The 144,179-nt window shown below is 43.2% G+C and overlaps 7 protein-coding genes, 1 non-coding gene and 1 pseudogene across 18 annotated transcripts in view; 3 read left to right on the top strand and 6 right to left on the bottom strand.

The window, feature by feature from the left end:
- The window catches only part of drp2 (dystrophin related protein 2), a 254,344-nt gene extending 230,682 nt beyond the window's left edge, over positions 1-23,662 (bottom strand). For both annotated transcript variants that reach the window (XM_052488310.1, XM_052488312.1), the window contains exon 1: positions 23,248-23,662. The gene's annotated coding sequence lies outside the window, so the exon portion shown is untranslated. The remainder of the gene's footprint in view (positions 1-23,247) is intronic.
- Positions 23,663-33,941: 10,279 nt separating this feature from the next.
- Positions 33,942-48,084, bottom strand: LOC118363422 (centromere protein I-like). Of its 3 annotated transcripts, none has more exons than XM_035744266.2 (20): positions 47,783-48,084; positions 47,359-47,496; positions 47,093-47,211; positions 46,827-46,934; positions 46,696-46,744; positions 46,547-46,593; positions 46,130-46,219; positions 45,801-45,932; positions 44,663-44,800; positions 43,352-43,472; positions 42,697-42,791; positions 42,356-42,473; positions 42,060-42,124; positions 41,657-41,766; positions 40,995-41,130; positions 40,618-40,742; positions 38,333-38,381; positions 35,848-36,066; positions 35,339-35,380; positions 33,942-35,159 (listed from the first exon to the last, which is right to left on the bottom strand). In XM_035744266.2, exons 1-20 carry the CDS (start codon positions 47,949-47,951, stop codon positions 35,010-35,012), a joined length of 2,220 nt encoding a protein of 739 aa, XP_035600159.1. In that variant the 5' UTR covers positions 47,952-48,084; the 3' UTR covers positions 33,942-35,009. The 3 variants fall into 3 exon arrangements, with proteins under 3 accessions (XP_035600159.1, XP_035600160.1, XP_035600161.1); XM_035744267.2 differs by having other exon boundaries at positions 35,848-36,063; XM_035744268.2 differs by having other exon boundaries at positions 47,365-47,496.
- A 2,646-nt stretch (positions 48,085-50,730) lies between these two features.
- LOC118363421 (novel acetylcholine receptor chaperone) lies at positions 50,731-53,537 on the bottom strand. The gene is made up of 2 exons (XM_035744265.1): positions 53,329-53,537; positions 50,731-52,180 (listed from the first exon to the last, which is right to left on the bottom strand). The coding sequence occupies exons 1-2, from the start codon at positions 53,446-53,448 to the stop codon at positions 51,818-51,820; spliced, it is 483 nt and encodes a 160-aa protein (XP_035600158.1). The 5' UTR covers positions 53,449-53,537; the 3' UTR covers positions 50,731-51,817.
- Positions 53,538-56,577: 3,040 nt separating this feature from the next.
- Positions 56,578-58,191, bottom strand: LOC118363963 (ADP-ribosylation factor-like protein 13B; annotated as a pseudogene).
- A 13,724-nt stretch (positions 58,192-71,915) lies between these two features.
- Positions 71,916-82,226, top strand: LOC118363420 (endoplasmic reticulum membrane adapter protein XK-like). The gene is made up of 3 exons (XM_035744264.2): positions 71,916-73,012; positions 79,209-79,468; positions 79,554-82,226. Exons 1-3 carry the CDS (start codon positions 72,663-72,665, stop codon positions 80,390-80,392), a joined length of 1,449 nt encoding a protein of 482 aa, XP_035600157.1. The 5' UTR covers positions 71,916-72,662; the 3' UTR covers positions 80,393-82,226.
- Positions 82,227-83,760: 1,534 nt separating this feature from the next.
- Positions 83,761-93,584, top strand: LOC118363419 (cytochrome b-245 heavy chain-like). The gene is made up of 13 exons (XM_035744263.2): positions 83,761-84,029; positions 84,348-84,443; positions 84,699-84,809; positions 85,079-85,163; positions 86,707-86,852; positions 89,279-89,460; positions 89,551-89,677; positions 89,792-89,884; positions 89,992-90,233; positions 90,456-90,618; positions 90,896-91,042; positions 91,151-91,275; positions 91,449-93,584. The coding sequence occupies exons 1-13, from the start codon at positions 83,985-83,987 to the stop codon at positions 91,573-91,575; spliced, it is 1,689 nt and encodes a 562-aa protein (XP_035600156.1). The 5' UTR covers positions 83,761-83,984; the 3' UTR covers positions 91,576-93,584.
- Positions 93,585-94,229: 645 nt separating this feature from the next.
- Positions 94,230-105,720, bottom strand: LOC118363417 (cleavage stimulation factor subunit 2-like). 3 transcript variants are annotated; one of them, XM_035744259.2, is made up of 14 exons: positions 105,567-105,720; positions 104,380-104,458; positions 103,664-103,833; positions 103,365-103,501; positions 103,055-103,174; positions 102,717-102,839; positions 102,408-102,507; positions 101,612-101,671; positions 98,473-98,572; positions 95,827-96,323; positions 95,497-95,621; positions 95,343-95,417; positions 94,885-95,032; positions 94,230-94,545 (listed from the first exon to the last, which is right to left on the bottom strand). In XM_035744259.2, the coding sequence occupies exons 1-13, from the start codon at positions 105,646-105,648 to the stop codon at positions 94,910-94,912; spliced, it is 1,791 nt and encodes a 596-aa protein (XP_035600152.2). In that variant the 5' UTR covers positions 105,649-105,720; the 3' UTR covers positions 94,230-94,545; positions 94,885-94,909. The 3 variants fall into 3 exon arrangements, with proteins under 3 accessions (XP_035600152.2, XP_035600153.2, XP_035600155.2); XM_035744260.2 differs by having other exon boundaries at positions 94,230-94,375; XM_035744262.2 differs by lacking the exon at positions 101,612-101,671.
- Positions 105,721-106,017: 297 nt separating this feature from the next.
- Positions 106,018-136,261, top strand: LOC118363416 (BCL-6 corepressor-like protein 1). 6 transcript variants are annotated; one of them, XM_035744256.2, is made up of 14 exons: positions 106,018-106,108; positions 108,521-108,609; positions 109,115-109,186; positions 126,538-126,625; positions 126,753-129,305; positions 129,671-129,803; positions 129,908-130,390; positions 130,795-131,003; positions 131,285-131,554; positions 132,819-132,985; positions 133,186-133,331; positions 133,454-133,531; positions 133,782-133,944; positions 134,155-136,261. In XM_035744256.2, the coding sequence occupies exons 2-14, from the start codon at positions 108,524-108,526 to the stop codon at positions 134,456-134,458; spliced, it is 4,752 nt and encodes a 1,583-aa protein (XP_035600149.1). In that variant the 5' UTR covers positions 106,018-106,108; positions 108,521-108,523; the 3' UTR covers positions 134,459-136,261. The 6 variants fall into 6 exon arrangements, with proteins under 6 accessions (XP_035600149.1, XP_035600148.1, XP_035600146.1 ...); XM_035744255.2 differs by having other exon boundaries at positions 129,668-129,803; positions 129,911-130,390; XM_035744253.2 differs by having other exon boundaries at positions 106,020-106,108; positions 129,668-129,803.
- trnav-uac (transfer RNA valine (anticodon UAC)) lies at positions 110,818-110,890 on the bottom strand. Its single transcript has one exon. It is a non-coding gene; the product is annotated as a tRNA-Val (tRNA).
- Positions 136,262-144,179: the final 7,918 nt, after the last annotated feature.

Below are 144,179 nucleotides of genomic sequence, written 5' to 3'. Positions count from 1 at the left end.
GAGAGAGAGCGAGAGGACGAAAGAGAGGAGATAAGGAGAGAAAGACAGAGAGTATAAGAGAAAGCGAGAGAGAGGACGAAAGAGAGTGTGGGTCTCCTTATTAAATTCCACCAACATTTATTCCACACGTTAATTTCATTGAGTTCCAGGGGTGAGACATGAAGGCAGTGCATGAACAAATTGCTTTCATGTTACAGAGAGCATTCCCACTGGATGGCAACGTGCAGGACGCGTCCCCTCTAATTAACCCCCCGTTGTATTTAAAAACCATAAGATGTAATTAGAACATTTAGTTCCATTAAAAACACAGACATTTTTTCCCCTCCTCCTCCTCCTCCTCCATGCCAAAATGTAATTACATTTGGGTTTGCTGCAGTGTCCCTGAGTCCTTGTTGGGAGAGTTGCTATAGAGATGACCACCACGACCGAGCCTGTGCCAGGCAATCCTTCAATGTTGCACAAATACTCACACACCTCTCCTTATCTATGTTTACCGTTATGTCCTGCACACACACACAAACCCCTTTAACTCTCCCTCGCTAACTGTTGTAACCACTCCCTCCGGAACACACACACACACATTCTATCTGTCTCTTCCACATTCACTGTGCACATGCATACAGACACACACAGCCTAACACACACACTCTCCATTCTTAATCAGGCACTGACCGATAGCCTCTGAGCTAGACATTCCTATTTTCCCAAAGATCTACCAAGATATGGCCACTATGCCAGAGTTCGCCCAAAATAAGACAGTTGCTGCACCACTGTGTAAAGGTTTCACAGCAAGGGAAACTGAAATCTATCTAATTCAGAGTGCTATCATGTTCCTCAATTAATTCAGCGGATTTCAGTGATAGGCCTGCCAAGGCTATCTGGACACAAAGCGCGCTCAGAACGCACCCCGATTGTTGAATCAGAAAACTTTGTAAAGGTAGTCAGACAAAAGCCAAATGACCAAAGTTGCTAAGCTTGCTAGCTAGATAACCTCCTATGAATGACAGAATATCTCCTAGTTGGCAAAATCGAGTTGATGATTGTACATATAACACATCAGCTCATGAATAACGGGGATATGAAGACTTCAAAATTGTTTAAATATCAAGGTATCTTAAAGGGGACCAACTGTGTTAGAAAAAGGTGACTTTAGGTGCCTTTTGGCAAACTCCAAGTGGGCTGTCATGTGCCTTTTACTGGGGAGTGGCTTCCGTCTGGCCACTCTACCATAGAGGCCTGATTGGTGGAGTGCCACAGAGATGGTTGTCCTTCTGGAAGATTCTTCCATCTCCACAGAGGAACTCTGGAGCTCTGTCAGAGTGACCATCGGGTTCTTGGTCACCTCCCTGACTAAGGCCCTTCTGTCCTGTTTTCTCAGTTTGGCGTGACATCTCCCTCACATAGAGCTGATCAGGCTGTTGATTGTGGCCTGTGGAATGTTGTCCCACTCATCTTCAATGGCTGTGTGAAGTCTGGTGATTATGCAGGCCATGGAAGAACTGGGACATTTTCAGCTTCCATGTGTATAGATCCTTGTGACATGGAGCTGTGCATTATCATGCTGAAACGAAGTGATGGCTGTGGATGAATGGCACAACAATGGGCCTCAGGATCTTGTCACAGTGTATCTGTGCAATCAAATTGCCATCGATAAAATGCAATTGTGTTCGTTGTCCGTAGCTTGTACCTCCCCATACCATAACCCCACCGCCACCACGGGCACTCTGTTCACAACGTTGATATCAACAAACCGCTCGCCCACATGGATCCTTACGCGCTGTCTGCCATCTACCCGGTACAGTTGAAACTGGGATTCATCTGTGAAGAGCACACTTCTCCAGCGTGCCAGTGGCCATCGACAGGGCGCATTTGCCCACTGAAGTCGGTTATGACGCGTAACTGCAGTCAGGTCAAGACCCTGGTGAGGACTATGAACACATAGATGAGCTTCCATGAGACAGTTTTTAACAGTTTGTGCAGAAATTCTTTGCTATGCAAACCCACAGTTTCATCCGCTGTCCGGGTAGCTGGTCTCAGACGATCCCACAGGTGAAGGTCCTGGGCTGGCGTGGTTACACGTGGTCTGCGGTTGTGAGGCCGATTGGAAGTACTGCCAAATTCTCTAAAACGACGTTGGAGGTGGTTTATAATAGAGAAATTAACATTAAATTCTCTGGCAACATCTCCGGTGGCCATGCTCCCTCAAAACTTGAGACATCTATGGCCTTGAGTTGCATGATAAAACTACACATTTTAGAGTGGCCTTCTATTGTCCTCAGCACAAGGTGCACCTGTGTAATAATCTTGCCGTTTAATCTGCTTTTTGATATGCCACACCTGTCAGGTGGATGGATTATCTTGGCAAAGGAGAAATGCTCACTGACAGGGATGTAAACAAATTTGGGCACAACATTTTAGAGAAATAGGCTTTTTGTGCATATGGAACATTTCTTGGATCTTTTAATTCAGCTCATTAAACATGGGACCAACACTTTGCTTGTTGCGTTTATATTTTTCCACAGTATATTTCAGATAATTTCACAATTCCCATTATTTCTATTTCTGCTTTTCTTCATTCCTGCTTTCCAAATCAATAGCGACGATGATACCCTGCATTCATTGACAGTCTGTGTGGTATCCAGGTCACAGATTTTTAGCTAGGCTGGTCTTTGTATCATGCCAAGTGTATACATTGGTTTTATATAATGCTGGGATAAGCCATGGGCGCTCAGTTTGTGTGAGGACACAGCTGTCTTGCTCTGAGCACGGGCTCTATTCAAATTCAGGGTGTGTTGCTGGCCAAATTAAATCACAAAGACCATTAAAAGTATCACTATAACTGCAAGCCACTGGTGCCTTCATAACGCCTTATTTGCTTCTGAGTAAAGCAAAGAAATCAAACGTTTATATTGATTCCAGTCGACCTATGATTCGTAAATGAAAAGTGTTTTCTTAGAGAGGCCTTGTGTTGAAACAATTGCATGTTTTTTTTACACTCAGCATATTAAATTGATGAATAGAGAAACAGCATCACCAAAGCTGTGCACAATTGAAAGGGCTTCGAGATGGCTGCTAATAAAAGGCCTGTTAATAGCACTGGGGCCTAATGAGCAGTCTTTTAGTGTGCTGTGCACACACAGGCTTCCTCTGTGTCTCTGTCTGTGTTCCTGTGAACTTCAGCAAACAGTGCCAGAGCTCTTTCTCACTCAATCAGTGTGCTCTGCAGGCTAACAACAGGGAGTGTGACATGTCAATGCCATCTTCCACCGCGAGCCTGATGACGCAACTCGTTAGTGGGACACATTTAACAGGTGTCTTCTGGGTGGGAGGGGTGTGTGTGTGTTTGTGTGTGCGTGTGCGTGCGTGCGTGCGTGCGTGCGTGTGTGTGTGTGTGTGTACAGTCTTATGTCTTATGTGGGCGATGTTCTACATGATAACAGAATACTTTTGGCGATCCTCTGCTTTGTTGTCAAGACTTGTCAAAAATGTACAATTTATTCTCCCCCATCAACTATCAGCCCACAGACAAGACAAGTCAGGGAAGGCTGCGCTGGCAGGGCTGACATGAAAGGCCTCATGCCCTCGGGAGACCGTTCAACCCAACAGCCCTCTCTCCTTGACTGAATGCACCTATTCCCTCACCCTGCAGCACGCCAAACTTCTAAAGCGCCACGCGCCAAGGACAGTGGCGCACACACGGCGTGTTGCATTCAGGGGCGATACCGAGAAATGGCTCTCACGCTTTCATTTTGACACACAAAGCCGACTCTTTTCTGTGACCAAAGGGGCATTTCCAAATCACGCCAGTGCCCATACGGCAATCATCTGCAAAACCTCCCCCCCTGGAGTCAGCCTATTCCACTTCTGACGAGAGGCGAGCGCCCAACTACACCTCCTGCTGCTGGCTCATTTGGAAGTGTGGCAGTCGCAGCACACACACAGTTGCACTTCCGTTGTAACAGTCCCAGTGACATTACGCCTACACTGCTAACACACTTATTTTCCTCCTGAAACTTGTCAGTGTTGCGGTTCCACAGTGACAATCACAGCATACCAGGGGAGGTTCAGAGGAAGAGTGTGTGTGTGTGTGTGTGTGTGTGTGTGTGTGTGTGTGTGTGTGTGTGTGTGTGTGTGTGTGTGTGTGTGTGTGTGTGTGTGTGTGTGTGTGTGTGTGTGTGTGTGTGTGTGTGTGTGTGTGTGTGTGTGTGTGTGTGTGTGTGTGTGTGTGTGTGTGTACGATCATGTCTGCGTACGTGTATCTTTGTTTGTTTCTACAGGAAGTGTACATGTGATGTCAGGTCTAATTAGCCAGCTTGTCCTGAGGCTCATTACTCACAGCCAGGAGGAGGAAGGACACACAGGGAGTATCCACCACTTTCAGACACTCATCTCCACTTTCCTCTCACTTCAGAAGGGCGACAAGGCTTTGATAAGGGCACACACACCCTCTCTTGACCTGGTGTCACACCCCTAGAGGGCCACCCCTCTCCCCTTCCTCCCCTGGAACCTGTTTGAGATGTGTGACATCAAAATCCTTCCTGCCAGTCCATGAAGATGACCACCACAACAGCATGTTTTATTTATCTGATTCCAGACAGCATTGGTAATGAGGTCTGGTATTAAGCTACATAACAAGTTTGTCCTAAAGTTCATCTAAAAGCAGACCAGTTATGTGAGTTGTTGTTGAGATATGCTGATAATCTGGGCAGAGAAAACAGCTGACATTTCAATATGTTTGAACAAGGTGTACATGAGTATTGGGTTTGGTATTTGATTCCAAGAGGAGACATGTGCACACTATCAAATTGATGGCTCTCAGGGGCTTTCCATTATCATATATCAACAGAATATCTGCTTTCTGTCTGAGTGCACATTCATTGCTCAACACAACAAAACAACTGTCAAACAAAGAGGAAAGTCAGTATAAAAGTGGTGATGGACTGGTGACCTTAACCTCAGTGACATTAACCTCATTGACCCACCTTGGAACCCTCTGGTCTCATTTGGTTCTGATCCAGAATACTGATGCCCAGCCTCCATATGCCCTTTGTTTAAGAGGGTCTGGAGGTGTGTGTGTGTGTGTGTGTGTGTGTGTGTGTGTGTGTGTGTGTGTGTGTGTGTGTGTGTGTGTGTGTGTGTGTGTGTGTGTGTGTGTGTGTGTGTGTGTGTGTGTGTGTGTGTGTGTGTGTGTGTGATCCCACCACTGCCTCCAGTCCTTTCTGCAGTCCAGACCCATAGTCCCACAATTCTCTCATATGCCCATTCAGTCACTACTGCCGTCACTCCTCACCTCTAACTGGCGTCCGCACCCGAAGCACTGGACTCCACCTGCTCAGCCTAAGGGTCCAGCATGATGCAGATGAGCTTTCTCATGCTAGATTGTGCCACACATACTGTATGGCTACTGTATAACCCTAGCCAAAGTCAGACACACACACAAGCACGCACACATACACACAACTCCCTTCTTTGATTTCTAGAGTTATCTCTTGACCACATTAGAGTGGTAGCATGAAACAAGTCCTGCCAAATCTCTGTTCTATATTGGCGCATGAAAGCCAATGGACAAGGGCTGCCTGTGTGAATTTGGGAGAGGTGTTGATGTTACGGCTACCAGCTCTGGCAGCTGTGATCAGAGTGGAGGAGAAGGGAATAAAAACAAGGCATTCAGATACTGGCAGCCATGACGGAGTTAGTTAATTAAACACTCAGGTGTTATTGAGGTCACTGTTCTGCCTACCCGCGTCTGAGCCATCAACGTCTAGCTCTTTGGTCCTCTACTGATTAAACAGATGTGATTGGTGTCAAGGTTCATTACCAAGTTTGGGCTATTGCTAGAGGGAGTTATTTGCATTAATGCAGCATGTGAGATGTAAGGATACCAGGGCTGTTTGAAGCTTTCCAAGACATTGTCCACTCCACTGGGGATCTGAGATGAACCCATGGCATGAATAAAGATAGCCTACAACAACATTTTAACAAGGCATGATTTGTTGACTTAGAAATGCAACACTGTGAGTTTCTCCCCCAACAGGTTAACCAGGGTAATGCACGTTGGACATATTAGTCACTTTTGTTGCTGGAGGACAGTTCCATGTAGTTGATTAGGAATACCCTAGAGATAAGCACTCATTTAGCAGTTCCTCCCAACAACTGCTTGTAATTGCAATTAATAACGATGAGCAGGCAGCTTCCCGGACGGGAAGTATAATCTGATGGAGAGGAGTCCATGTGGATGTTACTCTTAATCAGAGCCTATTTCAAATATTCACCACTGTACATTTTAGAAACCCTCTCCTATTGGTAACCGTTTTTTTAGAGCCGTATCTGTCAGATGAACACAATTAAACAATATGTTCAAAAATATTCCTTTAAAATCTTTGATTTCACTTCTGGAAAGTATTTGTAAACCACACCTCCAGTTGCATTACAAACGATTCAAAACAACTAAGACGTGTTCTTCGTAGAGAAACTAGCTAACACAGTGATGTTTCTTGATAGATGAGTGCGTGGGTGGAGTGGTCAGCTGTAGATTTGTTTTGAGCCACGATACATCATAAAACAGCTTGATGGCAGTCAATGTAATCCGGCAGTACACCATGGCAATAATCCTAAAAGACAAGGCCAATGTCAGTGAATAGAGAATGGTTGCTTTAATACAAATACACACAGAAGCCCTAGCAGGATAAGGATTTAAAGGTTCCTTCCACTGTTGGCTTTGCCAAGATCATATTTTTTGGTTTAAACATGATTCACTGCCTCCTCAGTGAGGCAGAGAGCGAGAGGAGTCAGGAAGAAACAGGGGGAGAGAGGAGAGAGGAAGAAAGAGGAGAGAAGAGAGAAGAGAGAATAGAGGAGGAGGAGAGAGAGAGAGAGAGAGAGAGAGAGAGAGAGAGAGAGAGAGAGAGAGAGAGAGAGAGAGAGACACGGAGGAGATGGGCTCTAAAAATACAGACCAGGAATGATTAGCATTTCCTCACATACTGTACATTTAGATGGCTGCCTGCTAGTGACGCAGCCATCCACGGCACCAGCATCACGTAGATTTAGGCAGATTGTTCCATATTAGCCCCTCCCAGGAGGAAGCTTTGCTGCACATAGACAGCCATTAGGCGGATCACATTCACATCAAGTTTTAAGGTGTGTAACTCTGTGACAAGGAGAAAGGCTTTGCTCTGTGTTTTTACGGAGGTTGATTTTGTTGGGAGCCTGAGGACTAGCATCCGCTTGCTTTCTCAAGGGTCAAAGTGATTGGGACAATCTCGGAAAGTTCAGGTCATTGCAATGTTCATCCAGCTGAATCATTGGGATTTGCTCCAGCACAATGCTCCCAGGCCTGCGATGACCAATCCAAAGCCCCAAACGCTTGGCAGAAGCACACAGAAGGTCAGAGCCCTGTTGGCCCGCTACAAAAAGGAGGGTTTAACATCAAGAGTGCAATCCACAAGGGCAAAATGCTACACAATCTGAGAACTTCTCCCTCCTCACTATTGGAAAGACCTGAATAATGATTAGCTTGAACTTTTTCACTTCACTGTTTCCATAGGAACAATAACTAAGAAGGCAGCTCTCTCTCAATCTAGATAGATGAGGAGGTAGTTAGATGTCTAAGTACGTGCTGTAAAAGCACATCTGTGCAGACAATGTGATTTAGAGAAAAAAATACTTTGAGATGTAAAATAGAATTTAGAAACATGTAGAGCTTTGAAATATACCTGGGTACAAGGATCTCACTCCATTAAACTTGGTAATATGACTTTATGTGTTCCATTATTTTAGTAATTGCCTAAACAAAAGCAGGGTGGAAATTGAGTGTTGCCCTGGACACTCTGCCAAGTTTGAAATGTAACAGATGATCTCCATCTTAATCATAAAAAACGAATCCAAGTTGAACGATAAGATATGTGAGTATCATCCTAGATTTGCTGGAGCCATACTTGTGAACATACTTGTGAACATTAGAATCAATTTGAGCTTTTTCTTAGTCTCAAAATGCGCAGCAGCCAACTAAAATCGCCTATGTATTTGCACGTGCTCAGACGCTACATATTAGCTTTTCGCTTCAGATAACCTGCCAAACTGAACCCGAAACGAACCGGACTCAGCTGGCAGTCATTATTTCCTGTAACAAATACCGCATCAGCCTATCAAAGATCTTGAACTTTATATCCACCAACCAACTTTTTTCTTAAAATATGTCAACTTAGTATTTTAAACCTTCAAATTCCAGGTTTAATTTTGTTCCTCTGGTCTGCGTGTATGCCAATATTGCATGATACATCCTTGACTAGGCTACTAGCGATTAACGTTAGACAAAATTCAAAAGGCACGTTATCACATGTGACAAAATACCAAGTTTTCAGATATATGACAAAATGCCACGTTTTCACATATATGACAAAATACCACGTTTTCACATATATGACAAAATACCATGTTTTCACATATATGACAAAATACCACGTTTTCACATATATGACAAAATACCACGTTTTTACATATATGACAAAATACCACGTTTTTACATATATGACAAAATACCACGTTTTCACATATATGACAAAATACCACGTTTTTTGCTCATCCATTTCACACAAATCCATCTGCTTTTACGAGAAAAAAAAGTTAAACAATGTCTATAAAATGTTTAAGTTTATCGTACATAACATGTTCCGCTAAATAATTAAGAGTCTTATGGACTTGTAAAATAGCTGTCATGTTCCACCACCATCATCATCATCATCGCTTCCTGTTGGCGCACACCATTAAAACAGTTGACTTGAATATGACAGTGCACATTAACTGTGAATGCAAACCCACCTTGCATCAAGAATGTTTGTTAAGGAAAACACTGTTCACTGCTGGTCCTCGGTGCTCAAATCGAATAACGCATACATGACATAGTGGATGATTGTAATAATGAATATAAAATGTAGTACATGTACGTGTAGCATACACGTCTATGTAACATAACCTATAGTAACAACAATTATTTGTATAGCAGTGCCAGTAACCTGTGTCGGGTCTGCAAGAGAGACTCTAACAAGAAGCTCCTCATTAAATACATTCGTAATCTTCATTTACTAGGTTTTGGCTGCACTTCTCAAAACACTGACACATGTACTTCTACATTTACAAAAGGGTGGGGAAGAAACTTGTCACAGTCTGTGACAATAACATGGAGCTTGGCACTCTACACAGAGAGTTATTTGACACCAGTCAGTCCAACACACAGGATCTAGTCGTTTTGATGATCCGAATGTGCAGTTGGACAAGGACACTTTTATGAACACGTGTTGGATGACATCCAACCACGTCACAACTCGTTTAATTGGCTGATACGGAATTTGAACCGAATATACAGTACCAGTCAAATGTTTGGACACACCTACTCATTCAAGGGTTTTTGTTTATTTTTTAATATTTTCTATATTTTAGAATAATAGAGAAGACATCAAAACTATGAATTAATACATAAGGAATCATAAAGTAGCCAAAAAAGTGTTAAACAAATCTAAATATATTATATATTTGAGATTCTTCAAAGTAGCCAACATTTGCCTAGATGACAACTTTGCACACTCTTGGCATTCTCTCAACCAGCTTCATGAGGTAGTCACCTGGAATACATTTAAATTAAAAGGTGTGCCTTGTTAAAAGTTAATTTATGGAATGTCTTTCCTTCTTAATGTGTTTGAGTCAATCAGTTGTGTTGTGACAAGGTCATACAGAAGATAGCCCTAACTGCTCAAATAAGCAAAGAGAAATGACAGTCCATCATTACTTAAGGTCAGTCAATCTGGACAATTTCAAGAACTTTGAATGCTTCTTCAAGTGCACTCGCAAAAACCATCAAGCACGATGATGAAACAGGCTCTCATGAGGACCGCCACAGAAAGGAAGACCCAGAGATACCTCTGCTGCAGAGGATAAGTTCATTAGAGTTACCAGCCTCAGAAATTGCAGCCCAAATAAATACTTCACAGAATTCAAGTAACAGACACATCTGAACATCAACTGTTCAGAGGAGACTGCGTGAATCAAGTCAAATTGCTGCAAAGAACCCACTACTAAAGGACATCAATGAGAAGAAGAGACTTGCTTGGGCCAAGAAACACAAGCAATGGACATTAGACCGGTGGAAATCTGTCCTTTGGTCTGATGTTTCCAAATTTGATTTGAGATTTTTGGTTCCAACCACCGTGTCTTTGTGAGAAACAGAGTAGATGAACGGATAATTTCCGCATGTGTGGTTCCCACTGTGAAGCATGGAGGAGGAGGTATGATGGTGCTTTGCTGGTGACACTGTTGCTGATTGGTTTCAAATCCAAGGCACAGTTAACCAGCATGGCTACCACAGCACTCTGCAGTCATACGCCATCCCATCTGGTTTGCGCTTGGTGGGACTCTCATTTGTTTTTCAACAGGACAATAACCCAAAAGACACCTCCAGACTGTGTAATGGCTATTTGACCAAGGAGAGTGATGGAGTGCTGCATCAGATGACCTGGCCTCCACAATCACCCGTCCTCAACCCAATTGTAATGGTTTGGGATAAGTTGGACCGCAGGGTGAAGGAAAAGCAGCCAACAAGTGCTCAGACTGTTGGAAAAGCATTCCTCGTGAAGCTGGTTGAGTGAATGCCAAGAGTGTGCAAAGCTGTCTAGATGACTAGATGTTCAGGAGTCTTACGGCTTGGGGGTAGAAGCTGTTTAGAAGCATCTTGGATCTAGACTTCGTGCTCCGGTACCGCTTGTCGTGTGGTAGTAGAGAGAACAGTCTATGACTAGGGTGGCTGGAGTCTTTGACAATTTTTTGGGCCTTCCTCTGACACTGCCTGGTATAGAGATCCTGGATGGCAGGAAGGTTGGCCCCAGTGATGTACTGGGCAGTTCGCTCTACCCTCTGTAGTGCCTTGCGGTCAGAGGCTGAGCAGTTGTCATACCAGGCAATGATGCAAATGGTCAGGATGCTCTTGATGGTGCAGCTGAAGAACCTTTTGAGGATCTGAGGACCCATGCAAAATCCTTTCAGTCTCCTGAGGGGGAATATGTGATTGTGCCTGCTTCACTGCTGTCATGGTGTGCTTGGACCATAGTTAGTTTGTTGGTGATGTGGACACCAAGGAACTTGAAGCTCTCAACCTGCTCCACTGCAGCCCCGTAGATGAGAATGGGGACGTGCTCGGTCCTCTTTTTCCTGGAGTCCACGATCATCTCCTTTGTCTTGATCACGTTCAGAGAGAGGTTATTGTCCTGGCACCACCCAGCCAGGTCTCTGACCTCCTCCCTATAGGCTGTCTCGTTGTTGTCGGTGATCAGGCTACCACTGTTGTGTCATCTGCCAATTTAATGATGGTGTTGGAGTCGTGCCTGGCCATGCAGTCATGAGTGAACGGGGAGTACAGGAGGAGGCTTAGCACACACCCCTGAGGGGCACCCGTGTTAAGGATCAGCGTGACGGATGTGTTGTTACCTACCCTTACCACCTGGGGCGGCCCAGGTGGTAAGGGTATCCAGATGCAGAGGGAGATGCAGAGGGAGGTGTTTAGTCCCAGGGTCCTTAGCTTATTGATGAGCTTTGAGGGCAATATGGTGTTGAACGCTGAGCTGTAGTCAATGAATAGGATTCTCACATAGGAGTTCATTTTGTTCAGGTGGGAAAGGGCAGTGTGGAGTGCACTAGAGACTGCATCATCTGTGGATCTGTTGGGGCGGTATGCAAATTGAAGTGGGTCTAGGGTTTCTGGGATGATGGTGTTGATGTGAGCCATGACCAGCCTTTCAAAGCACTTCATGGCTACAGACGTGAGCGCTACGGGTCGGTAGTCATTTAGGCAGGTTACCTTAGTGTTCTTGGGCACAAGCACTATGGTGGTCTGCTTAAAACATGTTGTTATTACAGACCTCGGACAGGGAGAGGTTGAAAATGTCAGTGAAGACACTTGCTAGTTGGTCAGCGCATGCTCGCAGTACACGTCCTGGTAATCCATCTGGCCATGTAGTTTAGCTCATCAAGGTAGGCTCGTGTCACTGGGCAGCTCTCAGCTGTGCTTCCCTTTGTAGTCTGTAATGGTTTGCAGACATTGCCACATCTGACGAGAGTCAGAGCCTGTGTAGTACGACTCGATCTTAGTCCTGTATTGATGCTTTTCCTGTTTGATAGTTAGTCGGAGGGAATAGCGGAATTTCTTATAAGTTTCCGGGTTAGTGTCCCGCTCCTTGAAAGCGGTAGCTCTAGCCTTTAGCTCAGTGCGGATGCTGCCTGTAATCCATGTGTTCTGGTTGGGGTATGTACTGTGGGGACGACATCATCGATGCACTTATAGATGAAGCCAATGACAGATGTGGTGTACTCCTCAATGTCATTGGAGGAATCCCAGAACATATTCCAGTCTGTGATAGCAAAACAGTCCTGTAGCTTAGCATCTGCTTCATCTGACCACTTTTTTATTGATCTAGTCACTGGTGCTTCCTGTTTTGATTTTTGCTTGTAAGGAGGAGAATGGAATTATGGTCAGATTTGCCAAATGGAGTGCGAGGGAGAGCTTTGTATGCATCTCTGTCTGTGGAGTATAGGTGGTCCAGAGTTCTTTTCTCTCTGGTTGCACATTTAACAAGCTGATAGAAATTTGGTAAAACTGATTTAAGTTTCCCTGCATTAAAGTCCTGGCAACCAGGAGCACCGCCTCTGGGTGAGCGTTTTCTTGTTTGCTTATGGTGGAATACAGCTCATTCAGTGCTTATCTTAGTGCCAGCCTCTGACTGTGGTGGTATGTAAGCAGCTACAAAGAATACAGATGAAAACTATCTCCTGGTCTGCAGCTTATCATGAGAAAGTCTACCTCAGGAGAGCAATAGCTTCGAGACTTCCTTAGATACCGTGCACCGGCTGTTGTTTACAAAAATACATTGACAGCCGCCCCTCGTCGTACCAGATGCCGCTGTTCTATTCTGCCGGTACATCATATAACCAGCCAGCGGTATGTTGATATTGTCGTCGTTCAGTCACGACTTGGTGAAGCATAAGATATTACAGTTTTAATGTCCCGTTGGTAGTTTAATCCTCCCAGTAACTCATCAATTTTATTGTCCAAAGATTGCTTGTTTGCTAGCAGAAATGAGGGAAGCGGGGGTTTATGCGATCACCTCCAACTACTCATAAGGCAGCCCGCTCTCTGGCCTCTCTTTCTCCGCCTCCTCTTCACGCAGATCACTGGGGTCGGGGCCTGTTCCCGAGGGAGCCGCATATCGTCCGCCTTGTCAGAGTCGTGAAAGAAGAAAAAGGATTAGGCTAGTCGGCATTTCACCTCCGCCCCGGCTATGTGAGTCACATCCACCAACTACCATCCACCTTCCACCATCCACCTTACTGCTTCCACCTTCCAGCTTCCACCATCCACCAACTACGTTCCACCAACTACCTTCTACCAAACACCTTCCACCAACCACCTTCCTCCCTGTCCCTGATGAGAGTGCATCATGATTGAAATGAAAACGGCCCCTTTCCTACATGTCTGTCCCTGAGACAAACCATGTAATGTGCCACTAATGGAGAAAGCACTCCCACGCAGCACCAAATAACAGCTGACAGAATTAATTACAGCCCGCCAGACTGACCTTTTCCCTTTGATAAATCATACAGCCGGGAAGGCTAGGGAGGCTGGAGAGGATAGGGAGCCTGCCATTAGGACTCTGTGGATGTGGGACACACAGCCTTGAAAAACGATCTCCTCCTGGGATCTGGGGCTGTTGTATTGACCGACCCGGCCCAGCCCCCGGCACACAGCACAGCCACATTACAACCAACACAGTTCAGACCAGAAACTCACACTGGCACATTCCCTCTCTCTTTAGGGAGGTCAAACAGTATCATTCAGCACACAGGACCTGTCCCTCGACACTCAATTAGACCATGGCTCCTTCAGTAACTACTGAAGAGAGTCGGAAGTCTCTCTGGTAGGAACTAATGTAGTCATAATGCCCTTTTTGGGGGACATACCTTTCATATGCTCTCTAGGAGGCGGTCAAAAGCAGGCCTTTCAACTGCCATCTTCAAGGCCTGGTAAGCCTTCCATTCTCAAACATTATCTTCCTTTGAATGACAAGGTTCAATTCACTGAGCAAATGAAAGGCCGGGGTATCATGGGAATCCAACAATCTTATCCCTTAAACAACCAGAGGCCCAACAATAGAACTTCCACTCCTAACTCTACTCATCAGGATCCATTCTCATGCAAGAGTTAGGCCCTACAAAGACTGATGATCTGCCTATGAAAGTTCCCCCAATTCAAATCTTGAAGATTTCCATCAAATTAACTACTTTCTATAGGCAGATCTCTCCAATCATGCATGTAGAAGGGGAAAGCATTACATAGCCTACTGTGTCTGTCAGAGAACAATAGATGAAACTGCTTCATCAATTTCCAAAGAGACAGTAGCTCCTTTGAAGACATGCCAGAGATGGTTTCCTAAAGTGCTCGCTCTCTCTACCCCTCGAAACACACAGAGACAGACACAAACTAGAACACACTCAGTCTTTCACCTTTAAATCCTGAGTTATTTCAGATTTCTGATGAGTTCATCACCTTGTATGTGGAAAAGGACACATTTCAAATTGCCATAAACACTCCATCACGTCTCTAAAATGAAATGAAACCCTAGGACTCAAGGTAATCATCATAAACAGTCCCTCCCATTTCCTGATCCGCTGCATGTAGGCATCAATGTCCCTCATGAAAACCAATCATACAACAAAATTGCCCCCACATGTAAAGACAATGCATATTCAGTTGTTCACACACACACACACACACCTCTTCCACTCAGTGCGTAGTCTACCCTCTGCATAGAACCAATAGAATGCTCCATGAATATTAAGAAGCAGAGGGGAGAGAGGCGAGCCTCTACGCTATAATACAAGAGAGAGGGGGAGACAATAGAACAGAGCAGGGGACCAAACCCAGCTCCAGGTCGCGCCGCTAACCGTCGGATGAGACATTTCGAAAAGGCAGATCACGACGTGTCTGGTTTAATTAGAACACGTTAGCACATTACCAGATGAGAAGTGACTAACGCCGACACTACTACTAACGACAGACCCTCCACATCTGACACAAGAAAGACTGCTGGTCGCAGATTAAACAAAGATGATAGAAACAGTCACAAGGCTTTAAATATTCAGCAGAGTTTTGCTGACTAATAGTTCCTGGGGAATAAACAAATGAAATGAATGAAAGACCATCAGGGCCAGGATAGTTGTTAGATGCAGAACTGAACTGGAGCCATTAAGACAAATTACAGGGGGGGCCACTGCAGTAGCCTAGCCTGGTAAAGCCAGACTGCACTCACTACTGTTTTACTTCACTTAAAGAGTTCAGTCTGGTTTAACCAGGCTAGCCGTAGTCTGCTCTAATTGTTATTCACCATCGGTCCTGGGACTGCACATTTGATAACAGAAACAAGAGGAGTTTTCATTATACAGTCCTTCTTTACACATAGATTGGGATTAGATGCACTTTTGTAAACCGGGGGCTAAAAAATGCAGCATTAAATTAACATTACCGTCTTTGCTGATTAACAACTAATTATACAGCCTTTGTAGTGGAAACGAGAAGGCCCAAGGACAACAATGGATCGGAGATAATGAATCATTAATAACTGATAAAAGCCTCAACAGTCAGGCATTTATTTGAACATTTATTCAACGCCTGTGAAATATTTATCCAGAAGGGGAAAACGTACGTTTATCCCTCTCTGTGTGTTTACGCCGAGGTAGAGACAAAAGCAAGGAAACCAAAAGCATGTGCATCAATATTGCTCAGGATGACAGGACAAAGAAATACAACGTCACCTTGCTGTGTGAAGCTTAAACAGAACAGCAGAGCACTGAAGCCTGACTGGCTAGACAGAACGTATGACCTCTTTTGGAGCATAGCTCACAAAGTCTGTGACAACTCACTCCCCCAGCCCCGTCGCACCAGCAAACATGTAAATGACGCACACGCACACACACGCACACACACACACACACACGCACGCACGCACACGCACGCACGCTCACGTGCGTAAACACACACATAGAAAACACACACACATATACGGAACACACAGTGCATTGAGAAAGTATTCAGACTCCTTCACTTTATCCACATTTTGTTACATTACAGCCTTATTTAAAATGGATTAAATAAAAAAAATCTACACACAATACCTCGGATGGAAAAGCAAAAACAGGTTTTTAGGAATGTATGCAATGACTCTTTCTAGAGATGGCTGCCTGGCCAAACTGAGCAATCTGGGGAGAAGGGCCTTGGCCAGGGAGGATGTCCATGAACCCGATGGTCACTCTGACAGAGCTCCAGAGTTCCTCTGTGGAGATGGGAGAACCTTCCAGAAGGACAACCATCTCTGCAGCACTCCATCAATAAGGTATTTATGGTAGTGGCCAGACCAAAGCCACTCCTCAGTAAAAGGCACATGACAGCCAGCTTGGAGTTCGCCAAAAGGCACCTAAAGGACTCTCAGACCATGAGAAACAAGATGATCTGGTATGGTGAAACAAAGATTGAACACTTTAGTGTCAATGTCAAGCATCAAGTCTGGAGGAAACCTGGCACCATCCATACGGTGAAGCATGGTGGCGGCAACATCATGCTGTGGGGATGTTTTTCAGCGGTAGGGACTGGGAGACTAGTCAGGATTGAGGAAAAGATGAACGGAGCAAAGTACAGAGAGGTCCTTGATGAAAACCTGCTCCAGAGCACCAAGGACCTCAGACTGGGGGCGAAGGTTCAACTTCCAAATGTCCAACAACCCTAAGCACACAGCCAAGACAACCCAGGAGTGACTTCGGGACAAGTCTCTGAATGTCCTTGAGTGGACAAGAGCCCGGACTTTAAGGCCATCGAACATCTCTGGAGAGACGTGAAAATAGCTGTGCAAGTGATGCTCCCTATACAACCTGACAGAGCTTGGGAGGATCTGCAGAGAAGGATGGGAGAAACTTCTCAAATACAGGTGTGCCAAGCTTGTAGTGTCATACCCAAGAATACTCTAGGCTGTAATCGCTACCAAAAGTGATTCAACAAAGTACTGAGTAAATGGTCTGAATACTTATGTAAATGTAATATTTCAGAATTGTATTTGTAATACATTTGCAAACATTTCTAAAAACTTTTTTTTTTTTTGCTTTGTCATTATGGGGTATTGTGTGTAGATTGATGAGGAGGAAAAAACTATATAACCCATTTTAGAAAAAGACTGTAATGTAACAAAATGTGGAAAAAGTCAAGGGGTCTGAATACTTTACAAATGCACTGTATAGACACACACACACACACACACACACACACACACACACACACACACACACACACACACACACACACAAACTATACAAAACACCCACCCATACCAGCAAACATACACCCTCTTCCCTCCCTGCTCTTTCATAATAAGGAGTGGTAGTTTGACTTGAATGCAGAGCCTCCACACTGAGCTTAGCTCTGTCCGCGGCTCAGAGAGCAAGGCCTGCAGTGCCAGGCAGTAAATAACAGGCATAAAGTTGTCACGGGAGACAACCGGCAGACGCCAAGCCACTCAATGTTAATAGGAGAGCATCGGTTACCAGATTCTAAATAATAGCTCCCAGTCACCATGGTCGGGGTTAGGTACCCAAGGTGCATTGGATTTATAGAGTTAGCCAATTGCTTTTCTATCCCCATTCTTTCCCCCCCTATCCCCTGCCTTCATCTCCTTTCAGCCCGGGGTAAGGATGATGAAGAGGGGGCAGGGGTGATGGCTGATGTGGCTGTTCTGTACTGCTTGAGTGCACACACTTGTCTGGAGGCCAAGGGAGCAAGGGAGTGTGCTCCAAGCTACAATACCACAATCCCCTACAATCTGTGATTCTACCGGGGGGCTTGACACAGCACCGTCACGTTTTATTCGGGTCGGTTGGCTTGACTGTCTGGTGTCTCTTTTGTAGGATAGAGTGATTACAATGACGGAGGACGTGACTCTGTGCCTTTGTCTCCAGTCCCCAGGCACTGTGGGTTTGCTACACCACTATGTGTAGTTTACATGCCAGAAAAAAAGCAGCAGAGTGTCATCAATAGGATCAAGGCTGGTGTCATGTGTAATTAAATCGCAATGACACTTTGACCTCTTGACTCCACAAGGCACATCTTACTGTGCTGCATAAAGCCCCTGGACAGGAAGGAGAACATTATTTGGAAGATGATTATTCCCAGAAGCACTACAGTACCTGACTCAGGTTGAACAGAGACATCAAGCAAGAATATGTAATGCCAGAGAGTCGGTAGATGCTCGTTATTAACACTCGGCTAGAGTTCCTGAAGACCCCAGAGAGACTAACAGTGACTGACGTTTTCAGATCACTCTCCTGAATTAAGAAAAGCTGGAGCCTCAGACACTCGTTGGCACAGGCTGTGCCTACAACTACACACCCGTATAAATAATACATGTTTAGGATCCATGCGTCTGAAAGATCGACAGTAAACAAACTGTGAAAAGAAAGCAGCTATATACTGTTCCCTGAGGAGCACTGTGCGTCTGTGGTTGACTTGAACATTACAGGGCAAATCCATTTGAATTCAATCACTTTTTGACAGTATCCCATTTGATCCCTTTCCATGCGTGTTTTCCCATGGAAGAAGTGGTCAGAAAGTCACTTTTTAGACATGAATGTTAAAACATTCAGGAGATAAAGGTGCTCAAAGTTGACCCATTTTGTCTACCCCATTGTACCATGATGAGACGTCCATGTCTTCGTCACTGGAAAACAGAAACGGTTGAGTTTGATATAATTAAAGGCTTACAAACAGTGTTGTCAAACAATTGTATTCTTTTTTGAAGACCCTATTTCACGTAATCTGAGTTTTTTGCCTGTCATCTACCTATTGCAGATTCAGTCTTCCCAGCCTGGTGCAGGTCTACAATTTTGTTTCTGGTGTCCTTTGACAGCTCTTTGGTCTTGGCCATAGTGGAGTTTGTAGTGTGACTGTTTGAGGTTGTGGACAGGTGTCTTTAATACTGATAACAAGTTCAAACAGGTGCCATTCATACAGGTAACGAGTGGAGGACAGAGGAGCCTCTTAAAGAAGAAGTTACAGGTCTGTGAGAGACAGAAATTTTGCTTGTTTGTAGGTGACCAAATACTTATTTTCCACCATAATTTGGAAATACATTCATTAAAAATCCTACATTGTGATTTTCTGGATTTTTTTTCACATTTTATCTGTCATAGTTGAAGTGTACCTATGATGAAAATTACAGGCCTCTCTCATATTTTTAAGTGGGAGAACTTGCACAATTGGTGGCTGACTAAATACTTTTTTGCCCCACTGTATGTGCAGTTTGCGAGCGATTCGTTCTTTCTGAACGACTCTTTTAACTGACTCAAGACTCATGATTAGATTTTCTGAGTGACTCGTTCATTTTAGTTGTTTGTTTGATCTGGTAGTACTAGCTGCAATGAGTCCTACAGCTGGATTAATACACACTCCTCCATCACAGCAGCTCCAGAGACGTACTACAACCACCAACTGTCTGTCACACGCACGGAGGGAAATAGATTGTGAGCATAGAAGACAAATACATGTTGGTGCAAGCATGATTGCAATTCATTAATTATTGAATATTATGGACACAGCTTTGAAGAACCAAAACATACACAGCCTCTGCTCAACAAACTTGAACATGAATCGTTTGGGGGAGCTGCAGTTAGCGAATGACATTGTGTGCGCATGACATTGTGTGCGCATATTACCCTCACGGACGGCAGTCAAGCAACACATTCTGGCAGGAGTCGCTCACAATCTAGTCTGGTTGCAGCCACAACTAGAACTCATTTCAAATGTATCAAGAAATAATCTTATTTGTAAGCCTAGCAATCAACAAATGTACATTGTTTAAAGCACAAGGTTACACGTCTCAGTCACAAATGACAGCTCCAATAAGCCCTCTATGGTGAGCGACGTGTGAATGAGAGGCTGGTAGAATCATGATGACTCTTTTGAGTTTTCAGTTCATCATTCGCCAGTAGGAGGTCCTGCCTGCTGCCCCCTATGGTGAACGAGATGTGAACGAGAGGCTTGTAGTATCCAGTGGTGTGTATTAATTGACGCCAAGGGAAGCCAGTCAGGCTTCGCAAAAAAAATGTTTAAACATTTAAAAAACATACAATAATTCATCTTTGTCTCTCTGCGTTTCATTATTTTCCTTCAATTGGCAAGAGGCTAAATGTATCTTACCTGAGAAAGAGTAGAAGGCTCATGTTAACTAGCTAATGTTGCCCATGAAAGGAAGTTAGGCTAGTGAGCAAGCATTTTAGCCAGGTAGCCTAGGAAAACAACAAATAAAAGTGTGAAAAGAGAGGATGGCATTGACATTTCTCTACAATTAGGGTGAGTCCACATGTTTTTTCTACTTACACAAATGCACGCACACACACTCAGAGAGAAATCAGAACCATGGATAGACAGCCACATCATATTTAGCTTGCATTGGTTGGACTAAATTGTTTTTGGTATCTTCTAGTTGTCTCTGTATTAGACTAAGCATGGGTGATTTGATGATATTGAAATGGTGCTGGAATAGTGGAGGCAGGAACTGTTTTCTTTGCGACTTGCGGTAACTCTCAGTGTTTCTAAATCAATAGTTGTTTAGTTGTCAAGCATATGTGTATAGGTGGCAGGGAAGTCAGGCGCAAGAGAGTCAAACGGAGTGTAAAATGGAGTCTTTTAATAATGTCCTAGTAACTTGCTCCATAACACTAAACAGGAAAAGAACATAAACAAAATATGGGTACGAAGACCCGACGCGCACCTATACAACAAACAACACTACACTGACAATAAACAATCTCTGACAAAGACATGAGGGGAAACAGAGGGTTAAATACACAACAGGTAATGAATGGGATTGAAAACAGGTGTGTGGGAAGACAAGACAAAACCAATGGAAAATGAAAAAAAGGATCAATGATGGCTAGAAGACCGGTGACGTCGAACGCCGAGCACCGCCCGAACAAGGAGAGGCAACGACTTCGGCAGAAGTCGTGACATTAGTAGTCAGAAAATGTTGGAAACATTAACTTGGTTGACCATGCTGTAGGCCATGTAACTGTTTGTTACATGCTATATGTTTTGTGGACTTCGGATTGGTTGCTCTCCGGTTTTGTGATGAAACAAACGTGTGGGTGAAATTATTCTGCCACTGTGTCTTCTTATTGTCTTGGCCTTAAGTCTGTATATCACGGGCGCAAGGCGCATGAACTAACAGGATTTATAGAGCAAACAAGGTAATTGTCACAACACATAGGATGTCATATGGCTTTCCCCCCCAGTGATTTTCCCCATGCACCACTACTGGTAAATTATGACTGTTTACAGTTTTTAGTTCATCATTCACAGGTAGGGTTTCCTGCGTACTCTAGGCATTACTGATTCAAATGAACGGAATGAGCTGAACTTTCCACCACTAATGGTCAAGTCTTTTCTGTTATGTATATTTCTATGATTTCCTATGGAGGATTGACAGTATAATTTTAAACAGATATTGTGGACCTCCAATCATTGCCAACCATCTTTCTGACCTTGTTTGCATCACATTACAATGATAAAACTGGGGCAAAAATGTAATTTCAGAAAGTGGGGGGACATGCCCCCCCCTACACAGACTCTCACACCTGTCAAAAGGAATAATAATCTACACTTAATGGCACCATCACTATCAGCATCAGCAGCTGTAGGGGGCTGACAGTTTGTGTTCTATAAAGAAAAGTAGGAGCTAGTACAAGAAGGAGAATGGTAATTTGGAGATATGCAGCATACAGTATGCATAGAGCACTCTAAATACAGATAGCCTAGGAGTGTGAAGAAAATGCATAGCCATGAAAACCTGTCCTTGGGGCCGCTGGAAGGGAGAGGAGCTGACAATGAAACATGCTCCTAATCCCTTTAAACATGTTTCAAATGAATACTGAGCCCCTATAGCCAACAAGTATTTGATACACTGAATGCAGATAAAGCACAATAAACTATAGCATCACAAAACCAATTGTATTCTGTTGATCACACATACTACATCGCCCATTCACACATACTAGATCACCCATTCCCTCTCGGGTAGGATGGTGCTCTGTAGCTCAGTTGGAAGAGCAGGGCGCTTGCAACGCCAATATGGTGAGCTCAATTACCGGGACCACACATACATGACGAGAAAAACGTATGCACGACTGACTGTAAGTCGCTTTAGATAAAAGCATATGCTAAATGGCATTTCTTCATGTCACACATACAGCCTACTTTCCTGTTTATGGGCATTATTCTGTTATTACTAATGCAGCATTTGGAGCCCAGACACTTTCATATGTTCATCTCTCTTACTGAACTAAACTGCCACAAGCACAGAGAGCTTTTCGGGCTGTAGGATGATCAAAGAATGCTTCACAAAGCAGCTTTATAAAGAACCTTCAAGCGCCTACTTAAGTACTGTCATCTATAAAATGGGGTAAAACACATTGAATACAAACGGAAACTACTAGATTTTATCCCCAGTGTCTATTTATGTTTCTTCTCAGTAGAGTTAGACAAACCTCTTTACCTATATATTTGAACACGTGATTAGCCTTTATATTTGAATTCACCAGTATCACAGGACATCGGGAAGCATAATAGCCCGATGCCCAAATAAGAAACATTCTCCATTGAGACTACAAATAATGAAAATGCAACATGCCATGAAAATGTGCAAATCGAATGACATGACAAAATTGATCTTGGCATGTGCAACAGTTCAAATTTGGTTAAGATGCTCGCGCACATTTTTGTTTTCTGATTAATCCGTCTGCTGCGCCCGTAGCCAAAATCACGCCGAATGGAAAGCAAGGAGTGTATTATTCTTATCTATGCAACATTGTGCCTACAATACCGAATGCTGACAGAAGCCTATATTCTGTGGTTTTATTCTGAGTCTATTGAAAGCCCGACAGCTCATCTAACCCGCACAACCGGGCACAACATCGGGCATTAGGCATGAAGCCCGAATAAAACGTTGATTTAATGTTTTCACACAAAAATAAACTTAACACAAGAACCGAATATGTCGTGTTATGTCAGTGACTTATAGGCAATAATATAATGCAAAATACATGTACTTGCTTTCACTGGTCTAATTAAACACAAATTGTAGATATCCATACTTGGGATGCATGTAATCTTACCTTTCTCTTGTCGGGCAGAAATTTGGCTCAGGTAGTGTCGCAAAGTGCCACGGAATAGCCTAACAGACTTGTCTCGCAGACTGAAATAACCATGAATCGGGGAAAATACGAAAATTGCGCAGAGACTGACGCGAAGATAAACATTTCAAACCGCTGAACACTACTCAGGTCAGAGAAGCGCTATAAGGCTGGATGGAGTCTCGCTCTCATTGCTGTTGACATCAGAGACGTGCTTAAGGTGGCCCGCGCAGCTATTCAAATCAGTTCGGCGCATAAAAAAATCTGCCTTAAAAAAATAGTACTTTTCACATTTTTCTGTCAACTTCTCGTACCAGAATGTAATATGAAATGTTGGAAATGCATATCCACTGACAGTCATCATCCATGAAATGCTACTTTAGTTGGAGTGTCCTTGTCCTGTGATATAGCTAGTCTAACTACAGAATACTGTATTCAGTATATGCATTCAGGCAATGTTTTCAACCTCCCTCAAAACAAGGTGCCAAACAAAACAGGCGCAGGATAGTTCCAGACACCAGGGAGACTATTGGCTCCAGAGATGGGGAAAGTGACATAGGTCTTATTAAATCCGAGAATAAGGGTGTGTGGATTAAAAACACAATTAAAAGTCTATCAGAGCTAAACTTTCAGCTAGAAAATTGAGGTACTTAGTTGCATAAAATGAGGTCTGGACACAGCAATGCTCAAATTACGGTCCCTCTTTATTTCTAAGTTTTTTTTTATTTTACATTTTTGTAGGGAAAACACTTAATTATGATGGATTGATTGGTAAACTGTCGGTAATTCATGTGAAATGGACCAATACATTGACATTGTCATACCACTACGTTAGTGGGGGTTGACTCATAACCTGCACGCCCCGTGGTTATATCCGCAGAGCGGGTTTATGATCATTACATGTTGTGTGGATTAATTGTGGCTGTAGAAAGGCCCATAGAGTTGGTGGAATCGTCCATTAATTCATGGTCACTTGCTCACCTGGTCCAGGTGCGCTTTAATTAGGTCAGGTGGAAATGTCAGACAGATCTCAACTCATTAAAAGGAGGGAATCGCCACCGCCTGACCTCGCTGCTTTCTCTTCCTCAACTCCGTCTAATCCAGAAATTCCGTGTGAACATGAATCAACGTAAATCCACCGAATCTGTTACATTTCATCTGAACTATCTGTTGTGATTGGGAGAGCTGGCCATCAACCTGAAAAGATGAAATCGGAAACGTTCTGATTATTTGCTGAATTGATAAATCCTGATATCAAATTGATTGAGATTGTAGAATTAATCATTTATAGTTTATTGATTTATATGTATTATTATTCTGCTTACGATGAATAGTTGAGCCTAAATTACTCAATGACAATTCCTGTTGAATTCTTATTGAACTGAATAACCTAATTGTTAATAATGAGAATGATTATGATTTGACTTTTGATTATGAATTTGATTGGATACATGTTGTTCTGTTTCCTTTGTTATGTAGCACAGACAAACTGCCCAGTAAATATACCACTTTGTGGTTAAAGGAATTCTTGCCTCAGGTCTCATCCATTCCTTTGTCACCTGACCCATGACCACCTGTTCACCTTTACTACTGTCAGTCATCCTACCTGTCCAGCTATCCACACAGATTCCATTAATCTTTCAAAGGTCCTTCGAGACGAATAATGACTAAACCAAAGGGAGTTGACCTGACCACCACTCCACATGGACCTGACCTGTCTGCATTTCTTTCCCAATCTGCTCCTCTGGTACATCATGGCACACAGCCCCCGAAGGCTCCGAGGTCAACAGCCAACACGGAGCACGGGGGACAGGCCACTCCACCAATGCCCTCTATGCCAGTGACACCAGTTAGCATTCCTCCTCCATCTAGCCAAAGCCCCTCTCCTTTGCCTTTCTGACAATTACCAACAACGGCAAATCGTTCCTCTCGTCCAGGGCCTGTCAGTCATCAACCATCAGGTGGGGGGAGCTCTCACTCAAGTAATGCTGCCACCAACAGAGGGTCTGGGATAGTAGGGGACATGCCCAATGAGGCCACAGTGAGCTCATCAGCAGTCCCGGGTTTATCCTTCACGCAACCATAAGAGGGAGCCAACATCATGAAACTGCTAGTAGCCTCAGCCTATGGAATTCCCAGACCGAAGTTGCCATACTTTAAGAGCAGAGAGGGATTTTGTTCCTTTTGGAAATGGCATTGAGAGCCTACTGGGTATTCACAGTCATCTGTCAGAATGCTACAAATACCAAGTACTGATGGATCACATGTCGTTTCCCAGTGCATACAAGCTGGCCAAATCCTTTATGAACTCCGACAACGCTCTCCAGGCCCTGAAAGCAAGATATGGTGAGCCACGCCAGCTAGTCCAGAATGAACTAAACAACATCCTGAACACATCTCCAATCAAAATGGGAGACCATGCTGCCTTCCAAGAGTTCTCCCTTGCTGTCCAATCCCTGACCTCGATGTTTCAATTCGTTGAAGGACAAGACGGGAACGAGCTGAAATGTGGCTACCACGTGGACAGGCTTCTTAGCAAGCTTCCAGCCTACCTCAGAGACAGTTTCGTTGAACATTGTTTGAACAAGGGCATCCTGAAAGAGGGCTTGAGAAGCACCTATGCTCTCAGAGACCTGGCAGCATGGTTGCAGGGGGCGAAGAGCGAGGGCGAAGACCATCGCTCACCAGGCCACAATCTCAGCCACAGCCTCAGGGATAAGGAAGGAGTTTGAACGCAAGGAGGGTCATAAAAGGCAAAATCCCACCACCATGTACTTAAATAGGGAAGCCGGGGAGGAACCCGGAAGGGAGGAGCCCGGGAAGAAGACCTCTCTCAAGAGTAGACAAATGTGGGAGTATATGGAAAAGAATGATCTGATTACAGCCAATCAGCATGCTTATCGCAAAAAAACATTCCACGACCACTGCATTGGTTGACATGACTGACCAGTGGCTCAATGCTATGGATATTGGCAGGTTTGTAGGTGTACTATTTTTAGATTTCAGTGCAGCATTTGATTTAGTGGATCATGAAATTATTTTGACAAAATTAATGCATTATGGTTTTAAGGAGGTAGCATTGAATTGGGTACAGTCATATCTAACTGACAGGAAACAGTCTACCTATATCAATGGTTCATTTTCTTCCCCTAATGTGTTAAACTGTGGAATACCGCAGGGCAGCTGCCTTGGGCCACTTCTCTACTTAATATACACCAACGACCTTCCCTATGCCTTGGTTGAAACTCAAGCTACTATATTTGCAGATGATACTACAATTTATGCAGCAAGAAAATCGGTTCAACAGGTACAGCAAGTTTTGCAAGGAGATTTGGAGATTATCAGGAAATGGGTTTGCCAAAACAAACTTGCTTTAAACACCAAGAAAACCAAAGTTATGTTGGTCTGTTCAACTAGGAAAAGGCCAAAACAGCATGGGATACAATTAAGTATGGGAGGAGTACAAATTGAATAAGTGGCAGAAACCAAACTACTGGGAGTGCAGCTAGACAACTGCTTATCATGGTCGTCTCAAATAACTAATCTATGTAAAAAAAATATATATTAAAACAGCATGCATAATCAGAAGGCTAGCTAAATATTTACCAGGGAAAATCCTTCAGAAAATAACACAGGCATTGGTTGAGAGTCAAGTAAACTATTGTTCGGTGGTCTGGGGAAATGCATCATCTAGTGAAGTTAGGAGGCTGCAGAATGCACAGAACAAAGCAGTAAGGATTGTTTTAAGGCGGAGATATGGTTCTTCTGTTGCAGTCATGCGCAGTGTCCTTGGTTGGTCATCAATCGACAAGATAATTGAAAAAAACATGCTTATCTTATTTTATAATATACATCATTTAAAACGGCCAAGTTCTATTCACAATGGTATTCAGTTGGTAAGAGACAGACATTCCGTAAATACTAGGAATAGATTGTCCACCATCTATGCGGTATCCAGACAGAAAAAATAAATGGGCTAAAGAACATTTCGATTTAGAGCAATAAAGAAATTGAATAAATTAACTGAGCAAACTAGAAACCTTTCAATATATAAGTTTAAACATGATTTAAAAACAATTTAAATATAGTATATAGAAATGTTGTGGGACTATAGTAGATGAAGAATCCATTTTTTTTAGATTGAGTATTTATTGGGTCATTATGCTAGTGTATTATGTATGTTTGTAATAGTGTGTTATATGTGAAAGTGTGTTTGTATTATAAATTGTATTTTAATGTTAAGGACTCTTGGAAGATTAGTCCAAACGGGGACTAAAAGAGATCCTAATAAAATAAAATAAAAATCAAATCAAGAGCAAGAACATCAAATTCCAGCCTTACTGCACTATTTCCTTGGCTCATACCCCAGGGTACAAAAGCTCACTCAACCCCAATTGAAGGCCTGGATAACTTCAGGCGAGCGATGCTACAAGTGTGCTCATATCCATAAAGCGGAGACCTGCACATTGAGGAAACCCTGCAATCGCTGTGAGGAAATCCATCTCATAGTGTTGCATGATGTAATTCCCCAAGCACCAAAGGAGCAGATTATGCTCATGGTAGGAGCCGCAAAGGAGCTCTACCTCAACCAGCAGAACCAGTCTCCGATGGTAATGTTTAAGGTGGTTAAGGTCACTCTGCAAGCGAAAGGAGGAGCATGGATACATTCGCCGTTCTAGATGATGGGTCTAAAAAAAACAATTATTCTCCCAGCTGCTGCCCGGCAGCTAGACCTGGAAGGGACCCCCGAGACCCTTAACCTCAGAACGGTGCATCATGTTGTTATCCAAGTGAAAAGATCTGCCGTGATCTTCTGCATTTCACCTTCAGGACAGAGGGACGTGGCCTATAACATCACCAATTCCTTCATGGCCTGGTGAGTGGTGAGTGTTCTACAGAAGCAATATTCTCATCTCAGAGGATTACCTCTTTCTAACCTGGCCAGGGTTGCGCCACTCATCCTGATTGGGTCAGACCACCCACATCTCGTCATCCCAGCGGAGACAATACAAGCTGGACCAGAAGGAGGGCCCGTTGCTGTCCATACATCCTTGGGTTGGGTTGTGCAAGGTTCAGTCCATCTACTTCTCTCCACCAAAGCTGTAGTCACAGCAAGTCCTCTTCACAAGAAGCAGTTCAGCTCTATCTCCTTGTCCAGCCACTGACCTCCTACGGAATGTGGAGATGCTCTGAAAGATGGACACCTTCTCCAACCGGAAGCTACAGGAGGTCTCCCGCTTGAAACATGACTCCTATGCATTAGACCTCCCGGAGAAGCGCACTACCACCACTGAAATGGATGGCGTTCAGAGGTACGCAACCCTGTTGTTATGGGTGCCCAACCATCCTCCTCTGGCAACCACGACACGGGCTGTACTCCCGCTTCACCAATATGACAGCTCATGAAGAGGGAAACCCACTCAGCGAATCCTGGTATCTCCCTCACCATCTTATCCAACAACACGCTGGGAAGTAAAGACTTGTCTTCAACTGTTCATTCTAAGCTGCTGGACAAAGCCTGAATGATTGTCTACTCCCCGGACCAACCTTAGGTCCTTCCTTGTTTCGGTGTCCTTCTCCCGTTCCGGCAGCACTCCACAGCCATCAGTGGAGACATCAAAGCCATGTTTTATCAGATTAGTCTGCTGCCTTCTGACACCACACTCCTCCGGTTCATATGGCAATATATGGAACAAGAAGCAGAGCCCAACATCTATGAATGGCCAGTCCTCCCATTTGGGACCACATGCAGTCCTTGCTGTGCCATATACACTCTGCAGAGACACACACGGGAGAACCCAGACAGAGACGCAGAAGTCTGGGATTCAGTGGAGAATGCCTTCTATGTGGATAACTGCTTACAGAGCGTCCCATCCACTGTGGAAGCGAAAGCACTCCTTGATAAAGTCTGGAATCTCCTGTCCAAAGGGGTATTCAAGGTCAAACAGTGGGCGAGCAACAGAGCGGAGGTTATGCAGCACCCCCCGCCACAAGCCAGGTCAAGTAGCAGTGAACTATGGCTTTCGCAGTCTGGTGCTAGCCCACAAGAGCCCACTCTAGGACTGAGATGGAGCTGTGTACCGGATACCGCGGGGTACAAGCACCACTCAGCCCTGAGAACCGAAACCCCCACTCTGCGCACCATATATCGGACCCTGGCCAGTCAATATGACCCCCTCAGGTATATCCTGCCATACACAACCTGGGCCAAAGTCTTAGTCCAGGACCTGTAGCAGACCAAGAGGGACTGGGATGAACAGATCCACCCGGCTGACCTAGTGGAACGATGGCTCTATTGGGAAACAGAGTTGTCGGAGCTATCTAATGTCCAGATGCATGGTGTATGTGGCACCCTGTGCTGACCAACTGGGATCAAGCATGGAACTACATGTGTTCTGTGATGCTTCGGAGCGCGCTTATGGGGCAAGTGGAGGATACGGCAGGCCACACCCATGTCTATTTTGTCATGGCCAGGTCCAGGGTCGCACCCAAGAAGCAGTTGTCAATGCCTAGGCTGGAACTCAGCGCTGCCCTTTCCGGAGCCCGGTTGGCCTTGTGAGTTGAGCTCACCTTGCCAATCCAAAGGGTCGTCTACTGGAGTGATTTGACCACTGTACTGACCTGGCTCAAGTCGGAGTCCTGCAGGTATAAGGTGATCCCCTGAACTCTGCATTGCGTAAATCCAAGACCTAACAGAAGTCAAGGACTGGAGGTATGTTGACAGTGTAAACAATCCTGCTGATGACATCACTCGTGGTAAAACCCTTAAGGAACTGGCACAACCCCAACGCTGGAGCTTGGGACCACCATTCTTGTACCAACCAGAGAAAGAGTGGCCGACAGCCCCCAGGCCGCAACCAACTGAAGCTCATGAGTTAAAGAAGTCTGCCCAATGCTACAGCATGTCTACGAAGCCAACAGCTCTCCCTGACCTGGCACAATCCCAGACACTGCAGGATCTGATCGCCGCCACAAACCAGACCTCAGATGGGGTAGCTTCCATACCCACTTCACCTGCTGCAGAAACACTACTCCTACAGCATGCACAAGCAGTCAGCTCCCCTGAGGAGCTAAAAGCTCTGAAAGCTGGTAGGGAAGTGGCTAAGGACAACAGTCTTCTCTCTCTACCCCAGAGTAACACAACATCCTCAGAGTGATTAGAGTCAGAGGGAGGCTGTGCCAAGCAGAAGTCTTGGATCTCAATGCTATCCACCCAATTATCCTTGACTCCAGACACCCTCTCATCAGCCTCCTCATCAAGAGTTATGATAAGAGGCTTCTCCACCCAGGGCCAGAGAGAGTCTATGGGGAGATGAGGCAGATGTACTGGATACTTGGAGGACGAGGAGCCATTCGTAAGCACAAATACGGCTGCATGGAATGTCAGAGATGGCAGGCCGGAGCAACTGTGCCCAAAATGGCAGATTTACCCCCTGCTCGCTTGCGCTTCCTCAAACCTCCCTTCTGGTCAACAGGAGTAGATTGCTTTGGCCCTTTTATGATCAAGTTAGGTCGTCAAGTGGAAAAGCGCTGGGGAATTCTGTTCAAGTGTTTGGCAACTAGATGTGTCCACCTGGACCTACTGGAGAGTTTGGATACTGAAGCCTTCCTCATGGCCCAACGGCGGTTTATCTCCCGACAGGGGAAACCCTAGGAGATTCTGACTGACAGAGGCATAAACTTCAAGGCAGAAGAAGCCAGGTTGGAGGAAGCTTTCCAAGCAATGGAACCAAGCCTCCAGGATCAACTGATGGACCAACAAATCTCCTTTAAATTTTAAATCCTTTAAATCCTTTAAATCTCCTTTAAATTTAAAATCTCCTCCAAATTTAACCCTCCAGGAGCTCCTCATTTTGGAGGAACATGGGAGAGAGATCAAATCTGTGAAGACCACCTTACGAGTCGTTCTGGGGGACCAAACTGTCACTGAATCTGTCTTGCAGACCTTCCTGATAGAGGTGGAAGGGATACTGAACTCCAAACCATTGGGATATCTCTCTGGTAGACATCGCTGACCCCAATCCGGTTACACCGAATCTGCACTTGATGAGATGCTTCACTTCCCCAAGCCATGTATGCTGATACAAACCTCTTGGCTGACCATTTCTGGGCCCGATTAATTCGGGATGGCCTACCAAGCCTACAGCACAGAGGGAAATGGAGGAAAGAAACGGCCAGCCTGGACACTGGCCAAGTAGTCATGATAGTGGACCCTTAACTGCCTTGAGCCTCCTGGCCAGCGGTCCATATCACCAAGACCATGCCTGGGACTGACGGTCAAGTTAGATCAGTGGAGATCCAGGTAAAGAACCAGACATATGCCCGGCCAGTTGCTCGACTAATTCCTCTCCCTGAGAAGACAGAGGACGTAGAACAATGAGCCTTTTGAGGAGTGTGGAATTTAACACATATCCGGGGTGGCTGTAGAAAGGCCCATGAAGTTGGTGGAATCGCCCTTTAATTCATGGACACTTCCTCAGCTGCGCCAGGGGCGCTTTAATTAGGTCAGGTGGAAATGTCCGACAGATCTCAACTCATTAAAAGGAGAAAATCACCACCGCTCGCTGCTTTCTCTTCCTCAACTCCGTCTAATCCAGATATTATGTGCGTACATGAATCAATGTAAATCCACCAAATAAATTACCTTTCATCTGAACTATCTGTTGCGATTGAGTGCGAGTCATCAGTTATTTAGTTATTACCGCGGAGCGCAGCTTGCAGCACACGCTTCAAACCTATTGTGATATGTCAATGGACAAAGATCACGGCCCTATAGATCATCACAGGCCAATTATCCCATTGACATATGGTTGAAATGTAACGAAATTACATGTATATATGAAGACAAACCTGGAAAGATGAAATCGGAAACATTCTTATTTGCTGAATTGATAAATTCTGATATCAAATTGTTTATAGATTGAATAAATTATTGATTTGTATTATTCTTCATGGTTATGATGAATAGTTATGAGCCTAAATGGCGATTCCTGTTGAATTATTTTTTAACTGAATTGCTGAATTACATGATTGTTAATGAGAATGATTTGACTTTTGATTATGAATTTGATTGAATATATACAGTACATATGACATTTAATGTCTTTATTGTTTTGAAACTTCTGTATGTGTAATGTTTACTGTTAATTTTTGTTTAACGTTTGTATATTATCTACCTCACTTGCTTTGGCACAATGTTAACACGTTTAGCATGCCAATAAAGCCCCTTGAATTGAATACATGTTGTTCTGTTTCCTTGTTATGCAGCACAAACTACCCAGTTAATATACCCCTTTGTGGTTAAAGGAAATCCTGCCTCAAGTCTCATCAATTCCTTTGTCACCTGACCCGTGACCACTTGTTCACCTTCACTATTTATTTTTGCCTTTACCTCCCTTATCTGACCTCATTTGCTCACATTGAATATAGACTTATTTTTCTACTGTATTATTTACATTTAGATTTAAGTCATTTAGCAGACGCTCTTATCCAGAGCGACTGTATGTTTGTTTTACTCCATGTGTAGCTCTGTGTTGTTGTATGTGTCGAACTGCTTTGCTTGATCTTGGCCAGGTCGCAATTGTAAATGAGAACTTATTCTCAACTTGCCTAACTGGTTAAATAAAGGTGAAATAAAAAATAAATAAAACAATTGTCAGTCATCCTACCTGTCCAGTTACCCACACAGATTACCATAATCTTTCAGTGGGTGTGGTTGAATAAAGAGAAAATACCTGTAAAAAAAATCATAACTGTATAATTATTGTGCAATATATATCTACAGGCTACACTGAGGTTTTTCTTTCATTATTGCATGCTAAGTGCGTAAGCCTATTGCCTAACTGCATGTGTGCAAAATGCTTTTGGGAATGGGCAGGAAAAGTTCAGGTTTGAGGCAAAAAGGACCATGTTGGAGTTTAATTCAATAAGAGAAAAGCCATGTTTGGGAAAGATTTGGTGAAGTGGTAAAAGAGGATGATAGCAGTGTGATTGAGGTGCTACACAAATTCAACAGTCACCAGATGGGGACTTCAAAGAGGCCTAGTGTAACCTAGGCAACTGTTCAGATGGACAAGGAAACTGAAATCTGGACACTGACTTGATGTAGTCTATAACCCCTCAGTCGTAATATTAACTCCTCCAGAATTAAGCATTTCTTGCAGTAAAATTATACACAAAATGTAGGCAAATGTTTTACTTTGTGAATAGGGGTGGAGAAAAATGATTTATTGAGAGAATGCACATGTCTGGAGGTGCTGTCTTTACCAGCATCATAAAAGCTGATGGATATTTTATTTGGTTGAAATACTATCCAAGCCGAAATGAAATCCGCTCAGAAACATTTTGGGTCGTTTTCACAGCTTTCTATTTCCTTACAACCAGTCAAACTGATGTCATTTGGACCTTTTGCACAGAAAATATTTCCTGTTTTTTTTTAAAATATTGCATTTGATCCCCGGTCCCTAAGCGTCTTTGCTCCGAGAAAGAAGCCAAGATGACAGAACTTTACCGATGTCAACTATACCGAATAAAAAAATAAAACAAAACAATTTCACTGAGTTACAGTTCATATAAGGAAATCAGTCAAGTTAAATAAAGTCCTTAGGGCCTAATATATGGATTTCAAATGCCTGGGCAAGGGTGCAGCCACACAGAATATATTTTTTTCCCACAAGTATAGTTTGAAGCATTCATTTTATTGACATTTGACATACTGGTGAGAAGGGTTTATTTAGTTTTCTAGGGCAACATTTAGGCTAATGACAAGAGAAGCTGCATGTAGCCTATCTAATTATAGACATATTGACTTACAAATAGCCTACCAAAATGTCAGAAATGAGCAGAAACATCTAAATCAGGCAACAAAAATCCTTGTCTTCTATATTAGCGGGTTAGAGTCAGGTGCGGGCCTCAAATTTTCACATTGGCTGTCGTCAGGCGGTTGCAGCTGGGTTATTCGCAATTGCAGGTGGGCGCACAATCAGCTGACCCACGCACCACTACATTGAAAAGGAACAATGGGCTGAAGAATTTACTCGACATATTGACATGAGTACAGCCATTATACATACAGAATGCACACAAAGCAGACCTGTGGACCCAATTGTCAGTAATGGTGATGCTCAGAGGGGAAGTCTATGGTGGCACTGTGAGAATGGAGTGTGTGTCTGGTGTGCAATGTGTTTCCCTGCACCCAGCATGTTCCAAGTTAACTGGAAAGCCAAGGGCCTATTAACTATCCAGATTGATCCTTCAATTAAGGGAAAATGTTTTCCAGAAGGTAGAGCCATTACCTGCAAAAGATACTGATGACTTCCCCATAATGAATTATACCAATGGCTTTTAATAGAAAATAGATTATAATTCTCACTAAGTTTGCATGTTCCAACATGTTTAATGTTTGCTTTTTAGGAGCATTGGTGTAATTTAGTAAAAGACCGGGGGGGATGCTTTAGTCTAAAAGAAAATCATAAAAGCCTATTCTTATTAATGTGCAAGTTCCACAGAAATAAATCGATAGATGCGTAAGCTATACAAGAGAACAGACAACACATGAGCACCAAGCGGAACTAAAATAGGGACAAGACATAACAAAAACACATCAAGATTTTTAAAAGTGTCTATTTACAGAGATGGTCTAGTCTCTTGTGAATCTTGCCTTGGAGAAGATGGCGAGAGATAAAACATGTATACGTCCTTTACAACAAGGAGAAGTTTCAGTCTTGTGTTTTGTCCTCTGTTGTTTAACTGTTTGTGGGTTGCCTGTCTCCCTGACCCTGGTCATTGGTTCCAGCCACAGAGCGTCGGGTGATGCTACTCTCAACAAACTGTTGGAGGCCCTGAAAGCCCTGAGAGAAGAGGAACTCCAGGTACCAGTCCCACTGCTTCCCGACCTACAGACAGACGGACAGCGTTACAGACCATCCATTAAAAAAGGACCATCCAGTACTGCCTATAGCTCGCTGATCAATAGCACGAGGTCAATTAAAAATCAAAACGGCACACTTTAAAATGCACATCAGTGCACGTACATACAGACATTAAAACTAAATAAGGGGTAAGACTGTGGTACCTTTATGGAATTGAGATCCATTTCCTTCCTCTCTGGCCAACACTGATAAAGAGAGAAGCATTAATATTCAACAGTTTCCCCCCTCCCAGTAAATCTCAGTAGAACAGTGTACTGGATGTTGCAGTGATTCTGACCAAAAAGAAGTACTTGGATAATTAAACATGATGAAAAATCAAGTCTCATGCAGCGCCCATGAATAATAAAATGTGATTCTGTATTAATGGATCTTGTATAAAAGATACATTAATAACACATTCATCTCCTTGTCCAGCCTTAAAATGTATTCATTCAACTGGAGAGGCTGGCTGCTCCCTTGTGCGTCAGGTGTTTCTCTTGAAATTTGAAAATTAGACTTCATATATAAACTGAGCACAAACATTTAGTGGACATTTATGAAAATGATATACAATATTAGTTTCACGGATCTGGACTTTATATAATGCCTGAAAGAATGCAATGAGTAAATTAAATCGCCAACATTTTCTAAGTTACAAAAAATTCTCACTCACCTTGTGATGAAAGTCGAGGGCGTAGCCGAGGAAGGCAGGGTGGTGGATGAGGTCGAAGCTGGTCCAGGGCTTGGCCACTTTGCTGAGAGACAGGAGCTCCTGGTCCACCTCGATGGCCATGCCTGGAAGGAACATCTTGGAGTTCCACAGGCAGCTCACCATGAAGGACAGGTAGTGGTTAAACTCCCGGTACGTCTGCCTGCTGATGTGAAACGCCTGCTGCAATGGAGGGATGATAAAAAATAAAAGAGCGATGAAGATGTAGTTTAAACACTTTAAACAGTGTATGACACATGCTAAATAAATAGGCTCTCTCAAAGAATATCACCAGGGAAAGGGTGTTGGGTGGTTAAAACCCAGATCCATTATCGATAATGTCTGCCCGCGAAAACCAATTTGCATTCCGCTTACCGGATCCATTTCTCTTGGTAAGACGCTGTCGGAAATATGGGGTAAACATATATTGTTTCGTACCGAGTGCCTTCGGAAAGTATTCAGACCCCTTGACTTATTCCACTTTGTTGTGTTAAAGCCTGTATTCGCGGATTCAATCGTTTTCCCCCCCTGACCCATCTACACACAATACCTCATAAACGACAAAGTGAAAACATGTTTTTTTAAAATGTTAGCAGATTTATTGAAAATGAAATACAGAATTCTCTCATTGACATAAATATTCACACCCCTGAGTCAATACTTTGTAGAACCACCTTTGGCAACGATTAGAGCTGTGACTCTTTCTGGCGAAGTCTCTAAGAGCTTTGCACACCTGGATTGCGCAACATCTGCACACAATTCTTAAATTCTTCAAGCTCTGTCAAGTTATCATTGCTAGACAGCCATTTAAGTCTTGCCATAGATTTTCAAGCCAATTTGAGTCAAAACTGTAACTAGGCCACTCAATATGGGCTCCTGAGTGTCGCAGCGGTTTAAGGCACTGCATCTCAGTGCTAGAAGCGTCACTACAGACCTGGTTCGATTCCAGGCTGTATCACAACCGACCGTGATTGGGCGTCTCTTAGGGCTGCGCACAATTGACCCAGCATCGTCTGGGTTAGGCAGTCATTATAAATAGGAATTTGTTTGTAACTGACTTGCCTAGCTAAATAAAGGTTACATTTAATAAACAATTTTTAAAATATCTTGGTAAACAACTCATTAATATTTGGTATTGTGTTTCAGGGTTATTGTCCAGCTGAAAGGTGAATTTGTCTCCCAGCATCTGTTGGAGAGCAAACTGAACCAGGTTTTCCTCTAGGATTTTGCCCGTACTTGGCTCAATTCCATTTTTTTTTCATTTAAAAAAAAAAAAGTTCCTAGTCCTTGCCGTTGACCAGCATACCCATAACATGATGCAGCCACCACCATGCTTAAAAATATGCAGTGTGTACCTCAATGATGTGCTGTGTTGGATTTTCCCCAAACATAACACTTTGTATTCAGGACAAAAAGTTAATGTCTTTGCCACATGTTTTGCAGTTTTACTTAAGTGCTGTATTGCAAAAAGGATGGATGTTTTGGAATATTTTATTATATACAGGCTTCCTTCTTTTCACTGTGTAATTTAGGTTCGTATTGTGGAGTAACTACAATGTTGTTGATCCATCCTCAGTTTTCTCCTATCACAGCCTTTAAACTATATAAATGTTTTAAAGTCACCATTGCCTTTGGTGAAATCCCTGGAGTGGTTTCCTTTCTCTCTGGACAACGAGTTAGAAAGGATGCCTGTATCTTTGTAGTGACTGGTGTCTTGTTCTGAAGTGTTTTGAGATTTCATGACAATGCTTATATGGCAAAAAGTTGTATCTAACATACAACTGTAACGATGTATTTGAGAGACAACTAGTGCTTATGTGCAAATGTATTTATGTTTTCAATAAACATTGGAGACGAAATAAAGCTTCTACATTTTAAACAATCTAAACCAACCTCATCTGTTTTGCCACATGGCTGCGCATGTGTCGTTTTTTTGCTAAACAACCAACATGTCTATAGGTGCCCTTCTTTGAGAAGCATTGAAAAACCTCACTGGTCTGTGGTTGAAATTGAAATTCACTGCACGACGGAGGGACCTTACAAATAATTGTATGTGGGTTGAATACTTATTGACTCAAGACATTTCATCTTTTCATTTTTAATTTAAAAACATAATTCCACTTTCACATTATGGGGTATTGTGTGTAGATCAGTGACACAAAATCTCAGTCATGGGGTGTGTATGCTTTCTGAAGGCACTGTATACAAATGGCAGTACCTACTTGCAAATTCAATTGCCTTCATACACTAGAATTGTTTTTGTTCTTGTTTGAAAGAGTAACCACCAAAATTGCAATTCTTTAATCAGCACTTAATTCTAATAGTTTCGTTCATCATGTGGACGGGTAGAAGTGGCCTCACGAGGAGCCTTGAAATGCTTGATTATGCAAAAACACTGTTAGATTTGCAAAGCAGAAAACATATCTTAAAAAGGGAGTGCTTCTATTACCTTGGTCTCCTTTTGTTGACACTTAGCAGAGATCAGGTTCTTCTTGTACCTGGAAAAAAGAGAAATAACTTTAGTGGTCTGTATAAGGGTGGAAAAGCAACCACATTGCTTTCCATGTTATGTAAACATCTGTCCTAAAAACAACCACCATAGTAGCAGCAGTTGCTAAGACCAGATGTTTGGCCTGTTTTAATAAAAGCAGTGGTCTTTTGACATGCTATAGATTCCCCCATACTCAACTGGCGGACAGAAGTCCGGATCCGGACCCAGAAGGGGGTCAATATGGACCATGGATCCAGTCGGACGTAAATGTGTTGAATTGCAGGAAATGAGCTAAATAAAAAATTAAATAAAAAACAGCAAAAACAATTCCCTGCCACATACAAAATGTGTAGAATTGAGGGAAATTAGCTTTGAAACTCTCCACCAACAAGAGGGGTGTGAACAGTTTGGGGTTGCATGGGTTGTGAGGTGGGAGTCTGTTACTACGCCGATGAATGACAATATCCATCCGGATATTTGCGACCGAGGAAATGTGTGTGACCGGAACTTCTTAACTAGTACTAGAGCACCCCTGCTACAGATGTATGCTTTAACTAGTACTAGAGGACCCCTGCTACAGATGTATGCTTTAACTAGTACTAGAGGACCCCTGCTACAGATGTATGCTTTAACTAGAACTAGAGGACCCCTGCTACAGATGTATGCTTTAACTAGTACTAGAGGACCCCTGCTACAGATGTATGCTTTAACTAGTACTAGAGGACCCCTGCTACAGATGTATGCTTTAACTAGTACTAGAGGACCCCTGCTACAGATGTATGCTTTAACTAGAACTAGAGGACCCCTGCTACAGATGTATGCTTTAACTAGACCTAGAGGACCCCCGCTACAGATGTATAATTTAACTAGTACTAGAGGACCCCCGCTACAGATGTATAATTTAACTAGTACTAGAGGACCCCCGCTACAGATGTATGCTTTAACTAGTACTAGAGGACCCCTGCTACAGATGTATGCTTTAACTAGTACTAGAGGACCCCTGCTACAGATGTATGCTTTAACTAGAACTAGAGGACCCCTGCTACAGATGTATGCTTTAACTAGTACTAGAGGACCCCCGCTACAGATGTACGCTTTAACTAGACCTAGAGGACCCCCGCTACAGATGTATAATTTAACTAGTACTAGAGGACCCCCGCTACAGATGTATGCTTTAACTAGTACTAGAGGACCCCTGCTACAGATGTATGCTTTAACTAGAACTAGAGGACCCCTGCTACAGATGTATGCTTTAACTAGTACTAGAGGACCCCCGCTACAGATGTATGCTTTAACTAGTACTAGAGGACCCCCGCTACAGATGTATGCTTTAACTAGTACTAGAGGACCCCCGCTATAGATGTATGCTTTAACTAGTAATTAGAGGACCTCTGCTAGACACATGCTTTAACTAGTACTAGAGGACCCCTGCTACAGATGTATGCTTTAACTAGTACTAGAGGACCCCTGCTACAGATGTATGCTTTAACTAGTACTAGAGGACCCCCGCTACAGAAGTACGCTTTAACTAGACCTAGAGGACCCCCGCTACAGATGTATAATTTAACTAGTACTAGAGGACCCCCGCTACAGATGTATGCTTTAACTAGTACTAGAGGACCCCTGCTACAGATGTATGCTTTAACTAGTACTAGAGGACCCCTGCTACAGATGTATGCTTTAACTAGAACTAGAGGACCCCTGCTACAGATGTATGCTTTAACTAGTACTAGAGGACCCCCGCTACAGATGTATGCTTTAACTAGTACTAGAGGACCCCCGCTACAGATGTATGCTTTAACTAGTACTAGAGGACCCCCGCTACAGATGTATGCTTTAACTAGTACTAGAGGACCCCCGCTATAGATGTATGCTTTAACTAGTAATTAGAGGACCTCTGCTAGACACATGCTTTAACTAGTACTAGAGGACCCCCGCTATAGATGTATGCTTTAACTAGAACTAGAGGACCCCTGGTAGATGCATGCTTTAACTAGTACAAGAAAACCCTTCATTATCATGAATCATAAATTTAATGTTCTGGCAGGTGAGTTGTACCAAGAGAGCGTACCATTCACCTGCGTCATCAAATATATACACGCAGATGATTTGCAGATGATTTGCACACAACAACGCAGTGACCGCACGGTGAAAAGATGACACTCTGACGTGACGGTGTTGACTTCCAACAGGCCCGGTGTTGACATGATAATACTGGCGTTGACGTCACCGCTCCTCCTCACCTGTACATGATGTAGCCGAGGCGGTCCACGCTGACAGGGTCGGTGGCAAACAGGGCTGGGTAGAACACGCCCACGGGGGGCATGACCACCAGGGGGAGCCCGTACTTCAGGAACATGTCACACACCTGAATGGCACGCACAGGGGCACACACGTCATCACCTCCACAACGAACACGGTTGTCTCCTTTTCTAAACGGACCATGAATATGGAACTACTGATCTAGTGCATTCTGGTTAAAGTGAATATGATTACAGTGATCAACCACTTACAGGGTTCTAACAGTCCTGCATGGGTGGAATCACTATAAGGGATCGACAGACTTTTTCCCCCCTGTATGTATTCAACAAAATGTACTGGCTTCATCTGGTTTGATTACCGTCTCGTAGAAGTCCAAAATGAAGCTGAGGAGCAGGGAGTGGCAGCCTTCTAGCTGCAGCCCCACGGCGGCCAGGCGGCCCACGAAACGCACCAGCTCCACAACAGAGTCCATGAAGCCAGACAGACTCATGTTCCTGGGGAGGAGTTGAAGAATGGTCACGTAACTGAACATAAGACAAAGGCCTTAACAACAAGGAAAAGGGTGAATGGTAATGATGCATGGGACTAGTGTGAAGCTCAAACGGGGGGCTTTGTCCTTGGATCATATTAATTTCTCCTTCTCCAGCAGCCCCGCCCACCCCGGTTAATGCAATAAAAGACAATAACCAAATCAGCGCTGAGTGTGCAGCAATGAGGCCAGGCGGAGACACACAGACACACTGCAGTTCATTACGTTGCTGCGTTCCAGAGGACAGCGCTGAGGAGAAACCGAGGAGGCTGACCATCACACACCTCAGACATTGATTTCGGCACCGCTTTTCATTGAGTTTCTCTGCAGAGGTGAAGTTTGAAATGGGAAGGGAATAAACATGTATTGACAGGGATTGGCCGTTTGTGAAGAGTTAGAATACCGGCGAGGAAGACAGTAAAATGTGTCTTTAACTAAAGGAAGTTACAGGGCTTTGGTGTTGGAAGTGTGTGACGGACAGTGAGACTCACATGGGTGTGTGGCTGTGGAGACTGATGTCCAGGCCGTCCTCCAGGGCGTACACAGAGTGCCAGGTCAACCACTTCAACAGCATGTTGTTTAGACAGTCAATCACACTGCACTGGAGAGACAACAGAGGGGTGGTGCTTATTTAAAGTGGGGGAAAAAATACATTTACAACGACAACAGGGAACACTGTAGAAAAATGGTGTAAAACGTCTCATCAGAAAACAAAATGGTTCTCACTGAACAAGTAGTTCCTCCCTGTTTCAATAAGTTCTTCCATTTGGTGCCAAATGAATACAACCCAGGATTAAAAAGGAGCTGATAACTGGAAATGGATATAATGGTATGATGCAAGCTTCTTATAATTAATTGAAAAGTGGGATCTGGAGGCATTCTATTGACAATTACCTTGAAGAACAGCGTGGAGGTGAAGAACAGCTGAACGAGAGGCTCAAACAGAAGCTGGTTGATACCTGAGAGAGCAGGAGAGCAAGGACATTTGCACAAACCATTTAATTTGACCACATGACTACATTTAATTCAACCACCTGACCACCTGACTACTTTTCCCAGGCTCCCTGGTATATGCCTGCCATGTGCTGGGGATTGCATAGTCACGTGTCTTCCCGCGGTTACAGTTCAGCAGTTTAATTAGGGGAGAGAGAGTGGAGAGCAAGGCAGCCAAGCAAACAGGGCCTACTCACAGGAACTGGGGACCACGGGGATGTCACTCAGCAGGCCCAGAATCTGGGGGCGGAGGAGTGAACCGTCCCAAACATTCAGGAACTTGTAGAGGAAGCCCTCGGTGCTGGAGAAGCCCTCCTGAGGGGAGAGGGAGGGAGGGATGAAGAGAGAGAAACAAAACATACGCATCTCAAATGAGCGTTTGACTGCGGCATCATTTATTAACGAGCAGCGAGGGGGAAGAGAGTGGGAGCAGAGAAGAGTTTAACACGCTCTGACAGATCCAAATCTGGCATAAAAGGGAGAGGCGGGGACGGGAACTGGGGGTGACAGGGTGAGAGGAGCCTGGAGGGGGGCTCACCTGGAGGAAATGCTGCGTGGAGAGCAACCTGTTAAGGAGGTGCAGGGCCTCGGACGAACTCCCAGAGCCCCTGTCCCCACTGCAGAACAGAAACTCTGAAACCCCAAATAGAGGAAAATAAAATATTTTAAATGTTGAAAAGGTCAGGGGAAAGAAGAGAACAAAAAACAAGTGGTGATGACAGAATCACATTTGTGGATTTGTACAATCTTGACACCCAACCTTTTTATTTTCATAAAAGCTTTTCTACAGAGCGTTGCACTGCAACGCCTACTGGGAATGGATGAGGGTTCAATCAGTAGACGCATTTGACAAAAATTCTACTACTGAACCAATTTCATGTTCCATTATCGAAAAAGTACCTACATTTCGGGTATACCGTGCAACTCCAGTGTTTTTTGTTTTGTTGCATATCCTACTCCCCCTGAGACACCCTCATAGAGTGGGGTCACAGCCAAGGATCAGCCATTATTGGACAGCGACTCTGGACCAATTAGTGTTAAGATCGACAGATTTTTTCACCTAGTCGGCTCGGGGATTCAAACGACCAACCTTCGGTTACTGGCTCAACAATAATCTCTAGGCTACCTGCCGACACATTTCTGCAGCGACAGAGACAACCGAGGAAGACGTAGTGGTTGGTTAGTGATTGTACCCTCATGGAGGGCGTGGCCCAGCCAGAAGTTGAGTCGGAGGAAGGCGGAGTCATCCTGTACGTAGTCCAGGTAACAGAGGGCCAGACTGGAGCCCAGCAGAGAACCCATCTGGGATGGGAGCTGTGGAAGGGAGACATGATTATTAGACACACATTTGCAGTACACACATCAAACCACACCACCCACGCTTTAGACACACCCACACAACACACAAACAAATACAATTCAGCATACAAAGTGAGGGGCCATTAACACCAAGCCTGCATCATGTTCTAAATAGCTTCAGCATTATGTTCTAAATAGCTTCATGTCAAGATATTCGCTGCCCCTATTGAAGGAGAGAATCTGTTGCCCGTGTCCTTGTTTTCAATGAGTGAGCCATCAATCTGTCACTGAGTGACTGGACTAAATCTGTCACATCTACTTATACTCATAATACAGTAATCATGGCCATGTCTGTGGCAGGCAGCATTCAGACATTTCCCCACACGGACTGGCCTGTTTGTATGTTGTGTGAATAGCTCCCTGGCAATATGGGAACTTAACAAATAAAGAGAGACAGATTGTGAACGGACATGGCCGAGTCTTCCCATATTTATAAGGAGAAAACGCATCGTTCCTCTAATTTGTTTGAGCTGCATGATGGACAGTACCAGCTGATCTGTCCTGTCCACCCACAGCCATAAAAAGTAGAAAGTGCTGGCAGAATAGCTTGTTGCAAACGTTGGCTGTGTACGGGGAATTTATGTAGCGTAAGTGTCCTTAAACCTTTTAAAGAAATGTGTGTATCTGGGTTGATCAGGTCAATGGACCTACCAAGCAAACAGTATTTGTGTGCAGCACTTTTGTAATTGTCGACGCTTTATAACTTTTTCAATGTGGCTTCAAATCTCTGTTGGCCGGTTAATTAATGAGTCGTTTGGGACAAACACACCCTGATGAAGTCTAAACAGAGCCATGACAAATTTAAAAAACAAACGACATGGAGAGAGCTCATGAATCGGTTTTATGGCTCAGGGTAATAAACACGACACTGCCAGCAGTCCAATTGAGTGGCAGACGAGGTTGAGCCCTTGGTCTCTTCTGTTTTCCAACAAAACTGTGGCGGTGACATAGCACCCCCATGTGGCTGCAGAATGACACTAAAGTGAAATGGGCAGTGCTGGGCACCTACAAATGTTTTATTTATTTTCCATTCTGCTTAAATCCGCACCTTCCATCTGTTTCAAATCAAAGTATCTAGGCTATACAGCTGTGTGACTAATCAGACCGCTGAGAGAGACGTGAGAGAGAGGGGAGGAGAGGGTTACCTCTATGCGGTGGAGGTTGGCCAGCAGCTGTGGGAAGGTGTGGAGTTGCTCCAGGGGGAAGACCTTCCTGCTGCTGGAAGAGGGGGAGTTTCTCTGGACAGATGAGCTCAGCGATGGCACCTCCAGGTGATGGTATTTCTGACAGATGGATCAGTGATTGGGATATCAGTACGATATTTGATTATCGATTTGTAAGCAGTTCATTAGCTACAGAAACAAAACAAGAAGGGCTTGATCTACATTGGACAAACGTGAATATAATGTTTAGTCTAACATACACCAAGTATACCAAACATTAGAAACGCCTTCCTAATATTAAGTTGCACCCCCTTTTCCCTTCAGAACAGCCTCAATTCATGAGGGCATGGACTCTACAAGGTGTGGAAAGCATTCCACAGGGATGCTGGCTCCAATGTCTCCTGCAGTTGTGTCAAGTTAGCTGGTTGTGATTCAGGTGGTGGATAATTTTTGATACACACGGCAAACGGTTGAAACTGAAAAACCCAGCAGCGTTGCAGTTCTTGACACAGTCAAACCGGTGCATCAGGCACCTACTACCATACAGTGTTTAAAGACAAATAATTTGTCTTGCCCATTCGGGGCGGCAGCGTAGCCTAGTGGTTAGAGCGTTGGACTAGTAACCGGAAGGTTGCGTGTTCAAACCCCCGAGCTGACACGGTACAAATCTGTCGTTCTGCCCCTGAACAGGCAGGTAACCCACTGTTCCCAGGCCGTCATTGAAAATAAGAATGACTTGAAATAAGAATGACTTAAATAAAGGTTAAAAAAAAAAATTGCCCCATGAACGGCACATACACAAACAATGTCTCAAAGCTTTACAAATCCTTCTTTAACCTGTCTCCTCCCCTTCATTAACACTGATTGAAGTAGATTTTTCAAGTGACATCAATAAAGGATCATATCTTTCAGCTGGTAAGTCTGTCATGGAAAGTGTTCTTAATGTTTTGTATACTCAGTAGACTTTGAATGCAATAGTGACTGACCCCACAATAATTAGAATTTAGCAAACAGCAATATTCTTCTAAATTATATAAATTAGCACTAAGACCCTAAAAAAAAGACACCGTTCAAGATCATTGGTCTTCCTGTTATGCCACAGCTCATCTGATCTCCATACCCTCTTCCTGGAGTTGGTCTTGTGTTTCACTCCTAGGGTCAGGCTGATGTCAGACGACACTTGGCCGTTGTTCCTCTTCTGGACAGCACTGAGCGCTGCCTTCCACGTGGAGTTGTGATTCTTAAACCCACTCTGAACGACAGCAGAAAACATACACGCGACATGAAGTATGTTTGTCAGGGTTTCAATTAAGACAATTGGATTGGAATTAGAGTTTACTTACGGATTTGATATGGACGAAATAGACCCCAACCCTGATGTTTGGTGAACGACAATGTGTGGATTTGTGCAATAGACAAAAGTCACTAGGAGTGATCGATCATACTAACCCTCATTTGTGATGGAAGAGCAAGCGTCACCAGTTCAGGGCAAAACACTTTGTACAACGACAGCAAGTGCAACAAGAACGGCTGCCTGCCCTGGGGACCGTAAACGAGAGGAAAATAATGGAACTCTCAGTGCAACATGCTCACAGTGGGGACTCCACTCTTAGTTTGTTGGCTATAACAATCATTCAGAGTGTAACTACAGATAATAGTACAGAGGATAAACTATTTATGGGAAGTATGTAGAGAAAGCATCAAACAATATGTAAGTATTCTCCTCATGCCATTTATCACCAAGTATTTCATAATGCTAATACAATGATTATATGTTTACAATGCATTCACTTGTATTGAATTGCATGAAAATATTACAAGCATTGACCAAAAACACTTAAACAGGACAATACTGTATTTGTTTACCATTTTTGTTTGGAGGTCCAACAGTTTTCTGACTCTAAATGGCCGAACTATGACAGGGAAAAAACAAAAATGGGTAAGAGCAATGTTGTTCTGCAGAAACAACGTGTACCGTAACATAAAGGTTCATTGAGTAACAAAATGCCACTTACCACTCTCCCTCCTTGTCAAAAGGTATAGCAAATGGCAGATGTAAGGAGACTGAAACACAAAACAAACCATCATGACTTAAATAGCAATGCAATCCCATTAGAGCAAGGGGGAATATGATTCCTGCACATACCAAATTCTCCTCTGTCACAAAGTGGAAGATGAAGCCATAGATGGCTCGAAGATTGTCCTTGGAGTCGATCATGTCGAAAACAGTCAGCAGCCACCGAAGGAAAAGCACCTGGAAAACACCCATAACACACGTTTCATTCAGTTGGAGGGAGAGGACAGAGCAATTCTGATAACAGTATTATTATGTTACGTCCGGTCTCCAGTGTCAACCTTCCAATCTGTGAGAGTGTGTGACTTGCAAAGACCTTTGACAAAGGAGCTCTTTACCTGCGTGCTGATGGCTAGCTTGCTGACACATAACCACGCCACTGCTTGAACAACAGCCTCCTGTGGCACCACGGTGGCGGGGATCAGAAACTTCAGGACCCGAACACAAATCATACCCCCTGTTCAGGGCAATAAATAGAGAGGAAAGCTGAAATGTTATGTATGGTCAAATGAATTTGTCATAGTGTAAATTGGTATTTCCGGTCAGTCTGTCTAAGCAAATGGCGGCAGTTTCCATTAAGTGTGAGAGTTGGTTGTTGTTGTACCCGTACGGAGGCTCATTGCGTAGTCCAGCATGACAGAGATCGCCTCAGGAGGAAGTCCTCGACTGAGCCCCACTCTCTCCACCTGCACCAGGTTCCTCTCCAGCACATCGTTTCCTATGCGTGGGGTACCCGCCTCCACTAGGAAACAAACAGACAACTCACTGTGAAACCAGACACTGGTGGATGCTGTAGTTAACGTTAACTCGCTAGGTAGCAAAATAAGTTACAGTAAAAAGGTGTTTCCAAAATAAGAAAACTGAGCGGCCTTGAAAGTTTACATATGTCGACAGAAAATAACCTGGGCTGCCATTACTGTCAATTAGTTCACGTTGGAGTTTAAAAAGTAGCCAAAATATTCGCTAAATTTCACTTCTGCAAGCATTAGTAGCTCTATGCTAACAGCTTCCTAGCTAGCTAACGTTACCTTCTGAGAAGTACTTCAGCGCAAGCAGAAATGGATCCCCAGCCTCATTCCTTCTTCTTTCTTTCTCCACAACTCGCAAACTTCTGTTTGAAGTTCGGCTAGAAACGGACAAATCGCTTCCAGATGATGAGTCCAAATCTGACCTCGACAGGTTCGCAGCTTTTGCCATTGCTACATATCTAAAGCAAATGTGTATTGTGTTTTCCTCAGGCACGAACTCATTCAAACAAAACTGAAATCTTGCGCGCGACCGTTTGTTCTGCGCATGCGCACTTACTACTTCCGCGAGTGTCTTGCGTAGTTCACCGGGCATTGTAGTGCAACAGCCTCAGCAGGACTACATATAAACTGTGTGAAGGCTCATTCATCTCAAGGAGCCTAGTTCAGGTACTCTCATTTTGCAATTAACTGAATTGCAATCCAAGCATTCATTCTCCTTTGTACACACTGTGTTTTGTGAATAACTGCTAATTTTAACTGAATAAAAAGATACATAATCGAATCAAATCAAATCAAATGTTTTTTTGTCACATACACATGGTTAGCAGATGTTAATGTGAGTGTAGCGAAATGCTTGTGCTTCTAGTTCCGACAATGCAGTAATAACCAACAAGTAATCTAGCTAACAATTCCAAAACTACTACCCTATAGACACAAGTGTAAGGGGATAAGAATATGTACATAAAGATATATGAGTGAGTGATGGTACAGAGCGGCATAGGCAAGATACAGTAGATGATATAGAGTACAGTATATACATATACATATGAGATGAATAATGTAGGGTATGTAAACATTATATTAGGTAGCATTGTTTAAAGTGGCTAGTGATATATTTGACATCATTTCCCATCAATTCCCATTATTAAAGTGGCTGGAGTTGAGTCAGTGTGTTGGCAGCAGCCACTCAATGTTAGTGGTGGCTGTTTAACAGTCTGATGGCCTTGAGATAGAAGCTGTTTTTCAGTCTCTCGGTCCCAGCTTTGATGCACCTGTACTGACCTCGCCTTCTGGATGATAGCGGGGTGAACAGGCAGTGGCTCGGGTGGTTGTTGTCCTTGATGATCTTTATGGCCTTCCTGTGACATCGGGTGGTGTAGGTGTCCTGGAGAGCAGGTAGTTTGCCCCCGGTGATGCGTTGTGCAGACCTCACTACCCTCTGGAGAGCCTTACGGTTGTGGGCGGAGCAGTTGCCGTACCAGGCGGTGATACAGCCCGACAGGATGCTCTCGATTGTTCATCTGTAGAAGTTTGTGAGTGCTTTTGGTGACAAGGCAAATTTCTTCAGCCTCCTGAGGTTGAAGAGGCGCTGCTGCGCCTTCTTCACGATGCTGTCTGTGTGGGTGGACCAATTCAGTTTGTCTGTGATGTGTATGCCGAGGAACTTAAAACTTACTACCCTCTCCACTACTGTCCCTTCAATGTGGATAGGGGGGTGTTCCCTCTGCTGTTTCCTGAAGTCCACAATCATCTCCTTAGTTTTGTTGACGTTGAGTGTGAGGTTATTTTCCTGACACCACACTCCGAGGGCCCTCACCTCCTCCCTGTAGGCCGTCTCGTCGTTGTTGGTAATCAAGCCTACCACTGTTGTGTCGTCCGCAAACTTGATGATTGAGTTGGAGGTTTGCGTGGCCACGCAGTCGTGGGTGAACAGGGAGTACAGGAGAGGGCTCAGAACGCACCCTTGTGGGGCCCCAGTGTTGAGGATTACTGATCAGTGGGGTGGAAATGTTTTTGCCTACCCTCACCACCTGGGGGCGGCCCGTCAGGAAGTCCAGTACCCAGTTGCACAGGGCGGGGTCGAGACCCAGGGTCTCGAGCTTGGAGGGCACTATGGTGTTAAATACCGAGCTGTAGTCGATGAACAGCATTCTCACATAGGTATTCCTCTTGTCCAGATGGGTTAGGGCAGTGTGCAGTGTGGTTGAGATTGCATCGTCTGTGGACCTATTTGGGCGGTAAGCAAATTGGAGTGGGTCTAGGGTGTCAGGTAGGGTGGAGGTGATATGGTCCTTGACTAGTCTCTCAAAGCACTTCATGATGACGGAAGTGAGTGCTACGGGGCGGTAGTCGTTTAGCTCAGTTACCTTAGCTTTCTTGGGAACAGGAACAATGGTGGCCCTCTTGAAGCATGTGGGAACAACAGACTGGGATAGGGATTGATTGAATATGTCCGTAAACAGCCAGCTGGTCTGCGCATGCTCTGAGGGTGCGGCTGGGGATGCCGTCTGGGCCTGCAGCCTTGCGAGGGTTGACACGTTTAAATGTTTTCCTCAAGTCGGCTGCAGTGAAGGAGAGTCCGCATATTTTAGTTGCGGGCCGTGTCATTGGAACTGTATTGTCCTCAAAGCGGGCAAAAAAGTTATTTAGTCTGCCTGGGAGCAAGACATCCTGGTCCGTGACTGGGCTGGTTTTCTTTTTGTAATCCGTGATTGACTGTAGACCCTGCCACATACCTCGTGTCTGAGCCGTTGAATTAAGATTCTACTTTGTCTCTATACTGACTCTTAGCTTGTTTGATTGCCTTGCGGAGGGAATAGTTACACTGTTTGTATTCGGTCATGTTTCCGGTCACCTTGCCCTGATTAAAAGCGGTGGTTCGGGCTTTCAGTTTCACGCGAATGGTTTCTGGTTTGGGAAATGCTATGGGAACGACATCTTCAACACACGTTCTAATGAACTCGCTCACCGAATCAGCGTATTCGTCAATGTTGTTGTCTGACGCAATACGAAACATATCCCAGTCCACGTGATGGAAGCAGTCTTGGAGTGTGGAATCAGATTGGTCGGACCAGCGTTGAACAGACCTCAGCGCGGGAGCTTCTTGTTTTAATCAAATACATTTCTATTACAAGAATAGCCCAGTGGTAATGGTTATACTCATAGGAATACTTTTATAACATAGTAATTCAACAGAATAGTGTTAAAAATCCCAGAGAAAAATAGACTCACAGATAAACATAAGCCTTTATTGTCATTGGATGTGAAGAGAGACAAAGTCCTTTATTAAAAGACAAAGATCAAGTCCTTTATTGGATATGTCATTTGACAAAGCAGCTGGACTATTGATTGTGGTCCAGAGACATAGAGAGCACTAGGCTAGCAACCATAGATGTATGTTTCAACATAATTGCTAGAAAAATGCCTTCCCATAGGTCTCTCCTCCACATGAGTTCTTGAACAACAGTGTTGGGTCCAACAAAGTGATTAATCAATTTGAGATGAGTGAACGACTTGCCATTGGACAGTTTGGTTTTTCTTTCGGGAAAAGGGGTACATTGTCATGCCTAAGAGTAGTTACAAGAAAATCTAATCATCAGGAAAAAGCTTTGACGAAACTAATACGAATTCACAAAAATGATTCTTATTTTACTAATACCAATGGAAATATGTGATACTGTATAATGTATTTAAATAAATGTGAGTCAATGTTCAACTACAATATATCTCTGAACAGTGCTGATAAGCTATGAGTTTGTTTTAAGCCATTTAATTATGAACCATGCTTAATTACTGTAAAATAACAATTGAATTCAAGAGATATCATTATCTTCCTACCTAAAATTAAAATCAATACAAAAGTACCAATCTTCAATAGTGGAAAACATCAGCATTCTCAAAGCCAACAAAGTCCCTCAAATTGGTATTTGTGCCAAAAACTAACTAAAAACATAGGCATGCTGTATCTTATGTTTTGATAGATGCTAAATAAAAATGGGAGGGAATGAGAAAAAGGACCAATTGGCTGGTGAGACAAAGGTCCTATATTTTTTCAAAAGAGTTGAGCTGATTACAGTTGCCACAAGTATGATTGTCCACTGTCAAGGTTGGGATACAGGACAAGGGGAAAGCAGGTGAAACCAATAACCAGTCAGCCAAAAGGGTGGGAGAGGGGACAGGTGGGTGGTTGACTGGGTGGATATATCACTCCTTGTGGCGACTGTGTTTCTTTTGAATCTGAATTGCTCCAATCCAAAGAAATGCACAAGGTTCCATTTTGCTGTCACTCTGCCCAGACTGGATGGTTGGAACTGATTAGGACTGCTTGACTTTGTTATTTTCCTGGGCATTGATATGTTCTTCCCTGCTCTCCTCCCGCTCAGGTCGGTCCTCACTCTGGCGGGCAATGAGCAGTCGGCAGGTGAGCAGAATACCAAAGACCAGAGCATGGGCATATCGTTTCAGGGGGTCTCCTACTAACTGATGGAAGAAGAGGACCGCCAGCATGACCAGCAACAGCAGGAAGTTAGCCACATCCTTGGGTCTCCCTGGCACCAATGTCAGAACCACACCACAGCCCACCTCCAGTGAGCCAATGATCTTTCGGAGCAGCACCGAGCTGATGCCCATCTTCTTTAGACCTGGCAATGCCTTGGCATAGCTCTTGTATGCCCGTTTCTGAAAAGAGAGAGAACATTTCAGCATTCATTTTCATAGATGCAAAAGAGGTAATTTAATTTATTATTAGTGGCGCACTATGGACTACAGTATATCATTTCTCAGATTTGTTCTAAGGAAGTTTCAGTTCCCCATGAGACAATACATTCAGAGCCAATAGGGACATGTCTAGGCCTACCAGTTTGTCTATAATCATGACACTGACACATACGTTTTTGTTGTTGATTTTATCAAAATAGTCGACCTATACAGTTTTAAGAGTTATAACTGTAAGTAGTATATACAACCATCACCGAAATGCCTTTTTCCTATCGGATGGAAAATGTGGAATAAGGAAGAACTTGGGCCTGATGTGGGCCTACTGCAGTAACACCACCAAAACCAGTCTTTGATATTCCTTAAAATACTAAATCAACCAAAACGTTGAAATGTAATTATTAGGCCTATTCTCCATGGAATAAGAATTTTGAGTAGACCATACATGGATGAGGAGCAGAGAGCACAGATGAGCATTAACATCGCTGGTAGCCTAATAAGCAAAGTCAATATCCACACAAAACAGGCAGGTGCACCTCAGAATTTGCTCGATTGCGCCGCCATTGCCTATAGCAAAAATGTACCTTCAAACAGTTTTTAAAAATTCATATTAGGCTAATAATAACAGATAATTTCCCATAAAATAGGCCTAGTACTGGACAAACGTGAAGGCCTACTGTTATATGCCTAGTCGCTATTTCAAATAAACAGGCCTATGTATTTGTAGCCGAATAAACTGTAGCCTATTATTTCGATTTTAATTATGCCTAAAGGTAATATTTAATTTAATTAAATATTTCATAGAAAAATAGACAAACGTAATATTTTTCTAACATTATACTTAAATAAAGAATGTATTATCGGCTATAATAACGCAGCAGGCTCCATCATTTAATTGCTTGCTTGGGTAAATTCATTCCCACGATTGAAACAATACATACAATGAAATCGTATTTATCAGTTAGATATTATAGGCTATTTTATTTCATGATATTTTACAAATGTGGGTCAGCAGCGCACAGCACATTATTAGAGCCTGAATGCGTCCGTATTGGCAGAACAATGGCTTTCGCTTCCAGCTGCAGTTTATGGTCGCTAAAGGTTTTACTTACCATCTCACTATAAGCATCTTTGCTTAATCTTGGTGTGAGCTTTATGGTGCCCATGAAGACGAAAAAAAGACCAAGAGCGAAAGAGAGGGCCACAATGGTTATCGTCCTCGGTGAAGCCATCTTCGGTATTGTATGTCCCGTTCTCGCCACCAAGCTAGTTTCTCCGCGGCCGCTATTCAGTGTATTCACTGAAACACGGACTATTCTTTCCTGTGAAGATGCTAGGGGGGATGGGCTTCTGGATAAGCGACAAAAATGGCGACAGGAAATTTGTACACAGGGTCCAAATGCCCATTTATGGGGCCCATATACCAAGCAATATTATCAGGTCATCTGAATATTATTTGATCATAGGCAAACAAGAAGAAGAAAAAAATCCTCAAAAATGTAACATCAAAGTTAGCATGCATAAATAATACTAATAGCCTAGTAGTGAAATAGGAAACATGGGAACATACCTGTATGGCTAATAGTTTGGAGCTTGTCCTAATACTGTATGGACTGCAGGGAGCAGTCCGGGTCAAGCAATGAAGCATGATCATCTTCAAAGTGAACAAGCACAGTGAGAATACTTCAAGGCATATGGTAAACTTTGAAGGAAGCTTGCCCATTGTACAGTTACATTTTGTACTTGTTATTTCCTCAAATTGACGCGGTGTTGTAATCTCTCATAATTCTATTTTCCTTTCACAAACTTTCTTTTCTGTGGGTAATGTTTTCAACAGTCAAATAAATCAAATCAAAGTTTATTTGTCACATGCGCCGAATACAACAGGTGAAATGTTTACTTACAGGCTCTAACTAATATTGCAAAAAAAGATATTAGGTAAACAATAGGTAAGTAAAGAAATAAAACAACAGTAAAAAGACAGGCTATATACAGTAGTGAGGCTATAAAAGTAGCGAGGCTACATACAGACACCGGTTAGTCAGGCTGATCGAGGTAGTATGTACATGTGGATATGGTTAAAGTGACTATGCATATATGATGAACAGAGAGTAGCAGTAGTGTAAAAGAGGGTTTGGAGGGTGGTGGGTGGGACACAATGCAGATAGCCCGGTTAGCCAATGTGTGGGAGCACTGGTTGTTCGGCCCAATTGAGGTAGTATGTACATGAATGTATAGTTAAAGTTACTATGCATATATGATAAACATAGAGCAGCAGCGTAAAAAGAGGAGTTGGGCGGGTGGTGGGTGGCGGGACACAATGCAAATAGTCCGGGTAACCATTTGATTACCTGTTCAGGAGTCTTATGGCTCGGGGGTAAAAACTGTTGAGAAGCCTTTTTGTCCTACACTTGGCACTCCAGTACCGCCTGCCATGTGGTAGTAGAGAGAACAGTCTATGACTGGGGTGGCTGGGGACTTTGACTATTTTTAGGGCTTTCCTCTGACACCGCCTGGTGTAGAGGTCCTGGATGGCAGGCAGCTTTGCCCCAGTGATGTACTGGGCCGTACGCACTACCCTCTGAAGTGCCTTGCGGTCGGAGGCCGAGCAATTGCGGTACCAGGCAGTGATGCAACCGGTCAGGATGCCCTCGATGTTGCAGCTGTAGAATCTTTTGAGGATCTCAGGACCCATGCCAAATCTTTAGTTTTCTGAGGGGGAATAGGCTTTGTTGTGCCCTCTTCACAACTGTCTTGGTGTGTTTGGACCATTCTAGTTTGTTGTTGATACGGACACCAAGGAACTTGAAGCTCTCAACCTGCTCCACTGCAGCCCCATTGATGAGAATGGGGGCGTGCTCGGTCCTCCTTTTCCTGTCATCCACAATCATCTCCTTAGTCTTGGTTACGTTGAGGGATAGGTTGTTATTCTGGCACAACCCGGCCGGGTCTCTGACCTCCTCCCTATAGGCTGTCTCGTTGGACATTGTCGGTGATCAGGCATACCACTGTTGTGTCATCTGCAAACTTCATGATGGTGTTGGAGTCGTGCATGGCCATGCAGACATGGGTAACAGGGAGTACAGGAGGGGACTGAGCACGCACCCCTGGGGAGCTCTAGTGTGAGGATCAGCGTGGCAGATGTTTTGCTACCTACCCATCACCATCTGGGGGCGGCCCGTCAGGAAGTCCAGGATCCAGTTGCAGAGGGAGGTGTTTAGTCCCAGAATCCTTAGCTTAGTGATGAGCTTTGAGGGTACTATGGTGTTGAACGCTGAGCTGTAGTCAATGAATAGCATTCTCACATAAGTGTTCCTTTTGTCCAGTTGGGAAAGGGCAGTGTGGAGTTCAATAGAGATTGCATCATCTGTGGATCTGTTTGGGTGGTATGCAAATTGGAGTGGGTCTAGGGTTTCTGGGATAATGGTGTTGATGTGAGCCATTACCATCCTTTCAAAGCACTTCATGGCTACGAACGTGAGTGCTACGGATCTGTAGTCATTTAGGCAGGTTGCCTTTGTGTTCTTGGGCACAGGAACTATGGTGGTCTGCTTGAAACATGTTGGTATTACAGACTCAATCAGGGACATGTTGAAAATGTCAGTGAAGACACCTGCCAGTTGGTCAGCACATGCCTGGAGCACAAGTGTTGGTAATCCGTCTGGTCCCGCAGCCTTGTGTATGTTGACCTGTTCAAAGGTCTTACTCACGTCAGCTTCAGAGAGCGTGATCACACAGTCGTCGGGAACAGCTGATGCTCTCATGCATGCCTCAGTGTTGCTTGCCTCGAAGCGAGCAACATATAATAACATATAACATATAATATAACAAAGGGGCCAAGAAACTTTATAAAATCAAGTCTTACTTTCCATCAAAATTGCAATATAAACAGGTCAACTCTATTTATATTTACGAGGAATTGAAATAGTTTGTCCGTACATTGATCATGTTTGTAAACAATTGTTTACTTTTACTACAGATAATTAAATAACCACTAATAAATAAATATTGACACTCATATATAACACATTTTGGTAACATAAAATAAACACACATTTCTCAGAGGTGTATTGGCTTTGTAATTCCTACACAGTTGCTACTAAGAAAAATGTGCTGTCAGGTCTTTTTTAATTGTCCTTCAAAAGCTGATGGAAACTCCAGTTGTAATCCATAAATGTAAGATATGAGGTAATAGAATGAAGTTGTGGAGGGTTTGCAGGCAGGGCAGGCCTCCCTTCTTTTTCTTCATATTATCCTAAAATACAAAATGTGTATCAGTTCACACATAACACCTTTACTGTACTGAAACTATAGGAATCTTATCAAGATCAAATGGATCTGCAACTAAAACTGTCAATGTCTCAAATGGGTTGTAAGGAAGGGGGTCTGGGCCTTTGGTCCTTTTCTTGAAGGCGTTGTACTTTATCAAGGTTATTTTTTGCTGCCACGTATCCTACACAGAGACAACATTTTACATAAAAAAATATCAATGCCACAATGCTTTCGCTAACGTAGCTAAGCAATGTCTTTGAAATAGTTAATGGATACATATTCTGTCAATGCAATCTCTACACATTGACCAAGACAGATGATTTTCTAGGAGTCTAACTGAAGGCACAGAGTTATAGTCTCTCTTACCTTTCATCTTTGGGCTTGCTGCAGCCTCTCCGTCTTCCCACGGTTGTCCCTCATCTGGTGCCAGAGGTCTCCTGTCCCTGATGTTCCTGATTATGAAAGAACAGAGTTCTGGGTAATCCAGATTGACGGCATGCAGCAGCCAGCAAAGACCCCACAGCGTCTTCTGTCTGTCCACCTCAGCTGGTCCATGAAGGCTGAACAGGGCTTCTTGAGCAGAAAAGCACAACACAATCAAATCTATGGATTTGTGTCTGTCTATGTATCTATCGGTCTCCTGTACATAATTAACATAATCTGTATCTCTGATTGGCTAGCTGGATGGCTGGCTAGCTGATTGGCAGTCTGTCTCTCTGTCTAGTTGTGTGTACAAGGACTAGACTAGACAATGTGGCACAGACAGCGGCTCTGGTTCACCAGTCTCTCCAGAGAAAGGATCTCAATTATCTCAATCCCCAGTTCATCTTGTCCTGCTTGCTGGCCAGCCTACAACACAACAGAGCAAAACATTTCATCAGTTGGTTCAAAAAAGGAAAAACAACATTGAAAGCACTAATCAGCTTCGCTGCTGTCCATCCTTGCCCACTGTAAATGGTCACACTGAGGTTTTAATGGGTTTAGGTAATATAGATCGTCTGTCACCTCATGGGTTCTATACACCTCATAGAACCTTGTATAACAAAGTTATAAAATCAGCTGTAACTTTTATTTTGCCATTGATCAAATATTCTATTTCCATGAATTCAAACTTGATATAAGAAGTAGTCCTTCCAACAGTTGTGGTTTTCCCACCACTTTATGCTGCTTCAGCAGGTCTGTCAGATACTCCTGGACCTCTTTAATACTCTGCTGGTCACTGGAGTCCACCACAAAGATGAACCCATGGAGCTCCCCATAGAGATCCCCCCAGGACCCCCGCACCTCCGGGGCCCCACCGATGTCAAGCAGGGTGACCAGAAAGTTCTCCACTCTCAGCTCCATCCGGACACACCCACGAGTCTAACCCCTCATCCATTGGGGGCACTGCAGATAGAGACAGAACAATTTATGTCAGACAACCCAGATTACCGTGTTATATTTCTATTGGTGTGTATTTAATTCACTGACTGTGGATGTTTTTCCTGCTTTGTCAAGACCGACCACCAGTGCATTGACTTTCCTGCGTGAAAATGTGAGATATAGTCCTGGAGCAATTTAAGTGACAGTATTATATATTTAAGTGACAGTATTATATATTTGCAATCGCAAGTAATTGCAGACCGAGTTAATCCATTTGAGAGAGTTTTTCTTGCCTGATGGGTTGCTGGATCTTGGTTGTCCCAGCTGCAGAAGTTGGTCATCAATTGTGGTGAAACAGAACAAGGTGAGCACAGCAGCCACCATCTTCTCCTTAGTTCCCACCTGAAAGAAGAACTCATTGTGATACAGAGCCAAGGTGCAAACCATAGACTTATATAACGAACGGTGCCAAGTTAGCCACGGTCACTGTCAGGTGACCCGGGTCAATAAACTCCAGAAGACTCCAGAGCCATTTAGATCATGGGTGTTGAAGGACAGCAGACTGATTGGAGTTGGGCTGTCTGTGTAAACACATCTCATTAGCATCAGTTTAGATATAGAACATGCTTTTATATCAACACCAATGCACAGCTGTCTAACAACTTGACATTGTTTACGAAATTGTTATGCTTGTCCAACTACTGCTGTAATCCTGTTATAAGAATGTGTGACTTTTTTGTGTGAGAAAATCCAATAAAATACATATCTTTAAAAAAAGTCTGACTTACAGATGGCCACCACAGCCTACTAACAAACCAACATTTTTGCACCCAGTTTGTCTAAAAGTACATCTAAACTTACCTAGAATCAGAAGAAAAAAGTTGCTAATGTCTTTACTCTTTGAAATCTTTTGGACAACAGTTAGTGTCATCTGTGTGATTATATAACCTGGGCTTTGGTACCTGGTTACTAAGGAACATGGGCTGTATCTGTAGTGCATTCCTATCCCTTTGGGGAAGCACTATTCATTGGGTCTGTGAATTGCCTGTATACTGTGTATCTACTGGATCGAATCCCCGAGCTGACAAGGTAAAAATCTGTCATTCTGCTCCTGAGCAAGGCACTTAACCCACAGTTCCCCAGGTGCCAAAGACGTGGATGTCGATTAAGGCAGCCCCCTGCACCTCTCTGATTCAGAGCGGTTGGAATAAATGTGGAAGACATATTTCAGTTGAAGGCATTCAGTTGTACAACTGACTAGGTTTCCCCCTTTCCCTTTCCCATTTTCTATCCCCATAAAATGTCCGTAAGCCCATGTGGTCTCCACCATTGGGTTTGTTTTACAATACACAGTATAAATGCATATGGACTCTTAAATACATGTCATGGAACTATGTGACTGACCTGGCTGGCATTCAGACACAGTAGCGTACCAGCTGTCTGACATCTTTAGACCTGTGTGTAGTCTGCCACAGTCTGGTTCTACACAGAAAGCAGACGTGTGAGCGTCTTGTCTGCCTGGGGTGTGCTAAACAACTCCTGCAGGTCTCAGCTTTCTGCATCTGCTCAGTCTCCATGAAGCTGCATACACACACACTAAGTCAGTCAGAGCATGAACATTCTGGCCCTCTTTCTTCCCTCAAGCTTGGTTGAACTAGATCCAGACTTCCACCTACAGTAGATTTTTTCAATATTCATTTTTTTCCTGTTTTAGGTGAATCACTTTTATTTACTTAACATTTTTTTAAAGATTGCCTTTCTCTATACAAATTGCAATGTAGCAATAAAAGGCCATTTTGAGTTCATACAACTAGACCATAAAGGTGCAATAAGACACGTCACTGACTGCAATAAAAAATATTGATATGGTTGAATCTGAAGATGGCAGAGAGCGCTTTTATCAGTTAACAGTGGTAAAAAGGTTGTAGCTACTGTACACATGGTTATGTAAACAATGTTCAACAACCTAAATGCACTGGCCACCATAGAAATGATGCCATGCTGCACTAGTCCATGACAGAATATCCAATTCACACAGCAGTGTTCTCAGAGTAGCAGCTCAGTTCACAGGCAGAACATGTCCACTGGTGTTCTCAGGAGAAAGCCTAGGAAACAGGAGACACATGAAATTCTAGATAGAATATTACATTCAAATTGGCACAGAAGACACACAGCGCATAATGACATCACGCTGTACTGTAGGGCACACAACGTCTCATGTAATCTAACAATGACAGAGGTTTATCACAATAATGTTTCATGTAATCCAACAATGACAGTAGCTTATCACAATCATTTTCCATGGGAATCAAACATGCAATATGAGATAAATGTAGCTCTGTTACATTTTTTTGTTACAATATTATTGCTGCCTTGTAACATATTTACAAGTTGATACATCATCACAATGGCCACTAGATGGCCTTGATGTCTAATGGAACCGTTCACACTCCAAGGGGCTGTGATTATGTGTCTGTGTGTGCTTTTCTCACAGATGAGCTGACATGGGCAGGAAATCTTTTGCAGTGCAGCCAAATCACAGTCTGTCTACTCATGATAAAAAGGCATGCTTTTTCACAGCCCACCTTTTTAACCACAACACTATAGATTACATAAAATAACATGTTTATAAACAGTGAGTCCCAGTATTAGGCAGTCAACGTAAAATGTGACTGACAAATATTTTTCACTCTGTGGGGTATTTATTTTTTGGTCAATAAATGGCATATATTATTATTATTATTATTATTATTTGTTTTACTTGAAATGTTTCACATAACAGGAAGAACATATCCTGGAACTGTGTTTTGTGTACATGCTTCATCTCATTAAGTCGTTACCCCTGTAACCAATCAGGCATGAGCTTCACCTGCTGACTAGACTCCTCTGAGGCTCTGACCACAGTACACACACTTAGGCACGTGTGCACACATTTCAGCAGAGGCAAAAGCAGCAGCAAAAGCTTGACACAACAGCTGTACACCGTGCCTTATATAGTCATTCCCTCCACTTACCAAACATATCTCAGAGAGACCTGATAGCTGAATGTCTGCGGGTTAAAAACTGTCTTCAGCTTTTTGTTCAGTGACAGAATAGGGAGTTTGTTTCGTCTGATCTGATTGGCTAGACCCAGCTAACACTAAATGTTCCCACAACGTTAGAGAACGTTCCCTTAAGAGTCTTATTAGGTCATTCTAGCCAATGAGATGGCAGATAGGGAGGGCAGATGAACAACAGGCACAACTAAGTTGTTTTTCTAAAAGTTGCCGGAATGCCACGTACCTCCACTTATATCAGTACATTTGTAACAGCCTGAACATTACTAAACTTCTATTCGATCAAATAAGCCTCACAAAATTTGACACTCTCTCATAGACCTCCATACAAAAAAAGGGCTAATCTCACACGGACAGATTTTGTAAATGATCTTAAACCCTCTCTGGGTATAAAAACTTGCTGGGCCACTAATGACAAGGCCTCAGACCTGCTACATGGTCAACAACCTCTACAGTCTCCAGCCACTGACCCACAGCGCTGTCTCGCCACACACATTCATTATTAATAGCAGGAGGGCCTCCAGCAGACTTTGTAAGCCCCATTCACAATGCAGCACTGCCTGCCTGGGACCCATCTGGTTACACTGGGGAGTGATGCTCATATTTTGGGTTAACTCATCATGGGTATCACTGTGCCTTTGAGCTGTTATTGTGCCGCTCTGGAAAAAACATTAATGTTTAATCTGGGTTTGGGCTTTCATATGGAAAACAGTGCACTGGGCTCATAATACGAATACAAAAATTAGATGGTTTATATAACATTAGTTGTGATGATAAATCTATCAACAACAGTCTGCATTTTACATTCTCTGTTGTTGAGCACAATATCTTAATTCCAAGTTTAGAGATAGTTTCAAATGATTGGCCAGATTGAAGTCAACATTAAATTAAAGACACCACTTTAGCACTGACCAAAAGGCAAAGCCAAAAGAAGCAGTTTGTCTTTAAAAAAAAAAGTAAAACATAGTTCCAAATTGAAATGTAAACCAAATGCAAACACTACGTATGTGTGTCAGTTCCAAACTGCCTCTGGAAGCAACTCAGCACAACTCAGCACAAGAACTGTTCATCAGGAGATTCATGAAATGGGCAGCCGCACACAAGCCTAAGCAGCTGCACACAAGCCTAAGATCACAATGTGCAATGCCAAGCACCGACTGGGGTGGTGTAAAGCTCGCCGCCATTGGACTTTATTTTGTTGTTTGAATTTGACCCCTTTTTTTCTCCCCAATTTCGTGGCATCCAATTGTTAGTAGCTACTATCTTGTCTCATCACTACAACTCCCGTATGGGCTCGGGAGAGACGAAGGTTGAAAGTCATGCGTCCTCCGATACACAACTCAACCAAGCCGCACTGCTTATTAACACAGTGCGCATCCAACCCGGAAGCCAGCCGCACCAATGTGTCGGAGGAAACACTATGCACCTGGCAACCTTGGTTAGCGCACACTGTGCCCGGTCCGCCACAGGAGTCACTGGTGCGCGATGAGACAAGGATATCCCTACCGGTCAAACCCTCCCTAACCCGGACGACGTTAGGCCAATTGTGCGTCGCCCCACGGACCAATGGCGGCCAGTTAAAACAGAGCCTGGGCGCGAACCCAGAGTCTCTGGTGGCACAGCTGGTGCTGCAGTACACTGCGCCACCCGGGGGGCCGCCATTGGACTCTTTTGTAGTGTAAACCCATTCCCTGGAGTGGTGAATCACGCTTCACCATCTGGAAGTCTGATGGACGAATCTGGGTTTGGCATATGGTAGGAGAACACTACCTGCCCCAATGCATAATGCCAACTGTAAAGTTTGGTAGAGGAGGGATCATGGTCTCGGGCTGTTTTTCATGGTTCGGGCTTAGTTCCAGTGAAGGGAAATCTTAACCCTACAGCAAACAATGACATTCTAGACCAGGGGTAGGTAACCCTGTCCCTGGAGTGCCGCAGGTGCTGCAGAATTTTGTTCCAACTAGGCACTGACAACTGAGCTAATTGATCAGTTCAGTGATTGCCTAAATTCAACACACCTGGTCTTACAGGTTGGTTAAATCCAAAACATGAAGTGCCTGCATCACTCCAGGACCAGGGTTGCCTACCCATGTTCTAGATGATTCTGTGCTTCCAACTTTGTGGCAACAGTTTGGGGAAGGCCCTTTCCTGTTCCAGCATGACAATGCCCCCGTGCACAAAGTGAGGTCCATACAGAAATGGTTTGTCGAGAACGTTGTGGAAGAACTTGATTGGCCTGCACAGAGCTCTGACCTCAATCCCATCGAACACCTTTGGGATGAATTGGAATGCTGACTGCAAGCCAGCAATATTCCAACGTCTAGTGGAAAGCCTTCCCAGAAGAGTGGAGGCTGTTATAGCAGCAAAGAGGGGACCAACTCTATCTTAAAACTTTTTGATGCACCCATCCCATTAGCGGGATCATTTTCATCAACATTCATCGAATTGCAGAGCGCCAAATTCAAATTAAATTACTAAAAACATTTAATTTTCATGAAATCACAAGTGCAATATAGCAAAACACAACCTAGCTTGTTGTTAATCCACCTGGCGTGTCAGACTTCAATAAAGATTTTCGGTGATCTCTCTCAGTAGACAAAATATTACAAACAGCTAGCAGCCAAGTAGATTGGTCATGAAAGTCAGAAAAGCAATAAATTAAATTGATTACCTTTGATGATCTTCAGATGTTTGCACTCACGAGACTCCCAGTTACACAATAACTGTTGCTTTTGTTCCATAAAGATTATTTTTATATCCAAAATACCTCCACTTGGTTGGCGCGTTATGTTCAGAAATCCACAGGCTCGAGCGGTCACGACATCGCAGACGAAAAAACTTCCAAATAGTATCCGGAATGTTTGTAGAAACATGTCAAACGTTTTTTATAATCAATCCTCAGATTGTTTTTACAATATATAATCGATAATATATCAACCGGGACTGTAGCTTCTTCAATAGGAGAGAGAAAATGTCTGCTCCAAGCTGTTGCGCATGCAAAACGCTGCTGGCACCCAGCCATCCCCTTACGCGATGTGATCTTTCTCGCTGTTCACACCATGGGGAAGCCATAGGAAAAGGAATCTGGTTGATATCCCTTTAAATGGAGCGAAGGCAGGCTATGGAACATGGAGCTTTCAAAATAGCAGCCACTTCCGGGTTGGATTTTCCTCAGGTTTTCGCCTGCAATATCAGTTCTGTTATACTCACAGACAATATTTTCACCGTTTTGGAAACTTTAGAGTGTTTTCTATCCTAATCTGACAATTATATGCATATTCTAGATTCTGGGCCTGAGAAATAAGCAGTTTAATTTGGGTACGTTTTTCATCCAAACATCAAAATACTTCCCCCTACACTCAACAGGATTATTAATGCCAAAGATTTTGAAATGAGATGTTCAATGAGCAGGTGTCCACATACTTTTGGTCATGTAGTGTAGGATTTGTAGTTGCCTCACCTGCTTCAACAACCCTCTGAAATTATTTGCCCAAGAGTTCTACTCTTTGCTATTTTTTTTTTAATTAGGCAATTCAGTTAAGAACAAATTCATATTTACAATGACAGCCTAGGAACAGTGGGTTAACTGCCTTGTTCAGGGGCAGAACGACAGATTTTTACCTTGTCAGCTTGGGGATTTGATCTAGAAACCTCTCGATTACTGGCCCATCGCTTTAACCACGAGGCTGCCTTTCGCCCCGCTTTCCTGTGATAACCTCTCAATGCCACTGAGTTTTCTATAATCCAAAACAGTGAAAAGTATGACACTCTTATTGAAAATAGTGAAGGAAATTGGCTATAAGAATGCACTTTCGATGACATAGGCTACATACAGCTGCAACCATTTTCTAACAGTCCTTCCACAACTGTTGAACAAATATTGTGCACTGACAATTACTGTAGTTAACATTAGCAGCCAGCCTAGTACTGCATGACACATATGAAAAAGGTTTTTTTTACAGTCTATGACTGAACCAGTTCCTAGGTTTATTGTACTACATGACATGTACATTGCATTCGGAAAGTATTCAGACCCCTTGACAGTGAGAGGCAACTCCGGGATGCTGGCCTTCTAGGCAGAGTTGCAAAGAAAAATACATTTCTCAGACTGGCCAATAAAAAGAAAAGATTAAGATGGGCAAAAGAACACAGACACTGGACAGAGGAACTCTGCCTAGAAGGCCAGCATCCCGGAGTGGCCTCTTCACTGTTGACGTTGAGACTGGTGTTTTGCGAGTACTATTTAATGAAGCTGTCAGTTGAGGACTTGTGAGTCGTCTGTTTCTCAAACTATACACTCTAATGTACTTGTCCTCTTGCTCAGTTGTGCACCAGGGCCTCCCACTCCTCTTTCTATTCTGGTTAGAGCCAGTTTGCGCTGTTCTGTGAAGGGAGCAGTACACAGCGTTGTACAAGATCTTCAGTTTCTTGGCATTTTCTTGCATGGAATAGCCTTCATTTCTCAGAACAAGAATCGACTGGCGAGTTTCAGAAGAAAGTTATTTGTTTCTGGCCATTTTGAGCCTGTAATCAAACCTACAAATGCTGATTTTCCAAATACTCAACAAGTCTGAAGAAGGCCAGTTTTATTGCTTCTTTAATCAGGACAACAGTTTTCAGCTGTGCTAACATAATTGCAAACGGGTTTTCTAATGATCAATTAGCCTTTTAAAATTATGAACTTGGATTAGCTAACACAACGTGTCATTGGAACACAGAAGTGATGGTTGCTGATAATGGGTATGTAGATATTATGTTCAAAATCAGCAGTTTCCAGCTACAATAGTCATTTAAAACATTAACAATGTCTACACTGTATTTCTGATCAATTTGATGTTATTTTAATGGACAAAAAAGTTGCTTTTCTTTCAAAAACAATTACATTTCTAAGTGACCCCAAACTTTTGAACTGTAGTGTATGTCCACAGATGATATTAAAGGAAATGTGATGGGAGGCAGAGTGATTGAGGCCAGAGGGTTTATCAGTAGGTAAGAGGGTCAAAGAAGTGAAAGCTTATCAGTGATGCTGAGGGAGGAGAAAGTCTTGCTGGGAAAAGTACAGATAGAATTCCTTAGTTTCAATGTGAGAGAATTTGTCCCATATCCACTGCAATGTTTTAAATGTCAAAGAATGGGACGTGTACTTGTAGTTGCTCAGTGTCAAGGAAAGAACAGATGTACCAAGTGTGGATGGGAACATGATTACTGTGAATGTAGAAGCGATGTGAAGGTTAAGTGCTGTACACGTGGGGGAGATCACAGTGCAGCATTTGGTGGATGCCAGGTACAGAGAGAGGCTAGAGAAGGTCAGAGATATAGGATCAGTCATGATGTGTCATATGAAGAGGCCGTGAAACAGATTGCTAGAACTACAGTGTGTCAGGATTTGGCCAGGGTTGTTCCGGTTTTTGGTCACTAGATGCCCCCATTGTGCTTTTTGACCTTTTGTTTTCCCTTGATCCCCATTATTATTTGCACCTGTGCCTCGTTTCCCCTGATTGTATTTAAACCCTTAGTTTTCCTCACTCAGTTCTTTGCTCTGTGTTTGTATGTTAGCACCCAGCCCTAGTATTCTGTGAACTCTTGTTGATCCCGGTGGACTCTCTTGTGGAATTCTGTTTTTTGTTCTTGTTTATTTTATTTTTTGAGTATCTTTTGAGGCTTTTTATGCTATACCTACCACCTTGTGGATTTACCTTTTTGTCTTGGAGGATTACCTTTGTTCTTGTGGAATTCCTTTTGAGGTTGTGGAGTTACATGTTTTCCTGAAGGACTTCACTTTTTACTTCATTAAATACACCGTCTCAAGTACTGCTGTGTCTGCATCATCTTCTGGGTTCTGCCGACTATTCGTGGCTCAGTTGGTTAAGTGACTGTTTCTCACTCCGGAGACCCGGGTTCGTAACCGGGTCCTGACAGAAACACAGAGCCAAAAATGAACCCAGAGGCAGCCAGGACCTTGTTGCCATGCTGTCCCACCACCAGGAGACTGTCCAACGCCACAAAGCCGCCCTGGTTCAGCAAGAGGCCTTAATGGCTAGACATTCTCATCTTCTGTCGGAGATGCTGACTTCCATAAAGCAGATATCTGATCGACTTACTCCGGCAACAGTTCCCGTCCCATGGCAGTTAACCCCCTGGCTGAACCTCGTCTTCCACCTCCCCAACGGTTCTCAGGTGATCCAAGTGCTTGTAAAGGGTTTCTCACCCAATGTTCTCTCTCCTTCGAGCTGCAACCCTCGTCGTTCCCCACCGACCGGTCTAAGATCGCATATATCATCACCCTGCTGTCGGAAAAATCCCTGGCCTGGGCTACTGCTGTGTGGGATGCCCATAGATCCTGCTGTGCCAGCTACTCTGCCTTTGCTGAGGAATTCAAACGAGTGTTTCAAGGCCCAAGCAGTGGTCCTGACTCAGCCAAACAGCTCCTGACTCTCCACCAAGGTCGGCGCAGCGTGACGGACTATGCCATCCAGTTCCGCACGGTGGCAGCAGCGAGTGGCTGGAACAACGAGGCGCTCACAGTGTGCTTTCTGAAAGGCCTTTCCGACACTATCCAAGATGAACTGGCCACTCGGGAACCACCGGACAATCTCGAGTCCCTGATCAAGTTGGCCTCACGCATTGACCAGCGTCTGAGAGAGAGAGAACTCAACCGTAGACCTCTAGCCCCTATCAGTCCCAGCTCCGAGTCCCCACCTTTATCCTCGCTGGCTCCACCGGAACCCATGCAGATTGGACGCATCTCCCAGGCTGAGAGAGACCGCCGGATGAGGGAGCGACGCAGTCTATATTGCGGCAAACCGGGCCATTTCCGTTCCACGTGTCCCGGGCTCCAGGGAAACGCTCTGTCCTGTACAGACCGGGGGGAACTGTAACGGGAAACATAACCTCCTCCCATCCGTCCAACTCCCTACTCTGCTCATTCCAGTCACCCTTTCCTGGGACAACCACAAGCTTCACCTTCAAGCCTTGGTAGACTCTGGAGCCGCAGGTAACTTCATGGATGGTGTCTGGGCGAAGGAGAATGGCGTTCCCTCTGAACCTCTAAGTGACCCCATGAGGGTTACTACATTGGATGGAAGCCCTTTGGGATCTGGACTTGTCACTCATGTCACTACCTCCTTGCGACTTTCAGTTTCACAACACCAGGAATTGATGAACTTTCATTTGATCTCCTGTTCCGAGTTCCCTCTCATCCTTGGATACCCCTGGCTTCACAGCCATAACCCTCACATCGACTGGTCTGTGGGCACTATCAAGCAGTGGGGTCCTACGTGCCAAGCTACTTGTATTTTCCCGAATTCCCAGAGTTCTACTCCCGAGTATTTAGAATCCATCGACCTGACCCGAGTTCCCGAGTGTTACCATGACCTCAAACTGGTATTTAGCAAACAGAGGGCCACCATGCTACCACCCCATAGACCTTATGATTGCCCCATCGAACTGTTCCGGGCACTTGCCCCCCCAGGGGTCGGATCTTTTCCCTATCTCCACCCGAACGAGCTGCTATGGATACCTACATCAAGGACGCTCTGGAAGCAGGCCTCATGCGTCCATCCACCTCCCCGGCGGGAGCAGGGTTTTTCTTTGTGGCCAAGAAAGACGGTGGATTACGTCCTTGCATCGACTACCGGGGACTCAATGCCATAACCGTCCGTAACCGTTACCCGCTACCCTTATGGCCACAGCCTTCGAGCTGCTCCAGGAAGCAGTTGTTTTCACTAAGCTTGACCTGCGGAACGCATACCATCTTGTGCGGATCAGACCTGGTGACGAGTGGAAGACCGCTTTCAACACGCCTACTGGTCACTATGAATACTTGGTGATGCCCTTCGGCCTGACCAACGCCCCAGCGGTGTTCCAAGCGCTCATAAACGATGTGCTTAGGGATATGCTTAACATATTTGTGTTCCTTTACTTGGATGACATCCTCATCTTTTCGAGCTCTCTTCAAGAACACACAAAGCATGTCAGACAAGTACTCAAACGCCTCCTAGACAGCCATCTGTACGTTAAGCCGGAAAAATGTGAATTCCATTCATCCCGAGTACAATTCCTGGGATTTGTAGTGGAACCCGGTCGAGTCCAAATGGACCCCAGGAAGGTAGGGGCGGTAGCGGATTGGCCCACCCCCAAATCCGTTTAGGAAGTTCAGAATTTCCTGGGCTTCACAAACTTTTACCACAAGTTCATCAAGAACTTCAGCTTGGTGGCAGCCCCTCTCTCAGCTTTAACCAAGGGTGGCAATGCAAGGTTTTTGTGGGGAAGAGAAGCTGAGACGGCCTTCCAAGGACTCAAGCAGCGCGTCCTCTCTGCTCCCATCCTGATACTACCACCTACGGATGAACTGTTTGTGGTGGAGGTAGACGCCTCAGAGGTTGGTGTTGGAGCTGTCCTGTCTCAGAGGGGTGAAGACAAGAAGCTTCATCCGTGCGCTTTCTTCTCACACCGGCTTACCCCAGCTGAGAGGAACTACGATGTGGGGGATCGTGAACTCCTAGCGGTTAAGATGGCATTGAAGGAATGGAGACACTGGCTCGAGGGGGCTTCTCACCCGTTTCAAGTGCTTACGGACCACAGAAATCTGGAGTATATCCAGCAGGCGAAGCGGTTGAACTCTAGACAAGCTAGATGGTCTCTTTTCTTCAATCGATTCCAGTTTATCCTCACCTATCGGCCCGGGTCGAAGAATCTCAAACCGGATGCCCTGTCCCGAGTCTACGCTCCTGCCATTCGAGATGACACGGACATGCCTGTCCTTCCTGCTGCTAAGATCGTGGCTCCGATCTCGTGGCAAGTTGAGGATACCGTGAGACGAGCTCAAGCTATCGAACCGGACCCGAAAGGAGGTCCTGCCAATCGGTTGTTTGTCCCCAAGGCAGTGAGGACTCAGGTCCTTCTGTGGGGGCACTCCTCTCGCCTCACCTGTCACCCGGGCGTAGGTCGCACCTTGGAGTTCATCCAGCGTAAGTTCTGGTGGCCTACCATAAGAGAAGACGTTGCCACTTTCATCAATGCCTGCCCCGTGTGCTGCCAGGGCAAATCTTCTCACCTCCGCCCTCAAGGACTCCTTCACCCTTTACCTGTTCCCCACAGACCCTGGTCCCATATCTAGTTGGACTTTATTACTGGCCTTCCTCCATCCCATGGCAATACTACTATCCTAGTCATAATCGACAGGTTTTCAAAGGCGGCCAGGTTCGTCCCTCTGACTAAGTTACCTTCTGCCAAGGAAACGGCTGAGTTGGTAATTAATCATGTGTTCAGAGTCTTCGGCATTCCTCAAGATATGGTTTCTGACAGAGGTCCCCAGTTCGCCTCAAGGTTTTGGAAGGACTTCTGCCAACTCATGGGGGCTTCTGCCAGTCTATCTTCAGGGTACCATCCGGAGTCCAACGGCCAAACAGAGAGGATGAATCAAGAGCTGGAAACCACCCTCCGATGTATGACTCGTAACAAACCGTCCACATGGTCGTCCTTCATTGTTTGGGCCGAATACGCGCACAACACCTTGCGCTCCTCCTCCACTGGTATGTCCCCGCACGAGTGTCAGTTTGGCTATGCCCCTCCATTGTTCCCGGACCAGGAGTCAGAAGTCAGAGTGCCTTCAGCCTTGAAGTTCGTCAGACGCTGTCGGCTTATGTGGAGGAAGACCCGTCTTAATCTTATGCGTTCCTCACAGAGGTACCAACAACAAGCCAACAGACGTCGTCGTCCCGGGCCTACCCTGCACCCCGGCCAGAGAGTCTGGCTCTCCACAAGAGACTTACCACTACGGGTGGAGTCTCGCAAGCTGTCCCAAAAATACATCGGTCCCTTTAAGGTTGCCAGGAGAGTTAACCCAGTTTCTTATCGCCTACACTTACCCAGATCCCTTAAGATTAATCCCACATTTCACATTTCCTTATTAAAACCTGTTCTCCCCTTGTCCCGGCAGACAGACCTCCCCCTCCGCCTCGTGTCATTGGAGGCCAGCCGGCTTATACCGTCCATCGGATACTGGATTCCCGCCGGGTGCAGCGGTCCTGGCAGTATCTGGTGGACTGGGAAGGCTACGGTCCCGAGGAACGCTCCTGGGTTCCTGCCAAAGACATACTGGACCCTGACCTCATTCGTCAGTGGTTTCTTTGCAGCAATTCGACCATGAAGGCCTGATTCATGCAGTCTCCTCTGAACTGTTGATGTTGAGATGTGTCTGTTACTTGAACTATGTGAAGCATTTATTTGGGCTGCAATCGGAGGTGCAGTTAACTCTAATGAACTTATCTTCTGCAGCAGAGGTAACTCTGGGTCTTCCTTTCCTGTGGCGGTCCTCATGAGAGCCAGATTCATCATAGCGCTTGATGGTTTTTGCAACTGCACTTGAAGAAACCTTCAAAGCTCTTGAAATGTTCTGTATTCACTGACCATGTCTTAAAGTAATGATGGACTGTCATTTCTCTTTGCTTATTTGAGCTGTTTTTGCCATAATATGGACTTGGTATTTTACCAAATAGGGCTATCTTCTGTATACCACCCGTACCTTGTCACAATACAACTGATTGGCTCTAAAACATTAGGAAGGAAAGAAATTCCACAAATGAACTTTTAAGAAGGCACACCTGTTAACTGAAATGCATTCCAGGTGACTACCTCATGAAGCTGGTTGAGAGAATGCCAAGAGTGTGCACAGCTGTCATCAAGGCAAAGTGTGGCTATTTGAAGAATCTGAAATATAACATATTTGTATTTGTTTAACACTTTTTTGGTTATTACATGATTCCATATGTGTTATTTCATAGTTTTGATGTCTTCACTATTATTATACAATGTAGAAAATAGTCTAAATAAAGAAAAGAAAAACCCTTGAATGAGTTGGTGTTCTAAAACGTTTTTAAATAATTTTGGTTGTGCAGAATTGGGCAGATCATGATTGATCGTACATTCCAGCACAGTAGGTGGCGGCATACAGTTACACGATTGTTTGGGGACCTCCATTATGTCATAGAAGAAGGAGCCAACCGGGCCTAGGACCCAGGGGCTGTGAGCGGCAGCACTGCCCCTACCTTACAAACACGTCCATAGAAAGAAAACAAAAATAGAAAAAAGGGAGACTTGTTCAGACACATGCTTTGCTTTCTTGATCATTAGCGGAGCAAACGAAAACATTCAAATTTGCAATGGGACACTACAGTGGATGGATTGTTTCGGTGTTGATAAGGATACAACATTTGACGTCGCTTTGGGGGTAAATGGGGGGCACTGAGCACAACATTTGCAGGCGGACATCAGCTGCATGCATGTCTTTGGCAAAGAAAGTTTCGAGCGCAATGCAAATCTTTGACAATGACTGGTGTTTACACGTACAACCACCAGGTCTTGACTTGGAAGGCTACCGGAGAGATACGATGCTGTTTTTATTTTATAGTGGCCATGGTGTCGAAACTGTCTGTAAACGGAATGAAAATAAGCACAAGAGAGCGCGTCATGCTGAACTGTAACGAGTTATTGTTGTGTATTGAAATTTGACGAAAGCACAGGACCTACCGAAGCAAACATTTAACGAGGATAACATTGTAGTCGTTGTTTGACAAACTTTATTCATGAATGATAAAACTGACCTGATTTGTTTGAAGAAATTGATACATTATGTCTGAATAAGGATACAATGTGACACTGCAATCCATAGCCTACTTTCCTTGCCTAAAAAGGAGCCATCCATCCGCCCTACAGTTCTCAATTATCTGACGGTGTTTTTGTTCAGTGAGGGGGCCATGGCAGAAGAGGGCGACCACGTCGAAAATATCTCTGACGTCGAGCAATCCCACCATGAATCCGCCTCTGAAAATGGAGTCATGTTGGTTGTCAACCACAGTAACATTCAGCCCCCTTTCAGCGTGGTGTTGGCCACATTGTTGTATTGTGCAGAGTTTGTCTGCGCAGCGGTGCTTTGCAACGTTTACCACAAGAGCGATGACGACATCTGGATGGGGTCAACCATCGCCTTCATGTTGGTGCCCGCTGTATTGACTCAGTTGGCGCTGACATTCATTCATAGAGACTTAGGAAGAGACCGCCCCCTCGTCCTCTTCTTGCATCTACTACTCCTGGGCCCACTTATTAGGTAGGTATAGTACCACAAGTAATCACAGTGCTGAGTAGCTTCGGACCGCAACTATAGGAGGACTTGAAGCATAGTGCTGTATGTACTGTAATGTGAGTTGTCTACTGCCGCCCAGGCGTTCGTGGTACAGGCAGTAGAGCGCTCACCTCTGCACAGTAGAATCTTGCCCCCAAATCAGCTGTTCTCTTTCCGGCTACATTGGTGAGATCATTCCAATTTGGTGGTCTCGGGCGGGGTGTTGGGGAAGCGTACCTGTTGTCAGGTGGGACTGTGCGGGAAGATGCTTCTCGAAGGAGAGAGGGTAATGTGTAAAATGGTTTATATATGAGCGTTCTACTGCCTGACATAGTGTAGAACACTACCCCCGCTTTACAATTTTTTTTTTCAGTTTTGACACTGCAGTAAAAGTGCAGTAACTGCAGTTGACTGTGGTGTTTTGGATGCAGTAATTAAACAACTGCAGTGTACTGCAAAATTAAGGCAGTAAAAAAATACTTAATTTGGATGCAGTATTTGCAACATACTGCACTCATGAGCCCTCACAAAACTACTTTCTTTCCCGCTACAGTACTGCAGGCATACTAGGAAATGCTCTACGATGTTTACTCAGTTATCCTATAAATTAGGCCGTGTGTTTTCCTGCCTCTTCAAACCTGTTTGACCAGATGTGAAGTGGGTAAATGTTCAGATGGACCCTCTCTCTCATTTACACCTTTGTCAGACATGCCAGTCGTGTAGTCTACTGTAGATACAGCTGCTTCTTGGTGTCAACCCACTTCTAATTGGGTGTTTGAGCTGCCAGTGCAAAGTGACAAGTTGTAAGGAGTGGGTCCCCATTTGAGGTCAATGCCATTGGTATACAGAAATGTATGTCTTAGTTTTGATGATACACTTTATTTAATTTGTTTCACATATCTAATTGGCTGAAATTAGAGAACCTTATCTCTCCTTTTGTTTTGGTGTGAAATGCCCACCCTTTGATGGCTTCCAATGCTGCTCAAACGCTGAAAGTCCCCTCACTTCATTCTTTAAATACAAATCACTCTGAGCTAAACCTGTTGAACAAACCGTGAGCCATTTGTCACTTGCAAAATAAAGTTCAAGGGGAGTCTTTGGTAGCTGTTTAGAAACGGGGCATATCTTGAGTGACACTGTTGGTGAGCTTTGGTTTGTCAACCGTACCTTGGATTTGACTCATATTCGATCCATTGTAGTAGAGCTGGACGATATGGGCAAAAATCCATAGCACTATGAATTGATGTGTTAACGATAAGTATATAACATTAATGTGCAAATATAGTATTAATCTTTTAAACTACTAGTAGTTTGATGGTTGTAGCCATAAATTGTCACATTAACAATCACCCATATTAGCACACTTATTTCATTTCAAATGTCATGTTTCTCTACAATAAATGACATCAGCAAAATGTCTGCGATAAGTGGTCGGTGTTGATAATTGTCGGTTTATCGTCCCAGCTCTACACTATAGGCCTTGTAGATAGCTGAGGGTGTGGCCCTTTAACACTGCAAGAAGTAGGCCTTTGGCATGTTGTCTTTAGCTCTGCGTGGCTTACCATTCCATATGGTGTACAATGGATACCATTACAGATAACAAAAGACCCAGAAAAGTAGAATAATAGTGTTTCCTATAATTCATTATTGTCGTTCTGCATTGAATATTTTCCACATCAAGGAACTGCCTTGAATCTGTGAGGTGAATCTGATCCATTTAGTGAAGTGTGACTATCAGCCATGTGTGGAAGAAACCACTGTGTCAAGTATTCAAATTTCTAGTGGAGCCTCTGACTGGGATGTGGAAGCAGTGACCTGTGTCATATCCCTCCAGATTCCTCTAGAGTAGCAGATTTACTGCATGAAAACACACTATCAATGTTTTTTAAATTGTTAAATGTTTTAGAGATTTTATATATCCTAAGATTAGAATACATCCCAGAATACCTTACTTTTACAGCGCATATCTTGTCAATTCAAAGGTAATTTTTATCATGATCTCTTTGGCTGTACTGGCTGCACCATTTATGGCCCCCATACTCAACTGGTGGACCGGATCCAGAATGGGGTCAATAAGGGCGGTGGGCCCCGAAAAAAAAAAAAAAAAAATTGATAAGGAAGATTTTGTAATTTTTAAAAACTTGGTTCTGCTTCAACCCATGGTATCATATAAACACACATAAGACATGGAAGAATGCATTGAATTGCAGAAAATTAGCTTTAAAACTGCAACATTTTCTCTCTTCCAGCTAAAGGGGTGTGAACAGTTTGAGGTTACTAGGTTTGTTGCTATGTCCATAAATGACATTATCCATCCGGACCTTTAATACCTAGGAAATTTGTGACCGGACCTCCTCAAATAGTACTTGAGCACCACAGCTTTATGACAAATCAAGTGACTGACTAGCAGGCATTTGCCAAGCCAGCACATGACATTGGCACACTGTTAACAGCCCTGCTCCCCCACTCCCTCACTGTGCTAACCAGTGAGAAGCAGCACTTCAGTTTCCAGTAGAACCAGATCAAGGTTTGGTTTCAGGGTTGTTGTGCTACAGCTACACAGTTCGATAATTATACTCTGGAGGTTGGCTTGTCTGGAGATGTAGTTCCCTTGGGCAGGAAGCTTCATATCATTAACTCCCTGCCTCAAACTCTATTTTATTTCTAAAGTGGATGGTTAACTGTGTCAAACAGAGAGGCACCAGATCAGGGGTCTCCAAACTTTTGTGGTATGAGAGCTACTTTAAAAAAAAGTATCTTGCGAGCTACACTTTTTTTAAATATAGTTTTCAAATAGGCACATTCTTCTGTCTGCTTGCGGTGTCTGATCGCCTACTTGGGAGATTTATTTGTCAGTTTGCGGTAGAATGTGAAAATTGCATATACTACAGAATTGTTTGGCGAGCTACTCCTAGGTGGGCTGCAAGGTACTGGTAACTCGCAATCAACCTGTTGGAGACCCCTGCACTAGAGAAACAGCTGTGCATTAGTTAGTTACTCCCACTGTCCCATCTGAGCTTTGCGCTGATCTTGGGGCGGCAGGTAGCCTAGCGGTTAGTGTTGCGTCAGTAACCGAAAGGTCGCTAGTTTGAATACCTGAGCCGACAAGGTGAAAATAATCTCTGTGCCCTTGAGCAAGGCACTTAACCCATAATTTCCTCCAGGGGCGGGGTAGTACTATGGCTGACCCTGTAAAACAGCACATTTCACTGAACCTCTCTAGTGTATGTGACAATAACACTTTTTTTCTTATCAGCTGTGCACTTCCTGTGGAGTTTGGTGGATGATAAAATCACAGATCATTATCGGTGTTGACACATTTCGATATAGCAGGTTTCTTAGCAACTCCGACCAAGGGTTGAAATGCTGCTGGCTGCATGGCTTGCTTTACCTTGTAATAGGAAAGGACTCTACCTCACAGGGTAGTGTTTGTCTTGTTACTCGCATATCTGTAAACTTAACACAAAGTACAGTTTCACGATATGAATGTGTCTGGCAATCTATATCTTAGATAATCTGTTGACAAGATGTTATGAAACATGGCCATCTGGGAATCCCTGTAGTGTCAGGTTGGTTCCCTGCATGAGTGGACCTTGTCACATCTTGTCTCTGAGAGAATATATTCCTCCCCTGAGGCAGAAGTAGCTACATACTTAGTTGACAGCAATCTCCCTTTCCCAGCATGCAGCACGGAAACGATGTTTACAGACAACGAAGAAAGGTTGGTGTCTGTATGTCCTTAGCCCCAATGCATCTTGTGGGTGTTACGCCAAATCACGGTTGTTAACCAGAACGAGGTGAGAGTCTCTACTGTCTCTCAAGGAGCATGCTGAGAGGATTTCCTGATGATGAAACTACCCTTGTGGCTTTTTTTGATGAAAGACCACGGCAACGGTTGCTTGAACTGCAGCACATGTCTTAAAGTGGGAATCAGCAGTTGAAACAATAAAAAGCAATCTCACCGTCACTGTTTTGCTAAAAAGCTGAGGAATGAGGCTGGAGAAATGTAACCACTCAAATTCATAGACAGAGCTATGGATGCCAGGACTTGACCATCCATGATATACATTTATAAAGCTAAACAATGTTTATTTACATTGGAGTAAAACAGGCTTATATTTTGGGTTCTGATGGGGTATGACAGTTGAACTAAGCTCATGAGGCATTTGTAAGTTATATTCAAGAATCTCTGGGTAGGCTACATATCATTAATTTGTAAGTCCAAAAATGGATGAAGCTACTACAGATTTAAGGTAGTTCCTTATTGCATGTGTGTTTTACTTTGTACTCTTTACAAGTACTGGTAGCCTAAGCAGAGAGCAAAGTGATTTTTATGGCCAGGGAGTAATTACCCGGCAGTAGGCACTTTCTGCTTCGCCTGATGGTACCATTTAGATGCTGCTGTGGACATCAGGCATATTGATTCTGTCAACCAACCTTTTCCACAGCTGCGCTTTTTCCTCTAAGTGAAATACATTGTTTCTTAGTCATTCAGAACCTGCATTTCTGTCTGGCTGGTCTGACTCCAGCATGCATTCTTAGCTGCATTATAATGCCAAGCTTCCCTGGAAATCAATCAGAAAATCATAGTCTTGCTACCGCCTCCCATCTGTAGACCAGTCATAAAACTCTCCAACAGTTTTTTTGCATAGGCTACCAGTAGTACCACTGGAGAGATGAGGGGTGGCTTGTGCCCCTCCCAAATGTCTCTCGGTTCCGAGAGAATTGAAGTCAGATGAGAGGCTCTTGTTTTGGTTGTGCACTGTAAGGTCACAGCGAACGTGATTCCACCAGCACCACAACAGCCACCGTCAGCACCACAGCAGCCCACAGCTGAGCTAGCAGGAAGAGACTACTAGTAGCTAGCCTGTCTATGTTCTCTCCTCTAAGCCCATGTCTAAAGTAGATGTTTTGGTCTGAAAGACAAGACAAACACTGTGTGATTTACTTGGTTGAGTGTGAATACCTTAGACCAGGGTTCCCCAACTGGTGGACCGTAGACCGAATTTGGTTTGTAGATGGTTTAATTTGGCCTCCCTAGTTTTCTGAACAAAAAAATTGAAAATATTGTGTGGAATTTTCATTGTTGTAAAAAAAAAAAAAACAGGAAATGAGCTCCAAGTGATTTTAATTTAAGAAATCTCTTAGGAAGTAGTCCCATGCATAATAGACAGACGACGTGATCGCATGCAAAGTTTGTAGTGGTTATGTTTTAGTCAAACATATGTTTGGGCTTCTTACAATCAATTTGCAGTCTACAAAGTATTAGTAATTATGTTCCGGCCCCACCGACCATCCACTCAAGAAAGAAACAGCCCGCGGCTGAATCTAGTTGATGATCCCTGGCTTAGAAGTTATGGATTGCCTTGTATACAGCTATCCACTGCACTGGTACTACTACTATGTTGGTGCTATTTGTGTGCGGTGTTAACTTCTTTCTGTCATTTACCTCTGTGAAGGGGAAGGGAGCACACTACTTAGGTTTCAGTACTGAATACACTGAGTGTACAAACCATTAGGAACACCTTCCTAATATTGAGTCGCAACTCCTCCTTCTGCCCTCAGAACAGACTCAATTTTTTGGGGCATGGACTACAAGGTGTCGCAAGCGTTCCACATGAATGCTGGCCCATGTGGACTCCAAGGCTTCCCATAGTTGTGTGAAGTTGGCTGGATGTCTGGACCTACTACCACCATACCCTGTTCAAAGGCACTTTAAATATTTTGTCTTGCCCGTTCACCCTCTGAATGCACACACTTGACATACATAATCTATGTCTCAATTGTCTCGACTTAAACATCCTTCTTTAACTGGTCTCCTCCCCTTCATCTACACTAATAGAAGTGGCTCTAACAAGTAACATCAATAAGGGTTCATAGCTTCTACCTGGATTCACCTGGTCAGTCTGTCATGGAAAGAGCAGGTGTTCCTAATGTTTTGTACACGCAGTGTCAAAGACTCAGTTTATTTTTTTAGCCCTCTGGTGGAGCCATATAGCAATGTTGCATTTTTTAAAACATTTTAAATATGAAGCAAAATGTAATATTTATTGATGAAAATATTGAATGATAATGCAAATCATGTGATTGTTTTTTTACTTGCAATCTTAGTTTTTTTTTGTTAGCCTGTACTGCCCTCTGGTGGCTGTGGTATTACACCATTCTCTCCTTTCCTCCTCAGGTGTTTTGAGGCTCTGGTGGTTTACTTCAAAGCGGGTAAAGAGGAGGAGCCGTATGTGACCATCTCCAGGAAGATCAAGCTGAAGAAGGACCAGGCCACGCCCATGGAGTGGGAGATCGGCCACTCGGAGCGCAAGCTCGCCACCCACCGTAACGCCTTCAAACGCACCGCCGTCATCCAGGCCTTCCTGGGATCCACCCCCCAGCTCACCCTGCAGCTGTATGCCAACATCCAGGAGAAGTACTTCCTCCCTATCAGACGTAAGAGTCCTCTTGATGGCATTCATGGCGAATGCTGCTGTTTTGGAGGGTCTAACGAGTGCTTTTGTCTCTGTGTTCATTCCAGTGACTTTGATGGTCATCTGCCTCATCTCCATCACCTACGGAGCCCTGGTGTGCAGCGTGTTGGCCATCAACATCCGCTACGACGACTACAAGGTGCGGCTGCGCCCAGCCGCCTACCTCTGCATGATCCTGTGGCGGGGCCTGGAGATCGCCACACGTGTCACCTCCCTGGTGTTGTTCAGCTCCGCGCTCACCTATTGGGTGATCCTCGTGGGCCTGGGCAACCTGCTTTTCTTCTTCCTGCAGCCCTGGGCTGAGTTTTGGGCTCGACACGCCTCGCTGCCCGACAACGTGGAGAAGAACTTCAGCAAGCTGGGCACCACGGTGGTGCTGTCGCTGGTCACCTTCCTGTACGCCTGCATCAACGTCTTCTGCTGGTCGGCCGTGCAGCTAGACCTGGGCCACCGCGACCTCATCGAGATGAAGCAGCACTGGGGCCGCCTGGCCGCCTACTACGGCGGACGCTTCCTGGAGAACAGCGTGCTCATCGCCCTCTGGTACTTCTACAAGTCAGACTTCTACTCGTACGTGTGCGCCCCGTTGCTGGTGGCCCAGCTGCTCATCTGCTACAGCCTGGCCGTGCTCTTCATGCTACTCTTCTACCAGTTCTGCCACCCGTGCCGGCGTCTCTTCAGGCACAACGTGCACGACTGCCTGGCCTGCGTCTGCTGCTGTCGGAGGGGTGTGGGGGGAGCGGGGGAGGGGCATCCCCACTCCTATTCCACCACTGCCACCATGGTGCTGGTGCCGCTGGAGCCGCCAGACCTGCAACCCCCTGACCTCACCAGCCAGCTGGGGGAGCACGAGATGGCAATCGTTGAAGACATGGAGGCGGCTTGAGAAGGCCCCACATGGTGATTTGATGATATGCGGCCACTGCTTGGTGCAGCTACTGAACTAATGGCTATGTACACTCAGGACTGTTATACTGTGAGTGGTGCAGATTAGGAGATGGACAGAGCAGCTCATTCTGTACTGCGGTGCACAGAGGACAAGTTGGTCTCAAGTGGTTAGCTAAGCGCATTTCAAATTGGTGCCATGATTTTATCGATGCTGCTCGTTTTAGAATAACACGTGCACGCAGAGCCTTGGACTTAAAAAGATAAGCCATGATATAGACAATGTTACATCACTGTTGTTGAATGGGAAATGGGTTACTGACGAGTGCACCGTTTGTATTGGATATCTACTGTACAGGTAGAGAGACAGTGGGTCAAGGTAGTCCAAAGAATGTACTCTGTTAAGATATGCCAGTGTGATGCACAAAGGCAGCCTTGAGAGAGCAGCACAGGGTCAGATACAGTGGGGCCAGGTGTGTGGGAAGCATGCCAAGTGTCTCCGGCCCTAGAGGACTGATTTGCCCTTTAAACTGGGACTTCCCCTGCTTACGTTCTCGGGGGTTTACTTAATGAACAAACTCCAGATGTTGCATTAGGGTTCTTTTTCATCTGCACGCCCATATGTAAGATGGGGGAAATAAAAGGTTAGATGAAATCCGAGCTACCTTCCTAATACCCCACTCCACCCACTGTAATGAATGGTTTGTATTATACTGAACAGAAATGTAAACGCAACAGTTTCAACGATTTTACTGAGTTACAGTTCATGTAAGGAAATCAGTCAATTTAACTAAATGAATTAGACTCTAATCTATGGATTTCACATTACTGGGCAGGGGCACAGCCATGGGAGGGCATAGGCCCACCCATTGGGAGCGAGTCCCAGCCAATCAGAATGAGTTTTTCTTGACAAAAGGGCTTTATTACAGACCAGAAATACTCCTCAGTTTCGTCACCTGTCCTGGTGGCTGGTCTCAGACGATCCAACAGGTGAAGAAGCCGGATGTGGAGGTCCTGGGCTGGCGTGGTTCCATGTGGTCTGTGGTTGTGAGGCCGGTTGGACGTACTGCCAAATTCTCTAAAATGGCATTGGAGGTGGCTTATGGTAGAGAAATTAACATTAAATTATCTGGCAACGGCTTTGGTAGACATTCCCGCAGTTAGCATGCCAATTGCACACTCCCTCAACTTGAGAAATCTGTGGCATTGCGTTGTGACAACTGCACACTTTAGAGGCTATTTGTCTCCAGCACAAGGTGCACCTGTGTTATGATCATGCTGTTTAATCAGCTTCTTGATATGCCACACCTGTCAGGTGGATGGATTATCTTGGCAAAGGATAAATGCTCACTAACAGAGATGTAAACATCTGTGCACTTCTTTTATGAGAAATATGGAACATTTCTGGGATCTTTTATTTCAGCTCATGAAACATGGGATCAACACTTTACATGTTGCGTTTATATATTTTTTCAGTGGAGTATCAGTTTGCCCTTCATTTTTTTCCTTTGCAAACACAGTGGTTAAAAGGCAAATTGAGTCTCACAGTGATCCTTTTGAAGTGGGTTGAAGAGCCAATAGATCTTCTGTAATCACACTGTCCTTGTAAATATATTGTAATTTAAATGCAATTCAGAACATCTTTTTACTTTCAATGAGGACTAAATATAAAGAACTTGATGCCTTATTGGTACCTTGTGTCTGTAGCATTGAAGTGCATTTAATCCCTGTTTTGGTTTTGTATGGTCTGTTTCAATAGTATGTTTAAGTGCATTATCTTTTGCATTGTTACTTGAATGTAAATTTGTTGAATAAAAAATGCTGTTATATATATATATCATATTATGTCGTTAGTTATTATAATAGTAGCCTATGGTATAGCTTTCCGAAAAACCTTTATAGATAGGAAGGTAAACATGCAAGGAAAGGGGGATACCTAGTCAGTTGTACAACTGAATGCATTCAACTGAAATATACAGATTGTTACCTTGACAGTTCAATCCAGCAACCTTTCGTTTATTGGCCCAACGCTCTGAGGTGTTCCTCAGCGCTGGCACCACAGGTCCCTTGGCAAAACTCCTGAACCAAGTTGTAGCAGGGACCTTAAGGGTTGCACTATTGCCTGGGACAAGTGAACTGAGCTGTTGGACAAGTTGAGCCTGCTCTAAAGTTGCCCAGCTGAGAGAGATAAAGATTTTTGTTTTGTTGGTGAAAAACGGGAAGGAATTCCAGAAGCACTAGCCTGGAACTTCTCTTTCTGGGTCATCCCCATTGTTTAAGAGAAAGAAGGACAATTTATGGCAGATGGGCTTTTAAAACTGAAAACTGCAAATCAATCATACTGTGTTTATAGCCTAAGCCAATTGATCCGTGTTAAGATTAAATGTGGTTTATATTCAAACTTCGGTTGGCTAGGATACCTAGGCCTTTTAAATCCAACATTATTGACAAATAAATCAAATTGACAAATGGTAATGACAGGCTAGACTGAAATTAACTTCAGGGTTTTGGGCACAGGCCATTCCCATTCCTGGGCCTACATGATGCAACCCTGTTTAAAGCAAGCACAGCCCTGTTAGTTCTATTGACTAATCACAGTTGCCTGTGTAATGGAAAGTCCCCTGTTAGTCTAGTTTTTAAATAGAATTCATATGAGAAAGTACACCGTTTATGCAGTTTTACAGGGTTTACATCCTCCCTTCAGGGCAAGGTGTTTTCCAGGACTTTAAAACTATGTGACCTGATTAGAAAACTCTATTTTCATCAGCCCATATGAAACCGTTTAGCAACTGATTTATCACTTTGGCTGCGTTTACACAGGCAGCCCAGTGTACAGTATCTCGGCCGGAACAACAGGATGAAATGGATCGTGCTCTGCTCACCCTGACCCAAAAGTTGCTATCCCAGTGTAACAGGTAAAACACTTATTAAAAAATTCCCTGCCTAATGGGACAACGACAGGGCAGGCTCAACTTGCCCGGCTGACATAAATTGTCCGTCTTTCACTTAAAACAATTGGGATGAACCAGACCTGGCTGGGCCAGCGAAACTGCGGTACGCCACTGTTTTCGAAAGTAGGCCCATATTATAGAATATATGAAGATAGTGCCTTAACCACTGCATTGTTACTTTACTTTAAAATGATGTAATATAAATCATATTTTGTCTTTAAAAAATGTACTAGTACCCTTGATATTGCTTTCCAAAAAAACATATAGAGCCATGGGAAAGTTAACGTGAGACCTATGGATGCAGACAGAGATGGTTATAGTCGGGCGGACTGGCTCTCTCAATTGTCCAAAAAACCGCCCTCTTGGAGCCCACGAGCCAGCAACATTCAGTCAAAAAAATACAATTCTTCCTCATTCCACAGACGCGAGGAATGACATGCTGACATTTCGCTTTCAACAAACACAAAGGATTACTTTACTCATTGAGTAATGTAATTTTATGGACTGAACTTTTCCTCATGTCATGACTTGGACGAGTGACTGACTTTAAATAGGCGGGGTGTGAACATACGCTACATAAAAACAACAGGTAACGATGTAAAGACCAGTAGCGTCACTGGTGGATGGCGAAAGTCCTTCAAAATGGGCAACTGGATAATTAACCATGGACTGTCATCCTTCATACTGGTAAGAACATGACTATTACCTTAATCATCTTCGACAGTGTAGGCTACAGTTATTCTATAATGTAAATGAATGAGATAAAAACAATTTGGGCTGTTATCTGGACTGCCAGACAAAGCCCATCTGAGTGATGACCCAGATGCGCAATATCTCTCCAAATGCACAAAATAATATAACTAGGGTTAGCCTTACTGAAACCCTAAAATATATGTTATTTTTAGAGTAATAAAAACAAACAAATAAATAAATAAATACAATTAAGTAACATACAATAGTCACGATCCTGCTGTTTGGGTAATGACCTCCTGGCTGGATTTACAGGTGGTCTGGATGGCCATCAATATATTCCTGTTCCTCTGGTTCTATTTCTTCTACGACTTGGGGGATCAGTTTTTCTACACGCGCCACATTTTAGGGGTGAGTCTTACCATATTATTTAGGCCTTAGGTAGTATAAAAATAGTATGTGCTCAATTATCCATGCATTTGAATTAAATAGGACAAGTATGCAATTTTCCGATGTCCGTTGAGTTTTTAAATTCTATATAATTGCAGTTTTACTTGAGGTCTACCTGTAGCGTACACCATTCCTAATCATAGGACAGATGTCAAAGATAAGTATGTATAGGATAACACATTACACAGGTTGACATGGGTGTCTTTGGGCTTTCAGTCTGCATTGGCCTGGGCCAGAGCCCCTGCAGCCGTCCTCAACTTCAACTGCCTGCTGATTCTGCTGCCCGTGTGTCGTAACCTGCTGTCTCTCATTCGAGGCTCCTTCATGGTAAGACTTTCTAGTGCCAAGGGCTGGGCCAAGGGTGGGGACGTTCATTGTGCAAGTGTTTCATTTGTCATCGGAGAATATTGTGGCTGTAATTCCCTGTGTTCTGTAAATGACTGCGTAGTCATATTGTCTGATGACACCTATAATGGAACAGACTTGTATAGTTGAATTGTTTTTCTAATAGATGATAAAGGTTCATGGCCTTTAATTAACTTTGATTGTCATCGTCATTATGATTTTTCTTGAACGTTCTTGTGTTGCTGTTTTAGTGCTGTGGGCGAACTATGAGAAAACAGCTGGACAAAAATATCAGTTTCCACAAGCTGGTGGCCTACATGATTGGGCTGATGACAGGTATGGAACACTTGCTTGCTGGTCAGATAAGCAGCTGAAAACCACTAACCTGAAGCCTTTTGCAGAGATAAATACTCTACTCAATTTTAGTCAACAGTACTTATGAAACATGCAAGATTTATGTGAAATTGTTACCAGTTTTATTTAGTCACCACAAAATATGACACTTTCTCATTGTGGGGAAGGCATATGCAATAATACATCTATCTTTGTCTTTTTCACCCCTTGACTTATGCTAGATAAAGGGATACTGAAGCTAAATATTGACTTAGGGTGTATTGTGTTATATGGGAAAGTCCTGACCTCGGAGAGACTAGAGCCCTCACAAAGTCTGTTTCAAGAAGGACAAAGGAAACAACCCAGCCTTTAGAAAACCTAGTATTAAATAAAGGTAACTTGAGTTTACATATAACAAAAAATATATACTTATTTTATTTATTTAATTAACAAAGTTATGCAACACTCAATGCCTCTATGTGAAAAGTAATTGCCACCTTACACTCAATAATTGCTTGCGCCACCTTTAGCTGCAATGACTGCAACCAAATGTAGTTGTTGATCAGTCTCTCATATCGCTGTGGAGGAATTTTGTCCCACTCTTGCATGCAGAACTGCTTTAACTCAGTGACATTTCAAGCAAGTCCTGCCACAACATGTCAATTGGGATTAGTTCTGGACTTTGACTAGGCCATTCCAAAACATATATTTTGTTGTTGCTTTTTAACCATTTTCTTGTAGACTTGTGTATTTTGAATCATTGTCTTGCTGCATGACCCAGCTGCCCTTTAGCTTCAGCTCACAGACGAATGGCCTGACATTCTCCTGTAGAATTATCTGATACAGAGCAGAATTCATGGATCCTTCTATTAAGGCAAGTCGTCCAGATCCTGAGGCAGGGGTCCCATTATGCCTGGCGAAAACCATATACTGCATTCCACCAACGGTCAAGCATGGTGGTGGTAGTGTGATGGTTTGGGGATGCTTTTCTGTCTCAGGACCTGATGTGTGTAAGGGGGAAATTGGGTGTTGCATAACTTTGTTTATGAAATAAATGAAATAAGTAAGTAATTGTTGTGTTATCGGTTCCCTCAGGTTCCCTTAATCTAGTACCAGGTTTTGGTTAAAGATCTGACAACATTCAGTATCACAAACATATAAAAGTAGAGAACATGAGAAAGGGGGGACATACTTTTTCACAGCGATGTATGTGACACTTTTGATAGAACATGGGAACATTATTCCTCCAGTATCTTGAGATGTACTATTCAAGATAAACTACATGACCAAAAGTATGTGGACACCTGCTCATCGAACATCTCATTACACAATCATGGGCATTAATATGGAGTTGGTCCCCCCTTTGCTGCTATAACATTCTCCACTCTTCTGGGAAGGCTTTCCACTAGATGTTGGAACATTGCTGAGACCAACTAATTAACCTTCATTGCCCTAAATGGATGTCAAATTTGGGTGTGGAATTATCCTGTTGAACAAATATGTCCTAATGGAAATGTTGCTGTTTCTTTTCCTCATTTTGGTGCAGCTGTTCACACCATTGCCCATTTTCTGAATGTGGAGTGGTACTATAATAGCAGGCTTGGGAAGTATGATGACCTCAGCATGGCCCTTTCCAGCCTGGATGACTCAGGAAACACCACCTTCCTGAACCCAATCCGTTCTACAACCACTGTACGGATTACAATTTTTATTTAATTTTATTTCTATTGTACTAGGTTAGTCTCATTGAGATTAAAAATGTCCTTTGCAAGAGACCTGGTCAAAAAAGCAGTACATACAGTTTCAAACAATTAAAACACACAGTACTACAGTTTAAAATATCAGTTTACACTTTGTTATGGGAGGATTGGTTCAGCTAGAGGTCAAAACATTGACAGCCCCCTAAATAGCTTTCCACCATAGATTTTACCCTAGCAGCTATTGGCCATTGGAATAAATATATATACATATATATATATACACTCACACACACACAGTTGAAGTCAGAGGTTTACATACACCTTAGCCAAATACATTTAAACTCAGTTTTTCACAATTCCTGACATTTAATTCTAGTAAAACATCCCTGTTTTAGGTCAGTTAGGATCACCACTTGTGGAATATGAAGTGTCAGAATAATAGTAGAGAGAATGATTTATTTCAGCTTTTATTTCTTTCATCACATTCCCAGTGGGTCAGAAGTTTACATACACTCAATTAGTATTTGGTAGCATTGCCTTTAAATTGTTTAACTTGGGTCAAACGTTTTGGGTAGCCTTCCACAAGCTTCCCACAATAAGTTGGGTGAATTTTGGCCCATTCTTCCTGCCAGAGCTGGTGTAACCGAGTCAGGTTTTCAGGCCTCCTTGCTTGCACATAATTTTTCAGGTTTGCCCACACATTTTCTATAGGATTGAGGTCAGGGCTTTGTGATGGCCACTCCAATACCTTGACTTTGTTATCCTTAAGCCATTTTGCCACAACTTTGGAAGTTTGCTTGGCGTTATTGTCCATTTGGAAGACCCATTTGCGACCAAGCTTTAACTTCCTGACTAATGTCTTGAGATGTTGCTTCAATATATCCACATAATTTTCCTGCCTCATGATGCCATCTATTATGTGAAGTGCACCAGTCCCTCCTGCAGCAAAGCACCCCCACAACATGATGCTGCCACCCCCGTGCATCACGTTTGGGATGGGGTTCTTCAGCTTGCAAGCCTCTCCCTTTTTCCTCCAAACATAACGATGGTCATTATGGCCAAACAGTCCTAGTTTTGTTTCATCAGACCAGAGGACATTTCTCCAAAAAGTATTATCTTTGTCTCCATGTGCAGTTGCAAACTATAATCTGGATTTTTTTATGGCGGTTTTGGAGCAGCGGCTTCTTCCTTGCTGAGTGTCCTTTCAGGTTAAGTCGATATAGGACTCGTTTTACTGTGGATATAGATACTTTTGACCCCGTTTCCTCCAGCATCTTCACACGGTCCTTTGCTGATGTTCTGGGATTGATTTGCACTTTTCTAACCAAAATACGTTCATCTCTAGGAGACAGAACGCGTCTCCTTCCTGAATGGTATGACGGCTGCGTGGTCCCATGGTGTTTATACTTGAGTACTATTGTTTGTACAGATGAATGTGGTACCTTCAGGCGTTTGGAAATTGCTCCCAAGGATGAACCAGACTTGTGGAGGTCTACTATTTTTTCTGAGGTCTTGGCTGATTTCTTTTGATTTTCCCATGATGTCAAGCAAAGAGGCACTGAGTTTGAAGGTAGGCCTTGAAATACATCCACAGGTGCACCTCCGATTGACTCAAATGATGTCAATTAGCCTATCAGAAGCTTCTAAAGCCATGACATAATTTTCTGGAATCTTCCAAGCTGTTTAAAGGCACAGTTAACTTAGTGTATGTAAACTTCTGACCGACTGGATTTGTGATTGCACAAAGTAGATGTCCTAACCGACTTACCAAAACTATAGTTTTATTCCGACTTCAACTGTATGTGTGTGTGTATATATATATATATATATATATATATATATATATATATATATATACACACAGTTGAAGTCGGAAGTTTACACACACTTAGGTTGGAGTCATTAAACTCATTTTTCAACCACTCCACAAATTTCTCTCTCTATATACAGTGCCTTGCGAAAGTATTCGGCCCCCTTGAACTTTGCGACCTTTTGCCACATTTCAGGCTTCAAACATAAAGATATAAAACTGTATTTTTTTTGTGAAGAATCAACAACAAGTGGGGCACAATCATGAAGTGGAATGACATTTATTGGATATTTCAAACTTTTTTAACAAATCAAAAACTGAAAAATTGGGCGTGCAAAAAATACAGTTTTATATCTTTATGTTTGAAGCCTGAAATGTGGCAAAAGGTTGCAAAGTTCAAGGGGGCCGAATACTTTCGCAAGGCACTGTATATATAGTACTGTATTATAATGCTTTGTATGTTATTATAACTAAGGTACAGAGGTTATCCTAGTCAGGTCTGGTCATCAGAAGAAACTCCTGGCACAGAGTAATTTTAGGTGTCTTATATAGGCATAGAGGTCATCTGACTTACTTGAATGTATTCTGATTGGCTCCTTCTTTCTCAGACGCCGACTCTCCTGGTGTTCACCAGCGTCGCGGGGATCACAGGCGTAATCATCACGCTGTCACTCATCCTCATAATCACCTCATCCATGGAGGTCATCAGGCGCAGCTACTTCGAGGTCTTCTGGTTCACACACCACCTTTTCATCGTCTTCTTCGCTGGGCTGGTCATCCATGGAGCCGGGTAAGGTTCTCTCAGTCCCAGCTCCCATTAATTTCATGTAGAAATATTTGTTTTGGATCAAGAGTAAATGGCCTTGTCTTTTGTCTACAGACGCATCGTGCGAAGTCAGACCACCACCAATCCACCACATAATGCCACCTTCTGTAAAGATCGAATAGGTGACTGGGGGAAGATTCAGGAGTGTCCCGTTCCCCAGTTTGCAGGGGGGTTCCCACAGGTAAGAGATTCCTCAATGACACCTACAACCAAAAATAACTTCTGTGAATCCCAGGCCTCATGGTAAGCGAATTGTCTCAGAAACTGTATATCCTGTGTTCCCTTGTCCCTACAGACCTGGATGTGGGTGATCGGTCCCATGATCCTCTATGTGTGCGAGCGCTTGCTGCGCTTCATCCGCTACATGCAGACCGTCAAATACAGAAAGGTGTGCACTGCAGTAACAAGTGACTTTTCTTTGTAATTGACAATAATTGTGTTTTCCATTCCATTAAAAGATAATCAACATCTGTCTCTACAACTCTCCTCTCTTAGATAGTCATTCGACCATCCAAAGTGTTGGAGCTGCAGCTGGTGAAGAACGGTTTCAAGATGGACGTGGGTCAGTATGTCTTCCTCAACTGCCCAGCCATCTCCCAGCTGGAGTGGCACCCCTTCACCATGACCTCGGCCCCCGAGGAGGACTTCTTCAGTGTGCACATCCGCTCCGTGGGCGACTGGACCCAGAAACTCATCAGCATTGTGGAGCAGCTTCCTGAGGGGGCTGAGGGACCCAAGTAATTTACTCCTCTTTATAGAAACGCAGACAATGGCTTATGCTGTAGCAGCAAGATCCTCAGCTCAGTGGATAAGGATAAGGCAATGCAGGATTTCTGTGATAAATTGAAGTTACATGCACAGATTTTAAATTGGAAACTATAGGAATTAGGCTTAGCTGGTAAAATTTTCCTGCCCTCCCTTCCTGTTTGCCATTGCTTGACCTTTGACCTGTCCCTCAGAATGGGTGTAGATGGACCGTTTGGTACGGCCAGTGAGGATGTGTTTGACTACGAGGTTGCCATGCTGGTTGGCGCTGGCATTGGAGTCACCCCCTTCGCCTCCATCCTCAAGTCCATCTGGTACAAATTCAAAGACTCCAACCCAAAGCTACGCACCAGAAAGGTAGGGAACACATTGATACTCTATGGCTTTCCAGTGAAGTGACTAACCAGACAGCTTTAATGGTGCTAACCAGTCTAGCACATTTACAAAGTGGAAAGATTCCATGATGCACCTGACTGTTGGCTGACACCAAGCATTTTTTGTTTCTTAAGCAAAAGGTCACATAAACCTTGGATTATATCTATGTGAACATGCTCATTTGTCATGGACTATTACCAGCATGGCATGTCATGCCTTTGTTTGAAATCACATTCTCATGTTTACTTCCTGGTTGCAGATCTACTTCTATTGGTTGTGCAGAGAGACGCATGCCTTTGAGTGGTTTGCAGATCTGCTGCAGCTGCTGGAGAGGGAGATGGAGGAAAGAGGCATGGGAAGCTTCCTCACCTACAAACTCTACCTCACTGGATGGGATCAGAGCCATGTATGTGAGGCAGCATACATACACCCACCAACAATCTGTATGACCATTTCCACTGTGAGACATGCAATAGTTGTGGTAGCGTCTGTTCACTATCTTTCTTCCCCATAGGCAAACCATGTGATGGTTCATGCCGATGCGGACACAGATGTGGTCACTGGTTTGAAGCAGAAAACAAACTATGGCAGGCCCAACTGGGATAAGGAGTTTGAACAAGTACGCAAAGAGAATCCGACGTAAGTTTGTTTATAACACATTTTGACATGACAGTATTTCCCCTTATAAATCACTTTTGGACATTGCAGTTGGTAGTTAATAGCAGTGGTATTACTTCTAAAACATATAGCTTGGTGTGTACCCTACATTGACTAAATTACTATATATTTTGGTCTCTTAACAATGTCCACAGGTCAGTGGTGGGCACATTCTTGTGTGGTCCTGCAGTCTTAGCTACTGTCTTGTCAAAGAAATGTGTCAAATACACGGATGTCGATCCCCGAAAGACCAAATTCTACTTCAACAAGGAGAACTTCTGAGCAAAACTATGTTTAATCTGCTCCTCTTGAAGAAAAGCTGGATCTTTGGTTTTCCAAAATATTGGCAACAGAGATTTTTTTAGACCATTCATCTGAACACAATGGACGATGACCGATCCTAATATTTATTTCACATAGGATTCAGCTCCATCTTTACCACGTATCTTGTCGGCATTCATATTTTATTAAAGGAATTACTTAGGCAGCAACTGAGCAAGAGACATTCAACTTTGACCAGGTTGTTGTGACCATTGTCATGATAACCTGGTGCAGCAGGCAGCATTGAGCTCGCCAGTTTGTAGTGTAAGCATCCGCTTGGCATTTCCACGCCCAGTGGCTAGCAGTGGGAGAAGATGGAATGAGATGGATTTTGTCCGAAATTCTCTTGCATTTTCACATCGATGAAACATTTGATCTCAACAGTTTTATGTTCCAAAAAGATAATCTGTTACGAACTGAGTGGACTAAGTTTAGTAGACTTGACCCTTTGCCAAAGTTGTAAAAAATTGTGTTGTTTAGAAGGAGGACAAAGGTGAATTGAGTTATTGCACACACGCACTTCACAGAGTAGGCGTTCCCTAACGGAAATATGCAAATGTTTGTTAGAACGCACCAATAGGATCTCACTAGCTCGTGCTTGGCTCTGCCCACCTCCTTCCTTGTTCTGCCCACTATGACTAATTTGTTCCATCCACTATGACTAATATGTTCCCATTGGAAATGACAGGCTGTGGTCCATCTTGGGTTAGTTTAAAAAATCTTTGTTAAACTTCTGGTTCATTCAGTCATTCCTAAGGGCGAAATTAATGGAGAAAGAATAGGGTTTTGGGATAAATCCCAAAAATGAGGTTTGAGGTTAACACAGGCTTAGAAGATCTTATACATTTTGTTCTATGATATATTATCAGTCAGTTAACATGACCTTTATGCATCTTGCAGCCTTAATGTGCTTTGTCATAATTTTTGTTATTACATAAATGCTTCAAAATTCACAAAAACGTATGTTTGCTGATGAAGGTTCTCATAGAACAAAATGTATAAGATCTCATAAGCCTGTGTTTACCACAGACCTTATTTTCAGCATTTATCCCCCCCAAAACATTTCCCCATGGGTGTTGGCCAACGAGCCATGGTGGACTCAGCCTCTGTTAATGCCTACAAAAGACACCACATTTGGTTTTAAATATACTTAAATATAAAAAGTAAATGTAATTGTGAAAATATACTTAAGTATAAAAAAGTATACATTTCAAATTCCTTATATTAAGCAAACCATTGTTTTTTCATTTTAATTTACGGCTAGCTACGGCCACGCTCCAATACTCAGACATCATTTACAAACGAAGCATGTGTTTAGTGAGTCCGCCAGATCATAGGCAGTAGGATGACCAGGGATGTTCTCTTGATAAGTGTGTGAATTAGACCATTTTCCTGTCCTGCTAAGCATTCAAAATGTAACGCGTACTTTTGGGTGTCAGGGAAAATGTATGGAGTAAAAAGTACATAATTGTCATTAGGATTGTAGTGAAGTAAAACTGGTCAAACATATAAATAGTAAAGATACCCTAAAAAAACTACTTAAATAAAAAAAATACCTTACCTTGTAATGTGTTAAATTTGTGGTTAATAAAAAGTTGACTACAGTTGAACACAAAATGTCAGATATGTTCTAGTAATTTTATGAACTGGCTTGCCAGCTAGAAAAAAAACCTTCCTTTCCCTACAGGCTTTGGTCAACAAGCCATGGTGGAGTTGATACCTTTCAGAAAGGTCTGCAAAAAGTTGGGGGCATAAATCTTGGGACTGAAAGCTGGCTGCCTCAGTGAATATATGGGTGTGTTTCGGCACTTGAATACCTTTTTGGATTCTACCTCTTCCACAGAAAACCGACAAGCCTTGCACACAGAGACAGAAGCTTTGTTATATCTGAACTACTCAGGGATTGGCTGGCTCCTTTGCTTCCCACAATGAATCATGATGTATGAAGTCATTTACTGTTATTAATTGAAGACCTTTGTACAGAATAGCTCATCTTGTTAAAAAGACCGCCATTAAATGACACATGGATGAGTTAAATATTCACTAAAGTGTAGGGAGTGGTTTGGTAGGTTACCTGTGATGGAGTGGCGTTATACATGTGGCCCAGGCCAACCATTGGATTTTGATAAGGGAAATAAGATTTCTCTAGATAGCAGAGAAGTCAGTCACTCTTCTTGGGGGCAATTTCTATACTACTTTATGGGGGTGTACCAAAAATTGTTAATTTGCTTTTACAGAAATGGTAGCTTGGGCAAGATAACTGATACACCCACCTTAGATGCTTAAGCGTTGTTTTGTGCTTTCAAGGGGTGTGGCCACAGAGAAGGAACCAATACTCCTACATTAAAGCCCTATAGAATAATCTATCTCCATTTCCTTGTAAAAGACATGACTGGAAGGAAAGGAAGGTGAAGCATTGCCAGTCAGCCAGGGAATGTGTTCTAGATTAGATAGGAATGATGTTCTTATAAAGTGTACTTCCCTTACAATGATGTAACAGGGAAGACTGTTTCTTTTATAAGCAAATAGATCACTTTGTAGTCTACAATTACACTTTAATCCTCTTCTGTACATACCAACATCTTATCTGAATAAAATACTTTAATGCAAAAAAATGTGTGAACAGTTTCTATTGAAATGTTTATTTAATTGAACAAATATCCAGACAGGCAACAGGGTCCAGCCACACAATGAAAAGGGTTGGGCATCACGTAACATCCAGCAACGCTTCTCTCAGTTGAACTGACTATGAAGTGTTCCCCTTCAAAAGAATAACAGACATTCTTCAAATCACTAACACTTTAAACTTCCATTAAAAAAAAGACCATATAATACAAAACAATCTCCAAAATGTTTGAAGTGAGGTGACGTGTTCTGATCAATCCAACGTCGAGGTTACAGGGGGCAGGGGTGTCGGGGTCCTGTGACAGTCTTGAAAACACAACCAGGAAGGGTCAGTATTCTCCAGGGAGATCATGTGTAGATTAATTAGAGGGTGTTCCATAACTGAGCCACAATGCAAAACATGCTGACATCTCCACTGAGAAGACAGACCGCTTAATCAAGGAAAATGGAATCTCGCATCACTCGTCATGGAAAGGGGGAATTCTCACTTGAGAACCCAATGGTATATTCAGTGACGTAAAATTGTTCTGAATAGTTCAGATAGAAATGCAACGACTAGCGCTGCCACAATGCCCTGTCTATCATATATGTTCTACATCATACAGTTCCAGCTGAACGTTCTGCAACGTTACATCTGTGTGTTACCTTGAGCCTATGGGTGTGAGGGTATTCAGGGTGCCCCGGTGGTCTTCAGGATCTGCTCTTTGAGGACTAGAATGCTCTGCCTCTGTTCTGGGGGCAGCATGGCGATCTGTTCTGGGGTCAGCTGCAGCACTTGCATGATCAAGGCGGCCTGAAGAACATCATAGACAGACTGGTGAACCACACTGCTCTCAGATCAGATAACAGTAATGTGAAAACAAAAGACCGCAAAAAGCATGATGGTGATGGAAAGTCCAATCTATAAAAATAGTTATCAGCTAAAACTAGTTTACAGTGAAAATGTTCAGATTTTTTCCCCATGGAATAACTACAGAATGTAGTGCAGACCGTGACAATCTTGATAGTCCAGTTTCTCTAGACAGCAGACAATCAGCCATTATATTTTACCATCTATCCAGGCATTTTGATGCCATTGTGAACCAGTGACAAGCCACACCCACCTTCTCATGGTCCTGTGAAGTCACCTGGCTTTGCCCTGGGCTGAAGCTACCTCCGGACTGTGGTACACCAGGACCCTGAACAAACAGTTATTAGAGCAGTTTTCATTGACATAGCATCTAATGTAGTAAAGACTTAGCTGTAGGTAGGCTGTACCGGTCTGGCAGGTGGAGGGGCATTAGTATTCATGGAGTGAGGGGAGGGGCCCTGCATTCCTTGTGCAGTGGGAACCCTCTGGCCCGACACTGGTCCACGGGGGTCCACCGCTCGGGGGTCCCGACCTTGAGAAAAAAACAGCCATTCCTTATCAGGTTACGCATTCATTGCTGATCAGACCTAACTAGTCTAAGCACAGGCGCTTGTCAACCTGTTTTGTACATAAGTTCTAAATGATGGCAAAAATGCATCTTATAAAATGTCTGCTAAGAGAGAGAGAAAAAAATAACAAGAAGTTAATTGGACTTGATAATACTGTGATTTGGTTACCTCTGTTCTCCATGGAGGGTCCCCTGGGCTCCATCATGGGGGGTCCCCGCTGTTCCATCATGGGGGGTCCCCGGGACTCTCCCATCATGCCCCTGGGTTCACCCATGGGGGGTCCCCGGGGCTCTCCCATCATGCCCCTGGATTCACCCATGGGGGGTCCCCGGGGCTCTCCCATCATGCCCCTGGATTCACCCATGGGGGGTCCCCGGGGCTCTCCCATCATGCCCCTGGGTTCACCCATGGGGGGTCCCCGGGGCTCTCCCATCATGCCCCTGGGTTCACCCATGGGGGGTCCCCGGGGCTCTCCCATCATGCCCCTGGGTTCACCCATGGGGGGTCCCCGGGGCTCTCCCATCATGCCTCTGGGTTCACCCATGGGGGGTCCTCTCATGTCATGGGGCGGCCTCATGTCCAGAGGAGGCCCTCCAGCCATCTGGTTCATGTGCATGGGGGGCCCTTGATGTGGTGGGGGGGCCCCGATGAAGCCTCCTCCTCGACTGGACACAAAGAAAACGGAATAAGAGTAATTCAGACATTGAGAGGTGCTGAATGACGAACTACACAATGGTGCTTCTGAGTCTAAGGCTTTTCCCTAGGGCTGTTACGGTGACCATATTACCGCCGGTACTCAGCGCTCTATTGTCTCTCTAATCACCGACTTCAATACAAATTCAATTGAAAATCAAATCAAAACACGAGAGCCCTGGCATTCAGAATAATAACCTATTGCACAGCGAGAGCCAGCACCTCAGCTAGTTGATGCATGGAATAAAGTGTTCCTGTTGTGAAACATTTCTATAGGCTATGCTCTGCAATGGCGTAAGAAAACAGAGTTTTGATGACCTCTATTAAAAAAGAGGATCCATCAGCTTTCTATAGGCTAGACCTACTACATACAGTACCAGTCAAAAGTGTCAATTTACTGATTTCCTTATATGAACTGTAAATCAGTAAAATCATTGAAATTGTTACATGTTGCGTTAATAACTTTGTTCAGTATACAAAGTATTGACTCAGGGGAGTGAATACTTACAGTACCAGTCCAAACTTTGGACACACCTACTTATTCAAGGATTTTTCTTTCTTTTTTATATTTTCTACATTGTAGAATAATAGTGAATACATCAAAACTATGAAACACCAAATATGGAATCATGTAGTAAAAAAAGAAAGTGTTAAACAAATCAAAATATATTTTATGCTTGAGATTCTTAAAATAGCCACCCTTTGCCTTGAAGACAGCTTTGAACACTTGACATTCTCTCAACAAACTTCATGGTCACCTGGAATGCATTTCAATTAACAGGTGTGCCTTCTTAAAAGTTAATTTGTGGAATTTATTTCCTTTGTAATGCATTTGAGCCAATCAGTTGTGTTGTGACGAGGTAGGGGTGCTATACAGAAGATAGCCCTATTTGGTAAAAGACCAAGTCCATATTATAGCAAGAACAGATCAAATAAGCAAAGAGAAATTACAGTCCATCTTTACTTTAAGACATGAACTTTGAATGTTTCCTTCAAATGCAGTCACAAAAACCATAAAGTGCTATGATGAAATTAGCTCTCACGAGGCTTGCTTGGGTCAAGAAACACGAGCAATGGACATTAGGCTGCTTTCAAAACTACAGGAAATCTCAGACTTCGGTGCGTTCCAGACAACTGGGGTCATCCAACTCGGAATTTCAACTTGGGAACTCGGGCCTCTTCCTATAGCTCCGACCTGAAGATCACAGGAGTCAGGATTTTACCTCTTATTTTTCCAGATGTCTTGAAAGCACCAGTAGCCTATAGGCCCAAGATCCCAATTGAGAGCCCATAGCCTACAGAGCCTAGTGAAATGTGTGCTTGCTTATAAGTCAGTCATTGCACAAACGCATGTGAAAAGTTTTGACTAGCCACTATATAATAAGTGGATCCCAGCTTTCTCATGCTGCTATATTTATTACATTCAGAATGACAAAAGGGTGTAGCCTACCTGGCATATTGAAAAAGTAACTGCAGGTATCCTCTATTTGAGTGCAGGCTATAGACTTTTTTTTTAAGAGGTTGGCCACTAAATCTAAAATAATTCCACATATTAGTTGGCTAATGTAAAGACCAGATTAAAATTGAGAATACTACGTGGGAATATTATCAAGTGCTTGTCAGATTGTGAATGAGAGACTGATGTAGTGTGTGCAGCCTTCAAAAGAAACAGTGCGAAGTGCTTTCCTTTCATAACACTTTTTTAAAAATCACCATCCGTTGAAACATGCAGCCTTATAATGTATTAGGAATCAAAACATCACAACTAAAGTTAAATAAGTAACTATACATTTAGCATGATGGTGGACCTGTTTCTTTGTTAATCACAACACAGAATAGCCGCATGTGCACACTATGTTCAATTTTATTGTTGTTACTATAAAATGCCACTGGAATTCTAAGCAAATCTTTCCTGCTAAATGAACTAGTGTAGCCTACAGCCATATGGCATAGCCAGATAGGGACTAGCATAAGGATGACTAGCATAAGGACGACCAGCATAAGGACGACCAGCATAAGGACGACCAGCATAAGGACGACCAGCATAAGGACGACCAGCATAAGGACGACCAGCATAAGGACGACCAGCATAAGGATGCCACAGTCCTACTCTTCCCTCACCTGGGTTCGATGACCTCTCCTGTGACAGAGAGCAGGGTTCCTCCTCTGGGGTCGTTGGGGCCATCGCCAAGCAGGCCTCTGGGAGGGATACCACCTGGTCCTGAGGGGAGAACACACATCAGTCAAACATAGACATGTACGAAGGACACCACACGACATCACTCACTACACCGTAATGCTTCATTCTATGGTCATATCACATCCCCCCCATAGTTCACACTACAGACAGACACAGACACTACAGGTCACACTAACCACAGCAGCGACACCGCTCATCATCACACCACAGACAGGGAGAGGACCGAGGGACAGCGGAACAGGGTAGTACTCTACCAAAGAGGGAGGTCTCGCACAAAAGGAGCACGGCACATCTTTGAAAATGATCTGCATTCAAGTGGTTTGCCTACTTGTACGTCTGGTCACGGCAACAGAAGATGCGTTAGTGACATAAGACAGACCACGGGGGTGTCCTCATGCAATTACAAAAACAGCAGGTCAACGTCTACAACACAAATACGTGCTAGAAGAAATGCATTAATCCTATTCCTCCAAATGGAATGTATATTTGTTCATATGGGCCTTCTTTGGAACATTGTGCAACTACAGCAATCACTCAAGTCATTAATCACCCTTGTAATCAGTCAGAATTTGCGGTTGCACCAAACGCATCTCCCAAACTATGACATGACAGGTTTTTATAACAATGGGTATTGTTAGCCTGAAGCAAACCCATATTTCTGTAATTGTATGCATGACTATGGTTGTGAGAGTTAATTAACATAATATTTAGCATCTACACAACCTACAAGCCACCGATACAGATCTTTGGAACATCTACATTTAAAAAGTCTAATAAATCCATGTAATATAGTCTACACCATCACAATAAACCCATTATTTTAGACAGGTCTAAAGAAACATGATATGAAGAAAATGTAGTCTATTTCAGAAGAACAGAATAGCATACTCAGTTGTCCTTATGTTAGGTCCTGATCTGGTTATGGCATACACTAGTTAATTTAGTAGACAATATTTGCTTAGAATTTCATGGCATTATTTTATAGTATGAAGAACACAATTGAACAAAGCTGAATAAAATAGAAAGGATATTTTCTCCAAAACGATTTGAGGGAGTGCCATGTGCTATTCTGTGTTGAGTAGTTAACAAAGAAATAGGTACTCATATATGCTTAATTTAAAGTTATTCATGTAACTTTAGTTGCGCTATACGTTTAAGATGTTTTATACATTGTAAGGGTGGACTCATGAGGATTTGGAAAAAGTCGCTTGAAAGGCATGAGCTCCACTTAGTTTTGGGGGGCAGGGTGTACAAACTACATCAGTCACTCATTCACAATCTGACAAGCACTTGTTAACGCCTAGAAGTTCGCTGCGGCATCCCCTTTGTGGCCTTAATGCACCCCCCCCCCCCCAAAAAAAGCATTACTTCTGCCGCCAGTGGCCTATGTGTCCTTCTCCCTGCGTTCCGAATCACCTCTCACTCACATCGCTCTCCTTCGCGTGATCGGGTCTTTCTCACAGGCTACAAATGACAGACATCAGGGACGCAACTGTGCGCGTCCACATTTCATTTGTCAGCCAACACCGGCAGGCCTAACGAACAGCAAAAGCACTAGCCTATGTCAATCTACTACCCCCCATAATACAAAAAAAAAAAAAAAAAAATCGACCTATTCTGTGCAATAAATAAATATTCCAAACATAGTCTGGGACAGTTGTGGGATGCGATAGATCCCAAATTGATACAACCACTAGCATCCAAAAACCTTTTTTACGCAATGTGGGCGACGCAACAGATCAGAACGTTTAGCTTAAAAATGTTGATAAACTATTAGGCTATTTCTTCACATTATAAACGCACATGGTAGTAGGCTATAAACGCTAATATTCCATTAGCAGGAAAATACCATTATCAAAAGTGACCGCAAATGCAATTATGCATGTCATGTTTTTATTATAAAAAGGTGCATTTTTAATGGTGAAAATTATATTCCCCAAACTGTAAACTCACGCGCTGTTTATGTATGCCAGTTAATCCGCTTTACAAGGGGTGTAAAGCCTAAAGTGCTTAATTTTAAGACGTTTTCTGGCCACTTTTGTTGTGATACAAACCTTAACCAAACAAAGGCCCATGGTTTAGGCTTCATGAGGTGTGCAACTATGATTCGGAAGATTTTTTTATACATTTATTTAAATCGATTTTTTTTAAGGGCATCGTTTCTTATGATGGGCATCATTCATAGGTGATAATATATAATTCACACGTGATAGGCTAATATTGTCACCCCTCAGACTAATCTTGATTTAATCTTGTCTTTACATATATATATACACGTTATATATATATATATATATTTTTAAATATATTTTTTAGAATGGACCATTATGCACCTGTATCAAAACAGGGGCAGCGGAAAATGGACTTAAATAGCAAATGGAGGATGCTTTTCCTGTGGTTCATAATCATTAAAATAAGCAATGTGCTTAATATTAGAAAAGTTGAGAAATAAATATATTAAAGCCTATAGAAAGCTGAAGGGATCCTCCTCTCTTTACTAGAGGCCATCACTCTGTTTTCTCATGCAATTGCATAGCATATAGAAATGTTGCGCCACATGAGCTCATATCAAGCGATTGATTAGATTTTCGATTACATTTGCATTGACGTCGGAGTGATTAGAGAGACAAGAGTGCTGAGTACCAGCCAGTTAGCAAGTTTGGTATGCTACTAATGTCCAGCAGCATCAGAGCTTGGAGATGCCTAATCACTGTGACTAAACAGTCAGGTGGAATTTGATTGCCTTCATGACAGCCGTTGTGGTGGTAATACAGTCACCGCAACAGTCCTATGCATGACCAGTCAGATTAATAAAACATTTATAAATGACCTAAATGCATTTATTCTGACAGGACGCCTACTCAACTACTGCTCTTATGAGATGTTCCTCAAGTTCGACGTGCAACTTCTGCCCTCAAAAGTTCCTTGTGTTTTACATAGCAAATATAAGACATAAGAGTGCTCCAGCCCCAGTCGTCAGGCTGTAGCCAGATCATAACAGCCCTGTTGGCCTGGCTGGAGTCTCGGGTGGCAGGCCGGAGCCTAGGGTTAGGGTGATACCTTGAGGTCGCTCGATAGCAGCCTGCCCAGATGATCCTACGGGTGAGTGCTGGAGGTTTCCTGAGCCAGCATTAAGTGAAAAGAACAGGAGACACACAACTCAGAGAGCAAAGCAGCAACACATAGGAGCACACCATCACATGTCACACTGACAGAGAGAAGACCAGACTTCATAGCAACAGTTCAGAGCATACAGAGAACAGCACTAAATTGTAACTGATATGGATGGCTGAAGTGGATGAGGTGCATTTAGTGGTGAAAATGTTAAACAAATATATTGCAGAAAGAAATATACCCCAGTACACCCCCTCCCCTAAAAAGTCTCATTGATATCTACATAGTTGGACAATCATATCTGATCCATTACGTTATGCTTCTAACGGCAATGCTATAAGCATAGTTAACCCCAGTCCTGAAGCTCTTCAACCACTAGTTCCCACTGCCACCTAGTGTCAACAAAGAGCAATGGAGAAAAGGAAGACATGAAAATAAAATCAGAGGGCAAAATGTGATAAAGCGAAGACTTAAAATCAGAAAATATTTCAATTGAAGCACTGGGACCACTGACCAGGAATGGATGGGTGGGTGGATGGTGATGCGCCCCCCAAAAAAAAGCTGAATTGTAGACACAGGTATGTTAGATTACCTTTGCACCTATCGATAAGAACGGGACCTCCCTGAGGAATTCTCATACGTGGCTGTATCCCACCTGGGGTGGAATGGCAAAGGGAAGCACAACAGGGGTGCTCCTTCTGACTTCCAGATACAGAGAGGCTGTGTGTGTGTGTCTCCTTACCTGGTGGTCCCACTGGTCCCTGTCCTGGCATGGGCCCAGGTCCCCCACCCATGGGAGGGGGCTGCATCATCTGAGGAGCTCCGTTCATGTGCATGCCCGGCTGACCAGCAAACACAACCAGACATTAGCACAGGGAACAGCAGACATGCATCATGTAACAATGATCAAAAAATAAATATTAAATGTGGATCCTAGATTTAGCTTTAGAGATTGTGTAGGTTGATCTAATAGATGTAGAAAACAGCCAGATGACCTAAGTTGATCTAAATTCTATTCCAGTGTGTGAAGGTGTCTGCAAAGTGGATTCACCATGGGCTGTGACTGGGAGACTGGAGCATTGGCTGGGGGAATAGGCTGGTTGGCCACTGGCACTGGCCCAGCTTGACTGTTGGGAACCAATGGCTGCACTGGGGTTTGACGGTGAAGCATTTTCTGCAGCGGGGGTCAAACAAACAAAGGAACATTCAGGTTACACGTTGACACCTCTCTCGACGAGAACATGTGCGACCAATATCAGCTCTGAATGTTTTCATGCTCAAAGAGAAAAGCCTCTGACCAGCTATGCTCTAAAGTCAGTAAGACATCCACAACACTGGTGCTTCTACCTAACCCAAGTCAAACAATACTTCAGAATAACCAAGTCTCACCAGGGCAATCTCAGGGTCTACAATCCTCATGACAACCTGGGCCTGCAGCAAAGCAAACGCCAGCTGGGGGTTCTGCAACAGCATGTTCCTGGCCTCCTGGGGACTGTTTTGCACACACAGCTGGAGGGGGTAATTACACCACAATGTGAGTCCAATGTATTCCAATTAATTTGTCTTCGGATTATCCACAAATTATCGTCTGAGCATTAACTATCCTGCTATAATGTGATTATATACAATCTCAATACAAGGATACTGGGAAAACAGCAGCAGTCACTGTGCATAGAGTCTATAGAGAGAACAGACTCACCTTCATCTGTTTCATGAGCTCAAACATCTGCTCTGGGGGCAAACTGGCCACAGCTCTGCTAATAGACTCTGGAGCCTCGTCTGGCATGATGTTGTCCCCGTAGGGAGACTCAATAATGGGGGCTCCTGTCCCCAAACCTGGGGGACGACAACAGAAGATATGTCTTAAGAGTCGTGCTGAAAGCTAACATCTCTATCAATTATTGAGCAGCAAAACATGGCCCATCCGCTCTTCAACTTCTCTTTGTGGTTAATAGTGCACTGCAGTGTGGTTAATAGCGCACAACCGAGGATACTTACTCTTGAGCTCCTCTTTGTTTTTCTCACTAGCAGCATTGTCGACACGGAGAGCCCGGCCGCTGAACTCTCTTCCGTTCAGGTTCCGCATGGCACTGAGGGCCGTCTCCTGGTCCTGATACTCACAGAAGCCATATCCCTTCGGCTTGCCTGTCTCCCTATCATACACCAACCTAGAAGAAAGTATTAGCTTACAAACCATTTTCACAGGTATCATAAAAGCTAGCCCATTCCCTCCGGGGGAGACCTGGGCTCATGTCGCTGAAGGGTTGGTCCTGTATCCCCAAAAACATTTACCAGCTCTTTGGTTTACCTACTTCCGATAAACTTTTCCTGTCACAGAAGGAAAATTACCACCCGGAATGCCTTACCAGTTGGTACAGGTTACAAAATGTGTGAAAATAAGCATTTATATCCAACATTTCCAGAGTTTACAAAAATCTGGGATATCGCATTAATCTCGCCTGGCAACTACTACGGAGAACTAGGACTTGTGAGCGCCCACTTCATAAAATGCTGATCTCAACTTTTATTTTACCGTACACATTATACAACCCATACCGACTGGTAAGGCCTTCCAGGTTATAGATTCTCCTTCGGTGATGGGAAGTTTATCAGAAATAGGTCAACCAGAAAGCTGGTAAATATATTTTGGGGGCTAAATCTGGTGTTTAATGGGGTAAAAAGGAGACAGAGTGACACTTTGACTACTCACTTACCGAAAGCTGACAACGAGACCGACTTCTGAAAAAATGTCTTTCAGTTGCTCCTCTGTGGCCTCATATGGAATGTTTCCCACTGGGAAATTGAGTAAGAGTTCCAGTCAGCAATTTGACTTGAGTTGTGGAGAAACTTATAGAATACAAGAATCCTTGGTACATAGATAACAATATATGTTAACTGAACAAAATTACGCACACCGCCTGGATCGCAGGACTTTGGCTAGTTAACGATTTTGGAAGCGCCAGACCGGTTAGTTCCCATTACTGTTGTCTGTGAAACAGCAAATTAGCTAGCTAGACAGCACTGCTAGCTATGTGATATAATTATGACCAAGACTATTATGACACTATTAGGAAGATATATAACTAACTAGCTGTGCCACAGAAGTTAATGTTAATTTCTCTACCACAAGCCATCTCCAATGTCAATTTAGAGAATTTGGCAGTATATCCACCCGGACTAAAAACCACAGACCACGCGTGTGACCATGCCAGCCCAGGACCTCCACATCCAGCTTCTTCACCTGCGGGATTGTCTGAGACCAGCCACCAGGACAGCTGAATAAACTGAGGAGTATGTCTGTCTGTAATAAAGCCCTTGTGGAGAAAAACTCATTCTGATTGGCTAGGACTGGCTCCCCAGTTGGTGGACCTATGCCCTCCCATGGCTATGCCCCCCCAGGCCCACCCATGGCTATGCCCTCCCAGGCCCACCCATGGCTATGCCTTCCCAGGCCCACCCATGGCTACGCCTTCCCAGGCCCACCCATGGCTATGCCCCTGCCCAGTCATGTGCAATCCTGAGATTGGGGCCTAATGAATTCATTTCAATTGACTGATTACCTTACATGTATAGTAAACCACAGTTGTGAACTAGATTATGGGTTTAGAGGAATCGCCATATGTCAACGTCTCCCGTCAAACCTGATTCTGGCTTAGGTTTCGTGATACTGACAGAGATTAATAGTTTAGCTAACGTGAGGCATACTATAAAAATAATGTTGATACAGATCTTGGAAACATTTCAGTGAAAACGCGTTGGCTAAAGGAAGCTAGGTAACGCTACATTAGCGCGTTTTGCGAACTAGCCAGCTCGCTGGACTAGCGGTCATATAAGTACAAACTTATTCTCCGGAATATATACACCTTTGAAACAACTAGTATTACTCTATAAATAAACGTACCAAAGACAGAGCGCAATGAACGGTCAACAGCGGGATCTCTGCCAGCGGCAGCAACAACAGCAGCAGCTGCTAAAGTCGCCATTTTCGGGAATGATAACGGTGTAGCAAAAGGAAATTCTACACTTTAGAGTGTAACACCATCCGGTTTATGAGTGGGCCTCGTTTGAATACCTATTTTCAAACGCATCCTTCATTTCTCCTTGCAATGAGGAGTCATTGATATAATGAATGAAAGGAGCTAAAGGTTTCCAATGTTGTCCACATAAAATAAACTATTTCAATAAACGTACTGTATAAACGCAAATATCTTACTCTTACATTTGCATACATGACTTCACATTTGGCGGGGAAAACACCGAGGTCTCTTTGTCCACTAGGGGGCGTCGTTTGTTGCAGTGCGTAACGTTTTGCATGCGCACGAAAGTTTTAGTCCAGACCTCTGGTGTCGAATATTTTTTTATGAACTGCTTCATGCAAGTGTTTATGTAGCTCGCTAAACAAGTCAAGTGTGCGAACACAGAATGTATAGATGTTATTATTTGGTAAGTAGCTAAAGTTGAAACGAATGATATGTGTAGGCATATTTTATCTAGCTTAGTCCTGACAAGCTAACTTGTTAACGTTAATTTACACTGTTACAGTCCAATCACAGATGAAAGTTATTCTAATCTTTGGGGTAACGTTATCTAACTAACTTCCTAGTAGAGACAAGGAGCTTGAAGTGATAATTTAAGTTCAACACTTGTGTCAACTATTCTACACCTAGCAATATGTATCTATTCCAATTTTGCAAACAAACTAGCTAGATTAGTTTACATTTTGAATTATTAGATGGTTCCTCCACGTGGACTGGCTAGTACAGTGCCAGACTACCACCAGCTGTCAGTATCACACTAACAGTAACTTTACTGTATCAGACAGTGGCAAATATGTTATTAGCAGTTTGCAAGCTAGTTTCAGTCATTGTTTAATTTTGTAAAGGGGCAAACATGTTAACTTGGGTTGAGCTTAGTTTATGAATGGCTAGCTTTTTAAAATGATGTGTCATAGTCCTCATAGTTTGTTTATTCCCAAAATTATTTTAGAAATGCCTGACAATGGATAATTGGTCACTACCTGCAGGATTTATCAAATTCAACGATTGAATGTGAAGTCCGTCTTCAGTCATGTGCTATACTAATTATGGAATGACATTTATTAGTGCGGAGGGGAGAAAGTCTTTGAGAAAGTTAAAATGTGCATTGTGGTTAGCAAAATTGGCAAGTATATCATCCTGCATCAGCTAATCTGTATTACAAGACAGCCCCGAGAAAGTGTTGTATACGACACCTGCGAAGGTTAAAAAAAAAAAAAAAAAAAAACACGCCCTGTTAAGAACTCTTTTTATTTATTTAAATATTTTTTATATATATTGACTTTCAACCTCACCTCTTGGAAAGCCCTGGGACCCTGTAAAGAACCGATTTAACAGTGCTAACTGACAAGATCAAATCAAATTGTATTTGTCACATGCGCTGAATAAAACAGGCGTAGACCTTACAGCAAATGCTTACTTTACAAACCCTTATCCAACAATGCAGTTTTAAGAAAATACCTTAAAAAAGGGTAAGGGATAAGAATAAAAAGTAATTCAAGAGCAGCAGTAAATAACAACAAAGGTTGTTGTCCTTGCACCACACGGTCAGGTCTCTGACCGCCTCCCTATAGGCTGTCCCATCATTTTCAGTGATCAGGCCTACCGCTGTTGTGTCATCAGCAAACTTAATGATGGTGTTGGAGTCGTGCCTGGCAGTGCAGTCATAAGTGAACAGGGAGTACAGGATTGAACTGAGCACGCACCCCCGTGTTGAGGATCAGCGTGGCGGATGTGTTGTTACCTACCCTTACCACCTGTGGGCAGCCCTTCAAGAAGTCCAGGATCCAGTTGCAGAGGGAGGTGTTTAGTCCCAGGGTCCTTAGCTTAGTGATGAGATTTGAGGGCATTATGGTGTTGTTGCCTGTAATCCATGGCTTCTGGTTGGGGTATGTACGTACAGTCACTGTGGGGACGATGTCCTCGATGCACTTATTGATAAAGCCAGTGACTGATGTGGTGTACCCCTCAAAGCCATCGGAAGAATCCTGGAACATTTTCCAGTCTGTGCTAACAAAACAGTCTTGTAGTTTAGCATCTGCTTCATCTCTGACCACTTTTTTATAGACCGAGTCACTGGTGCTTCCTACTTTAATTTTTGCCTGTAAGCAGGAATCAGGAGGATAGAATTATGGTCAGATTTGCCAAATGGAGGGCGAGGGAGAGCTTTGTACACGTCTGTGTGTGGAGTAAAGGTGGTCTAGAATTGTTTCCCCTCTGGTTGCACATTTAACATGCTGCTAGAAATTAGGTTTCCCTGCATTAAAGTCCCCGGCCACTAGGCGCGCCGCAATTGGATGAGCGTTTTCCTCTTTGCTTATGGTGGTATACAGCTCATTGAGTGCGGTTTTAGTGCCAGCATCAGTCTACGGTGGTATGTAGACAGCTATGAAAAATACAGTTGAAAACTCTCTAGGTAGATAGTGTGGTCTACAGCTTATCATGAGGTACTCTACCTCAGGCGAGCAAAACCTTGAGACTTCCTTAGATATCGTGAACCAGCTGTTGTTTACATATATCCATAGGACCCTGCCCCATGTCTTACCAGAGGATGCAATTCTATCTTGCCGATAAGAGTGTATAACCCGTCAGCTGTATGTTCTTAATGTTTGTCATTCAGCCACAACTCGGTGAAACATAAGATATTACAGTTTTCAATGTCCCGTTGGTAGTAATCAGTGCTTTTAGTTCATCCCATTTATTTTCCAGCGATTGTACGTTAGCTAGCAGGACAGAAGGCAAAGGCAGATTTGCCACTCGTCGCCTGATCCTCACATGGCACCCTGATCTTTTTCCGCCAAATCTCTGTTTCCTTCTCTAGTGAATGACGGAGATCTGGGCTTGGTCGGGTGTCTGTAGTATATTTCTCCCGTCCGACTCATTGAAGAATAACTCTTTGTCTAATCTGAGGTGAGTAATCGCAGTTCTGATGTCTAGAAGCTCTTTTCAGTCATAAGCGACAGTAGCAGCAACATTATGTACAAAACAAGTTACGAACAACGCAAAGAAATATACAAAAAATAGCATGGTTGGTTAAGAGCCGATAAGACAGCAGTCATCACCTGCGCCATCATTTGAAGATGAAAAACATGATGAAACAAGATGAAAAACAAACATTGTTTGATCATGACATTGGTTGTTTATTTTAGTCCACAAGGATTCAATTATTGTAACTACTGGTACTTTCTATCTATTGAAAAAACAGTTATATTACCACAATCTTATACATTACTTTGGGTATAATGTTATTGTTGCTAAAACTTTGTAATAGGGTATTCTCCCTCTTGAAATTAAACATATTTTCAAGCATATTTGAGATGACAATAATTGTGTGACAATAATTTACAACTTTAATTGCTATTAATGTGGTGGTCTCTTGCGAAATAATTGACAACAGCAGTGCTGTTCAGTGCAGGTTACCTGGACTGCAGCAATGCAACAAAACACCTGGAGTGAAGAAACATTGGTCACACTGGACAGACGAGATGTGAGTAGGCTATCAGTTTGTTTTAAAATATCACAAGGTCAAAGCTTGACCTCATGATATCTACAGTATTATGCCATATGACAGATTTCATGTTACATTCTGAAATATGTCACCTGCCTGGACATCTTAGGTGTCATTTATCAGATAAATTGCGATGATTAACGATTTCATCATGAATCAAGAGTTTAATACAATGCAGTTTACAATAGGCAGCTTGTTTGTTATTGAGATACACTACATGGCCAAAAGTATGTGGACACCCCTTTAAATGAGTGGATTTGGCTATTTTAGCCTCACACATTGTTGACAGGTGTATAAAATTGAGCACACAGCCATGCAATCTCCATAGACAAACATTGGCAGTAGAATGGCCTTACTGAAGAGCTCAGTTACTTTCAACGTGGTACCATCATAGGATGCCACCTTTCCAACAAGTCATTTTGTCAAATTTTTGCCCTGCTAGAGCTGCCCCGATCAACTATAAGTGCTGTTATTGTGCAGTGGAAACGTCTAGGAGCAACAATGGCTCAGCCGCAAAGTGGTAGGCCACACAAGCTCACAGAACGGGACCACCGATTGCTGAAGCAGATAGTGCATAAAAATCATCTGTCCTCGGTTGCAACACTCATTACAGGATCCAAACTGCCCCTGTAAGCAACGTTAACACAATAACTGTTTGTCGGGAGCTTCATCAAATGAGTTCCCATGGCCGAGCAGATGCCAAGCATCGGCTGGAGTGGTGTAAAGCTCGCCGCCATTAGACTCTGGAGCAGTGGAAACACATTCTCTGGGGTGATGGATCACACTTCACCATCTGGCAGTCCGACGGACGAATCTGGATTTGGCAGATGCCAGGAGAACACTACCTTCCCCAATGCATAGTGTCAACTGTAAAGTTTGGTGGAGGAGGAATAATTGACTGTGGCTGTTTTTTATGGTTCGAGCTAGGCCTCTTAGTTCCAGTGAAGGGAAATCTTAACGCTAGAGTATACAATGACATTCTAGACGATTATGTGCTTCCAACTCTTTGTGGAAACAGTTTGTGCAAGGCCCTTTCCTGTTTAAACATGACAATGTTTAAAGCGTGGTCCATACATAAATGGTTTGTCAAGATTGGTGTGGAAGAACTTGACTGGTCTGCACAGAGCCCTGACCCTAACCACAGAGCCCGGAACGCAGACTGTGAACCAGGCCTAATCGCCCAACATCAGTGCCCGACCTCACTGATGCTCTTGTGGCTGAATGAAAGTGAGTCCCCGCAGCAATGTTGCAACATCTCGTGGAAAGCATTCCCAGAAGAGTGGAAGCTGTTCGAGCAGAAAAGTGGGGACCAACTCCATTATGCCCATGATTTTGAAATTAGATGTTTGACGAGCAGGTGTCCACATACCTTTGGTCATGTAATGTATTACATAGTAGGTTTGGTAACTGATATGTAGACTAGTGACTGACAAATAAATCTGTAAACATCTGAGAATTTTTTAAAATTATGTTTTAAATTGTCATTAGATAATAGATCTTAGATATTGGTTTGTGATGAGTGTATTACATTCAGTTGGCAAAAAAGCTATCAGTCAAAAATTGTATCAGTACAGAGCATTGAATGTTTTCTTTGGGTCATCAAAAACTTGTGGTTCCACTGGGGCTCGAACCCAGGACCTTCTGCGTGTAAAGCAGACGTGATAACCACTACACTATGGAACCAACTGAATTCATTGGTCAAATGCAAAGGTATTATAGACGAAGACGTCTTGCCCGTTTTTAATGTTTCTCATTACGATGAATATCGTTTGATCTATACTATCTGTATTTAACTGTTAGACATATTACGTGATGTTTATATATTCATTTTAAAGACAAGCGTGGAATTTGAGTTTTATAATGGACTATAATGGCGGGGAGTGCAGCCGTGTGTGCAACTGCATTTGCAATGGCAAGATATTTGGTTTACTGCTGAGTTGTGTCATGTTAGTATTATAGCTACATTTCTGCTTTTATCCAGCTCCACCTGCGGCATAGAAAGGGATACTAGTCACCAAATGTGAACTCGATCTAAAAATGACCAAATGTAACCAATGCATGAACGTTAAAATGCTGGCCCATAATAAACCACAGTTAATCCGCACCGATGTATCTCTCTTTGAGGCGGATCCATAGTTGTTTAGTTTACAATGTTGTGCAAAACCGAAACTTTTAACAGACTCAACTGACATCATGTTTCCGGAATGTCTGGAATGCATTGGTTGTGATATGGATCTGTAGAAATAATTTGAGGCACTTGGTTATTTATTTTACTGTGAATGTACCTATAATAACGTTTGTATAAATTGGAGAACATTTGACAGGCTCTCTATACAACAGGTTCGTCGGACCAACTCGTGCTGGTACGGTACGAAAAACTGTTATCCATTTCCGTCGCCTGTTTTGTACAAGTGGAGGAAAGCAGTGCGACACCCTCGTGACCACAACACAGGCTATCGAAAGGGCTCGCGTTTACCGGGAGGTAAAACTGGTTGTCTACCTACATTCTACTTGACTGGCTTCTTCGATTGCCGCTCTAGTCACTTGCAGCGAGTGTAAGGTCTCTAATCCAAAGTAACTTCACGAAGTGTCTGTCCTCTCTTCGCAGCACATTGTAATATCGCAATTTTTTGCAATCGCCAATTAGTGTAAACATGACAGCAACATCGAGGGCACTCGACTGCTGACATATAGGAAATAGCAATATTAACTTGCCAAAAAATTAAGAAAATGGACACTCCAAAACAAATGTTATTTATCAATTGCTTCGTAGACAACATGCTTACTTACGGGTAATTTTCCAACAATGCAGTTAAAGATAAGATTTTTTTTAAATATATGGAAATAGTGGCACAGTGAATAACGAATACAAATAACGAGTAATGGCTATACATTGGGAGTAGAAAATAAGATGGCTATATACAGGGAGTAAAAAATAACATGGCTATATACAGGGAGAAGAAAATAACATGGCTATATATAGGGAGTAGAAAATAACATGGCTATATACAGGGAGAAGAAAATAACATGGCTATATATAGGGAGTAGAAAATAACATGGCTATATATAGGGAGTAGAAAATAACATGGCTATATATAGGGAGTAGAAAATAACATGGCTATATACAGGGAGTAAAAAATAACATGGCTATATACAGGGAGAAGAAAATAACATGGCTATCTACAGGGAGTAAAAAAATAACATGGCTATACATAAGGAGTAAAAAATAACATGGCTATATATAGGAAGTTGAAAATAACATGTCTATCTACAGGGAGTAAAAAAATAACATGGCTATACATAAGGAGTAAAAAATAACATGGCTATATATAGGAAGTAGAAAATAACATGGCTATATACAGGGAGTACCGGTATATAGCCATGTACAAAACCTTATGATAACGGAATAGGCCTATGCTTTTACACCAAATATATTTTACGTCATCATCAGGATGGTCATGTGTTATGCATTTAATTGGAGAAGAAAATCCCACATTAGTGGCACAATTATTGTATTGTTATAGTTTAGTAACTTTCCTAATGTACATATCATTTTCAGGAAGAAATATCCAGGAGCCAAATATTATATAGGAATATGATAATATGATATGACATCATATTACAAGTACGATTGTCGTATTTGTAATTTGACTACCACTCTGTCAGCTATCTAGTGATGGTTCAGAAAAACACACACTTGGAAGCATGCGACCAAAACACCACTTTGGCCACCAGAGTTCGGCTGTAGTGGTAGACCTATTCATTATTGGAAAATAATGATTCCAAAGATGTCAATGTTTTGAAAAGGAATTTACAATTATATAATAAAAGGCTCGACTACGGTCACCACCTGTTATGCACCTCTAGGTCTCTGTCGGCGCTAGGACCCAGTGTGCGCGATTTTCATCTCCAGCTGCTGCGTTCTGAAAACGGGCGATGAGGGAAGATCGCGAGGAGAAGTCAAAATTTCACTCCGGAATTATTCTACCAAAAATTCATATTAGTGACACCTACAGAAGTCACCAAGTCTCAAGCAATCACTTGTCGCGGTGTGAAAGGCTCTATTTGCAAGCTTTGCGAGGGCAGTTTGGAGCGCAAGGTAAGGCGGTGCGATACCATGCGATTAATAACAAAGGCGTACTGGCGAGCAGGGGGCATTAAGGGGGGCAGGGTACTACGCCATGGAGGGCAACAGTCAACTCTCCCAAACTTTGCTGTCAGTAATTGTGTACAGTAAAGTTTGTAAATACATGTACAGACCATAACAAACCTGTCTAGAGGTATTCAATGTGTGCAATTGGTAATGTAAAGACGTCTTCAAGTGTCATGATAAACATGTCACATGTTTCTTGGGGTGAAATCCTGTCTCAGTAGGCAGTGATCCATATTATATTTTGCTAAGGCTACTACATCCCTTGAAACATATAAAGTGAATTCTAGTTTCACACTGTATTTTATTATAATATTATTGTCCATCTGCCATGAGTTAACACCTCAGTGGCATCCTCAACCTGCCAACTCAGAGCATCGTCTCCAACTTGTTCTCTGCCTCCATGGTATAGGCTAGGATGATTTACTCCATAATCGTCGTAAACATTATACCAGGTAATGGCAACCGCGAACTCAGACGTGACAGGACATGCCTTAGGCCTACTCTATAGGGGCAGTATCCCTGGCCTAGGTTGTTTGGATAAGGCGTTAGAATATTCCACAAATCGACCAAATGTACTCAAAGTAGCCGAAGCCCCGTTTTGAAAGGGAACGACGGTCATTTTCACAAGGCCTTCAACAAAACACTGGCTTCATTCACTGTGAACTTGCTGTTTTAAGTGTGATTGTTTTGATCACCAGTCAGATTTACACTGGAATACTGTAATCCACTGTATTTAAGTTGTTTGAGCCTATAGCTTCAAACGTCCGCTGGTAGTGGCAGGGACTAAAACTCGTCGATAACTGGAGAAGCCCCGAGCAGCCGGTCACTACCGGGATTGCTTTCGCTCTGTCGTTGAGGTCTCTGGGTAACCCCCGCTCCGACACAATGCAATGTGAACACTGTCGACAACCTGGTTCCGCTTATAGGAAGGCACATTCAAAATCAGGCGTGTTATTATGTAGCTCGGGCGGTGTGACGTGTATATTTGTCCTATTTTGATATTTGGCTATATGTCAATATTAGGCTGACCGCCGACATGCAGCACTCACTGCTGTTCGCGAGTGAACGGTGTGGGGAAATGGGCAAATTATCCTACACACCGAAAGATATCTTCACCGAGATGAAGCCTGCGAAATAGTTGAAAGACGAACGTGTGTCTGTCCGATGGGGGTGCATCACTGTGCTGCAACGGCTGCGGCCGGGAGACAGTGAAGAAATAGGTCGTTGTTAAACAACCAACACAAATGTTTACTTCCATCATCATTTAGACTACCTGATATTTAGACATTTTCTATAACGGAATTTATATTATATTCATAAATCGGTGATATTCTATTCCAGATGGTTACTTCGTTTTTACCTGCATAAGCTATGATGCAGGTAAGAGTCCCGCGCCGGCCTGATTCTAGATAGACGAAATTGTTATAAGCCATGTGCCAAAGGCTTTTCTCTAGATATCAACTGTAAGAGCGAGTGGGCTGCTGAATGTTTTGGGGTAGGCTATTATGTTTATTCTGCATTAAGCAAAACAACCCATGCTTCGAGACCTGTCTCTAACCATTTTGACCTTGCAAGGTAATTCAACTTATAGGTTCTCAGCCTTATTAAATCTCCCAAGTCTCCAAACATTCCAATGTATTTTTTAGGACAGGTGCCTGTTCAAATTAATGGTAAGATGTATCCAGATAACCTGACACTCGTTGAAACTTGCAATCAGTGTTATATTGGTTGAACCTTGATCATTCACACCTATTTTATCTCAGCATTCTTTACAACTCTATGAAAACAATTAATCAATGCTCCAAAACTTTTAGTTTACTTCATATATGTGTTGTTCATTGTTAATTACCACCTGTAAAGGCTTATATGAGTTGAGTGCTTATTAACATAATATTTTGTCATAGAAACGTGTAAGGTCACTTTACGTGTTGAAATAATAATCTCTTGGCTGATACACTTCTAAAACATTAGCATGTCTCAGTCTTATTTTATGCAGATATATTGATCGTCATGATAGTTCTCAGTTAAAAGGCCTTCATGCGGGACACAGTGCAAAAATTATAGATAAAGATAAAGGTAGAATTACTCAACACATGCACATTTAAAAAAACAAAAACCAGTGATTCATCTCACCTTCTGTAGTATATTTCTAGAATGACACCGTCTTGCATGGCCTACAACCTAGAAATTGATGTCCATGGCTGTCTAGAAATCAGTGAGACCAACAGAAGGAAATAGCCTATAGCAGGATAAATGTAGGCCTATTGCACGTTTATGAAGGGTCAGATTGTCATGTGTTTCAAATGATGAAACTGATCAGAGACTGAAATTATAAAATGTGATGCACCTCTAAAGGAAATCACCCTTGTGTTATTTGTGTACTCTTGAGCAATGTAAAGAAATAGTATACACTGAGTGTACAAAACATTAAGAACACATTCCTCAGAACAGCCTCAATACATTGGGCATGGAATCAACAAGGTGTCGAAAGCATTCCACAGGGATGCTGGCCCAAGTTGACTCGAATGGTTCCCACAGTTGTGTCAAGTTGGCTGGATGTCCTTTGGGTGGTGGACCATTCTTGATACACGCGGCAAACTGTTGAGCATGAAAATCCCAGCAGCGTTGCAGTTCTTGACAAACAAACCTGTGCGCATGGCACCTATTACCATGCCCTGTTCAAAGGCACCTAAATATGTTGTCTTGCCCATTCACCCTTTGAATGGCACACATACACAATCCATGTCTCAATTTTCTCAAAGCTTAAAATTCCTAATTTAACCTGTTTCCTCCCCTTCATCTACACTGATTGAAGTGGATTTAACAGGTGACATCAATAAGGGATCATAGATTTCACCTGGATTCACCTGGTCAGTTTATGTCATGGAAAGAGCAGTTGTTGCTAATGTTTTGTACACACAGTGTATATTTGGAATTTTCCCTGTTTCAGTCATGAAGCACAGTGTGAATTTATACGAACCATTCATCCTCAGAAATATATTTTAATCTCAGAATGTTTGTCTAACAGATAAAGCTATCAGCACAGTGATGAAGAAATGAATAACCATGCAAGATGGGGCAAAGAGGGACTAAAGGCCCTATAGGCTGTGCTGTGACTGTATGAATGAATTTGAGAAGGAAGGGACAGTGACATGAAAGAAGTGGAGGAGTTGGGAGGACAGCAAAGGTCAATGTAAAGAGAATGGGGGAGAGACCAGGTAAATAAACATACAGGAAACAGTACCAAGTGATATAGGGGAGGGGAGACAGATGTGGGGTGTGAGATGGGGAAATTGTGCATTTCAGGATATCAGTCATTTAGGATTATGATTGGGGAGGGGATTGAAATTTAAGGTGGATGTCTGGAATAGGTGAGAAAGGGGGTTGTAATTCAGGGCATTGATCAAGGTCAGTGTTTGGATGTTTGAAGTACAAGTTGATTGGAGGCCTGGTTGTCAAAGGAGAGGCAGTGAGGGGCAATGTGCATTGTTAAGTAGTGTAAGCAGGGCGTGTACAACTGGGCCTCGAGGGGTGATAATATAGTGTGGTCATATTTTTCCTAATTCTTCTCATCAAAATGTAATGTTTTATGCTTTATATGAAAGTCTGTCCAAATAGATTTCTGCCGCCTACAACAAGGCTATATTCTTTGACCATACATCAAATCCATAAAGGATACAGTATGATAATGATGGGGACTCCATAACATAACTAAACCGTGAAATGTGAGTATTTCCCCTTCACACACCCGACAGGATCTCGGCCCCCTCGTGTTAATTCCTTTGAACCAATACCTCTCACTTTTTTTTGTTGGCCCTCTTTAGTCCATAAAGCAACCATCCACAGGGGTACTTCCATTCATTGGATTATGAATGGTTGTTATTCCTGCATTCATTCATTATAAATCGGTGTCTTTATGATGAAAATGTCAATTTTCACTTTGTTACTTCGGTAAGCTTTTTCAGTTTAGCGCACCGCTGCGATCCCCCTTTCCCCTTGAGCGGCTGGAGTACTTCGTTGCATGCTGGTACTTGCAGTCTGTACTCCTCCCACCACAGGATTTGTATAGTTTGCGCGTGGGTAGCCAAACACTACAAATCCCAGACTATCAGTCCACCTTCTGCCCCTTCTCTCCCACCAGACCGTAGACCGAGATACTGTACGGACTGTCTTGACAAAACCCCCCGGACTTTCAGAACCGAAAACCGTCGAGATTAGTGAACAGCAACCGACAAGAACGAAAGACTTGATTCTCGCCGGAGCCGCGATATATACTGTTCATTTACACCCTGGACGAACGGGTTTGTAATTGTTTGTGCCATTTGACATCGTTATCTTGCTTGCTAAGTACCCTTCGAATTATTCAGTATCGGGGACGAGACGACTCGGTTCGGGTCGGACTCATGCATGTCTTTGAACACAGAAGCGGTTCGGTAAGGGCCGATGAAAGACAGTCAAATCAACATTTTGTGTCGCACGGCCGGAGATAAATACAGTAGCCTGTCTAAACATGCATAGCACTGTGTAATGCAGACCAATACTGGCTTCGCGGAGACTTTGCTGCGCAGCGATCTGACATTTTTTCGTGGTATTTTGAACCTGAGTTACATTTGGTTTTCCTTATTGTGTATGGTGCACATTACAGTATCCATCTACAAGTTCTGTGTAGATTGTTGCCCTACCCTCTGTTAGTTCTGAAATACTTTTCGTCAGAAAATGAGCAAAGGAAACAGTCAGCTAAAGTGCAATGTATCCCTCATACAATCAATTTCAGCCTATTCAACACAGTCCAACATTATATCTTTACCTCGTTTCTTCAATTATGTTATTTATCAGTAAAATACGTCATGGACACTGTACCTCGTGGTCTATGGATTGATTAAATAATATGGTCATTGGAGTTTGGAATGTTTGTTCCGTGATATTTGGCTATCGATTGATGTTGGCAAGATTATGTGACGGTAGTTGTCCACATTGTGCAAGTGCGGATGAACGATGTAAGTATTTGGTAAGGCAAAATACATTATCGAGTCAGTGGTTTCGTTGTAGATATTGGAAATGCATGCTTTGTAGCCTATTATGCTGGTTGCTATCGCATAATTCTCGCTTCAAAAATCAAGGATAAATTTGGTTCCATTTTGATCATGTGTATATGTTTTGACTGATCACCTGAGAGGCAATAGTGTCGGCCTTTCCTTTTATGATCTCCATCTCTTTGGGCGAGTGGGATGCCCGGAGTTTTTGCGTGAATATGTTGTTTTTATAGAGATTGAACCAATTTCTCGATTAGTTGAACTAGGTGGAATAAAACGACCCCGCTCGTCGACTGTATTTTCTGCATCACCAAAAGCATATAGATTTGACACACGGATGCGTCTCTTTTGTGCATGAGGGCTGTGCAGTCCATTGACCGGGAGCAAGTAACTAGTCTGGAGTCCGAGGGAGATTATTTTACTTCTCTTTTAGACGTAGCCGATTGACTCTGGGATAGCCACCTCATTATAGTTGGGACAGATGTGACTTTGTTTTGCCAGAATGACTGACAAAATATATGTTTTTCAAATACATCCATAGCATTCCAGTTGGATACTCAGCAGATGAGACGATTTAACTGTAGCACAAAGACAAACTAGCAGTATTAGTAAGTAGCAACATGATGTTATGCGATAATGAATGCAGAAGCCTCTCATATTCAGTTATGTACTTGCAGCTATATCCAGCCCATGTTTGCCGACTTCAGCGGAGAGACATAGCCTACCTCGGCTGTCACTCACGTTTTACGTTACGGGTATGTTTCGGCAACTACAGTGATCTTTACACCTCGATGCATTGCTCTCATATTTGCTGGTGGATAGTTATAAACGGACCCATTTGTAGTCGTCTCATTTAATTGTCGGGTGGGGTGGCTCACCTTTCCTCGCAGGGTATGTTGACTGGATGTCTGAAAGCATTTGAAGTGTTGCTTTCTGTCAGATATATTCATTAAGGTGCCATTATTTAGGAATACTGCAAGATTCATATGATTGTGGGTGCATATGATACTTACATCCAGGGTTTGAGTTTTAGGGGTTGGGGTGGGCATTACTGTTCATTGATGTCCGAACAAACAGACATCAATGGAGCACACAGATTATAATTTTATCACATTCACATGAATTGTTAGAATATTACTTGTGCTTCTGTATTAATATCAGTTATGTAGTGGTAAAAAATGGTGGTGTAATTTGCATAATTGCACACGTAAAGTATTTAGTCAGCCACCAATTGTGCAAGTTCTCCCACTTAACAAGATGAGAAAGGCCTGTAATTTTCATCATAGGTACACTTCAACTATGACAGACAAAATGAGAAAAAAAATCCAGAAAATCACATTGTAGGATTTTTAATTAATTAATTAGCAAATTATGGTGGAAAATAAGTATTTGGTCACCTACAAACAAGCAAAATGTCTGGCTCTCACAGACCTGTAACTTCTTCTTTAAGAGGCTCCTTTGTTCTCCACTCGTTACCTGTATTAATGGCAACTGTTTGAACTTGTTATCAGTATTAAAGACACCTGTCCACAACCTCAAACTGTCACACTCCAAACTCCACTATGGCCAAGACCAAAGAGCTGTCAAAGGACACCAGAAACAAAATTGTAGACCTGCACCAGGCTGGGAAGACTGAATCTGCAATAGGTAAGCAGCTTGGTTTGAAGAAATCAACTGTGGGAGCAATTATTAGGAAATGGAAGACATACAAGACCACTGATAATCTCCCTCGATCTGGGGCTCCACGCAAGATCTCACCCCGTGGGGTCAAAATGATCACAAGAGCGGTGAGCAAAAATCCCAGAACCACACGGGGGGACCTAGTGAATGACCTGCAGAGAGCTGGGACCAAAGTAACAAAGCCTACCATCAGTAACACACTACGCCACCAGGGACTCAAATCCTGCAGTGCCAGACGTGTCCCCCTGCCTAAGCCAGTACATGTCCAGGCCCATCTGAAGTTTGCTAGAGAGCATTTGGATGATCCAGAAGAAGATTGGGAGAATGTCATATGGTCAGATGAAACCAAAATACAACTTTTTGGTAAAAACTCAACTCGTTGTGTTTGGAGGACAAAGAATGCTGAGTTGCATCCAAAGAACACCATACCTACTGTGAAGCATGGGGGTGGAAACATCATGCTTTGGGGCTGTTTTTCTGCAAAGGGACCAGGACGACTGATCTGTGTCAAGGAAAGAATGAATGGGGCCATGTATCGTGAGATTTTGAGTGAAAACCTCCTTCCATCAGCAAGGGCATTGAAGGCGAAACGTGGCTGGGTCTTTCAGCATGACAATGATCCCAAACACACCGCTTGGGCAATGAAGGAGTGGCTTTGTAAGAAGCATTTCAAGGTCCTGGAGTGGCCTAGCCAGTCTCCAGATCTCAACCCCATAGAAAATCTTTGGAGGGAGTTGAAAGTCTGTGTTGCCCAGCAACAGCCCCAAAACATCACTGCTCTAGAGGAGATCTGCATGGAGGAATGGGCCAAAATACCAGCAACATTGTGTGAAAACCTTGTGAAGACTTACAGAAAACGTTTGACCTCTGTCATTGCCAACAAAGGGTATATAACAAAGTATTGAGATAAACTTTTGTTCTTGACCAAATACTTATTTTCCCCCATAATTTGCAAATAAATTCATTAACAATCCTTCAATGTGATTTTCTGGATTTTTTTTTCTCATTTTGTCTGTCATTGTTGAAGTGTACCTATGATGGAAATTACAGGCCTCTCTCATCTTTTTTAAGTGGGAGAACTTGCACAATTAGTGGCTGACTAAATACTTTTTTGCCCTACTGTAACAGGAAAAAAAATCTGTACATGATTGCAAAGAGGCAGGTGAAATTAAAAGTCAGTCAGATCAATAATTATGAGCTTTGATCAAACCTGGGAGAAATATTTACATGTTGACCCGTAATAGATTTTCTTTATTGGGTACAAAATATACACTGAGCATGCAAAACATTAAAAACACCTTTGTAATATTTAGTTGCACCCTCTCTTTTGCCCTCAGAACAGCCTCAATTCATCAGGGCATGGACTCTACAAGTTATCAAGCGTTCCACAGGGATGGTTGTCCATGTTGACTCCAATGCTTCCCACAGTTGGGTCAAGTTGGCTGGATGTCCTTTGGGTGGTGGACCATTCTTGATACACACAGGAAACTGTTGAGCATGAAAAACCTAGTAGCGTTGCAGTTCTTGACACATTCAAACTGGTGCGCCTGGCACCTGCTACCATACCCCAATCAAAGGCACTTCAATCTTTTGTCTTGCCGTTCACCCTCTGAATGGCACACATACACAGTCCATGTCTCAATGCTTGAAAATCATTCGTTAGCCTGTCTCCTGCCCTTCGTCTACACTGATTTGAAGTGGATTTAACTAGTGACCTCAATAAGGGATCCTAGTTTGACCTGGTCAGTCTATGTCATGGAAAGAGCAAGTGTTTCTTAATCTTTTGTACACTCAGTGTATGTAAACTGAACAAAAATATGAACACAACATGCAAAGTGTTGGTCCCATGTTTCATGAGCTGAAATAAAAGATCCCTGACTTTTTCCAAAATGTGCAAAAAGCATATTTTGTAGTTTTGTCACACAACACAATGCCACAGACGTCTCAAGTTTTGAGCGAGCGTGCTATTGGCATGCTGACTGCAGGAATGTCCACCAGAGCTGTTGCCAGAGAATTGAATGTTCATTTCTCTACCATAAGCCACCTCCGTAATTGTTGAGAATTTGGCAGCACGTCCAACCGGCCTTACAAATGCAGACTACATGTATGGCTTGTGTGGATGAGCAGTTTGCTGATGTCAACGTTGTGAATAGAGTGCCCCATGGTGGGGTTATGGTATGGGCACAACACATTTGCATTTTATTGATGACCATTTTAATGCACAGAGATACCGTGACGAGATTCTGAGGGCCATTGTCGTGCCATTCATCCGCTGCCATCAACTCATGTTTCAGCATGATAATGCACAGCCCCATGTTGCAAGGATCTGTACACAATTCCTGGAAGCTGAAAATGTCCCAGTTCTTACATGACCTGCATACTCGCCAGACATGTCACCCATATACCATGTTTGGGATGCTCTGGATATCCAGCAACTTCGCACAGCCATTGAAGAGGAGTAGGACAATATTCCACAGGCCAAAATCAACAGCCTGATCAACTCTATGTGAAGGAGATGTGTCGAGCTGCATGAGACAAATGGTGGTTACACCAGATACTGACTGGTTTTCTGATCCATGGTATCTGGTATCTGTGACCAATAGATGCATATCTGTATTCCCAGTCTCGTGAAATCCATAGATTATGGACTAATTAATTTTTTTCAATTGACTGATTTCCTTATATGAACTGTACCTCAGTAAAATTGTTGAAATTGTTGCATGTTGAGTAAATATTTTTGTTCAGTATACAAAGTATTGACTCGGGTGGGAATACTTACAGTACCAGTCAAACGTTTGGACACCTACTCATTCAAGGGTTTTTCTTTATTTGTACTATTTTCTACATTGTAGGATAATAGTGAAGACATGAAAACTATGAAATAACACATATGGAATCATGTAGTAACCAAAAAAGTGTTAAACAAATCAAAATATATTTTAGATGAGAGATTCATCAAAGTAGCCACCCTTTGCCTTGATGACAGCTTTGCATACTCTTGTCATTCTCCAGCTTCGTGATGTATTCACCTGGAATGCATTTCAATTAACAGGTGTTAATTTGTGGAATTTATTTCCTTTGTAATGCGTTTTAGGCAAATCAGTTGTGTTGTGACAAGGTAGGGGTGGTATACGGAAGAGAGCCCTATTTGGTAAAATACCAATTCCATATTATGGCAAGAACAGCTCAAATAAGCAAAGTGAAACGACAGTCCACCATTACTTTAAGACATGAAGGTCAGTCAATATGGAAAACTTCAAGAGCCTTGAAGGTTTCTTCAAGTGCAGACGCAAAAACCATCAAGCGCAATGGTGAAACTGACTCTCATGAGGACCACCACAGGAAAAGGAAGATCCAGAGTTACCTCTCCTGCAAAGGATAAGTTCATTAGAGTTAACAGCCTCTGAAATTGCAGCCCAAATAAATGCTTAATGTAGTTCAAGTAACAGACACATCTGAACATCAACTGTTCAGGGGAGACTGCATGAATCATGCCTTCATGGTCGATTTGCTGCAAAGAAACCACTACTCAAGGACATCAATAAGAAGAAGAGACTTGCTTGGGCCAAGAAACATGAGCAATGGACATTAGACAGACCGGTGGAAATCTGTCCTTTGGTCTGATGAGTCCAAATGTAAGATTTTTGTTTCCAACTGCCGTGTCTTTCTGAGACGCAGAGTAGGTGAACGGATTATCTCTGCATATGTGGTTCCCACCGTGAAGCATGGAGGAAGAGGTGTGATGGCGTGGGGGTGCTTTGCTAGTGACACTCAGTGATTTATTTAGAATTCAAGGCGCACTCAACTGGCATGGCTGCCACAGCATTCTGCAACGTAACGCCATCCCATCTGGTTTGCGTTTAGTGGGGCTATCATTTGTTTTTCAACAGGACAATGACCCAACACCCCTCCAGGCTGTGTCAGGGCTTTTTGACCAAGAAGGAGAGTGATGGAGTGCTGCATCAGATGACCTGCCTCCACAATCACCCGACCTCAACCCAATTGAGATGGTTTGGTATGAGTTGGACTGCAGAGTGAAGGAAAAACAGCCAACAAGTGCCCAGTCCTTCAAGACTGTTGGAAAAGCATTCCAGGTGAAGTTGGTTGAGAGAATGCCAATAGTGTGCAAAGCTGTCATCAAAGCAAAGGGTGGCTACTTTGAAGAATCTAAAATCTAAAATATATTTAGATTTGTTTAACACTTTTTTGGTTACTACATGATTCCATATGTGTTATTTCATAGTTTTGATGTCTATGGCCCTTGTTATAGTCTCCTGACCTATCTGATGAGATGTCATTGCTAACTGCTCTCTTTACTTTGGAATGTGGGCATCATGGCAGGGATACAGAAGCTGGACTTGCATTTTGAGTCTTCTTTACTCTCCCTTGCTTTGAGATGTATCAACTGTAGGATTCATTCTTGATAATAGAGTATCTGTAGTTAAGAATTTGAATGACAATATATGACGTTATTCCTCAGGTACTCTTCCCATTGACTCTTGGATTGATTTCTTAAATGAGCTGGAAATGGGTTGAGGGTTGAGGCCGCTTGAATGAGTTTGGTATAGGGATTAGGGATTTCAGAATGCTACCGCCACCTGCTGCCCATGTTTCTTCTTCTCTCTGTGGTCTCAGACAGTCCACTGTGCTGCAGCATGCATGACTTGGTCAGCACTGACCGAGTCCATTCGTTCAACACTAAGGAGAACTGTGAGAGATGTCATAAAATATGGTTTCCATCTTTAAAGCAATATGTGCCAAATTCCCTTGGCTAAGAGTAGGGTTGTGACGATACCAGTATCGCAATATTTTTTCCATGGAATTAAAAAAAAAAAAAAAACACTTTATGTCAAATATTGTGTGCGGTAGCTTGGAAAATAAATACATGTCACTCTGGATGACAACATAATGATGTTTGTTTCCAACATTAGGGCTGTTCTCCTAAAGAAGTAAAAATCTGCTTCGTTGTTTTGTTTCCTCAATACTAACGAGTTTTATGATACTGGTATCATCCCGGCCCGAGTCGAGGGCAAACCATCAACACCAATGTTCTTTATGTCCATGCAAATAGGCCTACTCATAGCTGAACTACAAAATATAAATATAGAGGAAGTGAAAGTTATTGGCAAATAGGCCTACTCATAGCTGAACTACAAAATATAAATATAGTGGAAGTGAAAGTTATTGGCAAATAGGCCTACTCATAGCTGAACTACAAAATATAAATATAGAGGAAGTGAAAGTTATTGGCAAATAGGCCTACTCATAGCTGAACTACAAAATATAAATATAGTGGAAGTGAAAGTTATTGGCAAATAGGCCTACTCATAGCTGAACTACAAAATATAAATATAGAGGAAGTGAAAGTTATTGGCAAATAGGCCTACTCATAGCTGAACTACAAAATATAAATATAGAGGAAGTGAAAGTTATTGGCAAATAGGACTACTCATAGCTGAACTACAAAATATAAATATAGAGGAAGTGAAAGTTATTGTCAAATATAGGCCTACTCATAGCTGAACTACAAAATATAAATATAGAGGAAGTGAAAGTTATTGGCAAATAGGCCTACTCATAGCTGAACTACAAAATATAAATATAGAGGAAGTGAAAGTTATTGGCAAATAGGCCTACTCATAGCTGAACTACAAAATATAAATATAGAGGAAGTGAAAGTTATTGGCAAATAGGCCTACTCATAGCTGAACTACAAAATATAACTTTAGATGAAGTGAAAGTTATTGGCAAATATGCCTTGTACCAATATTGCATTTTTCTTTATAAGAATAACATACCAAAGAGTAAAAAAAAGTAAAGTAATATATAACGTATATTTTTACTTCAACATCCAAGCCTTCCTGGAGTGTGACACTGAGGACAGTGCCATCTCTCGTCATCAAGCTTCTCTTTGGGCTGAGACACCAATAGTGTTTGCTGGCTGAGAGTACTTAGCACCTCTGAATGTAATTTGCGAATCGAGTGTGTTCAGTGTCGGCAGTCAGACGTCTACAGCGGGTGGTCCCTAAATGCGCGGAATGATCGGCAGACGAACGCTACATCCACATTTAGTGTGATGCATGTGCAAGCCTTTACACATAGAAAACAATCAACCACTTTCTCAACAAATCCCCCGAAAATCGTGAAATGGAAATGTGCCACCTTAACATAAATGTGTACTACTTTTATGAATATTTGGTAGTGTTAGCAGTAGGCTGGCTAAACGGTTTCACAACACGACAAGTTACTAATATTTTTCTAACCTCTCCTATAACAAGACTCATGAGCTAAAAATAATCAGCCATTTTGACCAGTTTCGGTTGTAATAGCCAATGTTACCATGATGAACATTAATTCAATATCTGTACAATTGTCTCTTTTCCAGAATGTTTGACATTGTTTTTTTATAATCTAATGCAGTTACAGCTTTGTTTTATGTTAATGAAAATATGCTCATTCAACAGCATAGCATCCTATACAGAGGAAGACCTTGCTGCAGACCTGAGGTCAACTACACCTAAGAAATGTTGTGTTAAGGAAACGCATATGCAGGTAATTGTTGTGCCTGATCACTGACTGAGTGAGCTGTACGCTTCACAGATTATGCTATGGTGCTTTACCTGAGAGATATATGCATGAGCAGTGAACATGGGCTTTATGTACCTTTCTTGTTATCTAGGTGGATCCCACTCCAATGAATGTAGGGGATGGAGGCACGGTGAGCCGAGAGATCGGTGCTCCCATTAAAGTGTCTGCGAGCATGGTGGGGAATCCCCCTCAGACGCTGCCCCCTGAGCTCAGAGGAGATGTGCCCCTCAGTCAGTCAAATAAGACCACCACAGCAACAGACTGTAAAACGCAGATCAACGTCTGTTCAGACCCTAGCAACTTCAACCATTGCCCAGTTGTCCATCCCCCGCAAGAACACAACAATGCTCCAACGTCAGGCCCTCCCCTCATTAGCTCTGACAAGAGAGCCGACAAGAAGAGATCAGAGGTCCCTAAACCCAAGGCTGATGGTGCTGGGGTCGTTCTCACACATCAGTGGCCGTGTGGTACAAAGAACAGCCCTGAGGACCTAGTTAACCCAAGTCACAGCAGTGTGATGTCCAATAAGAAACCACATACTCAGACCCAGCCAGTGATTGGTCTTCCAGCTGGTTTTCAGTGCTCAACACTATTTAAACCAGGCCAGCCTGTTGCTTTTCTTCCCTCCACTAACTTTTCATCCCCACTCTGCAAAATCACTCTTCCACCCGCGTTGGGTCAGATCACAGCATTGCGAGAAGCCACAGGCAGCCAGTTTCAGAAGGGGAGTCAACCACAAAGCGCAGCTGCTGGCGTGGCACCACTGCTGCGGACCTATCCATATCACTTCTCAGTGGGTCGAAGTCCAGCGCTTGAAAAGAAAACACCCACCGCAACACACAAACTCAAATGTAAGTCGACGTCCAGTAGCAAGAGCTCCAAAGCTGGAGGGGAGCAGAAATCCTCCATCGCCTCAGTGGTGGCCTCTCCCACTATCACTCTCCCAGCATTAGGCTCTGCCCCATCAACCCGCTTCACATTGTCTCCCACCGCTGCCATCTGCTGTGGCCCTTCTCTGGCCAGCATCACCACTCAGGGCAGGCTGCTGAACCATGTGGAGAAAGGCCTTTCGCACCGCAGTGCAGACAAGACATCTGTAGGCTTTCTAAAACTGAATGCTTCGTCTGCTGCTAAGGACCATGCGGTCACTTGCCCGACTGAAGCAAGGGACGTGCCCCTCGACCTGTCCGCCAAGTCGAAGAGGCCAAAAGCGGTCAAAGACCCACCAAACACAGTTGCAACCACAGAGCATCTCCACAACGAGGCATGTCAGAAAGTTGCCCTCCATCCAAAGAGGCCATACCCAATCCTACCCGACACCCACAGAAATGGGGCTTATCAGAAGCAGAGCAGCAGGCCCCTAAATCACCAGGGTTTGGAACCCAAATCATCCTGGGTCAAAGGTTGCTCTCAAGGCCCTGTTAATAACCTCCCAGGAACCTATGTAGGTGTGGCCAGCCCCATACTTGCTTCCACCCTACGTAGCAAAGATGGGAAAGGGTCCTTTGAGGACGAGTTCCAGACTTTCGCTAGACAAGAGACTATCTCTATCATTGACCAAGGGGAACACCTGGCCACAAGGGGAAAGAAAGCATTGTTCATGACGAAGAGCAACCAGCACGTTCATGGTATCAAGCACCCTAACAGTACCAGCCCAGCTGTAACAGAAAGCTGTCCCTTTAAGGGGGCTTTCTCCACAGCTCTGCCCGGCTCTATCAACTCACACTCTTATCAGAAATCTGCAAGTGTCAAAGCAGCAATCCCATACTCCCTCACTGTCGTCAAGCCATTATGGCAGCAACCTCCACTTCTTCCTTACCAAGGTGCTTCTGTTCAGAGAAAGATCATTCAAGGGACTCCCAAAGTCAAGGGGGCCACAGGTTCAGAAGGTCCCAAATTTCAGAGTGCCCATCAAAGCCTGTCCAGAATGTCCCCGCTGTCCAACCTTGAGTCCATAGTGAAGCAAAAAGCTCTAGAGAACACTGCATTGACTGGCGAGGGATACTGCCATCTATCGCCTATGGCATCCAGAAAGGCTGTGGTGAGCTCCCACACAATGGGCCAGGTCACATCGTTCCGTCAGACTGCTGCCTTTGGATGTCCACCTATCAGATCTGTGGAGAACAAAGAGACACTTTCCTCTAAAGGGTATTCCACACAAGTTATGAACAAACTTGAGTTAACGGGTGTCTCTGAGTGCAGAGAAAAGAGCTCTGAGAAACATGTTAAACTGGGGGAGCAGGCAGGTGGAAAAGAGATACAGGTCTTTGGAAGTAGTGGTTCAGCTAACAGAAACAGGATGGACAGCAAATTAGCCCAGGAGTTGGAGGGAGGAACGGTGAAGGAGGAGAATATGGCCCCTGCTGGTCTCGATCCCCATGCTAAATTGGAGGGGATTGCCCTATCCATCCTCACTGGCCAGTGTGCAGGGTTAGCCGGGGTGGAGAAGAAGACCAATGGAACTAAAGAGGAGTCTCCCACCAAACCAAAAGCTGCCTTCACCAAACAGAAGAAGCCCCCTAGTCCAAGGAAGCCGGCAAAGGAGAAGTCATCACTGGATCCTTCAAAGAAGGCTGTAGTGCCAGTGAAGAAAAAGCCAGGCCAAGAGACCACTCCAGTTAAGAAAGAACCACGTCCCAAAAAGGTAAGTTGTTATTCTGCTTTTGTAATATTTACAATTCCATCAAGGTGTGTTGTTTTGATTATGTGTTGTACAATGACATTATTCTGTTTTGTTGGTTGAACAAAGAAAGACGGGTATTACATTCACACACTTGACACGACTTGTCCGCATTTATAATGAAGCAGAATTGAAAAAAATATGTGAAATATCAACTACCCATCAACTTACCTGTCTGTATTATGATTCAAGTATACTGATTGAAATACAAAGGCAATTCAGTGCTTATACAGTCCATATGCTCTCCGTTACCATCAAAGCTTTACGATCAATTGCCTGAATGGCCCATTTAGCGCTCTCACTCTGTCCCTTGTGGGTTGCCACAGAAGAAGCCATGTGCACCTGTACTGGAGCACAGTCTGTCGCTGGCTGAACCATCCCCACACAGGGAGGAGGGAGAGAACACTAGCAGGGAGAAGAGCAGCACCACTGATAACAAGCAGAGTGCTCACAACAAACCAGGTATTTCTGTCTCTTCTGATAGATTAGAACTTCACGTACTACATCAGCCAAAGATCTAATCACAAATCCTTTATTATGATTCCTCTGCCCACGTTGTTTTGCAGTAGGTTTTGAAGTAGGTTTCACAGGTAATGGGAGCAGTCCTCTCCCCAGTCCCCAGTGCTCTGAGACCCCAGTCTCCTTCAGCAGCCCTGGAAGACCCAATAAGGAGCCAGCGTGCTCAGAGAGCTCCACCCCCAGGCTGAGGAGGGGCCGACGGAGGGGTGATGAGGCTTGGCTGGACGACTGGGGCTTTGCTCCTCCACCTCCCCCAAATCTCCCCCACTCCCCTACAGCCCCTCCTCTCCAGCCTGCCCGCCGGCCCAGGGGCAGACCGCGCACCAACCCCCTGCCTGAGAAGGCAGCCCAGGGCAAGGCCAGACCCGCCCCCAGCACTGAGGGAGACGCCCTCAAACACAAGAAACGGTCCCGCTGCCGGAACAGGAAATACCAGAATGGGGAGTACATCACGGGGAAGGACAGGGATGGAGACGGACAGGGGGAGGAGAGATCTGTCACCACCAGGCAGGGCACTCAATCTGAATCAGGTACTGTTCACCTGGAAATGGAACAAATAGAAGCAGCTGCAGGTTTGTCTGGATGTGGTTAATATCACAGTGGGCCTTACACAAGACAAAGTTGGTACGAGTTGGATGACTGAATAGAACTGTATACAGTGTAACTGGTTTCGTATTCAGTAGCTTCCCACTATTTGCAGCTTATTACGTTAAAACATCCATATATCCTTAAAGTGCTGTTAACCCACCGTTTATTTAGCATGGCACACTTCAGGAGAGATGGACGGCATGTTTAATGTGATGGGGCTTTGGTTCTGGTCTCATTGTTTTCTTGTCTTGTAGCTTCATATTATTCTCTCGGTACACAACATGTTTAAATAACATCCAATACACTGCGTAGAACCATTGAGTAAATATGTGCTGTGTTTCTGTAGATTTGACGGCTGCCATGTACCCACGCCTCAGTGCCACTCTGACCTGCCGTGGCACCAGCCCAGAGCCTGATCCCAGGAGGCCCTCGTTCACCCGTTCAGGGTCGGTGCGGCGTCCGGAGAGAGAGGCCTCCCCAGAGCCCAGCAACAAACCCTCTGGGAAGAGGAAGTTCAAGAGCAAGCACTTGAGTGACACAGATGAGCCCAAGAAGGTAGGAAGTTCAGCGGCATCCATCGCAGAGGCCATAGGTCTGGACTTTGTGTTTCCTGCCAAACAGATCCTTGTTGTGAGATTTAGTGTGCTGTGATGAGCCTAAAGGCTTAGCTCATGGTTCCCCCTTGTGGTGCAAATCGCCACTACAACATATTACATTTTTTTGTGCTGTGGCAGCTGATTCTCTCCAGCGCAGAGTGTGAGGCCATTCGTCCTTGCTGTGACTCTCCGTCACACATTACTTTCTCATTACCCTGCAAAATGTTTATTTTTTTTAAGCAGCTCAAGACCAAACGTTGCAGCTTGGGAAAGCGCCCTGCCTCTGTGGCAATGGATGACGACAGCCCCGACGCTAAGAAACCAGCAGGCCTCCAGGCTACCCCTAAGTGCTCGTCCTCCCCTCCAGCCAGTAAGAAGGGGACCTCAGGGAGGGGAGGGGTACCAGAGTCTCCCCCTAGCAGACCTGTTCCTCCAGAGGTTCGCCGGCTCATTGTCAACAAGAACGCCGGGGAGACTCTGCTACAAAGAGCTGCCCGATTGGGCTACCTGGTACTGCTCTACTGCTCCACCCAATCACCTGCCTGCATTCATGCTCAGCGCTTTTCACCCTACCATTACTCTGGTGTGGTGGGTCCCATACCCCATACCAGACCCTAACCCAATGTTGTTTCAGTTTATCACACATTACATTTACATTTGAACAATTTAGCAGGCGCTCTCATCTAGAGCGACTTACAGTTAGTTAGTGTACTCATCTTAAGATAGCTAGTTATACTATATATCACGGTCATCATAGTAAAGACATTTTCAATTAAATAGTTATCAGCAAAATCAGTATGTTGTACACTACATGGCCAAAAGATTGTGGACACCCCATCAAATTAGTAGATTTGGCTATTTCAGCCACTCGGCTGGAGTGGTGTAAAGCTTGCCAACAGTGGAAACGCGTTCTCTGTAGTGATAAATCACGCTTCACCATCTGGCAGTCCGACGGACGAATCTGGGTTTGGCAGATGCCAGTATAACGCTACCTGCCCGAATGCATAGTGCCAACTGTAAGTTTGGTGGAGGAACAATGGTATGGGGCTGTTTTTCATGGTTTGGGCTAGGCCCTTTATTTACAGTATAGGGAAATATTAACACTACAGCATACAATGACATTCTAGATGATTCTGTGCTTCCAACATTGTGGCAACAGTTTTGGGAAGGCCTTTTCCTGTTTCAGCATGACAGTGCTCCCGTGCACAAAGCGAGGTCTATACAGAAATCGTTTGTCAAGATTGGTGTGGAAGAACTTGACTGGTCTGCACAGAGCCACGACCTCAACCCCATCGAACACCTTTGGGATGAATTATAACGCCGACTGCAAGCCAGGCATAATCGCCCAACATCAGTGCCCGACCTCATTAATGCTCTGTGGCTGAATGGAAACAAGTCCCCTCAGCAATGTTCCAACATCTAATGGAAAGCATTCCCAGAAGAGTGGAGGCTGTTAAAGCTGCAAAGTGGGGACAAATTCCATATTAACGCCCATGATTTTAGAATGAGATGTTCGACATACCTTTGGCCATGTAGTGTACGTGAACATAAATAGACTTTATTTATTTATTTTTGCCACAGCAAATAAAGTGTCTTATAAGTCCAAGTGTGCTGGGCATCCTGAAGATACAGGACAATATAATAATCAACTCAATCAACAACAACAAATGGATCAGTCAGTGCTAGCAGGAAGAGACAAGTGTTATTTATATATATTATATATATATATTGAATTATATATTGTGATGTTATACCCCTGTTGTCCCTCCTGCAGGACGTGGTGCTCTACTGTCTGGAAAAAGATGTGCGGGAGGTCAATCGGCGTGACAACGCAGGTTACACGGCTCTCCACGAGGCCTGCTCTCGAGGCTGGAGCCACATCGTCCAGGTGCTGCTGAAACACGGGGCAGACGTCAATTGCAGCGCCCAGGACGGAACACGGTGGGCGTCTAATGACTTCTGAACACTTAATAAGGGCTCGGACTTGGAGAGCATATTGTATGCCATACACTCCTGAGCTGAATGGTTATGCCTACAATAAAGGACTTTCATTCTGGACATTCACGCTTGGCTTATATGAGATCCGTTGTAATGCTGTTGATGAAACGAGAAAAGTAACACGTGTTATTGTATATTTTCAGGCCCATCCATGACGCAGTAGCCAGTGATAACCTACCTGAGCTGTGGATGCTGCTGAACCACGGGGCTGACCCCACCCTGGCTACCTACTCCGGACAGACAGCGGTCAAACTGGCCCAGAGCCCCAGCATGAAGACCTTCCTCAAAGGTACTCTAACCTGTCATCATCACTTGTGACCCCTGTGACACACATCAGTATGTCCTTTTCTGAACATCACAGAGGAGTGCTTGGTGGAGTTTTAATCTGACCCTGGATCTGCTTTGTTTCAGAATACTTCACAGACCTGGAGGGGAGAAGTGACCAGGACCCCAGTCTGCCATGGGACTTCTACAGCAGCTCCGTGTTTGGTAAAAAGCCGTAGTTTGATTGGTTTATTTTCCTCACAATTGACCTCTGCTTCCACTGCTATGTATCCACTCTTATCTGTGCAATGACTTGTATATGCTGTGATTAGAATGCGTAGTGTGGTTGGTATGAACAGGACAGTCCACTAGGGGGAGCCTTAAGCCCATGGTGAAACAAGAGGCTTATTGTCCTTAGAACAAAGGTGAATCAAGTTCTCCTGGCCGTCCTGAGCTCACGTCACTACATTTTCAGAGAATGGCCAGGAGGCATGCTGGGACTTCCTGCTCTCTCAGCGGGTGGAGGAGGAGGACGAGGGAAGGAAGGAGAGAGACTCTGATAGGGACTGTCTCATGTTTGAGTTCTCTTCCGAGCCCCTCTTACCCTGTTACCATGTCCAAGTGTCATTAACCCAGGGGTGAGTCAACACCAGAGCAGAAAATCACCTGTCAACACAATCATTCACACACACAGTCCCAGCTTTTCCACCCATAATCCAGTGCTTTTTGTTCCTTACTATTTTAAACCCCGAAGCACCTTTTGAAATCCTTCAAACCGCTCTTCAGCTATCAGCTTGTTGGATAGGCTCAGTTAGTTCTAATACCAACCCTACGTTTGTCCCTGACAGCTTTTGCAATTGGTTCCTGTTGACGGACATCCTGAAGCGGCTGAAGATGTCTTCCCGGATATTCCGGGCGCGGTACCCGCACTTGGAGGTGGTGAACCTGGCGCGAACAGAGATGTGTAGGCAGGTGTCTGTCAGCCAGGTGAGCACAGCCTCTGCACAGCCTCAGGAAGAGGGGCTGGTGGAGCTGGTCCGCTGTGTCCCGGAGCTCCAGGGACTGCTGGGTTCCTCCATTCACATCCTACAGGAGGACGAGGGGGAGGAGGAAGGGGACAGGATGGATACAGCCACGCCCTGCAGTCGGTAGCCCCCCCCCCTGCTCTCTCACAGCCCCTCACACATCCCAACTGTTCCCTTACACGTCCTCAGTCTCACCCTAACCTCCCGCAAGCAGCAGATTAAAATTAACAATATTGGGAGGCTGCGGCCGTTGTAATGGTGGTTGTGGTATGGTAATACCAAACAATGTCTATGCCACAGGAGGCTGGTGGCACCTTTAATTTGGGGACTATGTGCTCGTGATAAAGGCTGGAGTGGAATTTGTGGAATGGTATCAAATGCATCAAACACATGTGTTTAATGACATTCCATTTGCTCCGTTACCGACCATTATTATGAGCCGTCCTCCCCTCAGCAGCCTCCACTGGTCTACACCACTGGGAAGAACACACCTCACTAATGACCTGGGACTTCCACATTGAGGAGAAATGGGGGTCAAGGCAGCACCACCTTGAGGATGGGTGTGGGTGCTCGGTGCTGGAGAGCAGATTTCAGGTTCCAATCTGTAGGTATTTTTCAGGACCCAAGAAATATTCTGGAACAATCTTTTTTATGATTCTGTATGTATATGGTACTATATGTATATCTTGCCATCAGAGTGATCATATTTGGTATTAATGTATTCGTGTGGCAAGGGATGGATTATGTTTAGGATTTTATTTTTGTGGTTTTGTTCAGTTTGTTTGTTCCTGAAGGAAAGATAATATTTTTGGGTGGGAGATAATCCAAGGCTTTTATCTCGGTGAACTCTTGCGTGCAGCTAAAAGGCTTACAGCCAGGCCAGCTAACAGTGGCAGGAAGGCCCCAGGGCCAGATGGTTCCTCTGTTAAAATGGGAGACCCAGAGACCCACAGAGAAGAGACCACGGACCCACACACACAGACACACAATCTGCCCAGCTAACAGAACCATAGAACCACAGTAATGCATTTCAACCACACAGCACTCTCAAGTTTGCTAAGTAGATGGCCATTCGATTTGTGTTACTTTTCTTTTGTCTTTCATTTTGCAGTGCACATGATTTCACCAAGCATCTACCTGTAGGCTTCTTACCCTCAGATCATGGATTGATTTAGTTGAACTTGAGAATGAATACTTGTTTACAGATCTCAACAGATGGAAAGGTGTCCCTGTAGTTTTCTTCCCTCCTCCTGCTTACCAGATGATGGGAGTGGGAATAGAAGTGCCACATAGCGTCTGGGGAGGCCAGCGTCCTCTGTTCTGACTGCCACCCTTCACTTTGCTGCATAAGAGTGACTCACAGGAGGGATAGGATAGGTATTGTTTTACTGCGCCTTGCTAATCCCTCCTCATGGAGGCTATGGGCGGACTCCGTCATGCTATGTGGCGTGTGTTTTATTTACACTGTTGTTTGTGCTTAATTTAATAGTCATTAATATATTTGACCTCTTGTGTATCTGACAAACAATTTATGAAAAATTGCTTTGTATGGTTGGTGCTTCATTTGAAATGTACAATTCAGGATCCCTTTATCCTTCCTGAGATGTTTCTTTTTCTCCCCTTATTGCAAACAGTATTTTAACAAGCAAAAGTACAGTTTTATTGTACTGGTGCTAAGCTAGAATTTGTGTTGACAATCAATGAAGTTTTTGTTTGAAGTTAAAACTAATAAATTATATTTAATTAAGATGAAGTGACAGAAATGTAAAGAAAAAGTATAGTTTCATTTCCTAAAATGAAGAAAGTGGAATACATCTAGTCTGGAGAAGAGGACAATATACTGCTTGTGTGAGTGCTGTTAAAACAGGTTAACCTTCTATTCAATTTTTATTTTATTTTTAAATCAACCAGAATAAAGCATGATTGTGAAGTATTGTTTGTGGGGTATTCATTTGGCTCATCAGAAAGCATATTGTATTTACAGTCAGTTGCTCTGTGCTCTTTTTAAGAAAACGGTTACCGCAACCTTTTACATTGTAAACCGTATTATGTAAGGCTGAAGGCAGACAGATGTTAGCTGATCTTAATACTCAGACTGGTGATAAATCAACCTTTTGAAGAGATCATCAGTGTCAGGTATGTATGTAGTCTATCCAATCTTATCATTAGTCATATAATACCCATGATGACCTATAATCTATAAAACCTTTACAGCCTAAATAGAGATTACCTAATCTGAAATGTCATGCAGAATTTGCACTTTCAAGGAAATATCCATCTTCATATGAGATTCAAAGGTACACAGCATGACTCAAACCCGAACATGGTGCTGTGATAAGGATGGGATGTCCACAAGAAGGAACCAGTGACCCAGTCTTGTGCCATAAAGTTGTAAAGCCGGAGGGGTGCAAAGTGTAGAAGCCTATGTGCGTCAATTCCCTGCCGTCTTGCTCGCGTGGTGTAGCCCCACTACTTTTATTTAACTGGGATTTGTTTTTCACAATTGAAAATAATTGTATTTTCTGCTGCTGATGATGATATTTGCTCAATACACATTTCCCCGCAAATTCTGCATAACATTGCTACCCGAGTGGTGCAGTGGTCTAAGGCATTGGATTGCAGTGCTTGAGGCATTACTACAGACCGGAGTCTCATAGGGCAGCGCACAACTGGCCCAGCATCTTCAGGGTTAGAGGAGGGTTTGGCCAGGGGGGCTTTACTTGGCTCATCATGCTCTAGCACAGAAAAAACATAATTACATAAGTATTTAGACCATTTCCTATGAGACTCGAAATTGAGTTTAGGTTCATCCTGTTTCTATTGATCATCCTTGAGATGTTTCTTTGTATTATCTTTCACCAGATCTAATGTGTATATTGTCCTACATTAATTTCACATTTCCACAAACTTGAAAGTGTTTCCTTTCAAATGGTGTCAAGAATATGCATATACTTGCTTCAAGTCTTGAGCTACAGGCAGTTAGATTTGGGTATGTCATTTTAGGCGAAAATTGAAAAAAGTGTCCGATCCTTACCAGGTTTGGTAGAGTGGCAAGACGCAAGCCACTCCTCAGTAAAAGGCACATGACAGCCCGCTTGGAGTTTGCCAAAAGGCATCTAATGGACTCTCAAGCAAGATTATTTTTCTGATGAAACCAAGATTGAACTCTTTGGCCTGAATGCCAAGCATCATGTCTGAAGGAAACCTGGCACTATTCCTATGGTGAAGCATGGTGGTAGCAGCATCATGTGGTGGGGATGTTTTTCAGTGGCAGGGACTGGGATATGAGTCAGAGGGAAAGATGAACAGAGCAAAGTACAGAGAGATCCTTGATGAAAACCTGCTCCAGAGCTCTCAGGACCTCAGACTGGGGTGAAGGTTCACCTTTCAACAGGACAACTCTAAACACACAGCCAAGACAACGCAGGAGTGGCTTTGGGACCAGTTGCTGAATGTCCTTGAGTGGCCCAGCCAGAGCCTGGACTTGAACCCAATCGAACATCTCTTATTCACCTGCGCGATCATCTGAGGCCAGTCACCCGGACAGCTGATGAAACAAGAGTATTTCTGTCTCTAATAAAGCCCTTTTGTAGGGAAAGACTCATTTTGATTGGCTGGCCCTGACTCCCAAGTGGGTGGGCCTATGCCCTCCCAGCCCCAACCATGGCTGTGCACTTGCCCATTTAGGCCAATAGATTAAGGCCTAATGAATTTATTTCAATTGACTGATTTCCTTATATGAACTGTAACTCAGTAAAATTGTTTAAATTATTACATGTTGCATTTATATTTTTGTTCAGTATAGAATGATCGCACTGGGGCTGTCCCATAGGCTGAATTTAACTGTCATTGGTGTATTTTTTTAACAAGGTGGTGCTGCTGCTGAATACACTGCAAAAAAAATAGCATTTTATTAATATAAATAAAGTGACGCAGTTGCGCAGCCAGTCCACAAGTAAGCGCAGCGCTCTTACATTATTTGGTTAGAACGCTGGTGGAGCAGAATGGGGGATCTCAGAAATATAAGTATAGGATAGCCAATTGAGACAGTGTTTCTATAAATTGAATGTGTGCCTTCACCTGATCTGTCTTACTTTTTTCAGAAAGTAAATAGTTATATATATATATCATGTTTGCATCGTTTGCTTGGAAGCTTTCTAGTAGCAGGTTAAGGCTAAAGCTGCCCGTTAATAGCGTCATGTCACGTGTTCAATTCAATTCAATTCAATTCAAGGGCTTTATTGGCATGGGAAACATGTGTTAACATTGCCAAAGCAAGTGAGGTAGACAACATACAAAGTGAATATATAAAGTGAAAAACAACAAAAATTAACAGTAAACATTACACATACAACAGTTTCAAACAGTAAAGACATTACAAATGTCATATTATATTATATATATATATATATATATATATATATATATATATACATATATATATATATATATATATACATATATATATATATATATATATACACATACATATATATACATATATATATATATATATATATATATATATACACAATGTACAAATAATTAAAGGACACAAGATAAAATAAATAAGCATAAATATGGGTTGTATTTACAATGGTGTTTGTTCTTCACTGGTTGCCCTTTTCTCGTGGCAACAGGTCACAAATCTTGCTGCTGTGATGGCACACTGTGGAATTTCACCCAGTAGGTATGGGAGTTTTTCAAAATTGGATATGTTTTCGAATTCTTTGTGGATCTGTGTGATCTGGGGGAAATATGTCTCTCTAATATGGTCATACATTGGGCAGGAGGTTAGGAAGTGCAGCTCAGTTTCCACCTCATTTTGTGGGCAGTGAGCACATAGCCTGTCTTCTCTTGAGAGCCATGTCTGCCTACGGCGGCCTTTCTCAATAGCAAGGCTATGCTCACTGAGTCTGTACATAGTCAAAGCTTTCCTTAATTTTGGGTCAGTCACAGTGGTCAGGTATTCTGCCGCTGTGTACTCTCTGTGTAGGGCCAAATAGCATTCTAGTTTGCTCTGTTTTTTTGTTAATTCTTTCCAATGTGTTAAGTAATTATCTTTTTGTTTTCTCATGATTTGGTTGGGTCTAATTGTGCTGTTGTCCTGGGGCTCTGTAGGGTGTGTTTGTGTTTGTGAACAGAGCCCCAGGACCAGTTTGCTTAGGGACTCTTCTCCAGGTTCATCTCTCTGTTTGTGATGGCTTTGTTATGGAAGGTTTGTGAATCGCTTCCTTTTAGGTGGTTGTAGAATTTAATGGCTCTTTTCTGGATTTTGATAATTAGTGGGTATCGGCCTAATTCTGCTCTGCATGCATTATTTGGTGTTTTACGTTGTACACGGAGGATATTTTTGCAGAATTCTGCGTGCAGAGTCTCAATTTGGTGTTTGTCCCATTTTGTGAAGTCTTGGTTGGTGAGCGGACCCCAGACCTCACAACCATAAAGGGCAATGGGCTCTATGACTGATTCAAGTATTTTTAGCCAAATCCTAATTGGTATGTTGAAATTTATGTTTCTTTTGATGGCATAGAATGCCCTTCTTGCCTTGTCTCTCAGATCGTTCACACCTTTGTGGAAGTTACCTGTGGCGCTGATGTTTAGGCCAAGGTATGTATAGTTTTTGTGTGCTCTAGGGCAACAGTGTCGAGATGGAATTTGTATTTGTGGTCCTGGTGACTCGACCTTTTTGGAACACCATTATTTTGGTCTTACTGAGATTTACTGTCAGGGCCCAGGTCTGACAGAATCTGTGCATAAGATCTAGGTGCTGCTGTAGGCCCTCCTTGGTTGGTGACAGAAGCACCAGATCATCAGCAAACAGCAGACATTTGACTTCGATTCTAGCAGGGGAGGCCGGGTGCTGCAGACTTTTCTAGTGCCCGCGCCAGTTCGTTGATATATATGTTGAAGAGGGTGGGGCTTAAGCTGCATCCCTGTCTAACCCCACGACCCTGTGTGAAGAAATGTGTGTGTTTTTGCCAATTTTAACCGCACACTTGTTGTTCATCTCACAGTCTCCAAGCGTGCTTTTCCAGACGCCTGTCAGCCTCCTGGATGTCATCCCTTTTAGGTTTCCAAGTATGTAATACAGAAAATATTGACTTACAATTAAGCCACGGTAGCATATTTCATGAAGACATAAAATAATATTTACAAGATATAAAATAAATTACAAGACACATCAATCACAATAATATGGAACAGAATTGAAAGCCTAGGCCTACATATCATGCATGTACATGTTCAACACAGATTTAGCAACCACCATGGCTGAAACATGACACACGGACATACCAAAAGAGCGAGCCCTTGTGGGCCCCATTGTACATTACCTACTCTTTGCAACCCCCAAGGTTACTACAGTTCAGCATTTTTAGGCACTCACAGTCTGGCAGAGCCAGAATCAGTCAATTCCTTCCAGAAAGTAAGTTCCTTCCAGATATTAAGAGTGAACCCTAGTCTAGGCTTCTTGGCGCACATGCAATGATGTGTGATATTTGTTTTAGCTGCTCAAAACCTCTTTGAAAGGGGTTTTCTGTACAATCATACTGTAAATATTTACACAATCCATACTGTGGAAATTATTATTAAAAATATGTCATTTGGATGTCAAAAAACACAATTTGAATGTTTTGACAAGGTTGGAAGGCTCAGCTGCTTATAGTCCTGTAAATTGAGCCTCATGACATACACATACATGAATTCAGATTTGAGAACCACCCATACACCGAGCCCCTGGGATGCTGCTGCATTCATTGGCCAGCTGTTTTAAGGCTGTGGATTTTGATTGGTTTAAAAAAAGGGCAAGTCTCTCAAAGACCAACTGACTGAGTAACATGGTAAAGAGGAAGAGCTGAGAGTGCAGAGGGCACAGTGTTTCTGCATTGTTCCTGTATGCGGACCTTGTTGACCCAAAAGGACATGCAGAATAAATAGCTTTTCTACAGAAGATGATGGGATACATTAGTCAAGCTTTAGGGGGAGGCAGACAACGGACTGTTACATCAATGCAATTGTTTAATTTCTACTTTTATTCAAACTCAGAATTAAACTGAGATTCCAACTAAGAAAAAAGTTGACAATATCACAAATTCATCAAAATAACACCTTTACATTACATTTGACAGTTTAGTCACTTAGCAGACATTCTCATCCAGAGCGACTCACAGTTGGAGCATTCATCTTAAAATAGCAAGGTGAGACAATCACACATCACAGTCATAGTAAGTATATTTTTCCTCAATAAAGAAGTTATCAGCAAAGTCATTGCTGGTAGGAAAGTTAGGGCTCTGGTCCCATGTTCTTTTTCCAATTGTTGTGGCGATCAACAAATTAGTTATGTATTAACTACATTTAAAACATACACAATCACTCTAGTTACCTCTGCGAACAATATTATAATGTTAGGAGTCTTTCTCTGCAACTGCGCCCTGTTGTCCATTCCTTCAGAAACATTTGCATGGTTTTTCACACTAGAAGAAAATATTTTTCCCCCAAATGTCCCTCTACCCAAACCACCCCTCCCTTTAGCCTCCTTTCTCAAGGTTCAAGGAGGTTGTGTTTAGTCTTTTTCACCAAGCATTGGGTTATGCAACAGTCTTCTTTGAAAGCCACAAAGGGGAAGTCCCGTTCACTTGGCTTGTCTCCAGAACTCAGCCTAGATACTCCCTTTTCACCCGTTTCCTATTCAAAACGACTTACCATATCACTCTGCTGAGAACCACTCCATGTTGCCCAGAATCTTAAATATGTCAGAGCAGACACTTTAATTAAGATACTGTACAGTTCTCTTTGGTTTTCAGACATTCATTTTACTCCACCAGTCTGCAATTGAGAACATGAATGTGAAAGTTAAAAACTAGCAAACAAGAATATGAGTGAAAGTTATATTTATCGTCAAAATGATTCCTTGACTCATGATTTCTAATGCAATTGCGTATTGCTGTCTTATTCTTATGTATTACATGATGAATTATTCCAATTAAAAATATACTTAAAGAGATTGAACAGGATCTTAAATGGGTAGTTCACCTAAATTGCAAAATGACATATTAAATGACCTTGTAAAACAGTCTATGGACAACATATGATAGCAATCCATGCTTAGGTTTAGTTTCACAAACAACTTTATATACTTTCGGGTGATTTAGAAATGCTAATATCTGTCCCATAATTTGAATGGGATTTGTGTCACAAATTATAAAACATTAGCATTTGGAAACAGTGGCAGAGAAATAAAACCAAAGCATGGATTGCTGTCATACCTTGCACATAGATAGACTCCTTAAAAGTTAATCATATGTCATCATATGTCATTTAGGTGAACTACCCATTTAAAATCCTGTTCAATCTCTTTAAGTATATTTTTAATTGGAATAATTCATCATGTAATACATAAGAATAAGACAGCAATACGCAATTGCATTAGAAATCACGAAGCCAAGGTGTCATTTTATAATTTCGGTGAACTACCTCATTAAGCACTTACAAATTTGTTACATAACCATTTTGCAGGATGTAACATATCATATGAAATGGATGACGTTGTACACAATTGTGAACAATTTCAGGGACCTGTTTTGGCTTGTGAGGGCTACTTTCAAAACCCCTGGCAAAAATGATACAAAACCTCTGTAACATCACTTTAATCTTTTGCCATTTCATCTAAGAGTTTGTATGAAGGGGTTGTTTTGAACTTCCATACAGGTATAGGCCATATGGAAGCATAAAAAAGCATCTTCTCTATCACCCTCATTGTTTCAGAAATATTTAATATTACAGAGTATCCACTACAGATATAGGATCTTGAATTTGAGTCAGTTTGCTACAGCAGAGAAATAATCCTAGAGCAACTGGAATTTGTCATTATTATGTGGATTTTAATTAATGGATTTTTTTTGTAAGGGTTGGTACATGTTTAGTTAGGGTAAAGTCTTTAGAAGCCTTTTTAAACCTCAAATACGCTACAAGTTTGCATTTCCTGTTTTGCAGGGAAATTCTCAGCAACAAAAGAGTAATCAAATTATGATCCTACATCTGTATTACACGATTATGCTGAGCAATGCACAGGGGACACTGTTGCTCATCATTGCAGGTATTAATACTCTGACCTCCAATGCTAGCTAGTTAATCTGCTGCAACAGTATCTATGACTTAACGGACACATACGCTAAGCTCTGGAGGGCTAAATATATCAGGAGACTCAGGAGGGAGAGTAACGGCCTGTCACATATATTTCCACATCAGATTTCATACTGTAATTGACCGGCCTTGGACAGACTATTGCATTCAGATAGTCAATTGCCACGTGCACAGTCGGCTGTCTACAGTCTAGACATTTTTACAACACACCACCAGCAGGTCATGGATCACAGATACACTGTTGAACTTTAGAACTGTATTTCATTCACGTATTGATGGAGCAAATGCCCGCATTTGTTTAAAATCTCACCTGCTACTTATAGCATTCTATTCTCTAATAGCTAGCCTATTCATGGTGGTTTAAATCTTTAAAATGACTTGATTGTGTTTCCTATAAGGACTAGAATACAAGTCTTCCCTTGATGACCTATTTGGATTATCTTACAAGGGGAAATGTGAGGCTGCGGTGAGAATTCAGGTCTTGAAGAGTTCATGGTGGAGTTACTGACTTGCACAGAGCACACACATTGCTATTGTGTTGTCCTTGTTTTGCAGATCAGATTAAATGAAATTTGCTTCGCCAGGAATGGATGCAAGCACTGACCTGTGGAGACCTCAGCCAATGAATCTGTCTGTGCATCCCCGGGTTCTGTCACTGAGAACAAGCCTCATCTACATGGGGGTTGAGAGGCCAGAGAAACTGA

The sequence above is a fragment of the Oncorhynchus keta genome, chromosome 30, assembly GCF_023373465.1.
Source record: "Oncorhynchus keta strain PuntledgeMale-10-30-2019 chromosome 30, Oket_V2, whole genome shotgun sequence".
In the NCBI taxonomy this organism is placed as follows: domain Eukaryota; kingdom Metazoa; phylum Chordata; class Actinopteri; order Salmoniformes; family Salmonidae; genus Oncorhynchus; species Oncorhynchus keta.
The sequence above is the reverse complement of the archived record's forward strand: the minus strand, read 5'-3'. Positions and strand labels throughout refer to the sequence as shown.

Bases quoted from the DNA above. Each gene is read 5' to 3' on its own strand.
- LOC118363422 (XM_035744266.2), bottom strand. From the start codon at position 47,951: ATGGCAAAAGCTGCGAACCTGTCGAGGTCAGATTTGGACTCATCATCT. The intron at 46,935-47,092 runs GTAAAGAGCTCC...GGTGTTTTCCAG, and splicing joins AGCTAGCCATCAGCACGCAG to GTGCTTTTCCTTCGGTGGCT. The intron at 41,131-41,656 runs GTGAGTCTCACT...ACTCCTCCCCAG, and splicing joins CTCCACAGCCACACACCCAT to GAACATGAGTCTGTCTGGCT.
- LOC118363421 (XM_035744265.1), bottom strand. From the start codon at position 53,448: ATGGCTTCACCGAGGACGATAACCATTGTGGCCCTCTCTTTCGCTCTT. The intron at 52,181-53,328 runs GTAAGTAAAACC...CTCTCTTTTCAG, and splicing joins AAGATGCTTATAGTGAGATG to AAACGGGCATACAAGAGCTA.
- LOC118363420 (XM_035744264.2), top strand. From the start codon at position 72,663: ATGGCAGAAGAGGGCGACCACGTCGAAAATATCTCTGACGTCGAGCAA. The intron at 73,013-79,208 runs GTAGGTATAGTA...TTTCCTCCTCAG, and splicing joins CTCCTGGGCCCACTTATTAG to GTGTTTTGAGGCTCTGGTGG. The intron at 79,469-79,553 runs GTAAGAGTCCTC...TGTTCATTCCAG, and splicing joins GTACTTCCTCCCTATCAGAC to TGACTTTGATGGTCATCTGC.
- LOC118363419 (XM_035744263.2), top strand. From the start codon at position 83,985: ATGGGCAACTGGATAATTAACCATGGACTGTCATCCTTCATACTG. The intron at 84,030-84,347 runs GTAAGAACATGA...CTGGATTTACAG, and splicing joins GACTGTCATCCTTCATACTG to GTGGTCTGGATGGCCATCAA. The intron at 89,885-89,991 runs GTGTGCACTGCA...CTCCTCTCTTAG, and splicing joins AGACCGTCAAATACAGAAAG to ATAGTCATTCGACCATCCAA.
- LOC118363417 (XM_035744259.2), bottom strand. From the start codon at position 105,648: ATGGCGACTTTAGCAGCTGCTGCTGTTGTTGCTGCCGCTGGCAGAGAT. The intron at 103,834-104,379 runs GTAAGTGAGTAG...ACTTTCTTCTAG, and splicing joins GGTCTCGTTGTCAGCTTTCG to GTTGGTGTATGATAGGGAGA. The intron at 95,418-95,496 runs GTACAGCCTACC...CTGTTTGTTCAG, and splicing joins CCCCTCCACCTGCCAGACCG to GGTCCTGGTGTACCACAGTC.
- LOC118363416 (XM_035744253.2), top strand. From the start codon at position 108,524: ATGACGGAGATCTGGGCTTGGTCGGGTGTCTGTAGTATATTTCTCCCG. The intron at 109,187-126,537 runs GTGAGTAGGCTA...CTCATTCAACAG, and splicing joins TCACACTGGACAGACGAGAT to CATAGCATCCTATACAGAGG. The intron at 133,532-133,781 runs GTAAAAAGCCGT...CTACATTTTCAG, and splicing joins CTACAGCAGCTCCGTGTTTG to AGAATGGCCAGGAGGCATGC.